At 47.3% G+C, this 137,563-nt stretch overlaps 24 protein-coding genes across 24 annotated transcripts; 9 read left to right on the top strand and 15 right to left on the bottom strand.

Moving 5' to 3' along the window:
• Positions 1-271: 271 nt before the first annotated feature.
• LOC134525772 (putative small proline-rich protein 5) lies at positions 272-589 on the bottom strand. Its single transcript, XM_063356973.1, has one exon. It carries the CDS (start codon positions 587-589, stop codon positions 272-274), a length of 318 nt encoding a protein of 105 aa, XP_063213043.1.
• A 3,200-nt stretch (positions 590-3,789) lies between these two features.
• LOC134525773 (putative small proline-rich protein 5) lies at positions 3,790-4,107 on the bottom strand. The gene has a single exon (XM_063356975.1). The coding sequence runs from the start codon at positions 4,105-4,107 to the stop codon at positions 3,790-3,792; it is 318 nt and encodes a 105-aa protein (XP_063213045.1).
• A 2,870-nt stretch (positions 4,108-6,977) lies between these two features.
• LOC134526097 (putative small proline-rich protein 5) lies at positions 6,978-7,295 on the bottom strand. The gene has a single exon (XM_063357585.1). The coding sequence runs from the start codon at positions 7,293-7,295 to the stop codon at positions 6,978-6,980; it is 318 nt and encodes a 105-aa protein (XP_063213655.1).
• Positions 7,296-17,504: 10,209 nt separating this feature from the next.
• On the bottom strand, positions 17,505-18,856 carry LOC134526132 (uncharacterized). The gene is made up of 2 exons (XM_063357638.1): positions 18,830-18,856; positions 17,505-18,170 (listed from the first exon to the last, which is right to left on the bottom strand). The coding sequence occupies exons 1-2, from the start codon at positions 18,854-18,856 to the stop codon at positions 17,505-17,507; spliced, it is 693 nt and encodes a 230-aa protein (XP_063213708.1).
• A 2,774-nt stretch (positions 18,857-21,630) lies between these two features.
• Positions 21,631-23,352, bottom strand: LOC134526131 (uncharacterized). Its single transcript, XM_063357637.1, has 2 exons — positions 22,245-23,352; positions 21,631-22,139 (listed from the first exon to the last, which is right to left on the bottom strand). Exons 1-2 carry the CDS (start codon positions 23,350-23,352, stop codon positions 21,631-21,633), a joined length of 1,617 nt encoding a protein of 538 aa, XP_063213707.1.
• A 3,409-nt stretch (positions 23,353-26,761) lies between these two features.
• On the bottom strand, positions 26,762-28,555 carry LOC134525778 (uncharacterized). Its single transcript, XM_063356988.1, has 4 exons — positions 27,940-28,555; positions 27,835-27,843; positions 27,196-27,681; positions 26,762-27,114 (listed from the first exon to the last, which is right to left on the bottom strand). The coding sequence occupies exons 1-4, from the start codon at positions 28,553-28,555 to the stop codon at positions 26,762-26,764; spliced, it is 1,464 nt and encodes a 487-aa protein (XP_063213058.1).
• A 20,298-nt stretch (positions 28,556-48,853) lies between these two features.
• On the bottom strand, positions 48,854-49,309 carry LOC134526130 (proline-rich protein 9-like). The gene has a single exon (XM_063357636.1). It carries the CDS (start codon positions 49,307-49,309, stop codon positions 48,854-48,856), a length of 456 nt encoding a protein of 151 aa, XP_063213706.1.
• Positions 49,310-55,943: 6,634 nt separating this feature from the next.
• Positions 55,944-56,270, top strand: LOC134525945 (claw keratin-like). Its single transcript, XM_063357275.1, has one exon. It carries the CDS (start codon positions 55,944-55,946, stop codon positions 56,268-56,270), a length of 327 nt encoding a protein of 108 aa, XP_063213345.1.
• A 5,270-nt stretch (positions 56,271-61,540) lies between these two features.
• On the bottom strand, positions 61,541-61,825 carry LOC134525946 (scale keratin-like). The gene has a single exon (XM_063357276.1). It carries the CDS (start codon positions 61,823-61,825, stop codon positions 61,541-61,543), a length of 285 nt encoding a protein of 94 aa, XP_063213346.1.
• Positions 61,826-65,407: 3,582 nt separating this feature from the next.
• Positions 65,408-65,773, top strand: LOC134526129 (keratin-associated protein 21-1-like). The gene has a single exon (XM_063357633.1). The coding sequence runs from the start codon at positions 65,408-65,410 to the stop codon at positions 65,771-65,773; it is 366 nt and encodes a 121-aa protein (XP_063213703.1).
• Positions 65,774-83,020: 17,247 nt separating this feature from the next.
• LOC134525840 (claw keratin-like) lies at positions 83,021-83,428 on the bottom strand. Its single transcript, XM_063357105.1, has one exon. It carries the CDS (start codon positions 83,426-83,428, stop codon positions 83,021-83,023), a length of 408 nt encoding a protein of 135 aa, XP_063213175.1.
• Positions 83,429-85,043: 1,615 nt separating this feature from the next.
• LOC134525862 (claw keratin-like) lies at positions 85,044-85,451 on the top strand. The gene has a single exon (XM_063357153.1). It carries the CDS (start codon positions 85,044-85,046, stop codon positions 85,449-85,451), a length of 408 nt encoding a protein of 135 aa, XP_063213223.1.
• Positions 85,452-87,689: 2,238 nt separating this feature from the next.
• On the bottom strand, positions 87,690-88,097 carry LOC134525860 (claw keratin-like). Its single transcript, XM_063357151.1, has one exon. It carries the CDS (start codon positions 88,095-88,097, stop codon positions 87,690-87,692), a length of 408 nt encoding a protein of 135 aa, XP_063213221.1.
• A 1,925-nt stretch (positions 88,098-90,022) lies between these two features.
• Positions 90,023-90,430, top strand: LOC134525864 (claw keratin-like). The gene has a single exon (XM_063357155.1). It carries the CDS (start codon positions 90,023-90,025, stop codon positions 90,428-90,430), a length of 408 nt encoding a protein of 135 aa, XP_063213225.1.
• Positions 90,431-92,668: 2,238 nt separating this feature from the next.
• On the bottom strand, positions 92,669-93,076 carry LOC134525859 (claw keratin-like). Its single transcript, XM_063357150.1, has one exon. It carries the CDS (start codon positions 93,074-93,076, stop codon positions 92,669-92,671), a length of 408 nt encoding a protein of 135 aa, XP_063213220.1.
• A 1,925-nt stretch (positions 93,077-95,001) lies between these two features.
• Positions 95,002-95,409, top strand: LOC134525863 (claw keratin-like). Its single transcript, XM_063357154.1, has one exon. The coding sequence runs from the start codon at positions 95,002-95,004 to the stop codon at positions 95,407-95,409; it is 408 nt and encodes a 135-aa protein (XP_063213224.1).
• A 2,238-nt stretch (positions 95,410-97,647) lies between these two features.
• Positions 97,648-98,055, bottom strand: LOC134525857 (claw keratin-like). The gene has a single exon (XM_063357147.1). It carries the CDS (start codon positions 98,053-98,055, stop codon positions 97,648-97,650), a length of 408 nt encoding a protein of 135 aa, XP_063213217.1.
• A 1,924-nt stretch (positions 98,056-99,979) lies between these two features.
• Positions 99,980-100,387, top strand: LOC134525865 (claw keratin-like). The gene has a single exon (XM_063357157.1). The coding sequence runs from the start codon at positions 99,980-99,982 to the stop codon at positions 100,385-100,387; it is 408 nt and encodes a 135-aa protein (XP_063213227.1).
• A 2,238-nt stretch (positions 100,388-102,625) lies between these two features.
• Positions 102,626-103,033, bottom strand: LOC134525858 (claw keratin-like). The gene has a single exon (XM_063357148.1). The coding sequence runs from the start codon at positions 103,031-103,033 to the stop codon at positions 102,626-102,628; it is 408 nt and encodes a 135-aa protein (XP_063213218.1).
• Positions 103,034-104,958: 1,925 nt separating this feature from the next.
• Positions 104,959-105,366, top strand: LOC134525866 (claw keratin-like). Its single transcript, XM_063357158.1, has one exon. It carries the CDS (start codon positions 104,959-104,961, stop codon positions 105,364-105,366), a length of 408 nt encoding a protein of 135 aa, XP_063213228.1.
• A 2,238-nt stretch (positions 105,367-107,604) lies between these two features.
• LOC134525861 (claw keratin-like) lies at positions 107,605-108,039 on the bottom strand. The gene has a single exon (XM_063357152.1). The coding sequence runs from the start codon at positions 108,037-108,039 to the stop codon at positions 107,605-107,607; it is 435 nt and encodes a 144-aa protein (XP_063213222.1).
• A 2,002-nt stretch (positions 108,040-110,041) lies between these two features.
• Positions 110,042-110,449, top strand: LOC134525856 (claw keratin-like). Its single transcript, XM_063357146.1, has one exon. It carries the CDS (start codon positions 110,042-110,044, stop codon positions 110,447-110,449), a length of 408 nt encoding a protein of 135 aa, XP_063213216.1.
• A 2,279-nt stretch (positions 110,450-112,728) lies between these two features.
• LOC134525788 (beta-keratin-related protein-like) lies at positions 112,729-113,136 on the bottom strand. The gene has a single exon (XM_063357005.1). It carries the CDS (start codon positions 113,134-113,136, stop codon positions 112,729-112,731), a length of 408 nt encoding a protein of 135 aa, XP_063213075.1.
• LOC134525789 (feather beta keratin) lies at positions 112,837-136,940 on the top strand. The gene is made up of 2 exons (XM_063357006.1): positions 112,837-112,968; positions 136,623-136,940. The coding sequence occupies exon 2, from the start codon at positions 136,644-136,646 to the stop codon at positions 136,938-136,940; it is 297 nt and encodes a 98-aa protein (XP_063213076.1). The 5' UTR covers positions 112,837-112,968; positions 136,623-136,643.
• Positions 136,941-137,563: the final 623 nt, after the last annotated feature.

Raw genomic sequence — 137,563 nt, 5'->3', positions numbered from 1 at the left:
GAACTGTCAGGTAGGCTTGAAATATAATTTTTATTGTCTTGCTGGAGAATGAATTAGCAGAGCAAGAAAGAAGCTAATCCCAGCGGACAGTGTGCTTTGCGTTGGCAATAAGAAGATACACAGCTCAAAGCTCATTGAACTGAGAGACTTCATCCCAAAACCACACATTTAAAAGCATTTGCTTGCAGAGAAGCGACGGGCAAGGAGATGAGGTGGAGCTTTGGGTGAGGAGCGAGCTGATGGGTCCAGGTGCCGGCGCCGGATCCTGCTGCTAGTACTTGGGGTATGTTGGTGGCAGCTTGCAGATGTTCTTGGTGTACTGGGGGCAGTAGGGGACCTGGGGGCAGTAGCGCTGCACCGGGGGGCAGCAGGGCTGCACAGGAGGGCAGTAACGCTGCACTGGGGGGCAATAGGGCTGCAGAGGGGGGCAGCAGGGCGTCACGTAGCTGTACTTCTGCACAGGCTGCCTCTGGATGGTGTAATGGCAGGAGGGTCCCGATTCATGGCAGGAAGAGCGGGATTCATGGCAAGAAGAGCGGGATCCATGGCAGGAGGAGTTATAGTCATGGCAGGACCCGCGGGAGCACATCTTTCTGGAGTATTGGCAAAGCTGTCAAGAGCAAGAGATCAACGTAGTGAGAGGAGTCCAAGACTCACTTCTCATATTCCCTCCCCTTTTTGAAATAATATTTTTCTTGAGGTCCCCACTGAACTGCTTCTCTCTTTTTGCTGAATGCACCCCACCATGCTGACTAATCTGCAGGGCTTGCTCTGGCAATTGCTGTCGGAATTTAGGTCCCTGCAAGCCAATGCATGAGCCCCATGAGCCACTCCCAAATCCCATCTCCCTTGGGGAACAGCATGGAGCTGGTGTCACCCAAGGATCCCTTCGTGTTCCCTCACTGTACCTTCCCTGATGATCCCCATCCCTCCATCCGCCGCTCACTGTGCCTGTCTCTGAGCACCACAAGGGTGCAAGGAGAAGGCATTTAGTTAAGTACCAGCTCCCAGGAGGCCCATAAAAACCTCTAGTGAAGGTTCCTTCCCTCTCAGCTTAAACAGAAACAGTAAAATTGGTCTTACCCTCTTCAGCTACAGGGAGAAGTGTCTGGAAGCGAAGGCGAGCGACTGAGGAGGACTGGGCTGAGCGGTCTTTTATACGGCTCCAAAAGGTTATCTCGGATATGAGCCACCTCTTTGCAATGACAATTTAATTATTTCCACACTCAATCCCGCAGATGTTTACGCTATCCTATTTTTAGCGTTTCCTCTTTGACGCACTGTATTTTGTCCCATATGTAATTCCTAATACATTTCCCATAAGGATTTTGGAAGGCATTTCTCTCCCATTTCCTGAAGACTGACACTAATCTCCTATGTGTTAATTAGCTTGCCAATAAGCAACCAGGATTGCATCAGTGACAGAAAGGTCTTTAAGTCTCAGAACTGCTGACTCCTGGGGTAGGCCTAACATTTTGTGCAGGTGACAGCTCAGGATTTTAATTTGTTTGTTGTTGAATGCCAAGAGGAAATGGGATTACCATCTGCAACTCATGGGTATGGCACGATGCTGGGAAGCCTGGTGTGATTCCTTGGTTCCCTGATATGGCAAAAAATAAAATATTTCTGATTCTTCACACGTTCCTTGACTTGCCAGATGACCTGGCCGACCCTATCGGATTGTTCCACAGGTATCAATGATTATGTCGTACTTAAGATCAGAGAAAAATATCTGGCAATGAGGTCTGTACAAGGTATGACATGTCAACTTTTCCTGTTCCTTAGTTTCTCTTTTCCTTCACTGATTTCTCATACTTTTTTTTTTTTTTTCACCTGACCTCACCTGTAGAGATGTCTGGAAAGCAAAGGATTCAGAGAAAGGGAGCATTTGAGCAAATATTGGGTTCTGTCACTAGTGGTCAAATTATAGTCACTAAAATTGGATTTAGAATCCTCTTTGTCTTTGAAGCGTAAGAAAATGAAACCCATACCTCATCAACTTTGGAAAATGTTACCCATTAGAGTAATTCGCTAACTGGTAACTCTAAAGTGCGGGTGTCCTACAGCTTTTCTTCAGGCTAGAGGTGATATAATTGCTTGTGGTGAGTTTTGTGTAGCAAGGGAGGATTGCATGAATTCCTTCAGGGACGTTTTGTGACTCAGTTGTGGGTCCAAAACAAAGAGAGGCTACAGCTGCCTAGTCGGTGAAGCGGGTGCTTGTGTGACAGTTGTCCTTTCGTCTGTGCTTTGGCCTGGAACCTCACACCAATGTTCCTCCCAAATCCTTCTACCTCCTGAACAGCCTTCCAAAACTGGTGTGTCCTAGGTTATACCCACTCAAAAATTTGTTCTGAATCTTTCAAATTCAGATCCTGCTAAGGAAAACATAGAATCACAGAATGGTGAGAGTTGGAAGGGACATTGAAGATCATTTAGTTCCACCCCCCTGCCCTGGGCAGGGACACCTCTCACCAGCACAGGTTGCTCCAAGCCCCGTCCAACCTGGCCTTGAACCCCTCCAGGGATGGGGCAGCCACAGCTTCTCTGGGCAACCTGGGCCAGGGGCTCACCGCCCTCAGAGTGAAAAATTTCTTCCTGCTATCTAATCTAAATCTCCCCTCTTCTAGTTTGAAGCCATTCCCCCTCGTCCTATCACTACATACCCGTGTAAAAAGTCCCCCTCCGGCTTTCCTGTAGGTCCTGTTCAGATACTGGAAACATGATCTCTAAAGAGTTGTCATCCATTGCTTGCGGATCTTTTTGGGGAGTATGTAAGGGAAGCCCAATCTACAGTGATGAAATGTCATTTTAAGAGCAATGTGGGGGTTGATACTTGCTGAGTCACGTTCAGCAGTGTTGGGTTTAGGAGCTTTCCATAATAACATAATGTGGTGTTCAGATCCGTGCTGTGCAAGTGCACAAGAGCCTTACATGAGATGGAACTTCCCTGGACCAACCCATTACTTCACTCCAAAGAATATACTAGTGACAAGCAACACTGGAATATGAAAAATAAGTTTGTGACTTCTGTTTTCAGAGGGTCAGAGGTATTAAGATATTTGAAAATATTTATACGCCCAAGTTCTGAAGTTGAGGTTGGAGTTAGTATTGCATGTATTGAGAAAGAATATTAGCAACTGTGAACTACTTATTCCTCTTTCATTTAATGAGTTATGCTCATCTCCAAAGCAAAAGAATTTCCATTCAATTGTCTTTGATCTTGTTATTTTCAAAACGATGGGACAAAAATCTGTGTAGACCAGGTCATTGTCTGGTGTAAGCAGGGGAAGCTTTCATCTGCGCAGCCCTTTAGGTCCATGTAGATTTTGGGTAGTTGAGAACTTTGTCTTCTAATAATATGTCTGTTTTCTTTCCAAATTAACATGGGAATTGTTGTGATTGGCCACCAACTATTGGGTCACTTTGAGAATATGGGGGAATTTGACTGAAGAATCCAGAAAAAACTGAATAAAGAAATTGAAAGACAATGCAGGTTTCATGAATTTTAAGATTTATTGTTTCCCACACCCAGATGAGTCTGAAACAGAAGTGCATGGCACAGAAAGATTTCCAACAGTGATTATGCACTGAATAATTAGAAAGGACATTTCCCGAATAATTAGAAAGAATGACACCTTGAATGATAATTAGGGGCACGCTTCACCCTGACCAGCGGTGAGGCACATGGCAGAGACCCAGGGATTTCAGTAAGGATGAGATGATCTGTGGCTACAGCGTTGAAGGGAGGAGCGAGCTGGTGGGTCCAGGTGCCGGGGCCGGATCCTGCTGCTAGTACTTGGGGTATGTTGGTGGCAGCTTGCAGATGTTCTTGGTGTACTGGGGGCAGTAGGGGACCTGGGGGCAGTAGCGCTGCACCGGGGGGCAGCAGGGCTGCACAGGAGGGCAGTAACGCTGCACCGGGGGGCAATAGGGCTGCAGAGGGGGGCAGCAGGGCGTCACGTAGCTGTACTTCTGCACGGGCTGCCTCTGGATGGTGTAATGGCAGGAGGGTCCCGATTCATGGCAGGAAGAGCGGGATTCATGGCAAGAAGAGCGGGATCCATGGCAGGAGGAGTTATAGTCGTGGCAGGACCCGCGGGAGCACATCTTTCTGGAGTATTGGCAAACCTGCAGAGGGGAGAGAGAGACACCATCAAGCTGGCACAGCTGCCCCACTGTAACCTTCTGCATTTTCCTTGGATCTTTTTCTGTGGTGGTCTGGGAAATTTTGTTTTCCTCTGTTTTGTAATATATATTATATCTTGACTCTGAAAATGATACTGCCTTGTCTTTTTGGGGATACTCTACCATGGTCCAGCTCTGACAGAAATTTCCCTACCAAGATGCTACTGTTGGCTTTTTAAGGTAAATTTACATCCAAAACTGCACTAACTTTTCTGAGATATCTCTCCCTCCTTTCACCAGCTAGTTTGGGAATTAAATCCTTGCTGGGTCCCAAAGACTCTGTGTCTTTGCAGACCTAGTCCTTCAATTACTCCTATTTTTCTGTTGTCTCGTCTACTGTGAGGAAACCATGAACACCCTTTGCGTGGTTTACATGTTCAGGCACACAGCCACCAAAATTAAGAAAATTCTAAGACAAAGGCAAGGTCTAAATGCAGAACTTGCCACCTAGAATTCCTATGCGAGTAGATAAATCAATATAATCCAACTTACCCTTTGTTGGAGCAAGCGAGAGGAAGAGCACGGAGAGCTGATGCTGAATGAAGGAAGAACAGGGGATGGCGAACTTTTATATTGTTCAGAGGGTTGTCCAAGAAATTATGCATCTCTTGGTAATGCTGACAATTAATTAAGTAGTCACATTCATATTTATCTTCTGTGTCTAGTTTTTAGCATTTCCTATTTCACAGAGTCAGGAAAACCAATTATGACTTTTTCCTTAACGTGTTAATAGGCAATGAATTTCCCAATCTGCTTTATAAGGGAATTTTGAAGGCAGTTGCATATTTACATACTAAAAGCGAACCTAACCCTAGAGTTATTAAGTGATTTGTCGTTGGGCAACCAGTATTGCATCAACGTACAATTCAAAAGTGTTGACTCCTACCTTGCATGCTGCCCCTTGGTCTGCATGGCAGACTCACATTTTGATTGATATGTTTTTTTCGTGACACAAGGGACTGTAATTAACAGCCACAACTCACATGGACTCTACTCAGAGGGAAGTCCTGTTGACTGGCTCAAACGCACCTAATGCCTTCACACCGGACGTGACGCTAGAAGGATGTCACCAATTCTGATCTTTTTCATTCCGTTTGTGAGTCTACCAGCCATCAGCTGTTTTTCCCTTGTGCCACGATATTATCCTGTTTACCTTCCTCCTATAAGAAGGGGATTTCAAATCCTAAGCAGGAAGGATTTGGGTTGGGAAGCTATCACTTATTGGCATCCTGTTTTCAGATCCCAAATTGTTTTGGGCTCCCGTCTTACTTAAGCGGTTTTGTAATTTTTACCCATTGCAGTGTTTCACTATTTACTACCAAGTTTCTCTCACAGCGGCCCAAGACTTTACTTTAGGGCAATGAAATGGGTAATTGTTCCTTTCCTGTGACTTTTAACCAGGTGGATGCTGCAGGAACTTCTCAAGATCATCCCATGGGTTAGTTCTGATGCAACTAGAACAAGGGGGTCCTAAAAGTTGCTTATTGAGTTCAGAAGGAAGAAGCTATCCCTATTGACATGGCCTTCATAACTTTCAGGGTTTATGTTCATGTCAAATTTGTGAAAAATGAGAATAATTTCCTACACTGCCAACAGTTTTGAGAGACGCTAATTCATTCTGAATTGGAAAATACACCCCGGGAAGACATGGTTTCATGTTCTAGGTGGGGTTCTTTTTATTTATCTTTATGGCCAAGATTCATCAAAAGAAAAGTTTTTTAAAAAGTCTTTTAAAGCTAGCCCTTGTTTAGGAAAATCTCACCTGCAGTTTTCTGAACAGCGCTGTGAATTATAAGTAATGTAGAAATAGTTCATCTAGGGTGATAAAGCGGTATTTTTGGGGAAGACCCTTGTGTCAGTTTTCCATTATAGAAGGTTTGTTCATCTCACCCTTTTCTAGATACCCAAAGTTAATAATTTCAGATGAAACTCTTTGTGAAACTGATGTAGAGAAACAGGCACTGGCAGACGGAAGCGAGTGATCCTGTTCTAGAACAGATGTCTCAGCTAGATGGGCTGGCGACTGGGGAGATAAGAATAGTCTTAGGTTGTAAAATGCAGAGAGAGATTTAGCGTTTATTTTTAAGTGTGCAGTTTTCATTGAAAACAGACATATGAAGTTCAGTGAAAGAAGGAGGGTTAGAGAAGAGCTCTAGGGGCCTATTTGCATTTATTAGACACCTCAAAATGTTTGAAATTCTGAGTCAGAGTGACAAATGAAGTACGAGGTGCTGCTGGAGTAGGGAACTGGGATAGACAGTCCTAGGCTAAATAGGGTACAGATGAGCTCCCTGTCTGCTGTCCGTAAATGCATTCATCTGCCTCAGAAATGACTGCCTTTAATTCATTTTGAAACTTTAGGATGTGGGCATTTTCTGATAAGATTGAGAAGAAAAGAATGAGAAGAAGTGAGTAAGAAGTCAGAGGTAAAGGTTATTCTCAAGCAAAGAGGTCAAAGAATAAACAAATCATAAACTTTTTCTATTTTTGGAAATGAAATTTTATTGTCTCATGTGCATGGTTTGGAGGTTGACACATCATGTGTAAGGCACTGCCAGCAGAAATCATTCCCAGCCTTTTGGGAAAGAACATAAGCTGGGTCTTGCATGCTAAATAAATTAAAACAGGTCTGATTTATATTTTGAAGAAAATTCTAATTGCAGATGAGGTATTAGAGGATTCACGTAAACAAAAACTGGGAAAAGACAATCAGAAGAGACAAGCTTTAGGCGTTGAGAGCATCCAAGGGAGCAGTGAGCCGTTGGGTCCAGGTGCCGGCACGGATCCTGTTGCTAGTACTTGGGGCATTTTGGTGGCAGCTTGCAGATGTTCTTGGTGTACTGGGGGCAGTAGGGGACCTGGGGGCAGTAGCGCTGCACCGGGGGGCAGCAGGGCTGCACAGGAGGGCAGTAACGCTGCACCGGGGGGCAATAGGGCTGCAGAGGGGGGCAGCAGGGCGTCACGTAGCTGTACTTCTGCACAGGCTGCCTCTGGATGGTGTAATGGCAGGAGGGTCCCGATTCATGGCAGGAAGAGTGGGATTCATGGCAAGAAGAGCGGGATCCATGGCAGGAGGAGTTATAGTCATGGCAGGACCCGCGGGAGCACATCTTTCTGGAGTATTGGCAAAGCTGTAGGGAAGAGAGAAATGTTCACGCCGGTACAGTGAGCACACCTGCATTCTCTATTTTGCCCTGGAATCCCCCATTTTCTTCCTCATTTCTAGTTCTTCAGGCATAAGAAAGCGATTTCAATGCTGATTAGATATTGGGAGATAATTTATATCCCCCATTGAAAACACAACCTTTTATGGAAGCAATTTGCTTTTCAGAGAAAAAGCACTCGAAGCATCCATTGCCCAGATGCAGCCCCAGACCCTCCAGTGCTTTCTATTTGAAAACTTCGAAGCCTCTTTTCCATAAACTCCTCTGACTGTCCTCTCTCTGTATTTTCCAGTCTTCCTTTTCTTTTGGTTTGGCTCAAGCACCTCTGCCTGCTAAGCCTATGCCCCACTTGCCATTTACGTTAATAAAACAGCTCTTGTGCGTTGCAAGAACTTGGTCTCTGGCACGACCGAGGTCCAGAGATGAGGAGTATCACACTCCAACTCTACCAGAGCTTGTATGAAAGCAGGTGGTTTCATAAAGAAACTCAAGAGAGATAGAAAAATTGGACTTACCTCTTCAGCAACAGGAATGAAGGTGTACAGGACCAGAGAAGCGAATGAAGGGAACTGGGATGAGAGACCTTTTATACTCTTCCAAAGGGTTATCTGGGACATGAGACATCTCTTGGCAAGTGTAACCTAATTACATATCCCAGCCCATTTCTATCCGCTGTATTCAGCTTCCGACATTTTCCCTTTGATGCACTGTGCTTTTAGCATTGTAATTGTCCCATAGGTTATTAATAGCACTCTAATTCCTTCACCTCCCTATGAAAGAGATTGGAAGGTATTTCACGCAAAGTGACGCCAATACTGAAGAAACTAATGGATCTGGTCATGAACGACATGTATCAAGTGGAAGAGATGTTTGGCATTCAGAGGTACCAATTCCTCCAGCTGTGCTGGGATGTCACATGGACCAAGAGCTAAACGTGATCACACCTCCATGCGAAAGAAAAATTATTATTAATGTTAACTCATGCGGATTACGTTTAGGGCTGGAATACTCTAGCTGACTTGCCCAGTGGTACCGGATATATTAATGAGGGATTCAGGATTAGCCCAAAGATGTCCTTCCTTGATAATTTCAACCTGTCTGCATGATGTGTCCTGTCAAGGATTTCTTTTATTCTTGCTATAGATGCTGTTTTAATCTAATTCTGCGATACAGAGTTGACGGCAGTGATATCAAATCCTGGAGAAGAATGCTTTGAGGTGCACCCACCAGCCTAAGTCCCGCTCACGCTCCCAGAGGTGTAGTTATTTTCTGTTCCTAATTTCCTCTGTCCTTCTTTAATGTACTTCTAATTTTTTCCCCCCAACATCTTAAGTAAGTTTCAAGTCTTCAGTTTACTTTCTGGAAATTTTTAGCAGTTGAGGCTGTCAGAAGGTGGGCCACGTGCCCGCCTCCAGAGTAAGGTTTAAGATCTTCAATTTCACAATAATGTTGAAGGTGATGTTTGGAGTATTAGCTGGGACACTGCGCTAGTATTACTGTCCTGCTTTCAGTACTCAGCCATGGAATCTCTGCAGCTCTTATGGAAATACACATTAGACAGGGCTGTAGTTGAAGAAAAAATAAACAAAACAGTGTAGTGTGGCAGAGGTAGATGCTTCTGAGCCTGGATTTTCCCGTGAATCATGGATGAACTTCGGTCTTCCTTTCCGTGTCTACATACAGGTCATGCCCATCTAACCTGGCAATTACGTTTTCTTGTCCCATAAAAGGCAAGAATGTGTCAACACTGGGATGGCATTGTGGATTAGACGTCAGGTGCAATTGATTTTGGGTGATGCTCTACTGACTCACCAGGGTCCTTCAAACAGGTCCATTCACATCTTTGCTTCAGTATCACAAGGTACAGAATTAACCTATAAATACAAAGTTTTATTTAGGCTGTAGTAGGGCAGTGCCTTTAGAAACCTTTCAGTGCGTACGGGTGTAAATCTGCTCTTGTATAAAAGAGAGAGGATGGTAAAAATAAATAAAAAAAAGGGTGCATCAGATGTAAATGTCAGGAACCAAGGGCATCAAACGGAAATGGCAGTGGTCAGGGGAGAACAAAGCCCCATTCCCCAAGAGTGTCTCACTGAAGCCTCCAGCTCTATAAAGTTCCCCTGTTTCAGGCCATTCCCTTTAGTTTGACTTTACTTCTCCCTGTTGTTGACTAAGGTACGTGATTTGACTGGTGATCTGGAATATTTATGAAAACTTATTTGTAGACTGTAGCTCTGTGTTTACACGCTTGGCTCTGCCTAAAACCAAACTGCTGGTTTATTGTAAATAGCGTGTGAGTGAGATACATTCTATGGAATATTTCTTGCAGTTCATTGATAAATAATACATAATTATTGAAAATAACAATAAAAAATAAGTTTTTGGAATAAATATCTCAATCACAGAAAAAATACTACAGTGTCTAATGTCATTCAGAAGATATCTTATAGACAATGATAAAACGGGAGGGGGGAAAAGTCCAAATTCGCTCTTGGTAATTCCTCTATTTCTGGTTGCCCTGATTATCTTGAAGTGCAGTATATAAAAAAAAGTTGCATAAAAAGCTATTGTCTTGCTTCCATCATGAGCTACCTTTCCTTTAGGTGTACACCACCACCCAAAATGGCGTGCTCTTCCGGGAGGGAATCCTTCTTCAACCTGAGCTCAACCTGGTATGACCCAGCAGGCTCCTGGCTGGACACCTGGCGGACACCCCTCCTCTATGCGTACGCCCCTGGCTGTGCCCATGGCAGAAACTAATGCCGAGGTGGCCACGACTATCGGCACTATGGCTACCGCCGCTCAGTCTGCTCCGAGCCAGCACGGTGCCAGGGAAACAGGTCTTCTCTCTGTGCTAGGGAGCTGAGGAGGCATGTGGGGCATGTCATAGCCATGGGGTATGCTCGGAAGGGTGTTACGGGGGATGTTACAATTAGTGGAGTACCAGGTTGTGTGGAACCCTCACCTTGGTGTGGTCTGGGACCCTCACGTTGCCGAATCGCTGTGTGCAGCCACAACGGCACAGCCAGAAACTCCATGTAGAAGCCCAACACTTGCCCAATGCTTGTTTAGTGCTGAGAAACGTGCTCTGCATGCAGGGCTCCCTTTGCCTCTTGCTTTTCTAATGTTTGCCTTGGGGTTATCATGCTTTTTGTGGTCTGTTTCTTGCCTATTCTTCTCCTGCTGACTTGACTGAGGCACTGTCCAGAAAAATGTCCTCTGCAGAGGTTGCCCTCAGCACAGGCATCGTTGCTGCTGTGGCCTTCATGGCAGGGGGAAGGTGGGGACAATTTCCTGCTGAATTTATGCAATCATCTGCTTTCCTGCTTCCCTTCCTAGGCGTGTGCGCTGAGATAACAAAACTCCAGCTCAGGAGAGATTTGCTTCTCTGTTCCTCAGGCTCTCCCTAAGTCTTTCCTCAAAAGAATGACACAACCTGCAGTGCTTCAGCTTGGCTGAGAGCGAGAGCGTAGGTGAAAACTTGGACTGCCTAGAAAGAATTAAGATAGGAGATTTTTATCTCCCCTTGCCACAAATGCTTTCAGCCAGACTCAAACCCAGCCCGGAGCCTCCAGTCTGACTTGGTTTCAACCTCCCGTTTGGCCCAGGATGGGTTTGGGCCTGGCAGAGGGATATTCAGGTGACTGGGGGGACAGGGACAGTCAGTGGGACCACACAATGCCTTCATGCGCAGTCAGAGCTGCCCGTCTCTGACCCTGACGTTCATTCTTTGCACCTGCAATCATGTACCTTGCACATGGGAATGATACTCCTCATTATTTTAATTAACAATAATAATAAAACTGGTGCTAATAATAAGTTTCTCGTTCCTTTCAAAGACTGAGTGCAAACCCTTTCCTAATTAAATATCTAGCGCATTACACACAATACTGCTCTCATGCCACAGAGGCATGAATTCCTGTAGCAATCTGCCACCATGCTGGTGGACACTGGAGAAGACCCTGGGAATGAATCGGGGGCCATGGGAAATGCAACTGCCAATTTTTATGTCCCTCTGTCCTTTCGATATTCCTTTTTTCTACATCTACGAGGGAAACTCCGAAATTTTATGGTTTCTGCTGAGAAAAGTTAGCTTAAACCTTGGTAGGAACTGGGAACAATTTTTCTTTTCACTGTCTTTCTCTTGTTTTCCGGACACAGGTGGTGTTTACAGGACCAGAGTTCACAGTGGAAGTCGATGCTGCAGTGCATGGCCTGACTTCCACCCAGGTATCATAGTATCATAGAACAGTTAGAGTTGGAAGTGACCTTGAAGATCATCTGGTTCCAACCCCCCTGCCCTGGGCAGGGACACCTCCCACCAGCCCAGGTTTCTCCAAGCCCCGTCCAACCTGGCTTTGAACCCCCCCAAGGAACGAGGCAGCTACAGCTTCTCTGGGCAACCTGGGCCAGGGACTCAATGTATATATTTTGCATGAGACAGTATTTCATCTAGGCAATACGGACTCCTGCTGGGATTTTCAAAGATGGTAGAGCTACCTTGCACAAAATATCGATCTAACCCCCTATCCCCTGTTTAGAATGGGTCAGAAGGAAGATTGAATATGATGTAGACTTTCGTCTGCTTATACCCTCTTTCTTGTGGTGATCGGGGATTTTCAGACTTCCTAGATAGAGTCTGCTTTTGTGCTCACCAGCCATGTGTGCATTACAAAGATGAAGCTTTGCTTTTAGCTCCTTCAAAATGTGCCTGTGAGGGTCTGAGGCTCAGGGCCAGCTGTCGCAGAGCCGAGGGCTGGGATTAATGAGAGATGCTGATCTGCACCCCAACCCCAGGCAGCTTTTCCAAACCCGGCGTCTGGGTTTGTCTGACAGACGCACAAAGTGTGGGGACTGGAGTGTTGACACATCGCTGCCATCGAAGTGCAATGGGAAGGGGTAAGGCTGTGAAAAACAGCTCTCATTAATAAAGGTGGGCTTGGGAATGATGACGAAGATAGAGAAGAGTAATGGTGGAAAAACACCAGGACACCAGCACATTTTGTGAGCTTTAGGTTTTAATATCACATCTTTGCTACCGGAGACAGAAGCGGGAAATTAAGATTCAAATTCTCGTGCGTGCGAGGGCAAATCACGATTCTGCCATGCTAATGCCACTTTGCATTATCGGGAGCAGGGAGAGGTCATACGTGCTGGAGGGAAGGGGCAGGACCTGCCCAAGCTCAGGGTTGCGTCTTGCAGAGGAGAAGGGAGAGATGCAGCCCCGGGGTGTGCGCTGACCATCGCCTTTTCCTCGCTCCTTCACTTCTGCTGCTGTGGGGGCCACTGCACTGGCTGCTTGATCTGCTGCTGCTGCTGGCAGGGAACGGGGGCCACTGGCACCTGCCCGGGCACTGTGACCACGGGGCACTGGGGAGGGAGGACCACCACTGGCGTCACATCCTGCACGGCGCTCACTTCATGGCAGATGACTTCCTCGGAGCCATGGCAGGACCTCTCTTTGTCGTGGCAGGAGGAGCCTCCGCTGTGGCAGGAGGAGCTCTCAGAGCTGTGGCAGCCTCTGTCTGCACGGGAGCACATTTTTCGGTTGGTGCGATGAACCCTGGGGAAGGAGAGACCTTTGTGGTTAGATGCATGAAGGGCAGTGTCTTTTCCCTGCTCTGCTTTGGGTTCAGATTTCCTTGATGTGTTTATAAGCCTGCTGGGGATTGGCAGGATTTGCCTGTCTGTCTGTCCTGTTTTCCCTGCTTGGGACTTCTTTCCCGCAGTGCCAGATCAGCCCCCACCATCTGAACACCCTCACAAGCCCCCCTCAGCAGCCCCAGTCTCCATTTATGATGGGCTCCATGAACTGTTTCCCTGCTCTGCCTTGCTGGATCCCACGGGCACTCGTGGAAGACACCCTGGGATTACCTCAGGGCTGTGTAACGGAGGATGAGATGTGCCATGGGCTGCCAGTTTATGCTGCACCAGCAAGACGCATCTTGGCAAAGGTCTGAAGAACTTGCACCCTCGAGGGGCGCTGGCACAGCCGGTGAATTTACAGCCAAGACAGGTGGTATTAGAGCCTCGGCAAAATGTATCTTCAAAACCAGGTGCTCAAAATGAAGAGAGTCCTGTGCCTTCCTCCCTCCTTGCGTCCTCTGTTCCCCCCGTGCCCTGCGGACCCTTGACTGGCCAGTGCCCCATTTCCTGAGGCATGAGGAAAATCCTCTCTGTGCATCTAAACCCCCTCCTGAGGAGAGCGGAGATTTCAAGGAGGCAGAAGCACTCAGGATGCGGACAGCTGAGCTGAAGGCTGCTCATTCTACTCCTTCCTCTCATAGTTTAAATCTGCCTTCTCAGTTCTTTCCTAAATTTCTTCAAGGCAGCTTAATACTTTCAGCTCCTGAAGATTTATATTTTCCAAAGGAGCTTAGTAAAGGAGTCATGCTCTTAAATGCAATTAAAATTCCCAGCTTAAACCCAAGGTTTTTTAAGAAAGATCAGCCTGCTGTCTCCCATTCATTCCCAAATCCCATTCTTTACTTTTTTATTTCCAGTTTGTCCTTTGGAAACTAGGAATCCTGAGCACTGAAGTAGTCCAAATTAATCTACATGTGATGAGAACAATTTTTTCTTCTTAGCACAGACAGCCTTGAAACTAATTTTGATAGCGCAAAATTGCCCTAGCTACCAAGGCAAGAACTTGGCTCTCAATAATCCCAGCACCTGCAGACAGACCCGTCTTTGTAAGAGCATATCTCAGCTCAGTTCAGCAAATATTCGTAGGAATGAAACATTAGAGGTGTAGCAGCAACTTACCTTGGCTGTGAAGGCTCTGAAGAAGGAGTGGAGCTGAGTGAATGAGCTGCTCTCCCATCCGAGAACTTTTATACGGTTCCTAACTCTCTTCCTGAAAATGCAATAAACCCCTGGGGAAAAATGACCAATGTATTTACAAAACAGCCACACCTCTAATTACCCACCACCTTCAAAAGCTTATTCAACCCGGTTTCTTTGATTGACTTGTCATACAGTAGATTGTCTTCCTTGTGTTACACAGCTTTAATTGCCACCCTGCCCCACACAGGTTGTAAGGCACGAAGAGTGAAAACCGTGTGGGTGGCTCGACTGTCTCACCGTCATGCCAGGATGAGTTTTATATTGCAAAATGGGTGGCAAAGGTGGCGCTTTTGGAGGTTTCTATCCTCCTGAAACCTCTCGCCCAAAGTCTGGCAGGGAGGAGAGGTCACGATGTCCGGTCACCTCTACCTGCTCTTCACAGGACCGGGGGTCTGGTGCAGTGGACAAAAGCCACAACTTTCAGGTCCTTGCCATAAAAAAATGGCAAGTTTTTAGAAAGTCCTCATCACATGTCCTCTAAAAGCATCTTTAAAGTTGTCTTCACCCTGTAAGACAGGTACCAGAAGCTTAGAAGCTGAGGGTCCCCTCTAGACCTCCTCTCTCTGACTCTGTCATTTCCCAGAGCAATAAAACCAGGATAATGAAGCCTGTGGCCACTGCGTCAGGCTCCAGGAGCTACGACTGGAAAGCGGTCCATCAAAGCCACATACCTGTACAGGCCACTTTTGGAAATCTTGGCTTATACCTGTGAATACCCCAAAAACATAGCGTGGTTTTGGTTTCTCTACCTGTGTCCATCTACTTCATGTCTGATTTTAGAGCTATTTCACTGATATTGACATAGCTACCACTAATTTTTATTGCTGACATTTTCCCTGGCCAATACAGAACAGAATTGCTCTTTTAACATTTCTGTTTTTCTAATATCTTAATATTTTTTTTTAATTGCCTGCCTCTGAAGCAGCTGTTGTCCGTGGTGGGAAATGCGCGCCTACAGAAGCCTCTTGGGCAAACTTTGCACTCATGAGTAAGCTGTGAGTAAAGCACTCGCTCAGAGACTGTGTACCTGAGCTCACCCACCACCTCGAGCTCACCCAGCTCTTCCCTGGGGCAGGACGGGTGCACACTGGGTGCAGAGCAGCGGAGTCCTGCGAGCCTGGGGCACTCGCCTGGCCCTGCTGCAATCAACTGTGCAACCATGGCCTTGCAACAGCCCCGGCTTCTCCTTTTCCTTCCCATTAGAGGACTTTCAGCAGGGCTCACTCTGTGTTTTTACTCATTTTGCATCTTAACTCCCTGTGCCAACATGGGAGTCACAAGGTTTTGTTGGGCAGAGATTGACTGAACATCTGAAGCGGAGGGCTGGTTCCCGCTTGCTATCTCTAAAACAATTTCTTTAGTTTCTATCCAGAGGCGCCAGTTAGTGACTTTCATCAAGAAACCAGGTTTGTGTTTACCATTCAGCCTGTTTACAAACAGCCGGAGCGGAGGGGCTGCAGCTTCTGCAAGCACTGACACGCAGGTGGACATGACTCCTGTGTTATCACAGTTCCTCGGCCACGAGGGATGACTCGTTCCTCCCCTTCTTGCACAACGAGCAGGGAGGAAATCTGCATGTGCAAATGCGTCTGGGTATGTAAAATCCAGCCTCACGCTCCAGTGTGCTGAGAAAGGCAGTGGGTTGCAGCCTCAGCTCCTCGTGTTCAAGCTCTGGGTGCAAGACCATCCTCCTCCTCCTCTGGGTCTGTTATACTATTATTCAAGCTAGCTCAGTTAACATCTAAGCTTGTGGAGTGCTTTTTGTGAATAAAAAACCAAAGAACCAGCCAGGTGGGATAGTGAATAAGAATTGTACTTTTAAAGAGTTTTCTACTTTCCCCTTTTTTTTTTTTTTGAGGGGGACTGAAATTTTGGGATGGCTTTTGGTCAGTTAGTTGAATAGACGAGAAGTTTTTGAATACTTCAGACTCTAATCAGTTTTCTGAAAGCTCTTGGAAGTTGTTTGAGCTTTGAGGGTTTTTTTTCTGTCTTTGATGTTATCAGATAAAGTAGGTAAAATAGCAGAAATTGATAATGAAGTGTTAGATTTTAGAAATACAAGTGGATGCAAATCAATGATAATGCTGTCTAATTTTAGAATGGAATTTAATATGGCTGGTGACAAAACCTTGTGTAACGTTCCCCCCACTGCAGCCCTTCAGTTTTACAACATTTTACAGCATGAAAGATACCTGTTATGGCACCAAACACAGGGTTAGAGCTCAGAGGAATTTTTTTTTGGTAAGTTGTGGTGTTTTACGAATATCAGGGCAAAGTCTTCCGGGTTTTTATTGAGCTGAAAGGGTCAAAATCCCCACAGGTGTCTGAAAGCAGCAACGGCAAAAAGTATTTTACAATGTAATTTTATGCTCTTTTGTCTCCCTCTTAAATGGGCACAGATCTCTGGGTGTTTTTTTCCTTTATTACCAGTATTTGGAGGAGTCAAAAAAACCCAGAGAACAGTCCCAAAACACTAAATATTTGGCAAGTACCACGTCACAAACGTCAATGTTCAAGCCTCCCCCACACTGTCCCATCAGCACAGAGGAACCGTCTTCTCCCCGTGCCTAATTTAGGGCCTGATCCTATCAAAAAATGTCATGAAACAGGTTACTGAGAAGAAGCAAACGAGCGTGTTCGAGTTGCCTCATGCCACTGGTGCAAGCAGAAGGGTTACGTGCTCTGGCTTACGACACCTCCTGCAATCTCTCTGGGGCAGGAGCCTGGCGTGTAATTGTTTCCCAGTAAACAACTGTGCACTCCCAAGGTCACGCTGTAAATAATAATCAGTCGTAAATCGCCTGGGAGTTTTGCATATCTCCTTAACGTAGCCATGCAGAGGGTCTCAGCAGGTCAATTTGATGGGAATATTTGGGGGAAGCTCTGACTGCAGCAAGAACAAAATTAAGAACCTGCTCTTGCTCTTGAAAACAATGTCTTTTCATTCTGTTAAAATAAATATTACATTTGTGTGTCGTTGTAAAATGTATAGCAAAAATGTTGGAAGATAAATCTTGTGTTGTGAAGTAGACTCCTTGAGTATCTGTGTTTTGAGTGAAGGAGACAGAAATTAAAGAAATCATTCAGATACCGGAATTTCCCACAGACTATGAAGTTTTATTTTCCAACCCATGAGCAAAAGGAGATGGAGAGAAGAATCTCTTCACGCCACCAAAGCACAAATCCTCTTTCCCAGTGGTGCTCAGAGCAGCACTACTAACACAACCCAATGCAAGGAATGCAAAGGTCCCTGACCACAATGGCACATCCAGGACACTTTTGCTCGAGTAGGGCTGGCTGCTGGGTCAGTCACTTCTTCTGGCTGGGGGGCCAGTGGTTGGTCTTCTTGCTCTGGTGAGCCTCTATGTTGGGGACCACCACGGGGCACTTCTGCTGCATGGCCTGGGAGGACCCACCGCCTCCAGAGCTGAGCTCTTGGCTTGCGCATCCCCCAATGTCATAGCCTGATCCTCCACTATAGTAGCCTGACCCACCACTGCCCCCGTATGTTGTTAAGGCCTTTTCTCTAGGTGACACATCATATCCGTATCCAGAGCCTCCTCCCTCAGTGATGCTCAATTTCCCACTGTGGCCGCTGGGTCCACCATCCCCGCAGCTATCAATGATGTTCCAGCCTGAGCCCTCAGAGCCGCACCCTATTCTGCCCCCAGTGCCATAGACTGGGACTGTCCCCCCTGCAATGCCCCGGCCAGATGTCTCCCCACTGTCACCACAGCTTATCGCAACAGATCCCTCACCGCCACATCTGTATCCCCCTCCAATGCTGTAGGTGGAAGATGTTGGCATGAACGGGCAGGATGAAGGTCCCCTGCTGTAGATGACTGAGCCTTCCCCACCACAGAAGATGGAGCCATGTCCCTGGAGGCTGCTACTGCAGTGTCCTGGGTGGTGTGAGATCTCATCACTGTAGCCCCTGTTCCGCCGGGCACATCTCCTTCGGAGACAGTGATAAATCTGAAAGAGGAAAAAAAAAAAGAACCCCAAACCTGCATCATTTTTCTTCATTTTTGTACCATGGAAGGTGTGGAGGTTTCATACAGTGTGGTCAGAAAAGCTTTGCCAGGGCTTGCGGCAATGCCAGGCTTTGAAACTGGGTACTGCCTAGCTGTTCCTCAAATGCAGGAGTACTTTGACTCTCATTGGGGTAACTTTTCTCTTATCTCCAGGGTGTACTTCCAGAGAACCAAAATCTGAAATATATTCTTTCAACATCTAATAACTGCCATAGTTTTCCCTGCTCATCTTCATGAGCGTAACCGCAGACACGTAAAAATAGCAAGGATTATCCTTGCTTCTGTTTTTAACCTGTTGCAAGAGCAGTGGATCAAAATTTCCATGCACGATGATGTTGCTGGCTGTATTATCGCCATCGTTGCGTAGCATCCCCAAAGGTCTTTTACACAAGGCAATTGCCACAGCCACAGAGGTGTGTAACCATTCTGAAGTACAGTAATGGGCTTTTCTTAAATAATATAAAAATGTGTCCCACACATTGCAAACATGTTCAAAACTGCAAAGCCTATGCAATCATCATGTGCTGGTCCCACTATGGACAAATCTGAGTTTTTAGTGTCCTCAGTCCTATGGCTCCCAGTCTGGTGTCCTGACTTCACCTTGCTGCCTAGCGATCTGTTCTGCATCGTAGCAAGAAACCGTACAGATGCTGAGAACTTCGCTATGGATGCGCAGGCAGCATCGGTACTGCTGCAAGCGCGTGTCAAGATCTCAAATGAAACTATCACCCATTGATATGAAATAATAAAGTCTCATAAAAGAGCAGACTTACCATCCTCATCCATTGGAAACACATTTAGAAGGTAAAAGTCGACTGAATGAGGAGCTTTAACAGACAGGAACTTTTATATGGTGTTTAGCATATGGGAAGTGAGACACTCTAAGGAATGGCAAGGATTTATTTACCAAACTCTGATTTCAGTGTTTGCTTTGACTCATGACATCTGATCGATATCTTTCCTTCATGCCACTTGTTGCATTGCATGTGGCAGTAATTGCTACTTCTGCTTAATGATCCTATTCCTGTGCTCCTGCCCTGAGCTACGGAGAACCGCTTCAGCCCCCAGTGAGGTGGGGGAGACCGGGAAAGGTGGGTGGCAGTGTGGGTGTAGGGCAATGCTGAGCAAGAGCAAGTGTGGGGCAGAGGGTGGTGGGGACCGGGTCCTGCCTGGGGAAGGGGCAGGGAGGCTGCAGTTCAGCGGTGTGGCAGTGCTCGTGGCATCGCTGTAAGGTGGACCTGCGAGAGGGGAAGGCAAATGCTCAGAAAGCATCTGGTGGACACACAGCACCTCGATCCCTCCAGCATCTCACTGGTGGCTCCAATGGGAGATTTTCTGAGGAAGACATTTGCATCTGAATCAGAAGCTCATCAAAAGTGAAGCCATGCAGCTCAGGGATTTTGCAAGGTGCTAGAGATGCTCTGAGAAAGTTTAGGGGCCCTGTAGAGAATTGCAGAGGTGTGAATCACAGAACGGTTTGGGTTGGAAGGGACCTTGAAGATCATCTGGTTCCAATCCCCCTGCCCTGGGCAGGGACACCTCCCACCAGCCCAGGTCGCTCCAAACCCCGTCCAACCTGGCCTTGAACCCCTCCAGGGATGGGGCAGCCACAGCTTCTCTGGGCAACCTGGGCCAGGGGATCACTACCTTCACAGTGAAAAATTTCTTCCAATCTAAATCCACCCTCTTCCAGTATAAAACAGTTCGCCCTCATCCTAACGCTATATACGCTTGTAAAAAATCCTCTTCTGCTTTCCTGTAGGTCCCTTTAAGATACTGAATAGCTGCTATAAGGTCTGCCCGGAGCCTTCTCTTCTCCAGGCTGAACCCCCCCAGCTCCCTCAGCCTGTCCCCACAGCAGAGGGGCTCCAGCCCTCCCAGCATCTCCGGGGCCTCCTCCAGCCCCTCTCCAACAGCTCCGTGTCTCTCCTGTGCCGAGGCCCCAGCGCTGGAGGCAGCACTGCAGGGGGGTCTCCCCTGAGTGGAGCAGAGGGGCAGAATCCCCTCCCTCGCCCCCCTGCCCACGCTGCTGGGGATGCAGCCCAGACTGTGGGGGGCTTCCTGGGCTGTGAGTGCACATCATCAGCTCATCTTGAGCTTCTTTTTCACCAACACCCCCAAATCCTTCTCCTCAGGGTGGCTCTCAAGCCATTCTCTGCCAAGCCTCTGCTTGTACCTTCACCAGGAACTCCAGGGAGACTGATTTGGAGGGGTGCAGGGGATATGTGCTGTGGCCATGCTGGTAGTGCTGCTCAACACGTTGTCCACGCTGCAGCCTGTGGTGCTCCAGCTTGGCCCTGCAGTGTGGCTCTTGCAGGCTGGACCAGGTCCGTTCAGCTCTGAGCAATTCTGCCATAGGGATGATGAGTCCCAGCTTTGGCAAAAGGCCGTGTCTACTGGGCAGAAAGCAGAACACAGGGGCGGTGGCGCTGCCCTCGGCATTTCAAAGGAAATTTCAGAAGGTTGGGCAAGGCAAGATTAAGTCCTGGAGGCATGATTTGGAGTGTGTTGAGCTGCCTGAGGGTCTTGCTGCTGGCTTTATTTCCTTCTGCCTTGCCTCAGCTGGTTCGGCTGCCTCGGCGTGTGAGACTTACCCTCTGGGTAGAAATGCTCTGAGGTTTCCAAAGCTGGGAGGGAAGGGGGAGGATGGCAGAGACGTGGACATTGGCATAGAGTCATAGAACCATATGATTCACCAGGCATGGTGCTATTTGGTTTGTTCCAATCCCAGCTCTTCAGGACTGAGCCAGATGAGCTTGGCCATGTCTCCCAGCAGCGCTGCACGACTCCACAGACATGGTCATTGGGTGCTGGTACCTCAGAGGACTTAGAAGCCACAACTGGGATGGCTGCACTGGACACAGGTGCCAAAGGGATGTTGGGTGCTGTGGGTACTTGGATGTTTTAAGCTGTGCTGTTACTCTCTCATGGAGCCCAGGGGGAAAATGAGGGTGCAAACTCTCCATGGTTAGAAACTGGATGGTTTTAGATCTGCATCTACAGCAATGCGCTATTGAACACATCATCTTTGCAGAGAGGAGGAATGAAATGTCTTATCAGATAGATTTCCAAGACCATAAGATGCTGGTTGAGAATACAAGAAAAAACAAACTACAAAAAAAGGCAGCTTTGAGATACTATTACATTTATTAGATATAAAAAATGCTCTTTGGAAAAGAATCAGAGCTTTATCAAAGGCATCCCACCACCAGCAGCAAGGCACAAGGCTGTTCATCCTGGAGTTCAAAGCATGGGGATGCAGCATCAAGGGAAGAGAAGAGAAGAGAAGAGAAGAAGACGTGCTGAGAAGAAACAGGCTAACAGAGCCAGGTCTGGAGGGAAACAGGTGACATAGCAGAGGCAGGGCTGTTCTTGATGAGCACGAGGGCCGCTTGTGGCTGTTACTTCTGCTGGCCGGAGGGCCAGTGGCAGGCCTGCTTGGTTTGATGGGACGGGATGTGGGGAATGACAATGGGGCATTTCTGCTGCGTGGACTGGCAGGAGCCTCCGCTGCCCCCTCCAGAGCTGATGATGATTGTGTGGCCTGAGGAACCACCACTGCCACCACTGGATCCTCCACTGCAGCATCCAGAGGAACCCCCACTGCTTCCACCTCCAATGATGATCTTCCCTCCTGAAGACCCACCACTGGATCCCCCACCACAGCATCCAGATGAGCCACCTCCTCCACCACCTGAGCTCACGATGATCTTCTGGCCACTGCCACCACTGTAGCCTCCTCCTATGCCATAGCCTGAGGAGCCCCCACCACAGCATCCGGATGATCCTCCACTACCTCCACCTCCAATGATGCTCTTTGATCCTGAAGACCCACCACCATATCCTCCTCCCATGCCGTAGCCTGAGGAGCCCCCACCACAGCATCCGGATGATCCTCCACTACCTCCACCTCCACCGATGCTCTTTGATCCTGAAGACCCACCACCATATCCTCCTCCCATGCCATAGCTGGATCCCCCACCGCAGGATCCAGAAGAACCCCCACTACCTCCACCTCCAATTATAATCTTTGTTCCTGAAGATCCACTACTGGATCCCCCACCACAGCATCCTGATGATCCTCCACTACCTCCACCTCCAATGATGCTCTTTGATCCTGAAGACCCACCACCATATCCTCCTCCCATTCCATAACTGGATTCCCCACTACAGCATCCAGAGGAACCTCCACTACCTCCACCTCCAATTATAATCTTTGTTCCTGAAGATCCACTACTGGATCCCCCACCACAGCATCCTGATGATCCTCCACTACCTCCACCTCCAATGATGCTCTTTGATCCTGAAGACCCACCACCATATCCTCCTCCCATGCCATAACTGGATCCCCCACCGCAGGATCCAGAAGAACCCCCACTACCTCCACCTCCAATGATAATCTTTGTTCCTGAAGATCCACCACTGGATCCCCCACCACAGCATCCGGATGATCCTCCACTACCTCCACCTCCAATGATGCTCTTTGATCCTGAAGACCCACCACCATATCCTCCTCCCATTCCATAACTGGATCCCCCACCACAGCATCCAGAGGAACCTCCACTACCTCCACCTCCAATGATGATCTTCCCTCCTGAAGGTCCACCGCTGGATCCCCCACCACAGCATCCGGATGATCCTCCGCTACCTCCACCGCCAATGATGCTCTTTGATCCTGAAGATCCACTACTGGACCCCCCACCGCAGCATCCAGAGGAACCCCCACTGCTTCCACCTCCAATGATGATCTTCCCTCCTGAAGATCCACCACTGGATCCCCCACCACAGCATCCAGATGAGCCACCTCCTCCACCACCTGAGCTAATAATGATCTTCTGGCCAGATCCCCCACTGCCACCACTGTAGCCTCCTCCCATGCCATAGCCTGAGTAGCCACCGCTGCAGCAGGAGCCACCTCCTCCACCGCCAGAGCTCACAATGATCTTGCCAGAGCCCTCGCTGCCCCCACTGTAGCTGCCCGAGCCTGAGCCCCCACAGCAGGAGGAGCCCTGCGCCTGGTAGCCGGAGGAGCTGCCCCCGTGGCAGCAGCAGCCCCCACTGTGACATCCGCTGGACTGGGAGGACGTTTCATGGCAGCCTCCTGAGGTCTGTCTGGAGCACATCTTTGAGCTGTGACCCTGTAAGAAACAGTGCTGTTATAAAGGAGCTGCTTGGAGGTGCTGCTGAACTTTCACAGCAAACCAAAAATGGAGCAGTACCCAGGAAATACCCCGTCTACCCCATCTTCCACAGTCCTACAAGAATGGCGGCTTCCTAAACTCCCTCTTCCTTGTTAGACAGCAGGAAAGACCTGCACCCAGAGACTGCTTTGCAGATCACAACAGTTACAGAAAAACCGCGTGCAGGAAGATTGAGAGTACTTCCAGAGATTTGCACACATGCTCTGACATGTTCAGAGCTGTCAGTCTAAGAGCTTTAGTCCCACTGTAGATCCTTTTGGATGTGCAGACTGCTAAAACTCACAGCAGCTGAGAATTCAGCCCTCTTTGTGTGCCCTTAGGATATCGGCTACAACTCCTTTCTCTAAGGAACGCAGTGCTGTTGGCACACCAAAATGGTTATTGGAGAACGCCATCTGATCTCAAGCCGGCATGGTTCCCTTGTTCAAAGCATGCTCAAAGACTAACTGGTGGGGCAACCTCTCTACATAGGGGTTCAAAAATTTTCCGTATCAACGGGCTTACCTTTGCTGCAACTGGAAATGCGTGCAAGGCTTGGTGGCAGGTGAATGAGGAGCCTTGGGATAGGTGAGCTTTTATATTGTACTCATTGTGCTCCTAAGGGAAGTGAGCCACCCTAAGGAATGCTGATAGATTTATTTACTGAGCCTGGCTTTAGCTGCCTCCTTCTTTGACTCACTTGCAGAAGCAGATAGGTGATACAAAAGAGATGTATCAATTACTTTCTGCATGGCAGTTGCTAATTGTAGCTAATGATTCATTTCCGTGAGTCTTCCTCTGAAATGTTGGAGGCAAACAGCTTCTGGGAGTCTGTTTTGGGTGGTCCCCAATGCATTTCTGTGAGGCTGCAGCTTTTTGGGTACTCTGCAGAGTGGAGACAGAGCAGATGCTAGGGGATGGAGACCGGAGTGGGTTGGTGCTAGAGCTTGATGGAAGGGCAAGGGTAAAGGGTGCCCTGGAGCAAAGTCCCAGGGAGCTTTTGGGGGAAAGAGGGTTTCTTCAAGGACTGGTGAGATGGGGAGCTGGATGGGGAGCAGGAGTCCATCCACCCCATAGGAAAGGCAACCATGTGCTCCACAGGCCAGAGGTATCACCTCTGATGGGGCACTGCGCCGCTCTGGAGAACCTCAGCCCAGATCCATTTCAGAGACCCCTGTGAGGATGGCAGAGACAAGAGGGACATTTCCCCTCACCCTTTTGGGAGCCCAAGGTAGATGCTGCTGTTGGATTGAGCAGAGAGGTCTGTGCTCAGCTCCAGCTTCCCAGGGGTCCTGGTCACCAGAGAGCAGCGGGGAAAGTCTTGAAATCTTTCTATTTACAAAGGTGCATTTGAAGGCCATCAAGACCCTACCCTTGAACTCTAGGACATTAAACATTTTCCCTCTCTCAGCAGGATCTATTTTCTGAGAGTTCTTCGCTGGCCAGCCCACCCACATCTAAGGCAGGGGAGGCATCTGGGTATTTTTCTTGCTGGAGAATGACAGTTTGTCAGCACAGTTATCACAGCGCTGGCTGCCGTGTTTTGCAGCAGCTTCATCCTGTCACTTCGTCATGCATGCTTGGAGGCTGACAACAGCACCCACCCTCATGGGAGATTGAGTAGAGGAAAGCATAATTGGGGGGTTTTAGCTGAGAGGATGCATGACAGCAGCAGGAGGCTGCCCAGCCCTGTCACGATGAGCATAACTTTGAGCATGCACACAACTCCATTGCTATGGGGACAGGATCATCGGCACCATGAACACGGGTGCAGGGGGCTTTGGACTCCCTCCAGTGGCCTAAGCTCCACTGTCAACACCAAAGGGAAATCTAAGGTCTCACTTCAATTCTGGCTCTCACATGTGAAGTGTGGGCGTTGTCCTACTGAGCATCACAACACCTTGATCCCTTCTGTGCATTTAACCTGTCAGGACTTGCACAAAGGGACACCCAGGATTTGCAGCTCATCAGGACCCAGGGTGCGAGGGAAGGCTGTGGAGACTTTCGGCAGGGGTGGTGGGAGGTGCTCCCGCAAGCACTGGTGTGCAGAGACCCCAAGGCTGAACCCTGCAGGGACTGGAAACACTGAACACATAACACATGCACATGTTGGCACTTGCCGTACGTGGAGGAAAAGTGTGGCTGGAACCACAGCTGCTGGAGAGGTTGGCATTGCCACAGCGCCTCCAGATTAAAGAGCAGCTTTAATACCTGTGTTGGGTAAAAGCAAGGGTGGATGCAAAAGTCCTCAGAGTTGAGGCTGCTCCAAATCTGGGCCACTTCTGCCTGTTTTCTGGTGCTTTGTATCCTTTTCTGCCCTGGAGTCCAGTCACCCTCAGGATGGGCTGGCAGGTCATGTTCTCTTTCAGTCCCATCGCCACAAACACCTCATTGGCTGGTGCCTTGGCGTGCCTTGTTATGGGAGAGAAAACCCTTGGCCAGACCCTACAATCCTTTTTCCCAGCAGCTTCCTTCATGCACAGCGATGCTAACTAACATGGGTAACATGGGACATGATGAAGATGCTGCTGGTGTAACAAGAGCTCTCCAATTTTTCTGCAAAAGGCATAAGCCAGCCAGTCATGGTCCCTCAAGCGTTTGCATGGCCAACGATCCCTTTTATTCCTAATTTTGTTTCCTACCTACCAGTTGTGTGTGGGAGATGGACAAAAACCCCTCTTAGCTTAAAATTTACCAAACACAAGACTGTAACCACACCTGCCCTGAAGAGGACTTGCTGCTGACTTCAGCACAAATGCTACCGAATATTTTCTACCATAATTAATGGTCGTCTTGTGATAAATCTAGAGAAATGGAGCACATAAAATCGCAACTGTATTTCCAAAGGGTGCTGCTGTCTGCACTGGAAAACCCTGCAGTGGAACCTGGAGCTCATGGTCTGCTTCCTTCTCTGGGAAGGGGAAACTGAGGTGGAGCTATTTCCCAGGTTAAAGTTACAGCCTTGGTGGACATTATTTGCAAGAGGGACAATGACCATCTGCTTAAGCAACAAGGGTTCTCTCAAGCAAGGTCTGTTAATAACCGTCTGCTCCATCACTGAAGCCTGAAGAAGATTTCACAGCTGCATGTATTTGATGCATTATTGACTTTTTGAAAGTAAACAGGGGACTGACAAATGATAAAAGCAACCTTGCAAAAACAGTTCTTTCTGTACACAGTATTCTTTATTTCCCTTCATATTGATGGGTGAGAAGAGCCATCTGGGAATTCAAAGCACAGGGATGCAGCATTAAGGGAAGAGAAGGAAAGAGGACATGATGGGAGGCAAGAGGCAAACTTCTAAGACAGAGGCAGGGCTGTTCTTGATGAGCACAAGGGCCACTTGTGGCTGTTACTTCTGCTGGCCGGAGGGCCAGTGGCAGGCCTGCTTGGTTTGATGGGACGGGATGTGGGGAATGACAATGGGGCATTTCTGCTGCGTGGACTGGCAGGAGCCTCCGCTGCCCCCTCCAGAGCTGATGATGATTGTGTGGCCTGAGGAACCACCACTGCCACCACTGGATCCTCCACTGCAGCATCCAGAGGATCCCCCACTGCTTCCACCTCCAATGATGATCTTCCCTCCTGAAGACCCACCACTGGATCCCCCACCACAGCATCCAGATGAGCCACCTCCTCCACCACCTGAGCTCACGATGATCTTCTGGCCACTGCCACCACTGTAGCCTCCTCCCATGCCGTAGCCTGAGGAGCCCCCACTGCAGCATCCAGATGATCCTCCACTGCTTCCACCTCCAATAATGATCTTTGATCCCGAAGATCCACCACTGGATCCCCCACCACAGCATCCAGATGATCCTCCACTACTTCCACCTCCACCGATGCTCTTTGATCCTGAAGACCCACCACCATATCCTCCTCCCATGCCATAACTGGATCCCCCACCACAGCATCCAGAAGAACCCCCACTACCTCCACCTCCAATGATGATCTTTGTTCCTGAAGATCCACCACTGGATCCCCCACCACAGCATCCGGATGATCCTCCACTACCTCCACCTCCACCGATGCTCTTTGATCCTGAAGACCCACCACCATATCCTCCTCCCATGCCATAGCTGGATCCTCCACCGCAGGATCCAGAAGAACCCCCACTACCTCCACCTCCAATGATGATCTTTGTTCCTGAAGATCCACCACTGGATCCCCCACCACAGCATCCGGATGATCCTCCACTACCTCCACCTCCACCGATGCTCTTTGATCCTGAAGACCCACCACCATATCCTCCTCCCATGCCATAGCTGGATCCTCCACCGCAGGATCCAGAAGAACCCCCACTACCTCCACCTCCAATGATGATCTTTGTTCCTGAAGATCCACCACTGGATCCCCCACCACAGCATCCGGATGATCCTCCACTACCTCCACCTCCACCGATGCTCTTTGATCCTGAAGACCCACCACCATATCCTCCTCCCATGCCATAGCTGGATCCTCCACCGCAGGATCCAGAAGAACCCCCACTACCTCCACCTCCAATTATAATCTTTGTTCCTGAAGATCCACCACTGGATCCCCCACCACAGCATCCGGATGATCCTCCGCTACCTCCACCTCCACCGATGCTCTTTGATCCTGAAGACCCACCACCATATCCTCCTCCCATTCCATAACTGGATCCCCCACCACAGCATCCAGAGGAACCTCCACTACCTCCACCTCCAATGATGATCTTCCCTCCTGAAGATCCACCACTGGATCCCCCACCACAGCATCCGGATGATCCTCCACTACCTCCACCTCCACCGATGCTCTTTGATCCTGAAGACCCACCACCATATCCTCCTCCCATTCCATAACTGGATCCCCCACCACAGCATCCAGAGGAACCTCCACTACCTCCACCTCCAATGATGATCTTCCCTCCTGAAGATCCACCACTGGATCCCCCACCACAGCATCCAGATGAGCCACCTCCTCCACCACCTGAGCTCACGATGATCTTGCCAGAGCCCCCGCTGCCCCCGCTGTAGCTGCCCGAGCCTGAGCCCCCACAGCAGGAGGAGCCCTGCGCCTGGTAGCTGGAGGAGCTGCCCCCGTGGCAGCAGCAGCCCCCGCTGTGACATCCGCTGGACTGGGAGGACGTTTCATGGCAGCCTCCTGAGGTCTGTCTGGAGCACATCTTTGAGCAGTGACCCTGCAAGAAGGAGCATGGTTGTTATTCAATTTCAGCCACTGTCATCATGAGATTTTCTCACAGCTAGAAGGACCCGTGTACAGCTCAACGACATTGACAGACAGTCTCCAGAACTTTCTCTCTTCTAAGTACTTTGTGCCCCATCCATCCCAGCTGCATGGAGAGCCTTTTGCTAACAGGAGATTTCCAGATTAATCAACCCGTCATTTAAAGTCTTTTGTCCCACAGCTGTCCCATCTCAACTTCTAAAATGATGAAACACATGAATTTCAGTAGCATGGGATGATCCTGCTTCTGCTGACATCCACAGGAGATTTAAATTCTTAAAAGCAACCTCCCTACCATTCAAGCCACCACCCTCAGGCGTACTTTACCAATGCGTTTATGTCTTGCAAGTGCAAAAATAAGAGAAGAATCGCTGCCTTTGGCAGAAATGGACTTACCCTTCTCGGCTTCAACAACGCGTACCACAGAGCAAAGCTGAGCGAATGAAGCACTGCGAGATCCAGCAACTTTTATACCGTTTCTAGTTTTCCCGAGTGGGAAGTGAGGCATCCAAAGGAATGGTGATAGCTTTATTTACTAAACACACTGTCCTCCTTCAGCCCACTTGTCCTGACTCATCCAATCAGATCAATGCCTCCCTAGTGCATCACTTCCTAGGCTACCTGCAGTTTGGCTGCAGGTATCACATGTGAGCTCAGGTCCCGCGGTTGACTTTCAAGGTAGGATTGCGGGACTGCAGCTAGCACCCTCCGCTCGAGCTGGGCGATGCTGCTGGGGTGGTGACTGACAGCAGAAGGGGCCGTGGAGACTCGTGTTTATGGAGTGTTATGGACTATGGAGATGTCCAGGGGAACGGAGGGGGCTGCACTGGGTTGGACTCCTGTTGCTGGGGCAGCAAACAAATCTCACGTACCTGGACTTCACTACATCATGATTTTTGTTTCAGTGCACCACTATGGACAGCACAGAGGTCAGACAGACTTTACATTGCCTCTGGGAGCGGGGGGATGCCTATTTTAGAAATGAGTTGGAAGTGCTGCAGGTAGAGGGTACCAGATCCAGCATCCACCCCGTGTATTAACACCTTGATAGATATTAACCAAAAGGATGAATTCATCCCAGTTTGGGAGATGGCTCTGGCGTTTCTGAGGAAGCAACAAGAGCTGAGGGTGCCCTGTGCTCCTGCTGTCACCCTGAGAGCCTCTGAAACGTGGGTACTTGCTTTCTTGGTCCTGGGCCATTTCTAGGTGCACAGATGTTCACTAGCAATGCTCCCACCTCCCTGAAGTGGGACCCCAAGACTTCTGTTAGCACTGTGCAGGCAACGGCAGTGTTTGTGCAGCTCCCGGTCCCTGGTATTTTAGGACCCTATGACTTTCCATAATAAATTCCCAGACAACTCAGCTGCTCCAGGGGCAGCACTGGCTGGAGGAGCCCGTCTGGACACGTTTTGAGAATGCGTGCATCCCTGGGGTCCCTGAGGGGGAGAGGACAGAGGGTAGAGGGACAAGTAAATGTGAAGCTCTGTTACTTCCTATACGTGTGGGTCACTGCTGTTTCTTCTGGGAGACTTCCAGGCACCTGTCATCTGCCTCATGTAGAATAATTCAGGCAGAGAAGGTTTGTTTTCCTTTCCTTGTTAATTGCCACAATATACCACATCAAAGAAATCACTTCCCATAGGGAAACTCCCTCTGAAGACTCATACCTGGAGCTGTGTTTTATTCCTGTGGGAATGAGGAGATCCCTAGTTACTCCAGGCTTAGCTTAGAAGGGGTTTTCTGAAGTCCAGGCCCTGCCGCTGTGTCCATGAGTGGTTCAGAGCTGAAGGAAGGGTTGGAGAGACCCCTCATTTCTCTTCCACAGCTGCTTGGTGCAGCTGTGAGCACCGAGAGCTACTGCACCATGCATGTGCAAGGGCCTCAGCCTCACACCTGTAATAGCACCTTGTAATCCTTTGTACTAGAGTTTTTTCATCTTTTCTCTCCTAACCCATTTAAAACTTCCTTAGGCATTGCATGGCGTTTTGATGGGGTAGAGAAACTGCAGTGTTTAACTTTGTGGTACCTTATCCAGTGGGCAAAAGTCGGGGTCATGAGTAGCAACAGACATTAAAAGATGACCTGAGAATATTCAGTGAATCCAACATCTCCTTTTCAGGTGGGTTTTCAATGCACTTGTGCTCTGGAGCTTTATTACAACAGCATCAGCTCAGAATAAAGCCACAATAATGGAAATAATGCAAATGTTGTGGTATAAAGCAAAATCCAACCACTCAGACACTGAAGCTCTCTAGAACTGCAAGTTTTATTGTCTTGTGCAAGCACTAGAAAATCGAGGCAGATAACAGACATATGAAACAACTCTGGCTGGAAGTTATTGATACACAACACCAGAGGTTCTCCTTGGCTGGAGAGCTGAACAGAAAAATCACAAGGAAGAGAAGAAAGGAATGATGCAAATATTCTTAAATTTAATAGAGAAAGAAATGTGAGGCATGTTTGTATCTTGGGCTTTCTTGATCTGAGAGTCCCTTCTGCAGACACTACTTGTGTTTAGTCTGTGGTGGCCAGGAAATTGGCTGGGTCTCCTGTTGAATGGACAGACCTCCAGAACTGGATGAACCACCTCCACTGCCACCTCCCCCAATGATGCAGATGGATCCTTGACCCTGGTGGCCTGAACCACCACCACCTCCCCCTCCTCCTCCACCAATGCAGATGGGACCTTGGCCCTGGTGGCCTGAACCACCACCGCCTCCCCCTCCTCCTCCACCAATGCAGATGGGACCTTGGCTCTGGTGGCCTGAACCACCACCACCTCCCCCTCCTCCTCCACCAATGCAGATGGGACCTTGGCTCTGGTGGCCTGAACCACCACCGCCTCCCCCTCCTCCCCCACCAATGCAGATGGGACCTTGGCTCTGGTGGCCTGAACCACCACCACCTCCCCCTCCTCCTCCACCAATAATGCAGATGGGTCCTTGTCCCTGGTGGCCTGAACCACCTCCTCCTCCGCCACCACCACCACCAATGCAGATGGGACCTTGGCCTTGGTGGCCTGAACCACCTCCTCCTCCTCCTCCTATGCTGCCACCACCAATGCAGATGGGGCCTTGGCTCTGGTGTCCTGAACCACCTCCTCCTCCACCACCACCACCACCACCACCAATGCAGATGGGGCCTTGGCTCTGGTGTCCTGAACCACCTCCTCCTCCACCACCACCACCACCACCACTACCAATGCAAATGGGGCCTTGTCCCTGGTGGCCTGAACCACCACCTCCCCCTCCACCACCACCAATGCAGATGGGGCCTTGGCCCTGGTGGCCTGAACCACCTCCACCACCACTACCACCACCACCACCACTTCCTCCACCAATAATGCAGATGGAGCCTTGGCTTTGATGACCTGAACCACCACCTCCCCCACCACCCCCTCCTATACCGCCACCTCCGATGCAGATGGGCACTTGGCTCTGGTGGCTAGAACCACCTCCTCCTCCTCCCCCACCACCAATGCAGATGGGCCCTTGTCCCTGGTGGCCTGAACCACCACTGCCTCCACCACCACCACCTCCTCCTCCAATAATGCAGATGGGTCCTTGTCCCTGGTGGCCTGACCCACCACCACCTCCTCCACCTCCGCTGCCGCCACTGATGCATCCTTGACTCTGGTGGCCTCCTCCTCCTCCAAAGGAGGATGATGATATGTGGGTCTGGTAAATAGCACCACCGCCGCCACCACCGCCGCTGCAGCCACCGCCGCCTCCTCCTCCATGGCAGGACGATCCTTGGGTCTGGTATCCTATAGATCCTCCTTGACTGCTACTGTGGCAGGATCCTCCACCACCGCCCCCATGGCATGAACCTCCTCCGCCACCATGGCATCCACCAGACTGCTCAGACATGCCTTGGCCATCGCCCTTCTGCTGATGGGAACCCATCGTCCTGGCGTCAGAGGGTCCTCCAAGAGAAAAGAAAAAACAGGCCTTAACAAAAACAGGGGGAGGAAAGCTTTTGTTACTGTGCCTCCCTGACCCCTTCCAAAGGCAGGCTGATGTAAGAAAATATCTTCTGTTCCCTTTTTGCAACAACCAGCCCCCCATCCACCTCTGATAGCTAATGCGAAAGGATACTGTCAACCTCAGTAAATAAAAATGATTACCAGGAAGGACCTGGGAAGCTTTCAGCTCATTCCATATCCCTTGATCAGGTCTTCTACAAGACCTCCTCTATCCATATATAGCTGGTCTTTTATTTCTAGGACAGGTGCAACCGTAATCGTTCCTTAATAATTCCTTCTTGCAGCAAGTTGTCAGTGTCATGCCACTGCAAGAGGTACGCAAGGCCGCGGTACACCAGAATTACCCTTATCCAAATGTGGTTTGGGAATTTTGAGAGGGCTGTAGTGCTCGAGGATAGGTATTAATATTCCATGTCATACAAGAAACAAAGAACGTGGGTCATCATTTGCATAACAATAATTTCATTGCACTTGGAAATTCTTCAGTCTCAATTTCAAAAGAGCACAGACACTGTTTTATTTCTTCTTAAAAATTAGAAGAAAGAGGAATAGCCAGTGGAAAAGATAACAGCAATGCAGGAAAAAAAAAGCAGCTGCACAAAGCATCTCTAGGTCCCCATTTGCAAGGGTGTGATGGGTGCTTGTATGCAAGGCTGAAACCTACACGGACCCGGTGAAGTTTGAGCACTTTTTTAGCACTTAACCCCCAGCACAGCCCACATCCTTGTCTGCTGGCAGTAGGAATTTATTATTCCTCTGACAGGCAAGTGACAGCTCTACTAATGAAAAGGATCTACAGGTCAGCTGAGGTGTCCAAATACGCCAGAGGAGAAAACGGCTCCTCCAAGAAAACAAGTGGTCAAAGGAGAACCCTTTTCAATTTAGGTAAAAGGCTGGAAAATGAGAATAGGTATGCCTTTTATATTTCAGGTCCTTTGTTTCCCTTTGCTAAGTACCTGCAAAACCTCTTTTTCGTGTCTTTTTTCTAAAGATTTATATTCCAAGAGTATTTAGTATACAGTGGTGCCACATGGTGTTGGGCCCAGAGAAATCAAAGGGGTCCCAAAGACCATGTTTTCCGTGTCCCAGGTCTCCCTCTTTTCTGTGTGATTAAGTAATCACACAGACTGAATCATTAGGAAAAAAAAAAATTGACTGTAAACAAGGAGAAATTTTTGGACTATGAGACCCAAAAGCCATATTTACTCCCACCTTTTCCAGTTTAGCATTCCAAGGCTAATCAGCCAAGTTAGCTTTCATCAGTAGCATGAAATATCTTACCGTGTCCCACGGCACGAACCAGTGGAAAGAAGTCAAATGGAGTGAGGAAACCTGGTGTGCGGGAACTTTTATATAGTATCTAGTCCTCCTCTTGGAAAGAAACAATGACTGATTTATTTATCAGCCAAGCCCAACCACAACTACCCACCTACTTGGCATAATCTTGGGCTCGTCATTTCTGATTGATATCTCCCTTCCACCACCTCTTTTGTTTTCAGCTGTATTAAAGTCATTGGATGGCTCCGCCTACTACATGTAGAGTGAAGAAATGGGGAAAGGCAGACGTGCTCTTGGATTTTCAGAAAAAACAAGTGATTTACTTTCACATCCCCCCCTACAGAGGGGTCCAACAGTCCAGAAAGGAAATGTGAGGGAGGAAAGAGAAACTTTTGTCTTTATAGACACAGATAATTTATCTCTCATTCTAGAAAATGGTTCTGAACACCCAGACGTGGCTCTGGCATGTCATTATACTGTGTTGTAACTGGCAGTTTGGTAGGAGTGTATTATATGTTTCTAACGACACCCACGTTATTGCCAGGGGCTGTAGGGACACACATTGGACTCTGGTCCAATGAGTTTGAGATCACTAAAAGACAACATGTGCCTACAGAGGCAGAGGCTGAAGTGATGGAAATCTGGGAGGCTCCACGTGATTTACAGCCCTGGAGGATTTGACCTACAGAGAAACTGAGGATAGAAACCCAAACAGCCAAAGCAGCGGTGAAGGGGTCTTCATGTAGACTTGCCCTCGTGTAAGAGCACCTGGGTTAGGACTGCTTTTATTTTTAACCCCGCTGGCCTGCAGAGACCTCAGCACAAGAGCAGAGGGGCTGGTTGTCCTCCCTGACAGTCATGGCAGTGAGCTGGTGGCACTGCGAGAGCACGGCCACCACATCCCGTCACATCATGGGAGTCACCCACAGCCATGCAGGCACTGGAAGAGCCATCTTTGCCTGCGGAGTGGTCGACTCAGTGTCATAATTTCATTGGCACCTCCCAGTGTTTTTGCTTAGACTGTGCCTGACATAGTCAGGGGACATGGCCAACTTGTATAATTTTAGCTTTAAAGAAAGTCCAAAAGCTACTTCATTGCTATGTTCGCTGGTAGTTATATACACAATAGCAGTGAGAGATGCTGGGATGCTCTGGCCATTGACTGCATTGTCATAGGCAGAGTGAACATGACCAAAAAGGACCAGTTTTGAAAAAAACATCAGGACAATACTGGGAGTTTTATATCCAGTGGGCAGACAAATATGCAACAGGCTCTGTTTAAACCTCTCAGGAGCACAGAAGAATAGGGAAAGTCCCTCTTGCTGAGTGAGTGTCATTTATTACAGGCTGCACATGGCATTTTGCTACGTTTACTCATGGGTTAAGAGGTAAAAGGGGGCATCTTTGCCATTCCCTTATTGTAGCACCTCGTCCCTTAACTGTAAGGGCCACAGGGGAATTCACTTTCGATATACAGTTTGCTCACACTTTGCATGTCTGTCTTCTGCCAAACTGGAATTATTACAAACAGCAGCGGCAATTTCCTCCAATAAAACCCTCCAGCTCCAGGCAAGCTTTTACGTGGCAGTGTTGGAAGCATCTTTCACTCAGATATAGCTGATTGAGGCAACCGTAGCTGGCTTTATTATTTCAGAGCCACGCTTCGTGACAGAGAGCCGTAGGCTGTGCCACCCATAGTCTCTGCTAAGTGCTTCCTTCCTTGCGTCGCCCATGTGCCTTTCCTGCCCTGGAGCATGAGACCTGCTCAGCCTTATCTCATCTTTGCACTCGTGTGTCTCAGACGATTCTCCATCAGCAGTGCCCATCAGCCTCACCAAGTCCCCCGCCACATGGCCACCCTCCTGGAAGGAGGGAGACATCTCCATTGGTGGTGCGGACAAGGGACCCTCTCCCCAGCATGTGGTACTCTGTCAAAGGGTCTCATCTCAAAAGGATTTCCAGTACCTACAGGAAAGCTGGGGAAGGACTCTTGAGGAGAGAGCAGAGCAATAAGAAAAGGGGGAATGGTTTTAAACTGAAACAGGGGAGATTGACATGAGATATGAGGAAGAAATTCTTTGGTGTGAGGGTGGTGAGCCCCTGGCCCAGGTTGCCCAGAGAAGCTGTGGCTGCCCCATCCCTGGAGGGGTTCGAGGCCAGGTTGAACGGGGCTTGGAGCAACCTGGGCTGGTGGGAGGTGTCCCTGCCCAGGGCAGGGGGGTGGAACAGGATGATCTTTAAGGTCCTCTCCAACCCACACCATTCCATGATTCTACGATTTCATGGGACAGCTGCAGGGTTTCATCTGTAAGAGGCCCAAAAAGATATTTCCACTGTGTATTAGAAAAACCTTTTTATCAGCCTGAGCTTTCAATCAGCTGTAAAAACATGCAATTTGGAAAGCCATATTCTGGATAAAAGACAAGAACTCTTAACTACTCATGTTATACATGTTTACTCTTTCTTTTGTCCCGATAAGGAGAAAAGATGACAACTGACTGTCGTATAAAATAAGGAAATGGGACAACAGGCTGCACTCTTGTCCAGGAACCAAGCAGAGTGACTGGGGCAAAATATCCTCCTATAATTATTGATTTTTATAAAAGGCTTGCCCCAAAACACAGTTCTTTGCTGTCAATCAAGAGGAGCCCAGCAGATACCTCAGTACCTTGTGTCACTCCCAAGTGATCCTGCACAGAGTAGTCATGCACACCTGGCTGTTTGAGAGTATGTGGATGAGTATCCAAGTGGGTAGAGCCAAATAAAGTTAAATAAAAGAAAAACCAATTCCCCTTCCCGCCTGGTCTTTCACTGAGTTTTGGTGCAGTATTTCCTATAATACAACTGCTATGTTTACATCTAGAAACACCCATCTGAGACCATACGGCTCCTGATGTGATGGAGACCCAATTACAGGTAATGTCAAAGCCCCTCTGTGGTGTGCCTGGACCAGGGAGGTAAGTAGGGCAGGGAAGACACATGTCAAGGGATTCACTGTTTGTCTGAAAACCAAATTAAGGGCTGTGGTTGTAGCATATACTTAGCATATCTAGAACAGCTTGTTTATCTCTGCTATTAAGATCAAGGGCAGTCAGGATGCAGTAGTAAGAGGTTTAGCATGTTCTGGCACATAAAAGATGAGTCCTGGGATTTTAGGTGCGTGTGCTGGGGTGCGGGGCATAACAAAGCTTGATTTGGTTGCTCTCAATTAGACTTATTAGCTCAAATGGGGAGGTCAGAGGAACATGGAGGTGCTTGCACATGCTGCCACTTTGTTAAAGGACTCGTTGCAAGCAGCAAAAAAAGTAGCATTTGCAAACTGTTAAGAGAGAGAAGAAAACCTGAATGTGACACCATATTCCTACATTTCAATAACAAAGTTAAATGCCCACATTAACTGAAATTAGCTTTGCAGCTCGTCTCAGTGACAGCTGAACTACCGGGGGTCTTTCATCTCTTAATTATAGAATCGTTTTGCTTCCAACCAACTGTTCCTTCCCACTACTGAAGGTCCACTTTCCCAGGCTCATAAATGGCAATTTCGGTACCAAAGATTGGAAATCAGAGAAAGCAGAATTATGTCCCCATTTTATGCACAGGGGGGAGTGATTTGGGAAAGTCTCAAACCTGGGACTTAAACCAGCGCTTTAAAATCTCAGCCGAATGCCTCATTCCCAGATAAAACTCTCCTTAATGAAGGAAAATCACATTGCAGAAGCAGGGGACCGCAGCATTTGGGGGTCTGAGCTCTCTTTTCTTTAAGCAATTTAATGCAGAGACCTCCCCAAACCACTGTGTGCACTGAATACTTTTGTTCACTGTGAAGCACAGTTCGTAGCTACCAAAGTTGTATCAGTAGGGTGGAGTATAATTGCCACAGAGGGATACGTGTTCTCATGATGTGTTTGCTCGGTATCTCCCGATTACATCCTCCGTGTGGGTTGTGAAAGAGGTGTGATCCTCGCATCCATCCTGAGTGTAGGAGAGGGCCACGCTCCTGCTGGATGACAGATAGCAGACGGGCTGGGTGTCGGTGTGACCAAGGCACACTGGAGATCTAGCCAGTTTTGTAAACCCTTAAATTTATTTCTGTTTAATTCTCTATTCCAGCTGTGCTTTTTGCACACCACAGGCTGGTGGGTAAGGACAGGGAGGTAAAGGCAATGTGGCTGGTGGGATGGAGGATCATCTTCAGTTCCTTGACAGAAGCCATCTCTCCCTAAGACTTCAGTTTCTCTCTCACTAGGTTAATAAGACAAAACACTTCATAAAATGACGTAATGCACAAAATGCCTGTGTTGTCTGGCATCCCCATATGACATACATCAAGGCAACGAGGTGGGCACAGAGCTGGGCAGCTCTCAGGGCTATGGGAGCATGACATCCCCCTTGTGCCCCCATCTACTCTGAACCTTTAGGGACTGGTCTCAGTGGTCCTCGAAAAGGGCAGTGGTTCACGAAGAATATTCAGCTTCATCTCTGCAAGACCTACCCATTCTCCCCCAGCAGGCAGCCTGCCCTTGATGCCAGATGACTCGGTGATGCCAGACTTGCTGCTGGGTATGACAGACAGATGCAGCTGCAACAAATGTCATTGATGGCTGACAGTCCCTGGTGGTGGCCAGGACTGATGCCATACTCTGTTCGTGGTGGTGGCCCCTGCTCTGGTCCTGAGGACACGGATCCACCTCTTCTGAGCAGAAATTGCTTTTCTCCTTCCGGCAGTATCGTTTCCTTTTCATGCCTGTTTCCTCCCTCCCCATCTCTTTAGGCAAGGCACAGCCTGCCTCCCTTCCCACTTAATCCTTGGTGTCAGATGGGTGCAGGAACTGGAAAGGAAGGATTATTTTTAATCTGGAAATGTTTCGGCCTCCACCCTTCATGTTCTGCTTCTATTTCAGGGATCAAAGCTTTCAATCCTTTCCTCTCCTCAGCGCCAGCTCTTTCCCCAGGTCTGTCCACTGAGAAATTGCCCTTTTACCCTTATGACAGTACTTAACCGATCTTGGCTAGGGCTCTTTCTGAGAGTATTTCTCCTAATTCCTCCTAATGGTTTATATCTCACTGCCAAGGAATGCGGGCACAGCGATGAGGTTTTTGTATCCCAAGAAGAAAAACTTTCCCCAATAATTAACATACAATGGCTCTGGCAGTGGAACAGTCTTCCATCTGTGGCTTCCTTTCCTGGTTTCACTTTTATCTGGTCCCTGCTGTTTACCACATGCATTAAAGCCATGGGCACACCTTGTTTTCAATTTTCTTCTTTCCCCCATCTCAGTTCCTCATTCTTCCAAAGCTTATTGGGAAATTATTGATGCTACAATGGGAATCCAGGAGATATGAAATAGGATGACTTGGGCCTGCCCTACCAGTAGCGGCAACACCTGCCCAGCACCTCAGCTTTGAGATGGCATGAAGCAAAGCTCACGCTAACACAACTGTGTCTGGCTTTAAATCACAGCATATCACAGAGGCTACATCAAAGAAACATCCCTGAGATCAAAATGTTTCCAGCTGGTCTGCTTAATACCTGACAAAATTTGGTGGTGGGCGTGTTTGGATGCTATGCTGCACCTGGAGTCTGCTGGGTACCAAAAAGCTGATCGCCTCAAATGGTTTTTAGCTCTCGAGGTTATGTATGGAAAGGATATACTTTGCCTCATACCTATATCAAACTTAGATCACAGAATAAAAGTTCTACCTAACAAAAGAGGGAAAATATTTTTTCAGTTCTTTCACTTTTTTCAACCAATATTTGGTGAGTGTGATAAGAAATGGCAGCATGGGCAAACAGAAATGATTACTTTTAAATAACTGAAATGTCTAACATTTCTGAAAAAGTGGAAGAACATTTTGAAAAAAAAAAAATATATACATGGGTCCTTACTGTTTTCTCTGGCATATCTCAACCTAGAGACAAGTCTTACCAAGTAAGATAACAACAGGCGGATAAAGCAAAAAGGAGTATAACTCAAAATTGAGCAACAGCCCTGCTACATTAGATGTGCAGATCTCTTATCACACCCACAGTCTCATCACTGGGAAATTTTGTAATGACAGTAAAGATCGGCGCACGAAGGGGAATGCAATGAAAGGCACCGCGGTGCTGCGGTCACGGTGCCCACTGAAACCAGGGTTGTCCTTCCCCTCCATGGCTCTGGTCCCGGCAGCCATGGGGTGAGATCGACCCAGGCACGAGCTTCCGATGGAGAGCGACCAGGAAAGCAAGGACACGTCCTGCGTGAGAGCCTGCGTCACGGGATGCACCTGGTTTCTGAAAGCTCATTCTTGGTTTGCTCGCAGGTGTATGGCACCCAGCAGAGCCTGGGGAAAAAGCAACCCAAACTGCACTGTAAAAAGCCACTACCTTCCTTGAAACGTCAGTCTTTGGCCATCTTCGGCCCATATCATTTGTATAATTCCAGTTCCAGTCAAATCAGCCCATTATCTCTGGTACTGGACTTCCCGCATGTTAGATGGTGACCAGAAAGAGAGCCCCCAAACCTTGACCACCTTGTTAGGTGGGAGAAGACCATTTCCTTCTGTTTACAGATGGGGAATGAGATACAGAAGGGACCACCAGCCAGCACCCCAGAGTCCTGCAGGGTGGCTGAACCCATAGACACCACCTCCTGAACCAGACTTCCTGCCCTGATAGGGGAAAATGTGGTTTGCCAGGCAATTACGGGACATTCAGGCTGGAGATGATGAATTCCTTCAGTTCAGGGCTGTGGCTCAGAGACATCCATGTTTTTGGAAACGGGACATGTGACAGGACATTCATGGGAAGCATCTGGCCACTGTCCAGCCCACTGGCATCGGGTGCAAGCAGTATTTTATTATTATTATTGGCTTTAATGAAGCTATTCCTGGGTTGTGGCAGTGAGAGAAAAGCCAGGCCTTTCATTTGTTCACAGCTTATTTACACAGCAAGATGTCCTCATAGAACAACAATTCACTGTCCCCCAGTAAGTCCAAGCAGGCAGATCATCCCCTCATTAATTCAACATTTCAAGAACTTCCAAAAGGGAACAACATCCATTGTTTCATTATCTGCAGCACTAAATATCGGAGCAAGTCATTATTTTACCCTACTTTGCACTAAGCCTTTTATCTTCACATGCAGGAGTTCTGCAGCACCCACGCACAGCACCTCATGGGACTGGGTTGCAGAAGAGATGGGGGTGGTGGTGAGGTGATGGCCACTGCCTCAGCACCTTGTTCCCCAGCAGAACCTCTTCAGCAGTGGGCATTCTTCTCCTTCTCCCCTCTCCAACAGGGAACAGGAGCATTTCTGAGATGCCGGGAGAGCTTACTTGAAGAACATGTCATTTGTCACCTAGGCATCATCAGCACTCAAAATGCGTCATGGCCAACCTCATTCTAGTGTCCAGTGGATCCATGGTGACAAGGGCTATGCACAGGACACACTCCTTGGGAATACAGTTGGAGCTGCTCATCACCTGGCAAGTTTAACTGCATAGCTTCCTATTTGTATGATCCACCCAGCTCTTTAGTGGGTCATCTGCCCCGTTTCTACCTATGACACTGATGCAGCTTCCTTCCCGTGGTATTCAGCTGGCTTGCACCAGCCCATTAAAATTACAGTCATCAAATGGAAAGTCTTAATTGCTCCATTCATTATCATCCGTGGTCATATCCGACAGTTAATTTATTTGCCTGGGAACTCCCCACAGGATTTACAAGACAGCTTTTAGACTAAATCAAGATTAGCTGGTCTGGAGTACGGTGGGGATGGTTGGAGTAAGGAATGTCACCAACACAGGGGACCACTTCCAATGACCCAAGCTCATGGCACCATTTGGGCGTTTACTGACCTGCAGATACCCTGAATCAGGCCACAGGGTCCATCAGAACCAACACTAATTTTAAGTCGACAACTTCAGAGCAGGGAAAGGCTCATGGCTCCGGGACATCACATCATGATTTTTAAGGATTATGGAGAATTTCCCCTTCCCTGAGTTGACTATTAGTTATTCACATGAGGATTTCAGTAGAGGACAGCCAAACCATAACCTGCGTCATGTTTCTGATGTGTCCTACTCTGTCCTATTATGTTCTGCATGGGGTAGGGACACCTGAAGGTGTCCTTAGGGTTCACATTTCAGGCAGAGAGCCCCCCCTCAGACTTTCCTCCTAGAATTACACATATAGCACAGCTGTATGGCAATGCAGGCCAGCCCTCCTCACTCTTCTCAGCCTCATCCTATCAGCACCACCCAGAGAAAGCTGAAGGGAGTTGGGGTGCAGAGGGAGACATGCAGTCTCTTCAGACCTCAGTAAACCTTATTTCTTTCTGCAGTGAAAAGACTTGCTATACACAACTAAGTGCAGCAATGGAACAGGATTGTCTCCTTTCAGAGCCTCTGGCTGCTGGTAATATCCCCATAGGATATAAGCAGTGCAACAACAAGACAGGCACACACAAACTGGTGGTACGGACAGCCATAAATTCACAGAAACTCGAGTCAAATAGCAAGTCCCTCAGGAGTGGAAAGGAGTTGGCACACTTGGATCTTGCAAGGTCTGTGTCCTCCACAGCTGAGGAAGATTTAAAATTTGGCCTATGCAGCTGAAACCTTTTGTTTCTCACAGTAATCTGATATTAACATTTGCCAGGTTTACCACTTCTTTCCTTTTAAAGCTAGCCCATTTCTCCACCACATCACTTAGTCATGGGCAAGCCAGTCCCACCACATAGGAGTCCCTAACGTCATATACCTGCTTTTCTACATCTTCACCACTGGCTGGTGTTGCATCACTCTATCACTGACTTCACAGCCAGCAGTTTGTCATCAGTGCAGCAACTTGCAATTTCAACAGCAATTTCAACCATTCCTGCACTGCTTTACCTTCCCACACCCACATCCATCCTTCAGCTGCCAAAATCCCCTTATGCAATACCTCAGATTCTCCCTTCAGAGGGAAGAACAAAGAACGCACATGAAATATCGTCTCTTTTCCTGATGCAAGTCAGGGGCTGAACTCTTCAGAGTCCCCTGGACAACACCAGACCTTCCACAAGTGGTGTGCAAACAGCTCATCTGCCTGGCTCACCCCTCACTGGTTTGCAGCCACAGCTGTATCTGGGCTGGGGATCAGCTGAGCTCTGGTTATGCATCATATGCTGATTACGATAGCAGCTAATTACCTGCGGCTCTACCAAGAATGGGGGGGCGGTGAGTCAGGAGGGAGCACATCCCTCCTGCTCAGCACCTGCACTGCCACAGGATGGTGCTCTAGGACCGTGTAGCTCATTCTTTTTGCTTTGAAGAAGACTTTATGTCACACTTCTCAAAAGGCAGGACCTCTCCTATCCCATGGAGTTAAGAAGCCCCCACACCTGCTAGAGTGAGTAGGAATTAAAAACAGTTACACAAACACATGAAGAGACTTTCCCTAAAAGCTACGCTTAGCCATCTTTTACCATTTCTCCCAAACCTGTCAAAACTATAGAATCTCAGAATGGCTTGGAAAGAACCTTCAAAGGCCATGTAGTCCAACCCCCTGCCATGAGCAGGGACACCTTCAACTACATCAGGTTGCTCAAAGCCCCATCCAACCTGACCTGGAATGTTTCCAGGGATGGGGCACTTCCCACCTCTCTGAGCAAACTGGGCCAGCATCTCGCTACCCTCAGCATAGCAAATTTTTTCTTTATATCTACTCTAGATGTTCCCTCTTTCAGTTTAAAACCATTACTGCTCATCCAATCACTACAGGCCCTGCTGAAAAGTTCATCCCATCTTCCTTATAAGCCCCCTTTAAGTACTGAAAAGCCATAATAAGGTCTCCCCTTAAAGGCACAATAGCCCTATTCAAAAACATCTGCCTTTTTTAGCCTGTGCAGTATAACAGGGAAAAAACTAAACCGTACAGCTAACCCAGCTTCTACAATGCTCTGACTTTCTAAGAGTTTTGAGCAGAAGAACCCTGTATTAAGATGGAGCAATAGATTCATAAACAGCTTCTGAAGCAGTAGGAGTTGTGAAGAAGTTTCCGTGGCAGAGAGAAACCAGCAACAGAGCTCTCCCCAATACCAGGGCATCAGAGGTTGGACAGGGCCCATTTCAATACTATCCCACGTACTCAACAAGCTACTAAAGCCAAACCGCAACTCTCACTTCAACAGCCAAAAGGAAGACCCACATGAAGTACCTATCCATGAAAGAAAACCCACATGAAGTACCTATCCATGAAAGAAAAGCCCCTCAAGAAGCAAACCCAACAATAACAACAAACATCACTCCACCACCCACAAACTACCACAAAACCTACTGCTGCCCCACCCCATGCCCCCTTTGTGTCTGCTTGGAGAGAGATTGCCCTCAGCTGCCCCGTGTTTGTTAGCCAATGACCCAAGAACCCACTAAATATAAGTGTCCCCCCCAAGCCTTTGCTTTTTTCCTGATGCTGGAGGTCTTTTGAGGGAGTTATTGGTGTGAGGGTTAGTTACCAGTAAGGTACTGAATTTGAGCCAGTGTTGTGAAGGTGGCTTAAGAACCTGAGCTGTCTGAAGCTTAGGAACAGGAAAAGCTGCTCTGAATGCAGCAGAAAGCTCTTTTCTGTTTCTCTGTGATGGATTGAGCAAGTGCTGGCACTTAGACTGGATGAATGATGGAGAAAACTCTGCCTTGACTCCTTTTCCAGAAAGGACTTCATATTTGCATCACTTCATTTAACTGCAAGCTGTTTCTCTACCAAAACCCTTGGGCTGCCTCTCTTAGCAAGGGGGAGACATCTCCAAGAAAAACACTTAGGAGTGAGGAAGAGCCTGCACATCCATGGCCAGCTCTGCAGCCCTGCTCTGAGACCACCACAGGTACTGAATTCCTGTATTAAGAGATGAGGTGAAAAAAGTTTTCAGATGGTTTTAACCTGTATTATGGAGGACTGTTCTTTACTGCTGCTAGTGAAGGGTCTTTTCCAACCTAAATGACTCTATCTCTAGCTTGAATAGTCCTGGGGCTCCTCTAGCTCTTGTTTTTCTCTACTGGCTGTTTGTGTAGTTTCTCAAGGAGTTAAAGCCTTGGCTTGCAAGATCTTCTCTGATACCTGGGCTATAGGCTGCAGAGAGAAAGTCTGAGAGGCTTCTACCTGCTTTTGAACCCCTCTCTGGTGCCAAAGCACCTCCTTAACGTTTTGGAGAACAGCATCTTCACCTTTTGCTTGCTCTCCTCTCTTACCAGCACGTGCTTCAGAAGCCTGGCTAATTGCTGATGGCTTCATTAATTGCTGCTGGAGATCCTGCAAAACCTAGGAGCTGCGTAAACTGGTAGTGTCCAGAGGAGGGCATAGCTAAGCTGTGTTATCCAGGCTGGGATTGCAGGGGTGTGTGGGATAACTGGGATGCTCTCTGGGCTGTTGGAAATCCTGAGCCTTATTTCTAGTGCAGGTGGCTGAAGTACAGATGCCCATCCGCCAGGTGACAGCCGTGAGATGCTCCAGTGTAATGTCTGCAGCAAGATGGGCTTTTAAAATAACAAACAGCCTGATAAAGTGCTGGGATAAATGCAGCGACTGTGCTTTGTAAGGTCAGCTAACACAGTCGTCTCCAAGTCCAGTATAAAAAAGGAGTTTGAGAAACAGTTGTACTGTCTGAATGCCACATGTGACATGGCAGCAAGGGTAAGGCAGTGAGCAGCAGGTGCTGGTTGATTTTGGGCAGGTGCTGGCAGTGATGAGAGCAGATGGGCTGCAGCTGCGGAGCTGGGGGCAGGGAACGCAGCTCTGGGGGACATACAGGGAACTGCTTTCCTGGGCATGTCTCCTCTGATCCCTTCTGATGCAATGGGGGGCTTGGGTCATGCATGGAAAGCACTGTCTGTCCCATCAGGGCTGGAAGAGGAGCCTGTGGGTCTGCTCTCCTGGGGACTGTTGGCTGCTGTGTGCTAGAAGTGCCTTTGGATGCTTTAGTGGTGATGTTGGAGGCAGGATGTCTTTATGGTGTGTGGGTAAACCCCCCAACTGCTATGAATTGCACCAGAAATAGGGACTAAAGAGCAAATCCCTGGCTATGAAATGCCCCTGGTGGCTTCAGCTCTTACCTGGTAGAGATGATGCCACCAGATGACTCTTCTGCCCTTCCCTTGCTCTTCCTGCCAGGTTTTGAACCTGGTCTGGTGGAAGAAGGTGTTTTTTTTTGTGGTAAGCCAAAGCTGATCAGGAGAGAACAAATTCACCTTGTGAAGGCAGTGGCAGCCTGCAAGTGCTTGAGGTGCTGCTGACTCTTGTTGAGAACTTGGTATGTCCTCTGAGAAACACCAGAGTTGCCAGGTGGCTCCCTCCTCCTGTGGGACAGTGGCTGGGGACAGCTATACTCAGTGAGACTTCAGTCTGGGATGGGACAAAGTTTTTTTATGTGTCTGTAAGCTCTCCCACCTGAAACTGGAAAATTCTTGCTCTTAATTAGTTTCATGGTATTTTTATTGGAGTTTTCATTTGAATTGTTCATTGTGGTGCTGCTGAGTTTAAACTACTGGTTAGCAGCTACTGGGGAAAGTGCTCTCATTTTGAAATGTTATTTTAACTCTGAAGTCTTTGGCTATAGAGGACCTAGTGTATCATTGTCAAGGGCAAATTTTGACTGAGTTGCTGTTTGCTTTCAGCTTACAAGCATCCAGGGGCAGACCAGTACCACCACTGGTGCTCTGGCGCTTGCAGTGTAGCTCCGACCTAATGTTTCCTGTCTCCCTGGGCTGAGCTGACTCAAATGCGTGGCATTTTGAATTTAACCACATTGATGCATCTGTCTGCCTCTGTAGACAGTGCTGAAACTGTGATAGAGGCTTCTGAATGGCAGAGACGCTTTAAATGCCTTCTTAATTTCTTGCCCTTTTTTTTTTAATTAGGGAAAATAAAAATGTGACAGTTGCTGCCCAGCTTGTTGAAAGAGCAGACAGCTGTATTGCACAGACGCATTAAAATACAAATCACATGCTTTTGGGTTGCAATGCTATTGTCCAGAAGTGGTGGAGCTCAGAAGAGCTGGGCAAATGGGAAGTGTTTGCAGGCGAGTGATGTAGGGAACATGATCAACTGAGGCAACAAGCTCTTAAATAGGCAAGTTCCTCAGAGGAATACAGAGTACTGAAACCTCTGACTATGTAGGACCTCTCAAAGCGTGGGTGTAGCATGAATGGATGGGTGAAAAACCTTGAAGGGAGCTGCAGAAAGGCTCCTTTGTTCATGCTGCTGCCGTAACCTCAGTCTGCTGCTGTGCCGTGGTCACAGGCTGTAGTGGAGCAGCCCAGAGAGGGAATGGGAGGACGCGCTCCCCTTACTGGGTATCGCCAAACAGCTTTGCCCTCCTTTGAATGTGACCACATGAGAGGCGAGCCCTTTGGCTACTTGGTGGGGAGCACAGCTTTATTACTTCTCTCTGAGTAGGCAGATCTGGAGCAGGTGTAAGTCACCCTCACCTCTGCTGACTCTGGGGAATTTCTGCCACTTCAGAGCTGCTGTCTCTTTAATATTTTTTTCTTTTGGCTCCAAGACAGTCTACTTGCTTTATTTTTGGCTTCAAACTTCTTGCTTTTTTAAATGATGTGTCCTTGCTCTGCAAATCAAACTGAATTTGGAGTCCTGTAACCTGCCTAACCTTGCCACAAGTGACATATATGGGAGTATCAATTTCAATGCATGTCATGGCTGATACAAAAAAAAATTAAATCACTGCAAATCTAACAATTTCTGCTCTTCCTTAGTCTGATAATGCTGGTTCTTGCTAGCCTGGGAGTTTTGTGCTGAGCCCTTGGCTGCTGTACCTGCCTGGGGCTCATCTTGCTGGGGGTCCCTGATGCTCCCTGAATCCATTGGCCACACGAGGGAGCACAAGGCTTTGCTGGGGTCCAGTCTACAAATGGAATGATTTGGGGTAAATTAAATTGGGTTTTAATGGTGGATGGGGTCATAAAACCTCAAATTGTGAATACCTTAATGTCCTACGGCACGCAGCAGTGTGGTCTAGGGGTTAGGGCGCTGCCCGGAGAATTCCGGCGTTTGCTGGTAGCTCCTTGATTTACTGTGTTAGTCACCTTATGGCTGGCTCAGCTTTTCTGCAAGCTGTTTTGAGATCCACTGTGGGGAGCTGAGTATTTGTTATCAGCCCAGGTGGAAGCATTGCTTGCATTTCCATGGCTGCTGCACAGCTGGGGGTTTTCAGCTCTGAGTCAAGTGTGAATAGGGATGGAGGGGGGAAAAAAAACCCAAAACAAAATAGAAAGCAGGTAGTTTGATGCAGCAGAGGCTTTATTATATGAGATGTTGGTTATATACGATAGAGAATAAAGTAATGCATACCATTAGAGCAAGTATTCTCTGGCTTCCAGCTGGTACATCAGAGGTGGATATTTAAGTAGTCAGTTCTTCCAGAGTGAGTAGATCCACACAGTAGACCCCCTTGACTTGAAAGTCAAGTCCTGTTTTCCACCATTTTACATGTACTTGTCTTATTTCTGTTGGTTGCATATAGAACAAAGCGCAGGTTTTAAAACTGGTTTCTTCACAAAATCTCCCCTGGAACAAAGTTGAAAGCAGAAAGAAACGTGTATTCTTAGCAGTATTAGCATGGAAGGATCTAGTTTTTGTGGGCACTGGTCTAGCTGAGGCCACTTTGATGCAGTGTCATCCATGTGAGTGATTCTGCCCATGGTAGAACTCACGTAGCCTTGACACTGGCAGTCACGAAAAAACTCTTCATGCAGTCAAGACCTGAGCCCACTGTAGATAATAGGGGACTACAGGTATGAAGCCGAGACCTCTAAATCTAATGCAGAGTATAACACGGAGAGGATTAAACACAGGCAGGTTAGTAAAGGTATTACGTTATCCACAAGCCCCCATGACTGCAGCAGAAGAGCTGTGCTTCTGAAAGCTGTGCCTGTGAACTCGGTTATGAGCGTGCATCTTGCTCTTCATCACCTTGCTGTTCTGTGGGCACCTCCATGGAGCTTATTCTTGCCCACAGTTGTAGTGGTAGCTGTTGGACCACTGGTATGAATAAGGGTATGAGCTGTGTTGGGACATGTGAGCTGGAACACATATCTGAGGGCATTTCATAACGCCTGGCTGTCCACAGTGTGGCACGCAGAGATGTTCCCTGCCCTGCAGGTGGGGCTGAGGGAAAGCCATGGTGCATGGACCAGGAGACCTGGGGCAACATGAGGAAGACTGGTCTTCCACAAGGTGTGTCTCAACACACCGTGATGAACATGGTGCGGAGCACTTGGGGCTGCTCTGCGTGGTCTTCCTCACGGTGCACAGCTCGGTGCCTGCGGAAGCACATGGTGTGCATGACACGCACTTCACAACACCGGGGTTGTGGCACTGTGCGAAGCCCGGCGTGACATGCTTCACTCCGCCTGGAATATAGCACTGCTGCTTGTACTGGTAGCCATAGTAAGACATTGCTCTGGGATGGAGATGAACCTAAAAAAAAAATAGGGAAGAAAGATAAGTGAATTCCCTGCAGATCACTGCTTGGATGGAGCCGGTTGCCTTTCTGCTGCTTAAGCTTGCTGCTCTGACTCGCAGCCCTCCTCTGCCTTGCAGAAACTGCACAACATTGCATTTAACTAATAATCTCTTTGAGAGCTTCAGATGTCATGTGAGCCAGGTAACTATTAACCCTGGAAGAAGGGGAGTTCCAGGCGTAGCTGCGCAGTGACCTGCTTGCTTCAGCGAGTGAGGCAATGCCATATCTGGGGGATTAGTGCTGAGGTTCTCATCTTTTTGTGACAAGGGCTATCATTTATTTGTTTTTCAGATGCTTCACTTGAAACTGGAATTACTTTGTGCTAGTGCTAGGCAAAGCAAAAGACAGTATTGCCCTTCTTTATGCTAATTTGAATTGCAGAACAGAGGATTGCTATCTTTGTAATTGGCAGGGTGATGTGGCAGAGCTCTATTTTTAAAAGCCTGATGTTCATTAGCGACAGGGGGACTTTTGAAAGTCTGGCTCAAGCTGCCAATGTCCCATATGAGTAGAAAAAGTCAAGAGTAACTCTCTGTGTCTTGGGATGCAGCTGTGTAGTTGCTTTACCGGCTAGTCACTACTCTGCTGTCTCTTGCTCTTTCTCTTGAGTTTGCTCCAGTAGAAGCCAGGGACTGAAGGGCTGTGAGAATCCAAGGTGTCTACTCACATCTGGACCTCAGAATTAGCCCGTGGAGCACCCTGTAGAGCCAGGGCTGGCCTGCTCCTAGCAGGGAGATGGCCCATCTTAATGGCAGGAGGGTGCAGGGTTCGTCACAGCTGCTGGGAAGAGGCATTGCTGAGCTGTGGGATGTCGCAGCTGCCTCTGCCATACTTGGAAGACATGAGGTGTCCATTCCAAAGATGTGATTGAGCATGGAGAAGTGCTGAGACCTTGGATTTCCTAATTAAAGTTTAAAATCTGACTGCAAATCAGCTTTGATCAGCATTAGCAAATGGCACTTGGGTGTCTGTTCTTTGCAATTTGGTGGCAGTTGCTCTTGGAGATACATGGGGCTTCTCTAAGAACAAGCTCTGAAGGGTCAGGTCCCAGCTGCTGTAGATCAACATAATTTGTTTACAAAGATTTCAGCTGACAGTTAACTGCAGACACAGGAGAAATGCCAGGCAGGACTGGATCGGGGCTTTCTTGCTATGTTTTGAAAGTGGGAAGGTAGTATTAGCTCTTGTAAAGAAGAATCCCCCCCAAAATGTGTATGCAAAGGTTTTGAATACACAGAAACCAAATTTTCCTTCAGTTATTCCAGATAGCAATTAGCCTCTCTGGTATAATAAAAGTAATCTACATTAGTCTGATTAGGATGGTGAAGGTCAGCTGCCAATAGAAATAGTTATTTGAACTACTAAAATGAGTGGCCTGTAATATAGGAGAAATCTAGAATTCAAATTTTTCAAAGTAAATTTAAGATAAGGGTACCTAAATGGCCAGATCAAAGTGCAAACATCGCGTCCGAAATTGGGCAAGGTTATGTGAATCTCAGGCACCCCATTAAAAGCCTGTCTCCGACTGCAAGGAAAAGTAATACCCAAAAAAGGTCCTTTAAAGAAACATTGCCCTTAATTCACAGTGTCAGAGCATTCCCGCAGGATCTAGAGTCAAGTTCAAAGTACTAAAAACAACTATTTTGCTAGTTAGAAATAGAAATAGGCAAATAACTTACCAAGCTCCCAGGAGAGAATAAGAACTGGATTGGAAGCTTGGAAACGCGTGTTTTTATATCATCTTTTAGACTGCATGGAAAACCTGAGCCACTGTGTATCAAATCCTAATTAGATACAGGAGAGAATTTGTTCATATGCAGCTTTTTCATTGTCTGTAATTATTTTACTCACTAGTGATTATTAGTATATTGCTATCCCCAAATACCACAAAATGCACCTCACCCTGTGGATTCTTTCCATTTTAAATCTTTATGGGAGAAGGAAAAGCCGCCTTTTATTATGTTGACCTCATTAGTTATGTAAAGAAATCTATTCCTGTCCTCTTAAAGCTGCTTTTAGCAGATGGCCAATGAGGAAGCAGCAGGGGGGAGTGGGCAATGATCATCGTTACTCCTTTTTCCCTTTTGTTCATTTAAATTAGGTAGGCATCTTGGGGCATTGAGGAATCTGACTCTGCAAGGCTGGGAGAGGTGGACCCAAAGCTTGGCACTCACCTACTTATTGTCCAGCTGATCTAGTGCTCTTCAAACTTAATAAGAGTCATTCCTTGATTTTTATAAGGCTTTGTGTTTGGTTGCTTTTTATGACTGGGAATAAGGCCAGTGGAAGGTGTGGGCAAGGCCATACCACCTTTTGGTGGGGTGTAAAACTCAAGGCTGTGTCCAGGGCTTGTCCTGTGGTGACTGAAATCTGCTTGGTAACTGGCATAGCTAAACTTGCAAGGAATCATGGCTTTGCCAAGGATTTAGAAGCTGGCTGAGGGGACAGTGCTTTATAAGGACAGCTGTGGTCCTACGGGCACTCTGATTTGATCAGACTTGATTAGCAACTGTGCTTGTGATATTTGGTTGGGTTCCTTGGGTGAGAAACAAGGAATTACCAGGTTAGACTAGATTATGGCATCCCAGTGACAGCAAAGGGGGGAGTGCTTTTCTAATGACCCCCATTGTCTTACTCTGACCATCCCAACAGCTGGTGGTTTGCACCTAGACATCAGCTGTGCTTGTGCAGATGCTGCCTGTCCATGTGCCTTGTGCTTGTCCATCAGAAGGTAAACTGCTCCCTACACGTGATGTAATTAGTAGCCTCTGATGTCTTGAAATGCATCCTTTAAATTGGGTATGTGCTGGCGTTCATTATAATGGAGTCCAGCTTGAAGAGCATTGTTCAAGTAAAATATTAATGAGCATTAGTAAGGGGCTTTAAGAGGTCCTGTTATGAGGATGCCATTTATTAGTCTCTGTCAGTGCTATTCTTGTTTTATGTATGGATAAACATACGTCTGCATGAGCATGGTACCTGGAAGGACCATCTTAATTTATCAGTAGAGCAAAGCTGAGGCGTGGGGTGAGCACAGGCTCTGAGATGGGCCATGCCAGGAGTCACGACTGTGGTTCAATGAAGTTCAATGTTCTTGTCATTTTTTTCACTTTTTCCAGCTCAGAGTATCTCTTTAGAAAGAGGCCAGCTGATTCCAGTGGCTGAGCTCCCTAATTTTACATAACTAGTAAACATAATACAAGTTTCTATATTATAAAGGGCAGTATATTTATAACCCTCAATACTGACTCCTGTTGCAACCCCTCGTTTTGGGACGAAATGATGGATACGGGCAGTAAGGCCAGTGTTGTGTGTTGATATCATGTGTTGAGCAATAGTCAATGCCTTCTGCTTCAGGGGAAAATATTTTTTCCAGTGGGCAGGCAGATAAAGCGGTGTTCAATTAGCTAAGTTTAACTTGGAAGTAATTCTCACTGGCAGCAGCAATTCCATCTCTGGTGTGGTATGGATGTGGAGCAGACCATTGCAGAGCTCATAACACATGGACACCCTCAGCTGCTGGCTAATAACCCCTGGCAATGGAAAAAGGAGTATTTCTTCCCTGAGCCTCAAATTACTTTTATACACTTTCATAGTCAGGTTGGCGGAGAGGACACCTTTCTGGGCACAAAGTCCTTATTAGCCAAAGCCACCATGTAATTGATGTATTTATTTTGAAGGTTCCTGCCTCACCTGCTGTGGTGTGCACACTAAACCACACACATTTTTTGTTTTAACCTTCATAAATCTATTTGTGGTGTTTCGCTTGTCTCGGGAATTGATTTGATTCTTGATATGTGTCTGCTGCTTTTGAACCGTGTAATCAAAAGGATGTCTTAAGAGAGTTCCCTGCTCTTGTGGTGAGCTCTAGCTTGGTCCTTTAAGGTTTTATACATCTTTCCTGAATAGCCTTACAGATAAAGGACCATTAAAGTCTTTTGAAGAACCTTAATATTTCAGTTAAATACAGAATAAATATTTGTCCTGTCAGCACTTTGAGTGCTTGAAGGTTGTAGATGGCTTTTCTGTGGCTCAAGTGTTCTTTCTGTCTCCTGATGGATGCAAAGATGATTTTTTTTTTTGTTAAAAGCTTTGGTTTTTAAGGTGCTGGAATTTGATTCTTAAGCTTGTTTTAACTGGCAAATTGAGCTGACACATACAATGTTTTGTTGCATTACTTCCTTATGGACACACTCTTTAGGTACTGAGTTTTGGCTGTGGTTCCCTGGTTGACTCATCACTTTTATTTCGTTGTCTTCTCCAGCAGTGCTTGAGCTGACAGTTGTAATAATCTTGTTTAAAAAAAAAAAAAAGAATACATATGACAACATCAGTTGTGTAGAACACTAATTAGTTTTTACGATGTGCTTTGGAAATGCTTTCAGAAAGCATTGGCGTGCTTGCTGTCGGTGTTGTTAACCTTTATGTTCAGATAAATCAACCCTGCATTGCTATTAACCCTGAGCGGGCTGCAGCAAAGAAAACAAGTCCCAGCACTGTGGGTTCCTCTTGCATTGGATTGAAGATCTCAACTTTTCAAGACAGAATTAGTACATTTATAAAATAAGACTTAACATTGAGTTTTATCCTCAGCTAACTTGAAAATAGTAATTAGATATGTAATTCCAATGTTTTTGAGGAATTACTGTAGGGATAAATTACTACCCAACCGAAGCAGAGATAAAGACATATGTTGCAATTTGCATGGTTATCTTCAATTACAGAAAAGGCAGAGCCAATTTTCCAAAGGAATTACAAATATCTTATGTAATCCTCAAACATTATGACATGACGAAGATAAAACTTCGTATGCAATTAAAGTAGGAAAGCATTCCAGCCATTTCCCATTGTTGTGGAAATCTTGATGGAGGTTTCTACTCCACAGTAGTATATAATACAATGAGGTCTAGTCCTGCCCTTCAAAGTAATTTTGCTGCCAATCTGATGATATATACAGTGTTTTCCTGAGATTCTTTGGAAAGGGGGAAATTTATTCTGCAGTGTTACCGCACCCACCTCTAACTCCACCAAAGGAAGGCTTTTCCTTGCAAGAACATGCTGCTGCTGGGAGAAAGGGAGAAGACTTTGAGGTGAGGTTTACTACAACAGAACAGCCCAAACGAGCCCTCTCTGTTACTACAGAAGTAGCAAATTATCTTTATTTTTAAGTAAAATAAAGTGTAAATCAGCATGGACAAGTTGCTACCTGCAGTGGCCCGGTGGGAGTGTCTGTGTGGCAAACGCCGCTGCCATCCTTGGCATCTGTTGCTGACTCGGCTGCTGAGTGTCAGAAAGCCACCACCTCACACTGCTGTTTACCATGGATGATAACCCCACACTGGCGGTTGCAATTCATCAGCAATTGGGGTCCCAAAATGCATCTTCCACTTGTTGTTCTACATGTGTAACACCTATTGTTATTATTATAATAGCTTGAGGTGTCCCTTTATTGAAGAAGCGACTCACTGGAAAAAATGCCTGACGAAGTCTTGCATAAGCCACACACTATTGCTTTTTTGACATCACCCAAGTCAGGTCATGACTTATAGTGTCACAGTATGGGACATTTAATGTCATAAAATATGGTGTTACCCTTTTTTCTTTTTTTATTGTCCAAGCTTTCCTGTTTGAAGAAATGCATGCTTGGTGTCTAATTGGAACAGCCAGAGCTTTGACCAGACTTCGACTGAGGCTAATTTCACCACAAAACCATGAACCTCGCTACCCCTAGGCTAAGAACACAAGTTATCCCTCACTTTTGCAACTTTTCCTGGGCTGAGTCAAGTACGTTTTCTTCCAAGCAAATGGCTGTTTACCACCTGCCCAGGAACAAGTCCATTCATGGAGGATCTCAAGCATGAACCATATAAACATTTTGTCTTTCTTCAGCATACTGAGGCAGAGTAACCCCTCTATATAAAGTTTTGAAATAGCAGAGACTGGAAGGCAGTAAAGTACAGGTCATATGGGGTAGAAGGACAAACTGATAATTACAGAGAGCAATTTATTTAAAACAATTGGCATTCATTAACCAAGTTAAGTCTTGAAAGAAATGTGTTTAGTAATCGATTAGGATGTTATACACATAGGTGATTCATGCTTTGAGCAGTCTAAGGGCGAGTATAAAAGGGCTCGACATCAGATCTTATGCGACCATTTCTCTTGTCTTATTTCCCTTGTGAAGTAGGTAAGTTTCATCTGAATTCCACTTTCTAACAAAGCCTTTGTTTGTAGTTTTAAGTCAGGGTGAATCATGTGCAAATATTCTGATATCAATCTGAAGTTTTCTGGGTGCAAATTGATACATTTGTGACTGTTCAGCTATTGGCTTTGGTAAATGCAGATCTGGACCATGAGCTCCAATTTTTATGAAAACTTATTTCCAGGTGATATTGTGTTCAATATGAGCTGTATAGGTATCTTCTAGGAACTGAGCTAGAAAAATTCTGCCTTTCCCTCTAGCCTGTTGGTACTCTTTTATTATAATGTTTGATTGTGAAAATTCTAAGGATTTGTGCCTTATTTTTATGCTATTCCTTTGTGCTTCAGATCAACCACAGCTGAAAGATGGTGCACTCCTTAAGCCCGTGCACTGACGGCAGTGCCTCCCCGTGTGGGGTGGCTGTGCCACAGCCCATCGCTGACAGCTGCAACGAGCCCTGTGTTCGTCAGTGTCCTGACTCCAGGGTGGTGATCTACCCTCCGCCAGTGGTTGTGACCTTCCCTGGCCCCATCCTCAGCACCTTCCCCCAGCAGAGCGTCGTGGGATCTGTGGGAGCTCCTGAAGTTGGAACTGGCCTCAGTGCTGCTACCCATGCACCTGGGGGCTTACACGTTTATGGTGGGGCAAGATGGGGACGGGGATACCCGATTGGAAGCTGTAGACCATGCTAAACCTAGTGAGAGCTGCTGCTGAAAGAAGAATGTCCAGAAGATGACAAGCAGGATGTAGATACGTGGTTGAGCTGCAGGGTACAGCGTTTAGGAAGGGCTGAGCATTTGGGGCTGCCATTAAATGCATCTGTAGATGCTCAGGTCTTCTGAAACATCCATTTACATCCTTTTCAGATTACCCTTCCTGATTTTCTTTTTCCACTGTCTTCCTGTCTTTAAGTGCTCTGATCTCAACGCTATGGACTATATCGCTAGTTCCTTGGGGGCTTGTGGGTATCACTGTGGCAACGCGAAGGGATCTGGTATGACACTCATTTTAGATCCCTTTGTAGGATTTTTCTGTGGCTACTGATGTATTAAAAAAGGATAGCGGCGTCAACCAGCCTATGCTCTGTTCCTGTGCTCTATGCATCTTGCTGTGATCAGGGCTGAGTTACCAACACAGAGCTGCAACAGGGAAGCAACGTCAGTTATTACATGAATCATCTTGCATCAAACCACAGGTTGTGGGCAATTTGTAATCTGTACTATATAATCCTGCCTCTGTATGATCTGCTTCTTTCTCATTAAACATGACATTGCAACATGTTATTGGCCTCTATGCGTGTGTGCATGTCTGTGTTCCCCTCTGCTCCTCCTAATTCAGGTGCCTGCTGCACCAAGCTGATCCTATCTCTCTGCTTCAGGACAATGATCTTCTTGAGAGATTTGGTGGTGGGTTGTGCGTACATCTTTCTTCCACAGCAACCTTTATGCTGTAGCTGTCCCTTCATGAAAATGCTGCCTGCATCTTTGCTTTCATTGCTCCTGGTCTTGCTCAGTTCTGTGGAGCGTTTTCCTCAAGATTGGCTTTTCTGGCACAGTGGTACCTGTTGTCCTCAGGCTCAACCTCCCCATCCAGGCAGTGACACAATGCACCAGAGCAGAGGCACATTTGCTGTCAAAAGAAAAGAGATAACAGTCACAAAAACTCAAGGTTCCACAACCTGGTGGGTTTATGTAGATGGCGAATGGGGGTAGGAGACGAGACTGTCCCAGGGCATCAGACCTTCATGATGCCAAAATGATCTCAAAGACAGTAGGAGTCTTGCGATAAGAGAAAGGTAAATTTCTGCTTCTGTATGCAAAGTTAGGAGTGAAGGATGATTGACCAATGCTTTACTTTACTGGAGTTTCTTCTTTATTGTTATTTGGTATATAAGACCCTGCTTATTTCTTGAAAGGTGTGCTAGCTTTGCAAACTATTGCCTAGCACCCTTTTCTGTGCAGAACTGGAATAAAACAATTATCTCCGCTCTGTCTTGATTGGCTTTTGCACACCGGGTAAAGAACCTGTATTTGGGACAGCACATGGAGAGTTAGTATTACTAAGAGGAAGCTGAAGCCAAGTGTTAATCAAGAGCAGCTATTTTTGAGTATAAAAATTAATTTTCTGGCTTTACTGCTCTGCTCAATGTTTTGCAACAATGTAACCTATGCATGTGAAAAATGATGGTGATGTTCATTGATGGAATTTTAAATTTCTTCAGGGATATATTGATAATAAACATTTTACAAGCTTTCCATGCTGCTGTATGTGTTTGAAATGTTATGTAGTGTATTAATACTCTGTTACAGAAACAGTATAATTCAGTATCGCAAGCTGACATGAGAATGCTGGGTTATTTCATAGCAGCCACTCTTTGGAGAATTATCCTTATGTGTAAGGAAAACATAGTTCACCAGGCATTGTAATAGTGTGTAATTTACTGTTGGCAAGCCTTAGACAAGGTGATTAAACCAGATTCTCACCAACCACAGAAATCCTTCCCTACAAAAAAGAAATCCCCCAAACCTCAAAAGCCAGCTGAAGGAATCTTTATTGTTATGCTAATCATGTATTTGGAAAGGAAATTAAGTTTATTATTGAGGCCTCTCAAGTTGCACTTTTCATATAATAAGTTGAGGCTTGTAGTTCCTGACACTCGGTGTTTTGTGGTAAAATGAGGAAATTTTGCCAGTGGATTTCAGTGGAACAATTTATAACATGCCTTTTATTCCTTTTGGTATAAAAGCTACTCATGTGAAATGCTCTGAGGCTTTCAGAGGACTAAAGATACCAAGTATCTTACTAAAGCTACCAATACCTTTTTAAGATAGCAGAAGCGTTTGTTGATGTCTACTAGGTTCATTATTGCATTAAGGGATAGGAATGTTCTGAGTATTCCCATCTGAATATGGTGAGTTTTGAAATGCTTTGTGTTTCTCTTGTTGCTTCCAGTAAGGCCATTTTTCCTATTTGCCCACTTTCCCTTCTCTTAAAAGGTTTTGTTGTAATATTGTACTCTTCAAGAAATATTTTGAAAAATGTTCTAGTCCAGTTTGTGCAATAATCAGGTGCCCGATTTCTCATTTTTGGGTAAGTTTACTCTCCAAAAGTGATTTTTTGCTATTGCAGTGAATCTTTGTGCTGGAGGCATGTCCTGCAGCGTGCCTTGTGTGTGGGTTGTTCACAAGGTGCATTTAAATTGGTAATTTCCCACATGCATGCAGTAAATACATCCTGCTTCAGACTGGCATTCAGGAGTTTAAATGAAATTACAAGAGTTAGTTCTCTGTTAGCTAAATTAACCATCTGTCATCTATTATGATAATATCTCATAGACAGGCACAAAGTTCCTCTAATCATTCAACTTTTCTTAAGCCTTAGGGTGTAGAAGCCTATGAAACAGGAAAAATGCTCTTCACGCACCACTGAACAGGTGTATGAGAAAATCAGAGCTTCCTGAGATGTTAGGATGGATCAATGGGAAATGAGCATTGGTGCTATTGGCTGATGCTTGGGAGGCCAGGGAGTGGTCTGGAACCCAGTTCTGCGGTCCAGACCAGATCTGGGACTTCAAGAGCACCAGGGTGATTCAAGAATGAATAGGAAATAAACAGATTCAGTCCCAGTTTGGTAATTAAAGCCTGAGAGCCTTGTGGCAGGTGGGAAATTGGTTTCCCTCCGCATGTGGTGGTTGGGCTCCAGTGTTCCTGTAAGTTGGACCTGCAGCAGGGCAGGAGAGACTGTGCCCTGGATCCCTGGAGCTGGGGAGAGCAAGAGAGGGCTGAGGCTGCTTTGCTGGGAGGCAACAGCGAGGGGCATCAGGACACCCCCAGTGCTCTGCATGGAATTGGAACTAGAGCAGTGGTGTCTTCAAAGCAAACAGGGGAGGGAGGTGGTGCCCAGGTGGCTCTGAGGCAGCGTGGTGGAGGGAGGTGACAGGGCTGGGAAGGTTGGGGCTGGCAGGCAATTACAGCCTGTGGGGGATGTTCCCCAGGCATGGCTGGTGATTGCACCCACTGTCGGAAGTGATAGTGCCTCTGGTAATGAACCGAGTGGGATGTGGTGATGGGAAGAAACGTCATAAATACTGCTGCATTAGCAAACATGGACCCAGAGTTAAGCTGGCGCCAAAGAACCCTGGGCAGGCTGCAAATTTCACTCAAATCTTTGTCTTTCCATGTTTTATTCTGTCTCTCTTCCTGTGCATCTCTGTGTAAGCCCTTCTGCACTGTACGTGCAAGTGGGAAAAGCCTTGCGTGCCAGAGGGCATCCGAGGGAGATAAGCTGAATTTATTGCAGTAGGAGAATCTACTGTTTCTTAATGTTTTCCCTGGGGAACCCAGCCCTTCTTGCTGCTGACAGCAGCTAGCAGAAGGATTACAAAAGATATCTTAATAGCTTTGCCAGTTTCAAAGAGTTGTACTAATTTATTGCCGACTGTGCCCTGCGAGGAGGCTTGGGTGGAGGTTGCTGCCCTTACCCTCTGCCTGGGATGTCCTGATTCGGCTCTGTCTTGCTCAAAGTAGGACACAAAGAGGTGAGGTCTGAGCAGCGAGGCAGCAGACCAAGCCCATCTCGTGGCTGTGGCTGCTCCTTCCTAGACAAGGAAATTGGTCTGTGGGGCTCATCATTTCCCACAGTCCAGTTGAATGTCAAATGGTTTCAGTGAAAGCAATGACATGGATGTAAAGAAACTGGGCTTGCATGGGATCCATGCGGTTTTGTCTAGGCTATGCTTGTTGAACGACCTTGTTCTGTGCCAGATTATAATCTTTAATATTTTAAATCTACATCAAGACTACTCAATCTCCTTAAGTGACACGGTAGAGGCTGACAGGAACTCCCTGAATAACCTGGCTGTTCAGTTTGCAAAGGAGATGTTCTCTCCAGCAGGTGGTCATGACTTGGTTGCCTTTGGTCTTTTCTCTTAGGTGTCTTTAACCTTGAGCATCATTGCTATCTTTCCTCATCAGACCACGAGACTTCCACTCAATCTCTTGCTTTGGAAAGTTAGTTTTCAAGCACTAAACCCAGCTTGCTCCAGCAGTGTGTGTTTGGTAATACAGACAATCAGGTGGTGCCTTTCCAGAAGTATTTGTGTAAACCCAGGGTCACAGGTTAGTTAAAATAAGGTAGAACTTCTTCCTACTCTGGGAAATTAGTTGCAGCTAGAGCATTTCAAATGGAGATGTGGTGATACTCTAACAACTGTAGTCTAGACCTCCCTCTTATTGCATGGTTGGTTAGAGTGGCAGTGCTGCTGGTCCCTTTACAGTGGTGTATGAGCACAGACAAAAGGAGAAGACTGGATATTTGATACTATTAAGCAGACTAATTTTAATGAAAATAAGAAACAGTAAGTAACAGAAAAAGTAAGTCTGAAGTTTTACAAAAGGATCTTCAGCAAGCAGAGTGTCCCCAATGCTGGATGATGCTCTCTTCTTATGAAAACCATAGAGTCTGACAGTCCAAAAATATTTCTTGCTTGCAGAGTTGGTTGTAAATCATGTTCATTGCTGGATGAGGCACAGCATGGATATATAGCAGGAGCTTCTCTACTAGGTGTCATCTTTGGTGAAGTTTATAGCTGAGCAAAGTGGACTTGTTCATGGTGGTTGCAGAAAACTCCTATTACTATGGCAATACACTTTGTGAACTAACTTAAAAGGCACTTTACTCACACCAGAAAGTCTTGGTTTACTCCCTCAACATGCTGTAAAGATGCCTCAGTGCTTGCTGTAATTGAAGTTGCCCTTTAGAGTAACAGTTGAAGAGACAGGAGATATTTGAGAGGGTTACCTATAGGATAGTCTTACACAGCCTGGCACCCACATGTCCCACTGAACTCAGCCAGAGCCATGGGTGCTCGGCGTTTCTCAGCACCATAACCTTAGCCATGAATCTGTGTCCTGCATTTCATTTCCCGGCTGCTATTTCTGCTGGTCCAGCATGTATAGCAGTTTCAATAGTTGTATCTGTTTCCGAAACGAGAAAAGAAGGGGTAGCCGTACCCAAATCCATACAAATCCCCATTCCCATAAAAGCCCCCATAACCAATCAAGCCTCTGTTCCCATACAGGCTCCCAAAGCTTCTGTAGCCGTATGGGCTCCCATATCGGTACTGGTCCCGGTAGTAGCCATATGGGCTCCCAAATCGGTAGCCATTCAGGCCCCCAAAACCATAGAGGTCGTCGTAGCCAAACTGTGAGTAGAACCCATCATCATAGAGGTCCCTGTAGAAAGTCATTGTTTGTTGATGCAGGTAAACCTGAAACAAACACCCAGAAGCGAGGTGAGTTTATGGGCTGCTGACAGCAGGAGGAAAGGCTCAAAGCTTCGACAGAGCTGAGAAAATGCAACTCCCTCCCTCCTGCAGGTCTTTTTCCTCCTCTTAACTACCTCATTTATTTTTCTAATCTCTTGAATCCCAAACAACAGTTCTATTTTTTTTCCCCTCAACTTTTGAAAATGGCTGACGATACATAGAAAATATGGTTTTAACCAACAGAGAACTGAACTTTCCTACCCCAAAAGTTAGAGAAATTGGAATAAAGTAACAAAAAATATGCCAGTTCAGACACCCATGCTTATTCAAATGAGTCCAACAGCCTATCACATGCATCCCCTTATGTCCCATAGTGCTGTGTACCACTCAATGTGGGATAAACTCAAAGAATGCAAAGAAATGGAGGAATTTCCTTCCAGAACGTCTACTTAAAGTACTAAATGTTTCATAAAGTTTTTATCTAGGGATTTGAATTCCCAAAACCCAATGGAAATAATCTGGAACTGAAAAAGACTTATGACTTCAAAATTGTGGTAGTAAACTTCAAATTTTCAGTGCTTTAAGGCTAACATGTAAATAAGCACAGGAAGAGCAAAAAGTTTCGGTGAAGGAATTCCTTGATGTTGCAGAGAATTTTATGCTTGTGATTAGCTCCAAAATGTCACAAAATTTCTTACAGAACATCTTGTACACATATGCAGACAGATGTTACATAAGTCATATATATGTACACACCAGTGCCTTTTTTATGTATATGTCCATGCACACGCACACAAATATTTATATGGAAGAACACGTAGACACATACACATGCAAATATACATATATCAGAGAGTAGAGTCAAGTCAGTATTGACTTACCTGGTTCACCGAGGGGAGTAGATCGAGAGAAGTGAATAGAACTTCAGAGTTGTGGGTCCGTATATATACCTTCTTAAACTTAGGTGTTATACAACTTATCTTGTTGCATGCGTTATTCTTTCAATTGATGTAATTGGAGTCAGTGATTTTCATATTTTCAAAGTTTGACGTTATGACGCACATGTAACACCTTTAGAATTTCTTTCATCTTAAAACAAGAAGAAATGGGCTCAGCACATTTCTAGTAAAATTGCATGGAATTATTTGCAGTTGGATGGATAGGAATAATTTTGGAAGATGTGCAGACCATTACTGGTTGCACAATCTGCTTGTAGGTACTCCATTTGCTTGGCTTTTGCATCTATAGTGCAATGCATAGGGGAATAAAGGAGTTGGCTTGTCTTTGGTGTGCCGAAACATAGTAGAGCTTCTATTCAGCATCGTCATGACCTGCCCATAATGCCCAGTGACATTGGTGGAGATCTCTTCCCAGCAGCTTTACTTGATTTTCTTTTGTCTCAGGTTCTACAACAGTGATTTGGAAGAAATTTTTCAGCTGTCTTATGAAGGTTCCCAAATATTTCTTCCTAATTTAGAAGAGTTATTTTTAATAGTGTTTGACTTTCATAGAACACAATGCATTACCTTATTAGGACTTAGAAACAAGAGACCTTGATGTGTCTTGTAAGTGACCATATTATTAAATCTGGGGGTGTCTTTCGGTGACAAACTATTAATATTTAAATACTGCAACACTTTGCAAATTGAAAACATTAATGAGCGTTTGTGAAGTGCTTTGGTATTCAAAATTCTGAGGAAGCCTCAACATCCTGCTTGCTCATTATTACCCTTATTTTATATTCAAATTAATGCCAGAAATTAGGTGAAGGTCATACAAGGAGTTTTGCAGTAAACTCCAGCATTCCTCACTATTGTACCATATTTGATACATGTGGTTGATTCTTTGCAAAGAAAGTATTAACATGATTCCTTGGAAAATAGCTTTTTGTAAATCTCACAAAATTCTTATCATTTATTATTTTCCTGACCAAGTTCATACTTGCTTTCTCCACTTTGTTCTGCTGAACTGGCGGTCAAGCCCTCTAGTGAACTAAACTGCAAACAATGCCATAGTCCTATTTCTGCTGAAAACATTCTCTCTGCTCATGCAGTAGCATGACTTTCATACACCTTGAACACTTTGGAGGAATGCAATTAAGATTTATTTGTAGTTTGTGCAGGTCGTGTTTCCTGAAGTTGCTACATAGTTTAATATAAAATACCTAAATATGTGTTTGTTTCCTTTAAATGGGAAGCCCGTACCATAGTACATCGGAGTTTCTGGTGAAGAACAGATATTTTCACACAAGTGTGAAGGTTTTCCTCTTTTACTGAATATTTCTTTCCCTCCAATGACTTTGGAAATTTATAAACACTTTATATAATATAAAAATAAACTGCAGTTTTGACAGTGAAGACAATAAAATGGTATCAGGAATGCAGTTGGCCCAGAAAATTTTAAGATGAAAGAAACCTGTAATACATGTGACATATGGGAGGCTGGGAACACACTAATAATCCCAAACAATGAAGAAAATTATATTAATTGAAGATATGACGTGTACAGGCAAATTTGTTTTTCAGCCAATAAGGCTACAAACCTTTTGAATACACAGGGCGTCTTAGATAAGCCAGGCGGGCCAAGAACCAGTATAAAAAGGGCTCAGAGCTCCAGGCTCCTCATCAGCTCTCTTGCCTTCCTCCTCCTGGTGAACTCGGTAAGCCTTTTCTCCATTTAGTCTCCTCATAAGGATTAGAAATTGGGGTTTAACAGTTTATGTTGGGATTGTGGCTTCTCTGAAATTTAAGATTTCTTTCTCTGTCGCCTTGTATCTGCGCCTGCTGCGCTGCAGGAGCTGGTGGGTTCAAGTTTTAAAGCTGGGGCTGAAACTTTCCTGGTGCCGTTGGTACGTGGGGTATCCGGCTCCTTGATACGAATCGCTGGCTAGTAGATCTGCAGAGCTGCCTCCAGCAGAGCTAGAGGTGGTTTTCCCCACCATGGCCCTCAGTGGGTTCTTCCATAAATCTGTTTTATTTTAAGGGATGTCTTCAGGACTGTTTGGCAAGACAGCAGATGTTCTCATGTGTGCTAACACTCTGTAGCTTCTTGTGTGTGCTGTCAGCATTTCCAGATGCCAAAATTGGTGTAAATTACTGAAATGGGACTTGCAGCAAGGGACCCAAAAGCTGAAGTGTGTTACCATGGCAAACATCAGACACTTTAAGCTCTCTTGAAGGGTTTGTGAATGTAGAGCTCAAACAACAAAGCTGATGTTCTAAACAAAATTTGGGATTGTTAACTCCAAATAATATTCTCTAAGAAAAATCCTGAAACACCACCGAGGAGGTTTTGATCTGTAGCAGGTATGTTCCATAGTGCTTTCACTGATCTCAGTAAGTGAGGAAAAAAAAGAAAATAGTTTAAAAACAGTAGGTAAATGAAAAACTGGTAGAATGGGATGTAATAAGAAGCTGAGGAATTTGGTCATAATTTTGTTTCTGTCCTTCACGGGGCCAGTGAAGAAGTCTTTGGGCTCTGAGACTGTTACTGCCACTGGAAGTATTTACTACTTTTGCTTTTCTCCCTGCTGCTGCGTTTCAGGTTTGCCTCCATCGCAGAAAGATGACTTTCCTCCAAGGACAGTGCGATGATGACTGCTATTCTCCCTGCAATTATGGGAGCCTGTATGGCTACCGGGGCTATGACTGTGGGAGCCCTTGTGGCTACCGGGGCTATGGGGGCCTCTACGGCTACCGTGGCCTCTACGGCTTTGGTGACCGGTACGGCTATGGTGGTCTGTACGGTTACCGGGGCATTTATGGCTCTGGGGACTGCTACGGCTACGGGGGCCTGTATGGCGGCTATAGGGGCTTCTATGGCTCTGGGGACTGCTATGGCTACCCAGGCTTTTTCTCTGGCCGCTATGGCTACCCCTTCGGTTCACGATATGGCCAAAGGTTCGGCTACGGGAGCTGCTACTCCTGCTAAACCCAACGGGAACATCCCTGAAAGGAAGATCAACCCAGGCCTGACAAGCACGGATTGACGGGAGATCTCGGCAGCAGCGGTCCCTGATGTGCAGAGCCCCAGTGACAGCAGCCACCTCCCATGGAGGCTTTGAGTGCTCTGCGCTGCTCTTGAAGTGCTTGCGATGATTTGTCTTTATTCTGCTGTGTGTCTGCTTGCTCTCTTGCCACCCAAACTCTCCTTTTGATCAAAAGCTTGCTTCTCCTCAGTACTGCAGATCTTTGTAAACAGGCTTTTATGTTTGTCGCAACAATGTACAAAACATTAGCACTGAACGGTGTAGGTAGGGTGTAATGTGTCTTTGAGAACGTCGTCTTTCAGTTCTGTATGCCTTTAAAAGCATATCTGCCTTTCACTCATTAAAAATTATGCTGCATCAATACTGTATTTCTGGTTTTATTTTCACTTGCATTTCTTAAATATCTTGAAATCAACCGCATCACGCGGATTGGGTGACAAAGTTATTTGCTTGTAGAGACTTGCCCTCCTCAAGCTGAGAAACATGGACTTTTGCAGCTGCGAGGAACTTCAGCTGTAGCTCTGGTTATGCATGTTTCTACAACTCTGGGCTTTTGCTTGGTGTATTCCGAAATAATGGTTCATTTAGAATAATTTAGTGCTGCTGTTGGCTAAAGTGATGTGATTAGGACAAGATCCACCACTGGCTGCGATCTGCTGTTGAAGAGGTCATAGGCAACTGCAAATGCGTGGACTCATAAGGTTTTTAACTTTGAAAGAATTTTGTGTGTTATATATTATCATAGAAGTCCAGGTTGGAAGGGACCTGGGAAGATCAGTGTTGAAAGATCAGGGGTTCCCTGATGGAGAAGTGGGAGGAATTTGCCCTTTGGAGTGTAAATAATTTGGTAGGAGAAATGGGTATCCAGTGGCCAGAGCCCCTGAGGCATGGCAGCGGGGTGGTTTTGGCAGTTCAGGGAAGTGTACTCACAGCCCTCATTTTGGAAGGAAGCACAGTCAGAAAGCAGAGTCAGAGGAAACTAGAGCTGATTTTTACTGGCTTTTTTTTTTTTTTTCCTCCTGTTGAGTGCTATGGGCAGAGGCTATAGGACCTCTTGGTTACAAACCAAGAGGCTGTGGCTGTATGAGGAGGAAGATGATGGTACTTTCTCACTGCTTCCCTGTCCAGGGGCACCTGGCAGACAAGAGCTACCAAAATGCCCTGGGGAGATTGAGTACTGTTTCACTTTATTTTTATTTGTAATTTTATTTTTATTTTAAAGAACTATCTGTGTCTCTTTTTTTCAACTTTTCATTCTGTCTTCTAGCCTTTCCTCCCCATATTTAGTGAATTATTCAAACCACACCTGTAGAAATGGATTTTTTTTTTTTTTTTCTACCCAGTGTCTGTGTGGAAGATCAAGGCAGTATTTTGAGTTTTCAAGGCCAACATCAAGACAGGAAAAGCCACCACTTCCACTTTGACACTTTCCCCATTGCTTTTAATATAGGCTTTTATTTTTTCTTATGTTTCACTGGCTGGTAATGAAATTTGTCTGTTAAATTGGAATGTGATAGGAAATTGTGACTCTGGAACAAGAATATTTGCATTTGGTTTCCAGGAATAGAACAATATTCTTCTCACTTGAACTTTTTTCTATACTCTCTATAGAGGCCTGGGACTAATTCTTTTCCATTTTAAGACATGATAACAAAGGCTGTTACAGCCCTATTATGCTGAAGTATATTAACCTTAAATCTGGTAATAGTTTCAATTAAGTAAAGGGAGAAATTGTGGCATTTCCCAAATTTCTGGGGGTTAGAAGGGAAGAAAAGAGTATATTCACTGGGACCAGCTGCTCTGAATGTGGAGGGGTATGAAGTGCTCTGCCAGCACTGGGGACAAAATGTCCCTTCAGGATGCCACCACTCTCAGGATATTCATGTAAAGTAGGGACAGAGGAAAGAAGACAACTGGAATTCCAGTATTTTTTTTATGCAGAAAAATTTTAATGCAGTAAGAAAAGGAGATGGCACAGATACAGAAAGATTATAGTTTTGGGATACTGGAAAGAGCTACAGAAGGTGAGTCATTGCACCGTGCTGCACAGAACATTCCTTTTTGTTGAAGCCTTGTTGTTCATCCTTTAGGTCCTTGTAAATCCAGATCAAAGGAGAGACAGCTGTAATACGTCTCCATTACACAGCACTGCAGCACCTTACTGGAAGTAGTTATTGAAAATGCAGATGACACAAAAGCTAATTCTGCAGAAGTCCTTTAACACCACTGCAGCAGCTGTAAGAAGCTTCAAATGAAGTGTAGATCATTGTTCCTGTTGCTGAAGGGGTGTAAAGGGGTTTAAATGCAGGAGAATATCAAGCGAGAGCTCATAGTTGGGAAAGACAGGAAGAAACAGACAGAAAGAACAGCAAAAATACAAATGCCAAGAAATTTGAGAGAAGTCAAGAAATTTGAGAGAAGCCAAGCTCCCCATTCTCAGGAACTTCAGTTGCTGTCACAGGGGCTCGGTGTTTCTGTAGTCATCGCCACTGAGATTAACCGTTCGTCTTTGCTTGCCGGGTCGGGGTGGATTCTTGTTGCAGGGTTATCATCCCCGGGTTTAACAACAAGGGTAGCAGCACCTGTAGCTGTAGCTGCAGCAGGAAGGGTAGTAGTATCTGGTCCTGCAGCAGTCTCCACAGCTGTACCTGCGCCGGTAGCTGCGATAGCTGCAGGGGCTGCAGCAGCTGTAGCTGCAGGGGCTGCAGCAGCTATAGTTGCAGGGGCTGCAGTAGCTGTAGCTCCGGGAGCGGCAGACGGTCCTGTAGCAGGGTGTGTAGCACATGGAGTAGCATGGGTAACTGCAGCAGCAATACATCTTGGTGTGGTGGAGGGAGGTAGGCAAACCTGAAAGAAAGCAGCAGGTAAAGGGTAGGCTCTGCTTGCAGGGAGCAGCAGCAGAGGTGGCTTGGTGGCATGAGTGTGGTGGGTTTGGAAAGAAACACTGAGAAACCACTCAGACTTTGGATGTGATTTTAGCTTCCGTTTTATCCAGCCCCTTTCCTCCAAGTGCTTCCTCCTTGTTAGATTCAACCCTCAGCCTCAGTTTCTACTAGCTTCTCCCCTTAAAAGTCAACATAGAATCAGAGAATGGTTTGGGGTGGAAGGGACCTTAAAGATCACCCAGTTCCAACCCCCCTGCCCTGGGCAGAGACACCTCCCACCAGCCCAGGTTGCTCCAAGCCCCGTCCAACCTGGCCTTGAACCCCTCCAGGGATGGGGCAGCCACAGCTTCTCTGGGCAACCTGGGACAGGGGCTCACCGCCCTCACAATACCCTGTATTTTTGGACTTTGGTTCCAGGAGGTTCAGCCTGCAGATACACATCCAAATGGGTGTGTGTGTGTTGGGAGTCCGAGCTCCCAGCACAGGCAGCTGAGGTCAGTCCTTGACAGTTGCTCTGTGGCTCAGGATATGCACATGTAGGTCTCCTAATGTCAGACCTAAGTCACACAGCACGTTTTCAAACGTTCTCAGAAGCATTCATACACAACGTGACAAGTTCAGTAGAGTCAGCCTCCTTGTCTGGTTTTAAGAAACTGTTCCTTTTCCTGTGTAACGTTGTTTCACACACTATGTTAGTGCCGGTTCTAGCAAGGATACTGAAAATACCCTGCTGCGCAGTGAAGAGCTGAGGTTTAAATCCTCTATTGCTGCTCCAGTGACTTCAAAGCCACTAAAGCAATTCATGTGACCGTCCATACTCAGTATTGCAACATCTTTCCATCAAAAAGCCATTTCCACTTTGCATGACATGCAATTCTGCCTACGGACCCAAATTGCAGTGTTAAGTATCACCAAGTAAAAAAAGAAAATTTCGGTTCTGTTTAAAATCCAAAGAAGTAGATCTGTTGCTATCTTGCTATGTGAAGACAAAACTTCTTACTAAGCTTCACATCTTACCGAAGATATCTGACTGTTCATTCACCAATGTACCCATTTTTTTTACTATACAGATTAAAAGCATACAGGATAAAATGCTTCTACCATTGTTACAAATCAGAGAATGCTAGCAAAGGAGCTATTCCCAAGTTAAAGGAATCTCTAAGAGAACAGGATCTGAACTTACCAAGTTCACTGAGGAGAGTAAACCAAGAGGAGCGTTGTGAGGAGTGTGGGGTTGTGAGCACTTTTATACGGTTTCTCAGACCCGTGGAAGTCAACGCAATTCTCCATGTGTTTCCATTGCCTGTTAGTCACAAGACAAATTTGGGAAGTACATCACCAGTCCAATTGCTATAATTGTTTTCCTCCACGTTTAGGACAATTTTCAAATTCCTCTGGTAGCCCATTGTGATTATAGCCTGCGAGATTCTTCCATCTTAAAACTTTCCAGGACAAATGGGTTTCTGGGAATTCACACAAAGGACAACTGAGAATGAAACTGGAGGATGCACAGAACAGTTCTAGTTACACTGCCTGCCTAGCTGGGGAGTCCATAGACTATTTCTTTAGGTTATGTCCCTAAAAGGGAGGTGGATACTGCACGTTGTGGGGTGACGTAAAATACCTGAGGAGGAAAGAGGCATTATACTATGTGCTTCAGGCTTTTACCAGCCGTTTTGATTCATTTCCGTCACAATTAATGACAGGCATTCCATTGATTCCTCTATGTTCTTCTACTGCCTATAATTTGGCATACGCACTATGAGATGTTCAGGCCAAGGCATAGGATCAATTAAATGAGCACCTGAGCAACGTGTGTTGAGCCTTAAGGTCTGTTTTTTTTTTTTTTTCCTTTTGTCTCTCTTTTCTGGGTGAAATTCTTAGAAAATCTTACTTGAATGAGTGTCTCATGATATGACACACACACACATGATATATTTATATGAGATATATCTGTATGAGAGTCATATATGCATTTATAATACTGGGGCAAGTGTTTCTGCAGGGCCTGGTAGTGCAGAACAAACCTGGCTTTCCTGTTGGTCTGCCACAAGGACTGCAGTAGAGAAAAGGGGGAGAACAGTCTTTTAGGAAGGCAGTGGAAGCCAGGAGGACGGAGACCATTCCTGACTGGTGGGAAGCATTTACTGGGGAGGGCAGCTGGAGACTCTACTAGCATTGAGGTGTCCTACGGACTCCTCTGCTTTGCGATGGGCTTTAGCAGAATAAAAAGACAGGGGAAGTGCTGTAAGTTGCCCACTGCAGAAGGGATTTTTCTAAGCCAGGAAGGAAGAAATCACTGCTCTGATTTTTCGTGGTGGTGTTATCTGGTGAGATACGGCTCTATCTCTGCCAGTGTGCGCCATGTGGGGATAATGACTGTGATGCCTTAGTTTTAATAAAGAGAAGCATTGCTTGGCCCAGGGGCTCCCTTCCCTGTTCTGTTGTTTATTGTACAACATTGAGGCACCTTTCAGTAACAAACCATTAATATTTAAATAATGCAAACATTGCTAAAGTAAGACTTTAATGACTGTTTTGGAAGAGCATTGATACCATAAATTCTGATGAAGCTCAGCACTCCTAGAATGTCTGTTATTATCCTCATTTAATATGCAAATGAGCCGTGGCTCACTGAGTGAAGGTCATACAAGGAGGTGTTTGTTGAGGAAAAAAAACCAAAAGGCGGTTCTTGACTTTCTGTGTTGTGCTCAGCTTCCTTTGGGAAGCCAGCGTTTGGTGAGGTTGGAAACCGGCATCAATAAGATTTGCTGCAAAATAAAATTTACAATTTTAACTTGTAAACATTCTGCTAACATCAGTGTTATTACAGAACTTAATTTACATTTGCTTTGGTGACACTCCGAAAGAATTTTTTTATGGAGTGAGCAGGTGCAATGGCGAGATATAGACTATGTGATTAATTTTTCCTCCCTCCTTTTTTATATGTATATAAATGAATGCTGGACTTTTATAAATTTTCTGGTTTTCATTAGTGACCCAGACTTAAAGGAAATATTAAAGGCATAAAATGAAAGTATTTCAGAAGAAGAGGAGAAAATATCTATTTTTTTCTCAAAAACAAAACTCGGTTTTACAGGCACAAGTAGGAGGCAAAGAAAAATGGCACAAAATATTTTTGCCTCCCCTGCTACTGTGAGAGTAGGAATTTTTATTCTGTGAGGAAGGGAGGGTGCACTAGGTTTTATTTTTAAATGTATATTAGGTATATGTAAGTGTACAGAACTTTTCTTTTTCCTACAGGAGATGCTGACATAATTTAGGCTACATACAAGTTTAATAAGGTAAAAAATATCCCAAATATATTAATTTTGATTCTCAGTCATCTCTACTCTAAGTATCTGTCATTCTCTTGTCCATTCTGGTATCTTGCTTTGATAATTAAAACTGAGGGTGATACAAAAAGTTTTAAAATGGAAGAAGCTGGTAACCTTTGCATCGTCATGTGGAGATGAGAATAGACTAATGATCCTTGACATTGAAGAAACGAATTATATTAATTGAAGTTGTGACGTGTGCAAAAAAATTTAGTTTTGTTGCTGTTTGTGCAGATCAGAAGGTCTTTATTTCAGAGTGACCAAGCAACCTGCTGCATGGCGGCTGAGGCCAAGTGCCTCACAAACGGCACTAAAATGGCCATTAATTATTCTGGAAAATTAAATACATGAGATTTTTCAGCTGCTCAAAATTAATAAAATATTTTGATGTCTCAAATATTGAAAATCAGAACTTGAGCTTGGGAAGCGTGAATTCACTAATGCCTGCACTTCTGTACCTACAAACAAAAGTAATGCAGGGAAGTGCCCTAAATAGACTTTAAGACACACCACAGCGTTCAGTCACTAACTGGAAATGCAATTTATAAAAAATCTTGTTAATTATAGAAAGATGGAGTCAAATTCACAGAGAGGAAAATAGATTAAGAGATTTAGTTAAGAGTCCTGACTCATGAGACTGTGGCAGGTTTAAGGGTGTTAATCCCTACAAGATTTCAATTGTATTTTGTCATTTTCATTTGTCAAATGATTTTTCCTACATTGTTCCTTCATTTGATGTTTTTTGTGGCTCTTCTGTGGTAGAGTTTATGTCAGAACTAACATAAATACTTAAAAAGTGTGTATTAAAAAGAACTTCTGAAAAAGTTAAAGGAAAATGTTGATATTTTCTCTCAAGATTGGTGTTTCTACTTTCTCTTTAACTTTTACCAAGTGCATAGTTATTTTGTCTCCTATCACATCAATAATAAGATTACATAGAAATAACATGTGTAATTCTAAATATATACAAATAGGGTATATTTGTGTGTGTTTGTGTGTGTACAGAAAAAACCCATAATTTCTTGAGATGTGATCCACTTTTCCCTTTTTATTCTGACAATATCCTATGACCAACAATATTTATTTCAACAATAGGAATTTCATTTTTTAAAAATAATTAAAGGTATTTCATATATGTTTAAATATGTTTATTGGTTTTTTTTTTTTTTTGCATTATATACAAAATTTAAATCTGAACATTTTAAACAAGTGAAAAAATAGGCTGTACTAATTGAAAGACAAACCATTTCCAATTTCTTTGTGTTACTCTGAAAATAGGAAATTCTATACTATACGGTATCAACTGATAACTTCTCTTAAATTTTTAAAACACATTTATGCATAAACCTGAGCTACTTTTAAATAAAAAATGAATACCTTCAGATGTGGAATTTGCACTTCATGACCAGTTGAAGGAAACATTGATTTGCATTTCTAGACTGTTATATCAGATGAGAACATTTTCAGTTCAAGGAAATTAATATAACAATTCAGCATGGTGAACATGAAAAGCCTTTGCTAGTAGGTAATTTGTCCAAAATAATTCTCCAGAATCGCCCAGTGTGTTACTGCAGACCAGAATGGTGAATTTTCAACGCAGGTTTGATGGATGTTTTTGGCGGCTCACCTCGGGACTCACGGGCTTGTTTTCTTCAGATTTCTCTTTTGCAGTCTCCTCTGCCAGCCTCTTGAATAACCTGTTGAATAAGTGTCTAGGTTCTGCTTCATTTCTATGCTTCGCTTTTACCGGGATGCAAATTCACATGAACCTTACTTCTGCCGGAAATTGGTCGCACCTGGCATTTATGGGATGAGGCAAGAAACCCTACAGCGATCCCTTCCCTTGTGGTCTACCCACCAGGGAAATGTCAGCACCAAAGTCCATAATTCTGCCTCCTACACGCAGATCAGGGTTTGCTGGAGAGCTGAAGCTCCTGCGGACTGGGAGGAGAAACGTTTCCTCTTGGAAATCACTTCCAAAACTCAGTCTTCCTGTGGCTCCAGATGGCTCCTGCCTGGGAACCGTCCCAGTAGGTTCATGCCTTTGTCATCAAGCTGACAGTCACTTTTACTTTAAGCAACTCTTCTCCCGCCCTGTCAGGTGCCTTCCTGTTAATTACGGGGAAGAAGAGGCTTCCTCTTGAAGCCTCGCCTTATCTGGTATGTGCATACTTCTCGTCTTCCTTTGTAAAACAGTTTTTCCTGATGACGAGGGCTGGCAGACGCTTGCAGGATGCGTGCCCAAAAGCCAGCCCCACCAGGGCAGCAATGGGAAGGACTAAGCTCAGGGCTCACACATAGAAATCAACTGCACAAAGTAATCTCCGGTGGAGAAACAGCAATATTTATACTTTGAGACACATGTGGTGTCTCTCACCTCTCACAAGAGGTGAACGTGAGCTCCTGTGTGTTCTTGTATCAGGTAACTATTTCAGAGCTGTGGAAAATTTAGGGAGTTTGGCATTTGGTGTCGCAGTGCATTTTGAATCCTCAAATGTGGCATAACTCAGGCTGGAATGCAGTCAGCAAACACTGATTTAATTTTCTTAAATCTTCACATTTCTAAGCTAATATTTGGGAAATAAGCAGTGTTTTGGTGTGTTTGGTGACAGAGGGGCAGAGTTAAGACATGGCAGATGTGAGTTTTCAGGACTGGCTTGGAGGAGACAGAAAATGTAGTGTTCAATACATTCTCAGTCACCTCAGACTCCACAGGTTGCTTAGAATTGCAGATCTGAAAAGCTAGTGCCTCCTTTTTTTTTTGCTATGTGTCAGGTAAATAATTCATAAAATCAAATATAAAAGAAAAATCCCATAAAAATATAACAGAAAGCAGTACTGCGATGCAAGATCTTTTAATGAGAGTAAGAGCACTGTACACAGCAGTTACAGCTTGTAGTAATACAGAATAGGAATATCCAGAGGTTCATACAGTCTTTAAGCAAGGAGTTACTACATTTCACAGCAGATGCTTTTGGGACTGTGGTGGTGTTTGGTGAAGAGCAGAGCTGTCAGCGCAGCATACGGTGAGATGAGGCATCTGCTCCGTCTGCATCTCCTGTTGCAAAACTACACATCGAAATACACAGTAGATCCACCAACAAAGGCTATGAAGGAAGAGATGACCCTAAAAGCAGGTTATTTGAAATAGCTGTAGACATTGAAGAGAGATGCTAAGCACTCAGGATCATTCCTGAACCACTGCTCTTGTGGTAGCTTAGCAAAACTAAAATTCATACAGGAGCCATAAATCACTATTTTGCCTTTCGTTTCCTATCTGGTCGTTACATGGATGGATTTAGCAGGGGTAGCAGGGGTAGCAGCTCCCATAGCTGTATCTACGGCTGTAACAAGAAGAGTAGGGGTAGCAGTAGCGGGAGCTGTAGGAGGGGTAGCAGTCACGGTAACCGCACTGACTCCCGTAGCTGCGGTAGCTGCAGGGGCTTCCACAGTCGTAGGTCCGGTAGCTGTACACGGTCCCATAGTTGCAGGGAGAATAGCAGGAATCCTCACACTGGTTCTGGTAGTAGAAAGTCATCTTGGGGTGATGGAGGGAGGCAAGTCTGAAACACAACAGAAGAGAAGATAAGGTCTGCCCCAGAGACCAAGTGACAGCTCGCTGCTTCTAGCAAACCCTGAGTGAGCATGGGAGAGAGGGAGAGGGGAGAAGGGTGAATATGGGAACCTCTCATGAGGAAAGGCTGAGAGCCCTGGGGCTGTTCAGCCCGGAGAAGAGAAGACTGAAAGGGGATCTCATCAATGCTCATTAATATCCAAAGGGCAGGTGGCAAGAGGATGGGGCCAGGCTCTTGTCAGCAGTGCCTGGGGATGGGACAAAGGGCAATGGGCACAAACTGGAACACGGGAAATTCCGTCTGAACATGAGGAAAAACTTCTTTCCTTTGAGGGTGCCAGAGCACTGGAACAGGCTGCCCAGAGAGGCTGTGGAGTCTCCTTCTCTGGAGGTATTCCAAACCTGCCTGGATGTGATGCTGCTCTGGGTGACCCTGCTTTGGCAAGGGGTTGGAGGAGATGATCTCCAGAGGTCTCTTCCAACCCCTGCCAGTCTGTGATTCTGTGAACCAACCCAACATCTCATAGAATCTCCATTCAGGGCTATACCCTGGCTCCTTCTTGCCCAGCTCACTCCTTTCTTTTCCCCTCCCTTTTTTTTTTCTACATAAAAATATTTTATGTTGCTTTTCTTGTTCCCATTGCTTAGAATTGGCAGTCTGGGTTCAGATGGTGTTTTAGAGAGGATATTGTTAGGATTAGGTTGTCTGTATCAGTGTCCAATGTTTCTCTAGAAACTGTAAGTGAACAGACACTAGTTCAGGAATGAATTCTGCCAGTTTTTGCTGTCGAGAGAAGACACCACAGAAGATATCCTCCCCTTGTGCAAGTCAGCAGGGCTCTGCTGAAAAAAGCAGCTTGTTTGCTTGGACCTGTGTCCGTGCCTTAATTGCCAGTTGAATATATACTTGCTTTTTGTTCAAAATAATTGAAAAAAAATTAATGCATTGTCGGCTTCAAAATAAAGAATCCTGAAATGCTTCAGTATATCATAAAATAAGGTAATTTCTCATAGTGCATGGCTAGATGAGACAGTTTCCTAAGTGTATGTAGGCATCTTAATATCCCATTTTTAACAAAAAAGAAATGTACTTGCATGGCCGTGAAAACACAGCCTTTGCTTTTAAAGTATAACTGCCATCTGGATAGCAATATCTCAAAAACACAGCACCTACACAGCAATAAAGACATTGTAATAAGTCTGACTTACCAAGTTCGGTGAGAACGTAAGTCTGGAGATGCGAGTAGAGAGCCTTGAATTTCTCTCCCTTTTATATATTTATCTGACCAAGCCTACTGTGCTTTAAACTTGTATTCATCACAAAACAAATTCACTTATGCACGTCATTCCTTCAGTTGATGTAATTGTTTTTCATGGTTTGTGATTATTAGTCAGTTCTTGGCTTCCAAAAGCATGACACTGCATTGCAATTTTCTTTCATGTTTGGACTTCCTGGGTCAATTATATTTGTAGAATTAGTGTGGTGAAATCTGTGTTATAACAGGAAAGGGAAGGAAGGATATTGAGAGCAGAATTGATTGACATTCACAATCCCATTTCTGGAGCAATGGACAAATTCGGTATATGAAGCCTGCAATGACTCATGATTGGTTTGAGGAAGAAAGAATTTCAGATTTTTTACAGAAATATTAATCTTTAGAAAGCACTTCTTGTTTCTTTTTATTTCAAAATTGCATTTTTAGGTCAAAATATTTGCTTTATTTCTATTTATCATTTTGTTTGTATTGTTTCCAGCTCAAAAGCAGAAGTAAAAGAAAGGTGTTCGGGTTAGAGGATGAGACTGGTCTGTACCTTGCTGCACTCAAATATGCACGGACATGTCAATTGTATACTGTGGCCTGCCACAGGAAAGTCATTCTGTAGAAAATCCAATTTACTTGCTTGCTAAGCTCTATCAATTACTTTTACCAAACTTCAACAGCAACCTCCTAAGTCTACATAAAAGGAAACTGGGGTCCTTTTTTTGGTGTAAGAAGAGTGGAATTATTTTTGAAGAGGTCAGTGACAAGACTTTAGGAGAACCATAAAGCAGGTAGAAATCGATAATAAATCTAAAAGCTTTCAAGCAGAAATAACGATATTTGCAATTTCCAGGCTTTGAACCATAGGTGAAATAAACTTACAAACTCAGTCTTCTGGAGAACCAGCCCAAGCGCCGCCAATTTAATTGGATCCAAAACCATCTGCTCAGTGATTGTTTACACGTAGATCAGAAAATGACTCACTTAGGGGTTCATTACAAGGAGCAAGATAAAACAACCAGGAACATATCTCTGTAATAACTGCAGTTTTCCTGAGAAGTCCCTCAAATGCTAAATATGGTTCAACGTGACATCTTCTCAATGTTGTTGAGGTGTTTAACTTAATAATGACGGTGAATAATGCGGAGCCCTGTGAATGTGACCTGGTAAGCAGCAACATCCCGGTCTTCCCTGGTGACCTTCAGCTCAAAACGCTGTTTACTCGCAGCTAAAGGAAGGATAATAATAGGCACGTCAGATGTTCCATGCCTTTCTCTAAATTTTTGAATATCAAAGCCTTCATTAATACTTATTAAAGATTTAAATGTACAAAGAGATTTATTATTTAAATATTAATACTACGTTACTGGAAACCGCCCTAGTGTTATGTAACACAGTTTCTAAAAACGTATATCGGGTTATCCTGTTTCTATGCTTTATTAAGGTTGTAATTTATAGCTTCAGAATTGTGTGTCTGGAAGTTTTTTTCTCTGAAAATATGTCATATACATACCATTTTAATGCTTATAGGCCAATTTTCTAGCTGAATCAATCAGCACAGCAATATCCTATTGCATGACGGCATCAAATCAAAGAAATGGTCTTTCCCCCTTTGCTGGTCACAGGAAATGTTGGAAGGGATTGGTAAGAACGTGGTGTTTCACGTGTCATTGAAGTTATGAAATACATGAAAAGGAGAGGCTACCCCTTCCACAAATATTTCAGAAGAAAGAGGTACAACAAAGTACACGGATAGCGAGGCTGGACTTCCAAAAGTGGCGTATTTGGTAATCTGTACGTCTTTGCATATTCTGTCGATTTGTTGCTCTACTGAAGTGGTGAATTCAGCACAATGATACCAAGGCTTAATTGCCCTATATAGTTTTGAGATGAAAGAAACCTGGAGGGTGTAGCCTGCATGTCACAGTGCCGGACCAATAATCAGAAACCCCGGGAAGAACCGGTATCTCAATGAGAAGGAGTCATGAAGGAAGCAGAATGTGTTCGGTAATTGGAGCTGACCCGGGGTGCAGACGTGTCTTTCACGCGCTGGGCGGGACCAGGCGCTCTATAAAAACCCGTGCCGCCGAGAATAATGCATTCACTTCTCCTGCCTTATCCTCCTTGCAGAAGTGGGTAAGTCGGAATAGATTTAGAAAACCTAGTGAATAATGAAGAGGTTTATTTGACATTGATTCCCCTCTCTTTCCCCCTGCTCCCAGTTTCTAATCTGGATTAATGCATTGGGAACTAAGGTTGTGATTTGATGAGAATTATTTATGTGTAAGGTATTCTCTCCTCCTTGGATTTTCATTGATATTTGTGTGTTTGAAACTGTGTCAGTCCTGTGCGTATCCCTCTTTTCCCTTTAAGTCTTTGTCTTGGTATGGCTACGAAGGATTTTCCAGTTTATTTCCTGACAGCTCCCTTTTGACACAGGCATCACGGTTCACAATCCCATCTCCCATCATGATCCACAGCGGGTCTGTGCAAGAGAGATGAGAAAGGCTGGTCAGGACAGAGGATTAGGGGGAAGACCTGCCATTTAAAATCAGGATAGAACAATAGATGAGCACAGAGGGGGTCCAGCAGCATGCCTGGGTTTGCTGGCTCTCCTTCCCTCCCTGCATGTTTGCAGCATTTATTTGAGATTTACTTGCTGTCGGGAGCATTGTCTTACAGGCTTTTTCTTCCCTGCGATGTTTTAGGCTTGCCTCCCTCCATCACCCCAAGATGACTTTCTACTACCAGAACCAGTGTGAGGATTCCTGCTATTCTCCCTGCAACTATGGGACCGTGTACAGCTACCGGACCTACGACTGTGGAAGCCCCTGCGGCTACCGCAGCTACGGGAGTCAGTGCGGTTACCGTGACTGCTACCCCTCCTACAGCTCCCGCTACTGCTACCCCTACTCTTCTTGTTACAGCCGTAGATACAGCTATGGGAGCTGCTACCCCTGCTACCCCTGCTAAATCCAGAAGGATTTAATGGGAAACAAGGACTGAGAATTAATTACCAAATTCACGGCTGCTCTTAAGGGGAGGGTTTGCAGGAGCACTGAGTCCAGGACTGCGACTGAAAGCTGTAGTATTTTGGAGAGCTCAGTGTTTCTGTGAACTTCTTCAATGGTTTTCCAAAATTTTTTGTCTTCCTTTTTGCCCACTGACTTCTTAACCCTACATGGATTTAGTGATGTAAAGCAAGCTGGGCTTAACATGGATAAACAACTTCATAATTCATTTATAGCTCTTCCCAGCTAACATTAACAAAATTTAAAGTGTGCCTGTACTAGCCTTCCTGTGGATATATTTCTGACTTAACCACTTTTGAAGCTATACCAAAGAAACAGTAAATCATCTGATTCTAATTGTTTCATTGAATTTAAAGCAAGTGGAAAAGTTTGAAATTGGAAATTGATAGTCAAATGCTGCAGCTGTAGCTGCAAAAATGTTACCAACGAAATTGGGAGTTTTTCTGCACATATAAATTAATCTCTGTACGCATTCTTTCTGCTTCTGCTTTCTGTATTATTTTAGATTGTGATTGTGAGCTTTATTCTTATTAAAACACTATAGCATCATTACATGTCCCTGTTTTTCTTTTTCTGACTTGGGTGTACACAGGTTTTTGTCCCCTGCTTGATATGTTTTATGGAGACATATTGCACCCTGTAGCTATTATGAATGTCAGCTGAACCTGAGCACAGCTTTTGCAAAGAAGTAACCCAGTAGTATCTCAGAAAATTAAGTCACCCATTTTGGAATTTCCTAGGAAGGATTTGGAAATATTCTTTTGAATTTTCCTCAGCATCACAGTGCGTGCGCAGACATTGGACGTAACAGCACCACATCTGAGTGCTTTGCAAATGCACAGACTGCCTGCAGGCAAACTCAGTTTCACTGGGGAGTAAGCCAAGAAGTTGAGAGAAAAGTCCCCTTTTCTCAAGTGCCTTTTTGCTGGCAGTGCCTGGGATACTTTCTGGATTTAGAGACCCGATCTGATATAGAGCAGAAAATTGCACACTTTCCATTCACTTTATTAAGTGCTGGTAAGGAGAAGCGGTTGCAAATACTACTGCAAGGCTCCATTTGAATGACAATGAAATGGCATGAATTTCCCCATCTGCACAATCATACCACAGTTATTAGGGTGAGATCCCTTGACGCAAGTCTGAAGTGACTCTATTATTCATGACTGAAGTACCTAACTGGCAGCAGCAATAACCTCTTAATAGTACGCTGCTGTAACACGGTCTGGGCATAAACCAGCCATTGAAGTGCTTTGAAAGCCCTATTAAATCCTTGAACCCTTATTGTGAATGTAATTGCTGCCCTTTGAAGAACACACGCAGCGGCGCCTTGAGAGCAGTCTCACAAGAGGAACAGAGCTTGATTGTGCTACAATACAAAATATGAATGCAAAACTCATCGAAAAACTTTGCAAGCGAAGTTGTGGTTTACACTTCCATCAACTTTGTAGACGGAGCTTTCTCATCGCTTCTGAGGAGCTTTATTCACTGGCCCAGGTTGCCCAGAGATGTGGTGGAGGCCCCATCCCTGGAGACATCCAAGGCCAGGCTGGATGAGGCTCTGAGCAACCTGATCCAGTTAAAGATGTCTCTGCTCACTGCAGAGGGGTTGGACTGGATGGCCTTTAGAGGTTCCTTCCAACCCAACTCATTCTGTGATTCTATGAAAGCACTCACCGACTCTGGTGCCTGACATGTTCCCTGTGGAAGCACAGCGTGAATTGCTGGTCAACATGTATCTTGACATTAAGGTCTATAAATTCAGCTGGAACTGGGCATATTTTCATTTTTTTCAGTAGCCAAATCTATTAAAGAAAATCTTGAAAGTTATGAATAAGTTGGTAAAAATTGGAAAGGCTTAAGTGTCTCGGAGTGCACAAGTAAAAGACAATGTTAACTTAAAATAATTGCTAATATCTCAGTAGTTCTACAGACTGTTTATGGCTTTAGCTGCTTTAACAGGGGACGTACTTAAAAGAAAGAGTTAGAAATTCATGGAATGCCACACACATATATGTTTCTTCCACTCCAGGAAATCTTAAGATAAAACTAGAAAGAATTCCGCATTTCTGGGACGAGAAGGCAAAGTAACTAATGGTAGGGTCTGTCACGGGTGGTTGTACAGAGCCGCATTTGAATGGAAAATATGAAGGCTATAAAATCACATTCTGACTAACACATATATTGAAATGTCTGAACATGTACTTTTGAAGTGACTATTATTCAATAATGAAGCACCTAACAAGAGCAGTAAGCTTTTAATGGAGTAATAACACACTGTAAATGTATAAAATAGGAGAGTCTGAGAAGTCCTTTGAACTACGTAGCGCTGAAAAATGTGAAGACGTTGGATACTTCTGCTTGAGAAAAGGACCACAAAGTAACAAATAAATTCACTGATACTTTTTCTTTCACAATCTGTTCCTTACACACGGGTTAATAGTTTATTTGTATCCGCTTTGTGCTACAACCCAAGGGTGTCTATCAAAAGCTGGTGAACCTCTCACAAACCATGTCTACCAACCCATGTGCCACCTGATGTTTAACCATCTGGCTTAAGCTTCATTATCAACATAGCCCTGGCCAACATGGAAAATCAGAAGATCAAAATCACACAAACCAAGCAAAAGTTGAGTTATTGATGCAATGTGGATTCTTTAATTGGGATGGAGAATGCAACAGACAGTAATGTCGGGAAACAAAACAACACAGAAACAATTAATTGGAAACAGCAAAATCATAAGGCTGCAGCGAGGCACAACCCAGGGCCCCACGCCAGAGATTCCCCCTCCTATCGCAGGTTGGGGGTCTCAGAGTCGGGCAGAGCAGAGGAGACTCATCCGAGGATAAGTACAGCTTCGTTGTACGGCAGATGGAGGGGAGCTTTTGGAGACAGTGCTGGAAACGCTAAAGTCGCCAGCTGGAGAACTGCAAGGTTACTCTGTGCAAACAAGCAAGGACCATCAAGTTCAAGTCGCTGCTTTGCCACAGCCTAAAGAAGGGCTGACAGCTTTGTTCTGCATCTGGTGGTGGAAGACAAGAGGTGCTGCCAGCGGGGACTGAGGGCAGATGCAGCGCTGAACTCCATGGATATTTGGGGCTTAGCAGGGCCCGCAGTTGCCACTGAGGTACCTGTGGCCACTGCGCCAGCCACCATATCCGCAGCTCCCAAAGCCTCCGTAGCCCCCAGAAAGCCCATAGCCTCCGTAGCCCCCAGAAAGCCCGTAGCCTCCATAGCCCCCATAGCCCCCAAGGCCTCCATAACCACCACGGCCTCCAAAAGTGCCGCCGTAGCCCCCTGCAACGCCAGGGGCTCCCGCTGAGCCAACAACGCTGTACTGCGGGAAGGAGCTGAGGATGGGCCCGGGGAAGGTGACCACCGAGGCCGGGGGCTGGATCACCACCGTGGAGTCGGGGCACTGGCGCACGCAGGGCTCGTTGGCGGTGTCAGCCAGCGGGGCCGGGGCGGCCACCCCACAGGAAGGGATGCACAGGCTGGCGCAGGACATCTTTCAGGCAGGCAAGGAGTCCTGGAAAAGACGCCAGGGATTAGGCAAGGGTGCGGGGAAGGGGCTGCATCAAGGGAGGCAGGGAGAGATCCCCAAGAGGCTTCCAGGAGCTGGACTTACCCTGTTGATCAGGAGAGTCAAGTGGAGGAAGGTGGATAGAGGGCCGTGAAGCCCTCAGCTCTTTTATACATGTCCCAGGCTGCCCGGGGCATCGGCCAAGGGGCGGTGGCAGAAGCCCCAGCTAGTCACGAAATCCAGAGGACAAGCTTCATGACACAGATTGTGATGCGGGACAATTAAACCCCTCTTCATTGAGGACAATGCCCTGCTATTGTGCCCTGGAGAAGAAAGAGGTGATGGGAGGGACAGACTATGACACAACATTACATGAAAGTCAGGGCGCTGATGTGGCTGAACTCATGGCACCAATTAACCCTGATCTGTCCATAATCCTTCACTTTGCTGACGTAGAAGGATTTTTGGGCATCTTGCAGAAGATTGCTGTGCCCAACCACGCCAGACTCAGCAGAAGCCCAGCCATGTGCTCATAGCCAGCAGTGCCCAGTGTGCTTGTGGGGAGCACGGCCACGTGCAGTCTGGTGCTCTGTGGGTGCTCGGCCAGAATGTCCCAGCACAGCCCTGAGTGCCCAGCTGAGCAATCAAGCATCTCCACAGAGGGCTCAGGGAGGACCATGCCCAGAGACATGAGGTCGTAGGATCCAGCAGTGACCTGGTCCCATTGCTGTTCGTCTGCTCCTCCTTATATGTCCCCACTCTCAGAGATCCCCTATGTGCTATCCCACTGCTGTGCCCATCACGTCTCTACCAGTGCTCTGTGCATTTGGGGTTTTGTCATGCATGGGACCCATCTCCTCTTGTCTTTGCATGTCATCAAGTGAAAGCAGGACCTAAACATACCAATGTCATGCAGAATGTTAGATTTTGCGAATTAAGAAGCGTCTTTGGACCCCAAGACCATGATATGTGTAGCCGTTTCTGGCAATTGGACATGGTGGAAAACATCCTGAGCCTGCCCAGCCTCCTGGTGCCTCAGTTTACCGGCTTGTAAAAGGGAGCTAATGAAAGGTGTGATGGCTGTGCGCAGAATTGAAAGCACTTCTGCAAGATGCTCAGGACTCTTCAACATAAGTAAAGTGTGGGGGGATTAGGGATAGATTAGGGTTTGCTAATGATGCCAGGTCAGCTACCGCAGAAATTTTTCTTTCATATAGTGTTGTATCACTGTCTGTCCCTCCCATCACCTCTTTCTTCTCCAGGGCACGTTTGCACACCAGTGTTCCCAATGAAGAAGGATATAATTTTCTCGCATCACAATCTGTACGATGACGCTTGTCTGCTGGATTTCATGACTAGCTGGGGTTCCAGCCACCGCCCCTTGGCCGATGCCCCGGGCAGCCTGGGACATGTATAAAAGAGCTGAGGGCTTCACGGCCCTCTATCCACCTTCCTCCACTTGACTCTCCTGATCAACAGGGTAAGTCCAGCTCCTGGAAGCCTCTTGGGGATCTCTCCCTGCCTCCCTTGATGCAGCCCCTTCCCCGCACCCTTACCTAACCCCTGGCGTCTTTTCCAGGACTCCTTGCCTGCCTGAAAGATGTCCTGCGCCAGCCTGTGCATCCCTTCCTGTGGGGTGGCCGCCCCGGCCCCGCTGGCTGACACCGCCAACGAGCCCTGCGTGCGCCAGTGCCCCGACTCCACGGTGGTGATCCAGCCCCCGGCCTCGGTGGTCACCTTCCCCGGGCCCATCCTCAGCTCCTTCCCGCAGTACAGCGTTGTTGGCTCAGCGGGAGCCCCTGGCGTTGCAGGGGGCTACGGCGGCACTTTTGGAGGCCGTGGTGGTTATGGAGGCCTTGGGGGCTATGGGGGCTATGGAGGCTACGGGCTTTCTGGGGGCTACGGAGGCTATGGGCTTTCTGGGGGCTACGGAGGCTTTGGGAGCTGCGGATATGGTGGCTGGCGCCGTGGCCACAGGTACCTCAGTGGCAACTGCGGGCCCTGCTGAGCCCCACACCGTGTCTGGCCAAAGTCAAGGGAGAGCTTTGGAAAATACCCTGGCACATCGTGACGTGACACCTGAAGGAAGGACATCCCTTTGGCATTGCTGATCTGCAGAACGTGGACATCTGGTGCCTGCTTGGGGCTCAACTCTCCCTCCCTCCTGCCCCACCTCAGCATCTCTCCGGGACTCGTTGCCCCGTGAAGACACAGCCCCTTGCTGGCTACCTGCTCCTGCAGCATGGCTGCTACTCGCTGTCGTTCTGCCCACTGGCAGGAGATGTGTCTGCCCTTGGCACGGGCCCTGCTCTTCTCCCAACTCCCTCCTCCCCTGGAACTGCAATAAAAGCTGTCTTGCATCGCAATGTTGAGCTTTGATTTTATTTGGTCCTTCCCCCATACCCAACACCCCAAGTGACACCACGGGCTCCCAGGAGTGTCCCAGCCAGCTCCCACCCGTGGCCTTGTTAGGAGCATGTGCGAGAGCTGCCTGGCTTCCTCCTGCCTGCCCTTGGGCATAACGTCCCTCTGCCGGAGGTTCACCCAGAGCAGGACAGTTCTCATCTCCCTCTACAAAAGCTTCTTTCTCTTTCCCTGCTCTGTCTTTCCTCCCGGCTGCACCAGGGCTGTGGGGATTGGGACACCAATGGAACCACCCCAAGGGCAAAAGTCCAGGTCAGCGTCATTTGGGAGGCCACAGGTCGTTAAGGGAAATGGAGAGCAACCCCCAGCACCTCCCCAGCTGCCTTGTCTCCATCCTCTCCACATTCATGCATCCTTCACGCCCTTTTCCTGTTATTCCTCCATCTCCCACTGCTCCCTGGAGCACTTTTGGTCCTCTCTTCCCACACTGCTTGAGCAGAAGCTCTTCCCAGAATTCCCACCAGCAGCCTGAGGACACGCCTCTGCCCAGCAATGACAGCAGAGCTTCCCACAGACCAGGGCTCTGGACCAGATTTTACTGGCGCTTTGCTTCTTCACACACCAGACAAAAAAGTAGCCCACACTGCCACATCCCCCAAAGCAAAAATCCACAGGACCGTGACAGGGTCACCAGAATGCCATTCCAGCACCGTGCCGTCAGAGGATACATAGGGGACAACACATGAGCCAGGAGACAGCAGATGGCCGAGAGTCATTGCAGGGGAAGCTGGGTAGATATGGGGATGGATGACCCATCTTTTCCTGAGCTCACCAGCAGTGACCAACATGCTGCCACACTGCCCTTCCTGATGCCTCTGGCTGGAACTGTCTCTGCCCAAGACCACCTTGCAGTGCCAGGATCAAAAGATCAGCAGATACTTGGGGAAGGGAGGGACCTCAGGAGGGTGGGCAGTCCAACCTCCTGCTCAAAGAGCTTAGTCCTTCATGTCACTGGATACCCATGGCCATTTCTTGTCTCTAAGAGGAAACTTGGTTGTGTCTCTCCCGCCCCTTCCCAGTGGCCTCCAAATCAAGCTAGACACAAGGGCATGGCCAGCACGTGACAGCAGTCCTCTACATGCAGTGGTTGTCTCTACATTTCCCTGGACTTACAGATGTGACCACTAACAAGCCAATAAAAGGAGGTGATGCCAGGCATGCTGGTTCTGCAGAGGATTTGGAAGAGCTGCTGCAAGACACCTGTGGCACTTCCACATGTTTGAAGTGGGCTTTGGGAGCGTATTGTGTTCATTGCTGGTGGGAGACCAGAGGAAGCTCAGTGGGATGTGCTCTACAAGACCCCCCTGGGACCATCATCTTCACCTGTAACACACTGAGCAAAGTGCCCAAAGGCTCCAAGGGCACCACCCTGGGAGACTCAAACAGCCCAGACTGAGATGCCCCGATGTTTGGGGGAAGTGAGGAAAAAGAAGGAAGGATCAAGAAATACCATGAGTCAACATTGCGATGCAAGACAGCTTTTATTGGAGTTGCAGGGGAGGAGGGAGTTGGGAGAAGAGCCGAGTCGTGGCCAGGGTCTTGCCCTGTCTTGTGGCACTGGGCAGAGCTCAACCGAGCATCAGCCATGCTGCAGGAGCAGGCACCAAGAGTGAGTCTCTGCCATAAAGGGGGCAACCACTCTTGAAAGGATCCTCGAGCAGGGCAAGAGGAAGGTAGAGCTGGGCAGCAAGCAGGTGCGAGACATCAGAGCTCTGGAGCCCAGCAATGCCAAAGGGATGTTTTTCCCTTGAGTGCCATGTTGAGATATGCCAGGGGCTTTTACGGAGCTCTCCTTCGTCTGTGGCCGGACCCAGTGTGGAGCTTAGCAGGGCCCGCAGTTGCCACTGAGGTACCTGTGGCCACGGCGCCAGCCACCATATCCGCAGCTCCCAAAGCCTCCGTAGCCCCCAGAAAGCCCATAGCCTCCGTAGCCCCCAGAAAGCCCGTAGCCTCCATAGCCCCCAAAGCCCCCAAGGCCTCCATAACCACCACGGCCTCCAAAAGTGCCGCCGTAGCCCCCTGCAACGCCAGGGGCTCCCGCTGAGCCAACAACGCTGTACTGCGGGAAGGAGCTGAGGATGGGCCCGGGGAAGGTGACCACCGAGGCCGGGGGCTGGATCACCACCGTGGAGTCGGGGCACTGGCGCACGCAGGGCTCGTTGGCGGTGTCAGCCAGCGGGGCCGGGGCGGCCACCCCACAGGAAGGGACGCACAGGCTGGAGCAGGACATCCTTCGGTTCAGGAGGTGAAGCTGCAAGACAAGGCAGAGCTATGGCTCAGTGCAAGGCCTCATCCCAAACCCCTCCTGGCTCTCTCACACTTGGAACCTGTGTCCCAGGACACGCTCTGCATCATCTCAGGTGGGCAGAGCAAAAATACGTTCCAGAGTTAAAATGCTGCTGTAAAACCTTTGCTCCCTTCACGTTCCCTGGACTTGACTTGCCCACAGGAGAGAGGAAAAACTCCCTCCTCCAAAGCAGATGGAAAATCACCAAGCTCCCAAAGGACTCGAGTGCATTGGTGTACTCAGGGCGTCATACCTGCAAGTCTTATATTTCCATCCTTTCCATAGCTCTGAAACAGTCCCATCACGTCCTAACTCTGCACTATGAAAGCGTGGCAGAACACACAGGAAAGATGCCTTGAGAAAGCCACTGCTGAGGAAGGAAAGATGCAGGTAAGACTTGGACTTACCACGATGATCAGGAGAGTCAAGTGGAGGAAGGTGGATAGAGGGCTATGAAGCCCTCAGCTCTTTTATACATGTCCCAGACTGCCCGGGGCGTCGGACAAGAGGTGGTGGCTGGAACCCCAGCTGGTCATGATATCCAGCGGACAAGCTTCCTGACACTGATTTCATGTGATGCGAGAAAATTATATGCCTCCTCACTGACACATCATTACATGAAAGACAAATTGCTGTTGTAGCTGACCTGGCATCACCAATAAACCCCGATCTGCCCCTAATCCCCCCACACTTTACTTATGTCGAAGAGTCCTGAGCATCTTGCAGAAGCGCGTTGCAATCCTGTGCACAGCCATCACGCCTGTCATTACCTCCCTTTTACAAGCTGGTAAACTGAGGCACTGGGAGGCTGGGCAAAGGAAGAAGCCATTCCACGTGCTCCGAGTGACTCCTAAATGCCCACCATCTCCCAGTGCTCATGAGGGCTGGGGGCCTTTTAGGGCAACAGGTGACAAGCATCCCTAAGCCTTGGCCATCTCCATGCCCTTGCTTGACAGGGTGTGTTTGGGGTTCCCTGATTAACAGCCATGCAAAGAAACGGGGGCACACTTTGCTGCGTGGGGTGAAGACCCAAACATGCAGGGGCTCAACACAGACGTGGGTAGGGAGCAGTGAGATCAGACAGCAAGGCGGCGTGTGAAGGGGGGCATGCACAGGGGTGCGGGAGGGCAGGAAGGGTGGGACTAGGACACTCTCAGCTTCCTTGGCCACATATCTGTGAGTGTGGTCCTCCTCAACCCATCTCCGGAGGGACTGGATTACTCAGCTGGGCACCGAGGACTGTGCCAGGAGATGCTGGCCGAGCACCCACAGAGCACCCGGCTGCACGTGGCCGCGCTCCCCGCAGCCACAGGCACGCTGGGCACCGCTGACTCTGGGCGCGTGGCTGGGCTGCTGCTGGGTGTGACGTGGTTGAACACAGTAAACTTCTGCAAGATGCCCAGGACTCTTCAATGTAGGCAAAATGGGGATTAGAGAAACGTTTACATTTATGGGTGCTAGAGCAGCATCTTGTCTTACAGGTAATGGCCTATCATGGTCACTCCCATCGCCTGTTCTTTCGTCAGGGAACACTAGCATGCCATTTTCCCAATTAGAGAGCTATATAATTTTCTCGCATCACATGAAATCAGTGTCAGGAAGCTTGTCCTCTGGATTTCACGATTAGCTGGGGCTTCTGCCACCGCCCCTTGGCCGATGCCCCGGGCAGCCTGGGACATGTATAAAAGAGCTGAGGGCTTCACGGCCCTCTATCCACCTTCCTCCACTTGACTCTCCTGATCAACAGGGTAAGTCCAGCTCCTGGAAGCCTCTTGGGGATCTCTCCCTGCCTCCCTTGATGCAGCCCCTTCCCCGCACCCTTACCTAACCCCTGGCGTCTTTTCCAGGACTCCTTGCCTGCCTGAAAGATGTCCTGCGCCAGCCTGTGCATCCCTTCCTGTGGGGTGGCCGCCCCGGCCCCGCTGGCTGACACCGCCAACGAGCCCTGCGTGCGCCAGTGCCCCGACTCCACGGTGGTGATCCAGCCCCCGGCCTCGGTGGTCACCTTCCCCGGGCCCATCCTCAGCTCCTTCCCGCAGTACAGCGTTGTTGGCTCAGCGGGAGCCCCTGGCGTTGCAGGGGGCTACGGCGGCACTTTTGGAGGCCGTGGTGGTTATGGAGGCCTTGGGGGCTTTGGGGGCTATGGAGGCTACGGGCTTTCTGGGGGCTACGGAGGCTATGGGCTTTCTGGGGGCTACGGAGGCTTTGGGAGCTGCGGATATGGTGGCTGGCGCCGTGGCCACAGGTACCTCAGTGGCAACTGCGGGCCCTGCTGAGCCCCACACCGTGTCTGGCCAAAGTCAAGGGAGAGCTTTGGAAAATACCCTGGCACATCGTGACGTGACACCTGAAGGAAGGACATCCCTTTGGCATTGCTGATCTGCAGAACGTGGACATCTGGTGCCTGCTTGGGGCTCAACTCTCCCTCCCTCCTGCCCCACCTCAGCATCTCTCCGGGACTCGTTGCCCCGTGAAGACACAGCCCCTTGCTGGCTACCTGCTCCTGCAGCATGGCTGCTACTCGCTGTCGTTCTGCCCACTGGCAGGAGATGTGTCTGCCCTTGGCACGGGCCCTGCTCTTCTCCCAACTCCCTCCTCCCCTGGAACTGCAATAAAAGCTGTCTTGCATCGCAATGTTGAGCTTTGATTTTATTTGGTCCTTCCCCCATACCCAACACCCCAAGTGACACCACGGGCTCCCAGGAGTGTCCCAGCCAGCTCCCACCCGTGGCCTTGTTAGGAGCATGTGCGAGAGCTGCCTGGCTTCCTCCTGCCTGCCCTTGGGCATAACGTCCCTCTGCCGGAGGTTCACCCAGAGCAGGACAGTTCTCATCTCCCTCTACAAAAGCTTCTTTCTCTTTCCCTGCTCTGTCTTTCCTCCCGGCTGCACCAGGGCTGTGGGGATTGGGACACCAATGGAACCACCCCAAGGGCAAAAGTCCAGGTCAGCGTCATTTGGGAGGCCACAGGTCGTTAAGGGAAATGGAGAGCAACCCCCAGCACCTCCCCAGCTGCCTTGTCTCCATCCTCTCCACATTCATGCATCCTTCACGCCCTTTTCCTGTTATTCCTCCATCTCCCACTGCTCCCTGGAGCACTTTTGGTCCTCTCTTCCCACACTGCTTGAGCAGAAGCTCTTCCCAGAATTCCCACCAGCAGCCTGAGGACACGTCTCTGCCCAGCAATGACAGCAGAGCTTCCCACAGACCAGGGCTCTGGACCAGATTTTACTGGCGCTTTGCTTCTTCACACACCAGACAAAAAAGTAGCCCACACTGCCACATCCCCCAAAGCAAAAATCCACAGGACCGTGACAGGGTCACCAGAATGCCATTCCAGCACCGTGCCGTCAGAGGATACATAGGGGACAACACATGAGCCAGGAGACAGCAGATGGCCGAGAGTCATTGCAGGGGAAGCTGGGTAGATATGGGGATGGATGACCCATCTTTTCCTGAGCTCACCAGCAGTGACCAACATGCTGCCACACTGCCCTTCCTGATGCCTCTGGCTGGAACTGTCTCTGCCCAAGACCACCTTGCAGTGCCAGGATCAAAAGATCAGCAGATACTTGGGGAAGGGAGGGACCTCAGGAGGGTGGGCAGTCCAACCTCCTGCTCAAAGAGCTTAGTCCTTCATGTCACTGGATACCCATGGCCATTTCTTGTCTCTAAGAGGAAACTTGGTTGTGTCTCTCCCGCCCCTTCCCAGTGGCCTCCAAATCAAGCTAGACACAAGGGCATGGCCAGCACGTGACAGCAGTCCTCTACATGCAGTGGTTGTCTCTACATTTCCCTGGACTTACAGATGTGACCACTAACAAGCCAATAAAAGGAGGTGATGCCAGGCATGCTGGTTCTGCAGAGGATTTGGAAGAGCTGCTGCAAGACACCTGTGGCACTTCCACATGTTTGAAGTGGGCTTTGGGAGCGTATTGTGTTCATTGCTGGTGGGAGACCAGAGGAAGCTCAGTGGGATGTGCTCTACAAGACCCCCCTGGGACCATCATCTTCACCTGTAACACACTGAGCAAAGTGCCCAAAGGCTCCAAGGGCACCACCCTGGGAGATTCAAACAGCCCAGACTGAGATGCCCCGATGTTTGGGGGAAGTGAGGAAAAAGAAGGAAGGATCAAGAAATACCATGAGTCAACATTGCGATGCAAGACAGCTTTTATTGGAGTTGCAGGGGAGGAGGGAGTTGGGAGAAGAGCCGAGTCGTGGCCAGGGTCTTGCCCTGTCTTGTGGCACTGGGCAGAGCTCAACCGAGCATCAGCCATGCTGCAGGAGCAGGCACCAAGAGTGAGTCTCTGCCATAAAGGGGGCAACCACTCTTGAAAGGATCCTCGAGCAGGGCAAGAGGAAGGTAGAGCTGGGCAGCAAGCAGGTGCGAGACATCAGAGCTCTGGAGCCCAGCAATGCCAAAGGGATGTTTTTCCCTTGAGTGCCATGTTGAGATATGCCAGGGGCTTTTACGGAGCTCTCCTTCGTCTGTGGCCGGACCCAGTGTGGAGCTTAGCAGGGCCCGCAGTTGCCACTGAGGTACCTGTGGCCACGGCGCCAGCCACCATATCCGCAGCTCCCAAAGCCTCCGTAGCCCCCAGAAAGCCCATAGCCTCCGTAGCCCCCAGAAAGCCCGTAGCCTCCATAGCCCCCAAAGCCCCCAAGGCCTCCATAACCACCACGGCCTCCAAAAGTGCCGCCGTAGCCCCCTGCAACGCCAGGGGCTCCCGCTGAGCCAACAACGCTGTACTGCGGGAAGGAGCTGAGGATGGGCCCGGGGAAGGTGACCACCGAGGCCGGGGGCTGGATCACCACCGTGGAGTCGGGGCACTGGCGCACGCAGGGCTCGTTGGCGGTGTCAGCCAGCGGGGCCGGGGCGGCCACCCCACAGGAAGGGACGCACAGGCTGGAGCAGGACATCCTTCGGTTCAGGAGGTGAAGCTGCAAGACAAGGCAGAGCTATGGCTCAGTGCAAGGCCTCATCCCAAACCCCTCCTGGCTCTCTCACACTTGGAACCTGTGTCCCAGGACACGCTCTGCATCATCTCAGGTGGGCAGAGCAAAAATACGTTCCAGAGTTAAAATGCTGCTGTAAAACCTTTGCTCCCTTCACGTTCCCTGGACTTGACTTGCCCACAGGAGAGAGGAAAAACTCCCTCCTCCAAAGCAGATGGAAAATCACCAAGCTCCCAAAGGACTCGAGTGCATTGGTGTACTCAGGGCGTCATACCTGCAAGTCTTATATTTCCATCCTTTCCATAGCTCTGAAACAGTCCCATCACGTCCTAACTCTGCACTATGAAAGCGTGGCAGAACACACAGGAAAGATGCCTTGAGAAAGCCACTGCTGAGGAAGGAAAGATGCAGGTAAGACTTGGACTTACCACGATGATCAGGAGAGTCAAGTGGAGGAAGGTGGATAGAGGGCTATGAAGCCCTCAGCTCTTTTATACATGTCCCAGACTGCCCGGGGCGTCGGACAAGAGGTGGTGGCTGGAACCCCAGCTGGTCATGATATCCAGCGGACAAGCTTCCTGACACTGATTTCATGTGATGCGAGAAAATTATATGCCTCCTCACTGACACATCATTACATGAAAGACAAATTGCTGTTGTAGCTGACCTGGCATCACCAATAAACCCCGATCTGCCCCTAATCCCCCCACACTTTACTTATGTCGAAGAGTCCTGAGCATCTTGCAGAAGCGCGTTGCAATCCTGTGCACAGCCATCACGCCTGTCATTACCTCCCTTTTACAAGCTGGTAAACTGAGGCACTGGGAGGCTGGGCAAAGGAAGAAGCCATTCCACGTGCTCCGAGTGACTCCTAAATGCCCACCATCTCCCAGTGCTCATGAGGGCTGGGGGCCTTTTAGGGCAACAGGTGACAAGCATCCCTAAGCCTTGGCCATCTCCATGCCCTTGCTTGACAGGGTGTGTTTGGGGTTCCCTGATTAACAGCCATGCAAAGAAACGGGGGCACACTTTGCTGCGTGGGGTGAAGACCCAAACATGCAGGGGCTCAACACAGACGTGGGTAGGGAGCAGTGAGATCAGACAGCAAGGCGGCGTGTGAAGGGGGGCATGCACAGGGGTGCGGGAGGGCAGGAAGGGTGGGACTAGGACACTCTCAGCTTCCTTGGCCACATATCTGTGAGTGTGGTCCTCCTCAACCCATCTCCGGAGGGACTGGATTACTCAGCTGGGCACCGAGGACTGTGCCAGGAGATGCTGGCCGAGCACCCACAGAGCACCCGGCTGCACGTGGCCGCGCTCCCCGCAGCCACAGGCACGCTGGGCACCGCTGACTCTGGGCGCGTGGCTGGGCTGCTGCTGGGTGTGACGTGGTTGAACACAGTAAACTTCTGCAAGATGCCCAGGACTCTTCAATGTAGGCAAAATGGGGATTAGAGAAACGTTTACATTTATGGGTGCTAGAGCAGCATCTTGTCTTACAGGTAATGGCCTATCATGGTCACTCCCATCGCCTGTTCTTTCGTCAGGGAACACTAGCATGCCATTTTCCCAATTAGAGAGCTATATAATTTTCTCGCATCACATGAAATCAGTGTCAGGAAGCTTGTCCTCTGGATTTCACGATTAGCTGGGGCTTCTGCCACCGCCCCTTGGCCGATGCCCCGGGCAGCCTGGGACATGTATAAAAGAGCTGAGGGCTTCACGGCCCTCTATCCACCTTCCTCCACTTGACTCTCCTGATCAACAGGGTAAGTCCAGCTCCTGGAAGCCTCTTGGGGATCTCTCCCTGCCTCCCTTGATGCAGCCCCTTCCCCGCACCCTTACCTAACCCCTGGCGTCTTTTCCAGGACTCCTTGCCTGCCTGAAAGATGTCCTGCGCCAGCCTGTGCATCCCTTCCTGTGGGGTGGCCGCCCCGGCCCCGCTGGCTGACACCGCCAACGAGCCCTGCGTGCGCCAGTGCCCCGACTCCACGGTGGTGATCCAGCCCCCGGCCTCGGTGGTCACCTTCCCCGGGCCCATCCTCAGCTCCTTCCCGCAGTACAGCGTTGTTGGCTCAGCGGGAGCCCCTGGCGTTGCAGGGGGCTACGGCGGCACTTTTGGAGGCCGTGGTGGTTATGGAGGCCTTGGGGGCTTTGGGGGCTATGGAGGCTACGGGCTTTCTGGGGGCTACGGAGGCTATGGGCTTTCTGGGGGCTACGGAGGCTTTGGGAGCTGCGGATATGGTGGCTGGCGCCGTGGCCACAGGTACCTCAGTGGCAACTGCGGGCCCTGCTGAGCCCCACACCGTGTCTGGCCAAAGTCAAGGGAGAGCTTTGGAAAATACCCTGGCACATCGTGACGTGACACCTGAAGGAAGGACATCCCTTTGGCATTGCTGATCTGCAGAACGTGGACATCTGGTGCCTGCTTGGGGCTCAACTCTCCCTCCCTCCTGCCCCACCTCAGCATCTCTCCGGGACTCGTTGCCCCGTGAAGACACAGCCCCTTGCTGGCTACCTGCTCCTGCAGCATGGCTGCTACTCGCTGTCGTTCTGCCCACTGGCAGGAGATGTGTCTGCCCTTGGCACGGGCCCTGCTCTTCTCCCAACTCCCTCCTCCCCTGGAACTGCAATAAAAGCTGTCTTGCATCGCAATGTTGAGCTTTGATTTTATTTGGTCCTTCCCCCATACCCAACACCCCAAGTGACACCACGGGCTCCCAGGAGTGTCCCAGCCAGCTCCCACCCGTGGCCTTGTTAGGAGCATGTGCGAGAGCTGCCTGGCTTCCTCCTGCCTGCCCTTGGGCATAACGTCCCTCTGCCGGAGGTTCACCCAGAGCAGGACAGTTCTCATCTCCCTCTACAAAAGCTTCTTTCTCTTTCCCTGCTCTGTCTTTCCTCCCGGCTGCACCAGGGCTGTGGGGATTGGGACACCAATGGAACCACCCCAAGGGCAAAAGTCCAGGTCAGCGTCATTTGGGAGGCCACAGGTCGTTAAGGGAAATGGAGAGCAACCCCCAGCACCTCCCCAGCTGCCTTGTCTCCATCCTCTCCACATTCATGCATCCTTCACGCCCTTTTCCTGTTATTCCTCCATCTCCCACTGCTCCCTGGAGCACTTTTGGTCCTCTCTTCCCACACTGCTTGAGCAGAAGCTCTTCCCAGAATTCCCACCAGCAGCCTGAGGACACGCCTCTGCCCAGCAATGACAGCAGAGCTTCCCACAGACCAGGGCTCTGGACCAGATTTTACTGGCGCTTTGCTTCTTCACACACCAGACAAAAAAGTAGCCCACACTGCCACATCCCCCAAAGCAAAAATCCACAGGACCGTGACAGGGTCACCAGAATGCCATTCCAGCACCGTGCCGTCAGAGGATACATAGGGGACAACACATGAGCCAGGAGACAGCAGATGGCCGAGAGTCATTGCAGGGGAAGCTGGGTAGATATGGGGATGGATGACCCATCTTTTCCTGAGCTCACCAGCAGTGACCAACATGCTGCCACACTGCCCTTCCTGATGCCTCTGGCTGGAACTGTCTCTGCCCAAGACCACCTTGCAGTGCCAGGATCAAAAGATCAGCAGATACTTGGGGAAGGGAGGGATCTCAGGAGGGTGGGCAGTCCAACCTCCTGCTCAAAGAGCTTAGTCCTTCATGTCACTGGATACCCATGGCCATTTCTTGTCTCTAAGAGGAAACTTGGTTGTGTCTCTCCCGCCCCTTCCCAGTGGCCTCCAAATCAAGCTAGACACAAGGGCATGGCCAGCACGTGACAGCAGTCCTCTACATGCAGTGGTTGTCTCTACATTTCCCTGGACTTACAGATGTGACCACTAACAAGCCAATAAAAGGAGGTGATGCCAGGCATGCTGGTTCTGCAGAGGATTTGGAAGAGCTGCTGCAAGACACCTGTGGCACTTCCACATGTTTGAAGTGGGCTTTGGGAGCGTATTGTGTTCATTGCTGGTGGGAGACCAGAGGAAGCTCAGTGGGATGTGCTCTACAAGACCCCCCTGGGACCATCATCTTCACCTGTAACACACTGAGCAAAGTGCCCAAAGGCTCCAAGGGCACCACCCTGGGAGATTCAAACAGCCCAGACTGAGATGCCCCGATGTTTGGGGGAAGTGAGGAAAAAGAAGGAAGGATCAAGAAATACCATGAGTCAACATTGCGATGCAAGACAGCTTTTATTGGAGTTGCAGGGGAGGAGGGAGTTGGGAGAAGAGCCGAGTCGTGGCCAGGGTCTTGCCCTGTCTTGTGGCACTGGGCAGAGCTCAACCGAGCATCAGCCATGCTGCAGGAGCAGGCACCAAGAGTGAGTCTCTGCCATAAAGGGGGCAACCACTCTTGAAAGGATCCTCGAGCAGGGCAAGAGGAAGGTAGAGCTGGGCAGCAAGCAGGTGCGAGACATCAGAGCTCTGGAGCCCAGCAATGCCAAAGGGATGTTTTTCCCTTGAGTGCCATGTTGAGATATGCCAGGGGCTTTTACGGAGCTCTCCTTCGTCTGTGGCCGGACCCAGTGTGGAGCTTAGCAGGGCCCGCAGTTGCCACTGAGGTACCTGTGGCCACGGCGCCAGCCGCCATATCCGCAGCTCCCAAAGCCTCCGTAGCCCCCAGAAAGCCCATAGCCTCCGTAGCCCCCAGAAAGCCCGTAGCCTCCATAGCCCCCATAGCCCCCAAGGCCTCCATAACCACCACGGCCTCCAAAAGTGCCGCCGTAGCCCCCTGCAACGCCAGGGGCTCCCGCTGAGCCAACAACGCTGTACTGCGGGAAGGAGCTGAGGATGGGCCCGGGGAAGGTGACCACCGAGGCCGGGGGCTGGATCACCACCGTGGAGTCGGGGCACTGGCGCACGCAGGGCTCGTTGGCGGTGTCAGCCAGCGGGGCCGGGGCGGCCACCCCACAGGAAGGGACGCACAGGCTGGAGCAGGACATCCTTCGGTTCAGGAGGTGAAGCTGCAAGACAAGGCAGAGCTATGGCTCAGTGCAAGGCCTCATCCCAAACCCCTCCTGGCTCTCTCACACTTGGAACCTGTGTCCCAGGACACGCTCTGCATCATCTCAGGTGGGCAGAGCAAAAATACGTTCCAGAGTTAAAATGCTGCTGTAAAACCTTTGCTCCCTTCACGTTCCCTGGACTTGACTTGCCCACAGGAGAGAGGAAAAACTCCCTCCTCCAAAGCAGATGGAAAATCACCAAGCTCCCAAAGGACTCGAGTGCATTGGTGTACTCAGGGCGTCATACCTGCAAGTCTTATATTTCCATCCTTTCCATAGCTCTGAAACAGTCCCATCACGTCCTAACTCTGCACTATGAAAGCGTGGCAGAACACACAGGAAAGATGCCTTGAGAAAGCCACTGCTGAGGAAGGAAAGATGCAGGTAAGACTTGGACTTACCACGATGATCAGGAGAGTCAAGTGGAGGAAGGTGGATAGAGGGCTATGAAGCCCTCAGCTCTTTTATACATGTCCCAGACTGCCCGGGGCGTCGGACAAGAGGTGGTGGCTGGAACCCCAGCTGGTCATGATATCCAGCGGACAAGCTTCCTGACACTGATTTCATGTGATGCGAGAAAATTATATGCCTCCTCACTGACACATCATTACATGAAAGACAAATTGCTGTTGTAGCTGACCTGGCATCACCAATAAACCCCGATCTGCCCCTAATCCCCCCACACTTTACTTATGTCGAAGAGTCCTGAGCATCTTGCAGAAGCGCGTTGCAATCCTGTGCACAGCCATCACGCCTGTCATTACCTCCCTTTTACAAGCTGGTAAACTGAGGCACTGGGAGGCTGGGCAAAGGAAGAAGCCATTCCACGTGCTCCGAGTGACTCCTAAATGCCCACCATCTCCCAGTGCTCATGAGGGCTGGGGGCCTTTTAGGGCAACAGGTGACAAGCATCCCTAAGCCTTGGCCATCTCCATGCCCTTGCTTGACAGGGTGTGTTTGGGGTTCCCTGATTAACAGCCATGCAAAGAAACGGGGGCACACTTTGCTGCGTGGGGTGAAGACCCAAACATGCAGGGGCTCAACACAGACGTGGGTAGGGAGCAGTGAGATCAGACAGCAAGGCGGCGTGTGAAGGGGGACATGCACAGGGGTGCGGGAGGGCAGGAAGGGTGGGACTAGGACACTCTCAGCTTCCTTGGCCACATATCTGTGAGTGTGGTCCTCCTCAACCCATCTCCGGAGGGACTGGATTACTCAGCTGGGCACCGAGGACTGTGCCAGGAGATGCTGGCCGAGCACCCACAGAGCACCTGGCTGCACGTGGCCGCGCTCCCGCAGCCACAGGCACGCTGGGCACCGCTGACTCTGGGCGCGTGGCTGGGCTGCTGCTGGGTGTGACGTGGTTGAACACAGTAAACTTCTGCAAGATGCCCAGGACTCTTCAATGTAGGCAAAATGGGGATTAGAGAAACGTTTACATTTATGGGTGCTAGAGCAGCATCTTGTCTTACAGGTAATGGCCTATCATGGTCACTCCCATCGCCTGTTCTTTCGTCAGGGAACACTAGCATGCCATTTTCCCAATTAGAGAGCTATATAATTTTCTCGCATCACATGAAATCAGTGTCAGGAAGCTTGTCCTCTGGATTTCACGATTAGCTGGGGCTTCTGCCACCGCCCCTTGGCCGATGCCCCGGGCAGCCTGGGACATGTATAAAAGAGCTGAGGGCTTCATGGCCCTCTATCCACCTTCCTCCACTTGACTCTCCTGATCAACAGGGTAAGTCCAGCTCCTGGAAGCCTCTTGGGGATCTCTCCCTGCCTCCCTTGATGCAGCCCCTTCCCCGCACCCTTGCCTAATCCCTGGCGTCTTTTCCAGGACTCCTTGCCTGCCTGAAAGATGTCCTGCGCCAGCCTGTGCATCCCTTCCTGTGGGGTGGCCGCCCCGGCCCCGCTGGCTGACACCGCCAACGAGCCCTGCGTGCGCCAGTGCCCCGACTCCACGGTGGTGATCCAGCCCCCGGCCTCGGTGGTCACCTTCCCCGGGCCCATCCTCAGCTCCTTCCCGCAGTACAGCGTTGTTGGCTCAGCGGGAGCCCCTGGCGTTGCAGGGGGCTACGGCGGCACTTTTGGAGGCCGTGGTGGTTATGGAGGCCTTGGGGGCTTTGGGGGCTATGGAGGCTACGGGCTTTCTGGGGGCTACGGAGGCTATGGGCTTTCTGGGGGCTACGGAGGCTTTGGGAGCTGCGGATATGGTGGCTGGCGCCGTGGCCACAGGTACCTCAGTGGCAACTGCGGGCCCTGCTGAGCCCCACACCGTGTCTGGCCAAAGTCAAGGGAGAGCTTTGGAAAATACCCTGGCACATCGTGACATGACACCTGAAGGAAGGACATCCCTTTGGCATTGCTGATCTGCAGAACGTGGACATCTGGTGCCTGCTTGGGGCTCAACTCTCCCTCCCTCCTGCCCCACCTCAGCATCTCTCCGGGACTCGTTGCCCTGTGAAGACACAGCCCCTTGCTGGCTACCTGCTCCTGCAGCATGGCTGCTACTCGCTGTCGTTCTGCCCACTGGCAGGAGATGTGTCTGCCCTTGGCACGGGCCCTGCTCTTCTCCCAACTCCCTCCTCCCCTGGAACTGCAATAAAAGCTGTCTTGCATCGCAATGTTGAGCTTTGATTTTATTTGGTCCTTCCCCCATACCCAATACCCCAAGTGACACCACGGGCTCCCAGGAGTGTCCCAGCCAGCTCCCACCCGTGGCCTTGTTAGGAGCATGTGCGAGAGCTGCCTGGCTTCCTCCTGCCTGCCCTTGGGCATAACGTCCCTCTGCCGGAGGTTCACCCAGAGCAGGACAGTTCTCATCTCCCTCTACAAAAGCTTCTTTCTCTTTCCCTGCTCTGTCTTTCCTCCCGGCTGCACCAGGGCTGTGGGGGTTGGGACACCAATGGAACCACCCCAAGGGCAAAAGTCCAGGTCAGCGTCATTTGGGAGGCCACAGGTCGTTAAGGGAAATGGAGAGCAACCCCCAGCACCTCCCCAGCTGCCTTGTCTCCATCCTCTCCACATTCATGCATCCTTCACGCCCTTTTCCTGTTATTCCTCCATCTCCCACTGCTCCCTGGAGCACTTTTGGTCCTCTCTTCCCACACTGCTTGAGCAGAAGCTCTTCCCAGAATTCCCACCAGCAGCCTGAGGACACGCCTCTGCCCAGCAATGACAGCAGAGCTTCCCACAGACCAGGGCTCTGGACCAGATTTTACTGGCGCTTTGCTTCTTCACACACCAGACAAAAAAGTAGCCCACACTGCCACATCCCCCAAAGCAAAAATCCACAGGACCGTGACAGGGTCACCAGAATGCCATTCCAGCACCGTGCCGTCAGAGGATACATAGGGGACATCACATGAGCCAGGAGACAGCAGATGGCCGAGAGTCATTGCAGGGGAAGCTGGGTAGATATGGGGATGGATGACCCATCTTTTCCTGAGCTCACCAGCAGTGACCAACATGCTGCCACACTGCCCTTCCTGATGCCTCTGGCTGGAACTGTCTCTGCCCAAGACCACCTTGCAGTGCCAGGATCAAAAGATCAGCAGATACTTGGGGAAGGGAGGGACCTCAGGAGGGTGGGCAGTCCAACCTCCTGCTCAAAGAGCTTAGTCCTTCATGTCACTGGATACCCATGGCCATTTCTTGTCTCTAAGAGGAAACTTGGTTGTGTCTCTCCCGCCCCTTCCCAGTGGCCTCCAAATCAAGCTAGACACAAGGGCATGGCCAGCACGTGACAGCAGTCCTCTACATGCAGTGGTTGTCTCTACATTTCCCTGGACTTACAGATGTGACCACTAACAAGCCAATAAAAGGAGGTGATGCCAGGCATGCTGGTTCTGCAGAGGATTTGGAAGAGCTGCTGCAAGACACCTGTGGCACTTCCACATGTTTGAAGTGGGCTTTGGGAGCGTATTGTGTTCATTGCTGGTGGGAGACCAGAGGAAGCTCAGTGGGATGTGCTCTACAAGACCCCCCTGGGACCATCATCTTCACCTGTAACACACTGAGCAAAGTGCCCAAAGGCTCCAAGGGCACCACCCTGGGAGATTCAAACAGCCCAGACTGAGATGCCCCGATGTTTGGGGGAAGTGAGGAAAAAGAAGGAAGGATCAAGAAATACCATGAGTCAACATTGCGATGCAAGACAGCTTTTATTGGAGTTGCAGGGGAGGAGGGAGTTGGGAGAAGAGCCGAGTCGTGGCCAGGGTCTTGCCCTGTCTTGTGGCACTGGGCAGAGCTCAACCGAGCATCAGCCATGCTGCAGGAGCAGGCACCAAGAGTGAGTCTCTGCCATAAAGGGGGCAACCACTCTTGAAAGGATCCTCGAGCAGGGCAAGAGGAAGGTAGAGCTGGGCAGCAAGCAGGTGCGAGACATCAGAGCTCTGGAGCCCAGCAATGCCAAAGGGATGTTTTTCCCTTGAGTGCCATGTTGAGATATGCCAGGGGCTTTTACGGAGCTCTCCTTCGTCTGTGGCCGGACCCAGTGTGGAGCTTAGCAGGGCCCGCAGTTGCCACTGAGGTACCTGTGGCCACGGCGCCAGCCGCCATATCCGCAGCTCCCAAAGCCTCCGTAGCCCCCAGAAAGCCCATAGCCTCCGTAGCCCCCAGAAAGCCCGTAGCCTCCATAGCCCCCATAGCCCCCAAGGCCTCCATAACCACCACGGCCTCCAAAAGTGCCGCCGTAGCCCCCTGCAACGCCAGGGGCTCCCGCTGAGCCAACAACGCTGTACTGCGGGAAGGAGCTGAGGATGGGCCCGGGGAAGGTGACCACCGAGGCCGGGGGCTGGATCACCACCGTGGAGTCGGGGCACTGGCGCACGCAGGGCTCGTTGGCGGTGTCAGCCAGCGGGGCCGGGGCGGCCACCCCACAGGAAGGGACGCACAGGCTGGAGCAGGACATCCTTCGGTTCAGGAGGTGAAGCTGCAAGACAAGGCAGAGCTATGGCTCAGTGCAAGGCCTCATCCCAAACCCCTCCTGGCTCTCTCACACTTGGAACCTGTGTCCCAGGACACGCTCTGCATCATCTCAGGTGGGCAGAGCAAAAATACGTTCCAGAGTTAAAATGCTGCTGTAAAACCTTTGCTCCCTTCACGTTCCCTGGACTTGACTTGCCCACAGGAGAGAGGAAAAACTCCCTCCTCCAAAGCAGATGGAAAATCACCAAGCTCCCAAAGGACTCGAGTGCATTGGTGTACTCAGGGCGTCATACCTGCAAGTCTTATATTTCCATCCTTTCCATAGCTCTGAAACAGTCCCATCACGTCCTAACTCTGCACTATGAAAGCGTGGCAGAACACACAGGAAAGATGCCTTGAGAAAGCCACTGCTGAGGAAGGAAAGATGCAGGTAAGACTTGGACTTACCACGATGATCAGGAGAGTCAAGTGGAGGAAGGTGGATAGAGGGCTATGATGCCCTCAGCTCTTTTATACATGTCCCAGACTGCCCGGGGCGTCGGACAAGAGGTGGTGGCTGGAACCCCAGCTGGTCATGATATCCAGCGGACAAGCTTCCTGACACTGATTTCATGTGATGCGAGAAAATTATATGCCTCCTCACTGACACATCATTACATGAAAGACAAATTGCTGTTGTAGCTGACCTGGCATCACCAATAAACCCCGATCTGCCCCTAATCCCCCCACACTTTACTTATGTCGAAGAGTCCTGAGCATCTTGCAGAAGCGCGTTGCAATCCTGTGCACAGCCATCACGCCTGTCATTACCTCCCTTTTACAAGCTGGTAAACTGAGGCACTGGGAGGCTGGGCAAAGGAAGAAGCCATTCCACGTGCTCCGAGTGACTCCTAAATGCCCACCATCTCCCAGTGCTCATGAGGGCTGGGGGCCTTTTAGGGCAACAGGTGACAAGCATCCCTAAGCCTTGGCCATCTCCATGCCCTTGCTTGACAGGGTGTGTTTGGGGTTCCCTGATTAACAGCCATGCAAAGAAACGGGGGCACACTTTGCTGCGTGGGGTGAAGACCCAAACATGCAGGGGCTCAACACAGACGTGGGTAGGGAGCAGTGAGATCAGACAGCAAGGCGGCGTGTGAAGGGGGACATGCACAGGGGTGCGGGAGGGCAGGAAGGGTGGGACTAGGACACTCTCAGCTTCCTTGGCCACATATCTGTGAGTGTGGTCCTCCTCAACCCATCTCCGGAGGGACTGGATTACTCAGCTGGGCACCGAGGACTGTGCCAGGAGATGCTGGCCGAGCACCCACAGAGCACCTGGCTGCACGTGGCCGCGCTCCCCGCAGCCACAGGCACGCTGGGCACCGCTGACTCTGGGCGCGTGGCTGGGCTGCTGCTGGGTGTGACGTGGTTGAACACAGTAAACTTCTGCAAGATGCCCAGGACTCTTCAATGTAGGCAAAATGGGGATTAGAGAAACGTTTACATTTATGGGTGCTAGAGCAGCATCTTGTCTTACAGGTAATGGCCTATCATGGTCACTCCCATCGCCTGTTCTTTCGTCAGGGAACACTAGCATGCCATTTTCCCAATTAGAGAGCTATATAATTTTCTCGCATCACATGAAATCAGTGTCAGGAAGCTTGTCCTCTGGATTTCACGATTAGCTGGGGCTTCTGCCACCGCCCCTTGGCCGATGCCCCGGGCAGCCTGGGACATGTATAAAAGAGCTGAGGGCTTCACGGCCCTCTATCCACCTTCCTCCACTTGACTCTCCTGATCAACAGGGTAAGTCCAGCTCCTGGAAGCCTCTTGGGGATCTCTCCCTGCCTCCCTTGATGCAGCCCCTTCCCCGCACCCTTACCTAACCCCTGGCGTCTTTTCCAGGACTCCTTGCCTGCCTGAAAGATGTCCTGCGCCAGCCTGTGCATCCCTTCCTGTGGGGTGGCCGCCCCGGCCCCGCTGGCTGACACCGCCAACGAGCCCTGCGTGCGCCAGTGCCCCGACTCCACGGTGGTGATCCAGCCCCCGGCCTCGGTGGTCACCTTCCCCGGGCCCATCCTCAGCTCCTTCCCGCAGTACAGCGTTGTTGGCTCAGCGGGAGCCCCTGGCGTTGCAGGGGGCTACGGCGGCACTTTTGGAGGCCGTGGTGGTTATGGAGGCCTTGGGGGCTTTGGGGGCTATGGAGGCTACGGGCTTTCTGGGGGCTACGGAGGCTATGGGCTTTCTGGGGGCTACGGAGGCTTTGGGAGCTGCGGATATGGTGGCTGGCGCCGTGGCCACAGGTACCTCAGTGGCAACTGCGGGCCCTGCTGAGCCCCACACCGTGTCTGGCCAAAGTCAAGGGAGAGCTTTGGAAAATACCCTGGCACATCGTGACATGACACCTGAAGGAAGGACATCCCTTTGGCATTGCTGATCTGCAGAACGTGGACATCTGGTGCCTGCTTGGGGCTCAACTCTCCCTCCCTCCTGCCCCACCTCAGCATCTCTCCGGGACTCGTTGCCCCGTGAAGACACAGCCCCTTGCTGGCTACCTGCTCCTGCAGCATGGCTGCTACTCGCTGTCGTTCTGCCCACTGGCAGGAGATGTGTCTGCCCTTGGCACGGGCCCTGCTCTTCTCCCAACTCCCTCCTCCCCTGGAACTGCAATAAAAGCTGTCTTGCATCGCAATGTTGAGCTTTGATTTTATTTGGTCCTTCCCCCATACCCAATACCCCAAGTGACACCACGGGCTCCCAGGAGTGTCCCAGCCAGCTCCCACCCATGGCCTTGTTAGGAGCATGTGCGAGAGCTGCCTGGCTTCCTCCTGCCTGCCCTTGGGCATAACGTCCCTCTGCCGGAGGTTCACCCAGAGCAGGACAGTTCTCATCTCCCTCTACAAAAGCTTCTTTCTCTTTCCCTGCTCTGTCTTTCCTCCCGGCTGCACCAGGGCTGTGGGGGTTGGGACACCAATGGAACCACCCCAAGGGCAAAAGTCCAGGTCAGCGTCATTTGGGAGGCCACAGGTCATTAAGGGAAATGGAGAGCAACCCCCAGCACCTCCCCAGCTGCCTTGTCTCCATCCTCTCCACATTCATGCATCCTTCACGCCCTTTTCCTGTTATTCCTCCATCTCCCACTGCTCCCTGGAGCACTTTTGGTCCTCTCTTCCCACACTGCTTGAGCAGAAGCTCTTCCCAGAATTCCCACCAGCAGCCTGAGGACACGCCTCTGCCCAGCAATGACAGCAGAGCTTCCCACAGACCAGGGCTCTGGACCAGATTTTACTGGCGCTTTGCTTCTTCACACACCAGACAAAAAAGTAGCCCACACTGCCACATCCCCCAAAGCAAAAATCCACAGGACCGTGACAGGGTCACCAGAATGCCATTCCAGCACCGTGCCGTCAGAGGATACATAGGGGACATCACATGAGCCAGGAGACAGCAGATGGCCGAGAGTCATTGCAGGGGAAGCTGGGTAGATATGGGGATGGATGACCCATCTTTTCCTGAGCTCACCAGCAGTGACCAACATGCTGCCACACTGCCCTTCCTGATGCCTCTGGCTGGAACTGTCTCTGCCCAAGACCACCTTGCAGTGCCAGGATCAAAAGATCAGCAGATACTTGGGGAAGGGAGGGACCTCAGGAGGGTGGGCAGTCCAACCTCCTGCTCAAAGAGCTTAGTCCTTCATGTCACTGGATACCCATGGCCATTTCTTGTCTCTAAGAGGAAACTTGGTTGTGTCTCTCCCGCCCCTTCCCAGTGGCCTCCAAATCAAGCTAGACACAAGGGCATGGCCAGCACGTGACAGCAGTCCTCTACATGCAGTGGTTGTCTCTACATTTCCCTGGACTTACAGATGTGACCACTAACAAGCCAATAAAAGGAGGTGATGCCAGGCATGCTGGTTCTGCAGAGGATTTGGAAGAGCTGCTGCAAGACACCTGTGGCACTTCCACATGTTTGAAGTGGGCTTTGGGAGCGTATTGTGTTCATTGCTGGTGGGAGACCAGAGGAAGCTCAGTGGGATGTGCTCTACAAGACCCCCCTGGGACCATCATCTTCACCTGTAACACACTGAGCAAAGTGCCCAAAGGCTCCAAGGGCACCACCCTGGGAGATTCAAACAGCCCAGACTGAGATGCCCCGATGTTTGGGGGAAGTGAGGAAAAAGAAGGAAGGATCAAGAAATACCATGAGTCAACATTGCGATGCAAGACAGCTTTTATTGGAGTTGCAGGGGAGGAGGGAGTTGGGAGAAGAGCCGAGTCGTGGCCAGGGTCTTGCCCTGTCTTGTGGCACTGGGCAGAGCTCAACCGAGCATCAGCCATGCTGCAGGAGCAGGCACCAAGAGTGAGTCTCTGCCATAAAGGGGGCAACCACTCTTGAAAGGATCCTCGAGCAGGGCAAGAGGAAGGTAGAGCTGGGCAGCAAGCAGGTGCGAGACATCAGAGCTCTGGAGCCCAGCAATGCCAAAGGGATGTTTTTCCCTTGAGTGCCATGTTGAGATATGCCAGGGGCTTTTACGGAGCTCTCCTTCGTCTGTGGCCGGACCCAGTGTGGAGCTTAGCAGGGCCCGCAGTTGCCACTGAGGTACCTGTGGCCACGGCGCCAGCCACCATATCCGCAGCTCCCAAAGCCTCCGTAGCCCCCAGAAAGCCCATAGCCTCCGTAGCCCCCAGAAAGCCCGTAGCCTCCATAGCCCCCAGAAAGCCCGTAGCCTCCATAGCCCCCATAGCCCCCAAGGCCTCCATAACCACCACGGCCTCCAAAAGTGCCGCCGTAGCCCCCTGCAACGCCAGGGGCTCCCGCTGAGCCAACAACGCTGTACTGCGGGAAGGAGCTGAGGATGGGCCCGGGGAAGGTGACCACTGAGGCTGGGGGCTGGATCACCACCGTGGAGTCGGGGCACTGGCGCACGCAGGGCTCGTTGGCGGTGTCAGCCAGCGGGGCCGGGGCGGCCACCCCACAGGAAGGGACGCACAGGCTGGCGCAGGACATCTTTCAGGCAGGCAAGGAGTCCTGGAAAAGACGCCAGGGGTTAGGTAAGGGTGCGGGGAAGGGGCTGCATCAAGGGAGGCAGGGAGAGATCCCCAAGAGGCTTCCAGGAGCTGGACTTACCCTGTTGATCAGGAGAGTCAAGTGGAGGAAGGTGGATAGAGGGCTGTGAAGTCCTCAGCTCTTTTATACATGTCCCAGGCTGCCCGGGGCATCGGCCAAGGGGCGGTGGCAGAAGCCCCAGCTAGTCACGAAATCCAGAGGACAAGCTTCATGACACAGATTGTGATGCGGGACAATTAAACCCCTCTTCATTGAGGACAATGCCCTGCTATTGTGCCCTGGAGAAGAAAGAGGTGATGGGAGGGACAGACTATGACACAACATTACATGAAAGTCAGGGCGCTGATGTGGCTGAACTCATGGCACCAATTAACCCTGATCTGTCCATAATCCTTCACTTTGCTGACGTAGAAGGATTTTTGGGCATCTTGCAGAAGATTGCTGTGCCCAACCACGCCAGACTCAGCAGAAGCCCAGCCATGTGCTCATAGCCAGCAGTGCCCAGTGTGCTTGTGGGGAGCACGGCCACGTGCAGTCTGGTGCTCTGTGGGTGCTCGGCCAGAATGTCCCAGCACAGCCCTGAGTGCCCAGCTGAGTAATCAAGCATCTCCACAGAGGGCTCAGGGAGGACCATGCCCAGAGACACGTGGCTGAACAGCTGAGACTGTCTTGGCCCTGTTCTTGCCCTCCTGCTCCTCCGTGCATGGCTCCACACATTTAGCTCTCCAGTGCCTAATCCCATTGCCCTCCCACCCATGTTGGTGCCAGCGCTGTTTATAGATGAAGCTTCATCCCACATGGGATCCATCTCCCCTGCTCTTTGCAGGACTGTCAAGTAAATTGGGGAGCTAGAAATCACCCAGTCATGCAGTGGCAGTAAAATGTGCAAGGCTTAGGGATGCCCCTTGCACCCGGTACTACAATCTCCCCAGCCCTTGTGTCCTGGTTTGAGGCCCCAGCATGTGGCCATAGTTTATCTATGGGAGCTGCCCTGAGCGGGTGGGATGGCTTCTTCCTTTGCCCAACCTCCCAGTGCCTCAGTTTACCAGCTTGTAAAAGGGATGTAATGACAGGCGTGATGGCTGTGCATCAGACAGCAAAGCACTTCTGCAAGACGCCCATGACTTTTGCACATAAGCAAAGTAAGGGGATTAGGGACAGATCAGGGTTTATTGGTGATGCCAGGTCAGCCACAGCAGCCCCTTGTCTTTCATGTAATATGCCATGATCTGTCCCTCCCATTACCTGTTTGCTCTCCAGGGCATGTTTGCTCACTGGTAGACCAAATTAGGATGGATATAATTGTTGCAAATCACAATTTGTTTCATGAGGCTTGTCCTCTGGATTTCATGATTAGCTAGGGCTTCTGCCACCGCCCCCTGGCAGATGCCCCGGGCAGTCTGGGACATGTATAAAAGAGCTGAGGGCTTCATAGCCCTCTATCCACCTTCCTCTGCTTGACTCTCCTGATCATCGTGGTAAGTCCAAGTCTTACCTGCATCTTTCCTTCCTCAGCAGTGGCTTTCTCAAGGCATCTTTCCTGTGTGTTCTGCCACGCTTTCATAGTGCAGAGTTAGGACGTGATGGGACTGTTTCAGAGCTATGGAAAGGATGGAAATATAAGACTTGCAGGTATGATGCCCTGAGTACACCAATGCACTCGAGTCCTTTGGGAGCTTGGTGATTTTCCATCTGCTTTGGAGGAGGGAGTTTTTCCTCTCTCCTGTGGGCAAGTCAAGTCCAGGGAACGTGAAGGGAGCAAAGGTTTTACAGCAGCATTTTAACTCTGGAATGTATTTTTGCTCTGCCCACCTGAGATGATGCAGAGCGTGTCCTGGGACACAGGTTCCAAGTGTGAGAGAGCCAGGAGGGGTTTGGGATGAGGCCTTGCACTGAGCCATAGCTCTGCCTTGTCTTGCAGCTTCACCTCCTGAACCGAAGGATGTCCTGCTCCAGCCTGTGCGTCCCTTCCTGTGGGGTGGCCGCCCCGGCCCCGCTGGCTGACACCGCCAACGAGCCCTGCGTGCGCCAGTGCCCCGACTCCACGGTGGTGATCCAGCCCCCGGCCTCGGTGGTCACCTTCCCCGGGCCCATCCTCAGCTCCTTCCCGCAGTACAGCGTTGTTGGCTCAGCGGGAGCCCCTGGCGTTGCAGGGGGCTACGGCGGCACTTTTGGAGGCCGTGGTGGTTATGGAGGCCTTGGGGGCTATGGGGGCTATGGAGGCTACGGGCTTTCTGGGGGCTACGGAGGCTATGGGCTTTCTGGGGGCTACGGAGGCTTTGGGAGCTGTGGATATGGTGGCTGGCGCAGTGGCCACAGGTACCTCAGTGGCAACTGCGGGCCCTGCTAAGCCCCAAATATCCATGTAGTTCAGCGCTGCATCTGCCCTCAGTCCCCGCTGGCAGCACCTCTTGTCTTCCACCACCAGATGCAGAACAAAGCTGTCAGCCCTTCTTTAGGCTTTGGCAAAGCAGCGACTTGAACTTGATGGTCCTTGCTTGTTTGCACAGAGTAACCTTGCAGTTCTCCAGCTGGCGACTTTAGCGTTTCCAGCACTGTCTCCAAAAGCTCCCCTCCATCTGCCGTACAACGAAGCTGTACTTGTCCTCGGATGAGTCTCCTCTGCTCTGCCCGACTCTGAGACCCCCAACCTGCGATAGGAGGGGGAATCTCTGGCGTGGGGCCCTGGGTTGTGCCTCGCTGCAGCCTTATGATTTTGCTGTTTCCAATTAATTGTTTCTGTGTTGTTTTGTTTCCCGCCATTACAGTCTGTTGCATTTTCCATCCCAATTAAAGAATCTGCATTGCAGCAACAATTTTTTTTGGTCTGAATTTGTTCTTCACTGTGGCTGGAATTATGTCAAGAGCGGAGCAATGATGTGAAATCTCAGATGGAATCATAGAATCCTGTAGGTTGGAAGAGACCTTTAAGATCATTGAATCCAACCGTTAACCCAGCACTGTCAATTTACCACTGACCCGTGTCCCTCAGCACCACGTCTAACCGGCTTTTAAATACCTCCAGGGATGGTGATTCCACCACTGCCCTGGGCAGCCTGTTCCAATGTTTGACAACCCTTGTGGTGAAGAAATTTTTCCTAACTGCCAATCTAAACTTCACCTGGCACAACTTGAGGCTGTTTCCTCCTATCGCCTGTTCCTTGGGAGAAGAGACTGACCCCCCCTGGCTACACGCTCCTTTCAGGGAGTTGTAGAGAGGGATAAGGTGTCCCCTCATCCTCCTTTTCTCTAGGCTAAAACCCCCAGTTCCCTCAGCTGCTCCTCACAGGACTTGATCTCTAGACCCCTAGATGGCAGTTCATTTGCTAAAAACATTTGTGGAAGCTCTGAATTTCTCTCATAAAAGGCTTTTGAACTGCAAGGTAGGGGAGCTACTAGAAAATGCTTAGCTTTGTTACCGAAGACAGATTTCAAAGCTGAAATACCACTTTCTGTTGTGTGAGGTTTATAGAGGAATGAAAACTAAACTAGTGGCGTATTTCTTTCCCATTCATACTCTGCGCCCTGTGCCCATGGGTCAGTGATGATGCTCGGGGTGATGCACAGAGCATGCACCCTGCAACATGGCCAGGGCATTGACCAGTGCTGTCACCTTTAGGTAGCCTGGGGGCATCCTTCCCCCTGTCACCTCAGGGAAGCTCTGCAGCATGTAGTGGTGGTTGTGGCAGTGTTAGGTTGACGGTTGGACTTGATAATCTTAAAGGTCCCTTCCAACAACCCAGACAAATCTATGATTCTGTGTATCAGAGGGCTGTGCGTTTCTCCACTCTGCCAGCTGCACCCAGATATTCATGTCTTTGGGCTTCGCTCAAAGTGCTGGAAAGGTGCTCTGTCCTGAGATAGATGTGGTAAACTTGGAGCTGAGCTACCTGAGCATTCACAGGGACTGCTCTTACAAGGGGCAATTGCCAGGGACTCAGCTTGGTCCTGGGGAGTGTCAAATGTTCAGCACGTGTTTAATGACATGGAGTAGAAAAGTGTTCCCAGGATTTTGTAACATTTGCACTCAAAGAAGAAACACGGAGTACCTATGAGCAAAGATAAATATACTATAAATTCAATTGATAAACAAAAGAAGGAAATGATTATGTGGTAATGAAAACCAGAAGACATACTTTGGTACATAAAATTTATTTGGAATGAGACAGCTTTTCTACAATTCTGGAACAAAATCATACAGACTATAAAGACCATCTTTCCAGGGGTTCAGTAAGGCTCTGGCTAATCACCAGGGTCAAAGTGTTACAGTCTATAAAAAAATGTTTTTTTCTCCTTTAGCACAGTTGCTGTGCGCAATTTCTAGCATCCTAAGTCACCTCTCTAAACTCAGTGCCAAGAATATAACTGAAATAAGACAAAGCACAATGTAAGCAGATGACTAAACCGGAAAACTAGAGGATAACAGATCTAAACTAAAGGCAAAATGAGAATATGCACACATGAGCCTGCCTTTCCCAGGTGCTGAGCATTTGCAGCTCTCATTCTTTTCAGCTGGAGCCAGGCAGCACCCAGCACTGGGGCTGGAACCTGTGAGCTCCACCCCCAATTTACATCTCGAGTTTCCTTTGTTGCTTCTTTAAATTACTCTGTGCACACCAGGCATGAGCTTTAGTATGTCCGCCGTTTCCCAGAGCGGTATGAATTGCATGGATGTGTCCATTGGGAAGAATAGGTGTAGGAGTACTTTGGGGCACACCGCGGCTCAGGTCGGGCAACGATCTTGGGGGCAAGTTTCTCCACTGCTGCGTCCAGCCTCCCCGTCACCTCCGCTGGCAGAGGTGCTGCAGCCGGGGGCTCTGCCAGGGCCACCTCGGAGGGCTCGGATGCTCCCACGACGGTTTGCTGCGGGTAGGTGGTGAGGATGGGCCCCGGGAATGTGACAACGACGGGTGGCGGGTAGATAATCACCCGGGAGTCACCGCAGGCCACCACGCAGGGCTCGTTGCTGCTGGTGGCCAGGGGCTGGGGACACTTTGCCTCGCAGGGGTTGGTGCATGCCAGCTGGTTGGAAGCCATCGCCTGGCTGTGGCAGGGGAGTGCCTGCAATTTGTGTGCAGAATTAAGAAAAAACAAAAAAAAGGAAAAAAGAAAAAGAAAAAAGCCACTATGCACTTAGTTATTGCCACTTGTAAGCTTGGCTGTAAGAGATCTTTAGACAGAGATAAATCCAATAAAGACAGCAGTTGAACTCCTCTCCTTGTATCTGCCCCCTTTTACTTAGCCAGCACCCATTTGTCCTTTTGAATTTGCTGCTTTAAGCTTGCTCTCTTTCCTTTTCTTCCTCTGGGAGCAAAAATCCTCCCTGTTGTGTGCTTGCTCTAAAACAGCCATCTGCCCCAAAACCTTCCAGTCCTGTGTAATATTCCTGGAGACAAGTCTCAACCTGTTCCCCCAGCATCTCCCTTCCTCCCACACACAGCTTCTCAGAGCAGTGCCTGTGGTTTGCAGCTGGGGTGTAAGGCAGCGAGGGGGGTGAAAAATAAAAATCTGTATTTTTCAATAGATTTAAGTGCTGAGTAATCTGTTTAGCAGCCTGCTTAATTTCTTATATTATTTTCCTCGTGGATACCTGTTATTATCAGGCACTAAAATGTTCCACTAAAACACAGAAAAATGAATGGCTAAGAATAAATGGGGGGTTAAAAATACTGGTTTAATTGGTAAGACATATCACTTAAAATATTTATGTTGTGGTGATATTATCAACCCAAATCAGAAAATTGTAGCTTCAGCTAGGGTATACGCATTGAATAGTGTTTATTTCTGTCTTCAGATTAAATCTTCACATAAAAGCTAGCTCTCCGTGGTATAGCATTGCACCTTTTTAAAAAAACCCACACTTGTAAATCAAAGATAGCTTATAGTGATGAAAAAGGCAAAGGTATTATTTTATTCTCAATTAAGTCCTGTGTGCTGCAGTATACTAGAACTGCAGTCCTTGAGACCATTTGGAAGATGAGGACCAGGGGAGGTGGCAGCTTTGCAGTATCCTTACAATAAGTACACAGAAAATGCAGGATGTTTCTAAAGCAGATGGTGGGTGATTTGGACCTAATCTCTGAAATCAGTAAGTCTTATCTACAGAGAAGCAGTCTACAGGATGCTAAAATACGTAGCCAGCAACACTTTCTGTATATAAACTATTACATTGCCAAGCAGAAAATAAAAAAATCCTGAAATCAACTTTCCTCCACTTTAGGAGCTCAGTGCTGTTTTGCCCAGGGCCAGCAGCATGTCGGGACCAGGGAATGGGCAGGGCACCGGCTTTTGGGGCTATTTACTTGTCTCAACTATATTCAGGGGAAAGCAAAAGTATCCTCAAATGTACCATTGGGGGGGGTGTGGGGGGGTGGGGGTGGTGGGAAGAAGGCAAAACCCATGCATATCATTTCCCCCCAAATACCCTTAGGTTAGAATGTAGCTTTGACCTGAGAAAATGCTTCATTTAATTTCTGTAAAAACACATTGCAATACTAGCAAAGTTTAAATAGAGAAAAACGAAAGCTTATTTCCAGTTACATTAAGTAATAATATCTAATAATCACTTAGTGTAGCTTGTTGCAACTTCAATTAAATTAGCTAAGGATGGGTAGGTTACAAACAGCAGCCATGCTGCATGTCTATAGCTACACAGAACTAGCTTCCAACAAGGATTTTACTTCAATAGTTATAGAATCACAGAATCATAGGATGATTATCTATGAAATCCCCCCAACCTAACAACTGCTGGATCCCATAATTATGCTACATATGCAAAAAAAATAAAAATAAAAAATGCTGAAATCTATTCTCAGAGCTCTTCTGAAATTTTTTCAGAACTAAGAGACTGAAATTCCTAATTCTCCCATAAAATTAACAGCCCAAAGCAGTCTTGAAAGTCCCTTGCTTTTATTTTTACATTCTTTATCCAGCATAGAAAGCATCTGTAGAAAGATGCTTACTAATGCCTCTGAGAATCAGAATATTTATGCAGGATTTAGTCCTGATTTTAACAAAATTCATGCTAAAGCAAAATTAAACTCAAGGTTTTTATAGTGGTCAAATCGGACTTACTCAGTGTACCGGAGAGAACAAGTCAAGAGAAGTAGCTAGAAAAGCCTTGCGTGGAGAGAGTATTTATACCCTTTCTCAGATCGCCTGGAGGAGCTGAGACACCCTTTGTGTAAAGGGCCTTAATTACTTATGAAGCAAACTTTGTTGCATGTATTAGTCCTGTAGTTGCAGTAATTGTTTTGCTCACTGTTTATGATTATCTAAAGCTGAGTTAGGTAATAATGCAAAATGCAGATGGTAACTTGCAAGTTCTTTTCATCTTGAAATTTCCTGGTTTCACTCCACTGATTTCATTAAGAATTCAAAATACACGAAGAATTAATGGACTTCTGGTGACTTATCTTTGCTAAAAGCATGACTGCACAGGGAGTCTCCAAGATGTCAGTGGCACAGCGTGCCAGCACACACAAGATTTACTTTCCTTATTGGAAATGCCAGCTATTATCTAGTATTTATCTCCATGCCTAGATAAATTTCCAGAAACATAGGGCTTGTTTTTCATCTGATATGATGTTAATGGAGTTTACAGAGGTCTTCTTGCCTAAGCCAGAGGAAGTATCTGGTGCAAAAACTTGAAAGAGCAAAACTGTCACAGAGTTATCTTTTAAATAAAAATGAAGCCGTCTCCAATTATGAAGCTTAAAATGAGGAGTTGATTAAATAAATGTTTTACATATTTCATTCTGCATGAGGTCAGAGCAGTCTCCAAATCCACGAGGATGTTATTACTATTAACATAAAATAATTTCCACGTATGACATACTAACTAACAGATGTTTGTGAACTTCTTTGAAATCTCATTTCTTGATGTCTCCAGAATATTCCTGATAAGCTCCACAGCCCAGGGGATCTTTAGGGGTGCCTCATAAAATAAGAATAATTAATGCCATCGGGGCATCGTGTCATAAACACATGTATTTAAATGTGCTTAGCCTTTTTCTGCAAGAAGCTTCCCTCTGGAGGGAAGAGTGAACTGATTTCTGGGAAAATGGGTGTACTACATGTGCACTTGGACAAGGTCCTCTTGGTGGCCTTTGCCACTGGAGGGAGCCTCTGTGTCCATGGAGCCTCCCATCGCGCACAGCACCTCCTGGCGCAAAGGGCTAGAACTGAATCCCTCACTCCTGGCTGGGGCAGTGCTCAGTCTGTGGGCATGTGCCATGGCAGAGGTAGCCTCAGCTTTTCATGAGTTGGTCCTAAGAAGGTAGGATGAACGTTGTGTATGTCAGAGGAGCTCACAATTCAGCTGAAAATACAGTCTGGATTATTATTTTTTTTTTCTTCTCCTCCCTAGATTTTCAATATCTGTTGGTTCTTTTTGGTAATTCCTAACTGGAAGACCACTCCCCGCCAAGGATGCGCCCCAAAATTGCTGTTTCAAAACATGGGTATTAAAGCACATATAGTAAGCATGAAATTCAGCCCTACAGAAGGATTCTAGTTCCGCACTCTGGATTCTCTTCCCAATCGATCTCTGTGGCATTTCGATGATTCCTGAGAGAAATCGGAACTGAATGCTGCTATCATATTAAGATGCAGTCGCTAAACTACAACATAATTAACTCTTCAAAATTCTCTTATAATATAGTAATACTATACAGAATTTTCTTTTTTTCCCCACAGTTTTTGTGTTGCGCTCTGGAGTGACTAACAAAGGGAATAAAGGGCAAAGAGTAATGCAGACTGCACACACCACAATATAGAATGTTAATATTGTCAGTGCCTATTAATTTAAAATTGTTTTAGAAAATTACATCCTTGTGTAAGGCAGGGATGGGATAATAATGACTTTTGCCTAGCTAAGATATGGTTTGTGTGGCCAAACCAGTTCTGTTCAACTTCAGAGCACAGAAATTTTGTTTGTAAAGCTGAGTCAGGAACACTTGCTAATGAAGAAATAATCAAAGGAAAATGCTTGGGGATGGATTCTCTGCTGATGTTGGTCTGCAACATTCATTCTCTTCACTTCAAAGAGGCTCTACTTTCTTACATCATCTGAACACATATTCTATCAGCAAGAATTCTGCCCATTAGGCAAGTATAAACTGAAATATAGGTGCAGATCTGTAGTAAGAGTCAATTATGTATTAGTGTATAGATCCACTGGTTTTTACACTATCGGAAACTGTGGCTTTCTGATTTTATACAAACTACGAGTGAAAGTTGAATAATCCAAAATTTGAGGCAATGAATCACAAGATAATTAGGACAAGGCCAGAAATGACCTTGATATATCTCCTTTAAGGTGATGCTATTGCCCAACACTAGGCGTCACCTACAGCTATTATCATAATACAACTATTTGCATAGGCAACATATTAATAAGTGTTTGTGAAACATTTTCAGCCCTCAGAACATTCCCATGGTGTTTAATTATGCAGGGTGTTTCCAGAAACACCTCATAAATCCTGATTTATGGCAGAAAGAGCGTGATTTAACAAAACTCTATAGCTACCGGAAAAAAAATAATGCGTGGACTGGGTACATGACAGGGTGAAGGATGGTCTTCTCCAAGCATATTTGTCAGATCAAGAGAACAGACCCTTTTCTGAAGGTCTTTCGATAACATTTGGCAGGTAAAAAGGGGAAATTTTCAGGTATGATGGCCTCATGATATGCGCTGGGTGGCTTCTTGCTTTCCAGCCTTGTCAGGACTCCCACAGTTTTGGGGGGCTGGGGTTCACTGGCTTTTCTTTGTCTTTACCACACCATTTCTAGGGCTTAGCAGAGTGACAAAGAACCCCTAAATGCAGTGGGAGAACCCAGGACTTTTTCTTTTTCTTCACTTCTAGCTGGGATTAAAATAGATTTTGAATACAGAATATAACAAAGAACTGCCCACAAAATATCAGTTGGCATGAGAAGCTTAGAGGAAATGAATGTTGAAGGAGCACAGAAGGAAAGGGAATGAAGGGAGTAGGGCAGAAGAAAGACATCTCCCTCACCATGTGCTGATCAGAACTGTACCGAAATGTATCGCAATACAACAAAATTGAAATGCTGGCTTGTTCAAAGCAGGAAAGCAAATTATTTAAATTATCTACAATCTGTTTGGAGTAACCTACGTTGCATGCTCTCCCTGATCCCAGCAAGTATTTTTTTCTTTTTGGTTAAACCTGTTTCTTGCTGTGTAGGTGAAAACCAGAGTCATGTGGTCACAAGATGCTGACTTAACTCCGTAATATTTGGTCCCCACAGCTCCCTCTGGTTGCCCCACATGGCATTACACGACCTGCCTCATTTTCCCTCTAAGTCTTAAGTTTCCCGTTTCTCACCCAATTCCCAAGCACCCACCCCTGCTCTGCACCGTACAGCATTAGGCAACAGCATGTAGGTAACAAACTGGTTTCCTTCTGTCATGTGTAAGGTGCTCAGTTCTTGTCTTAAGTGAATTGTTATCTTTCTTCAATATGCATATAAATATTGATGCTGAAGATGCTGGTTGGTTTCCTGGAGTTAGATAAGACCAGACTGGGTTATATGTACATCAGCTTTATATTACCTGTAATGTCATAATCAAAACGAAGGCTACATTGCGTTGGCTATGAAATAGCAACATAAGGGACAGTCCCTGAATGGGATCACATCTTGGATCATCAGTCTGACCTGTTGAAGGATGGGGAAGGAGCTATTGTCACCATTTATAGATCAGGAACAAATGCATGAAAGTAAAAGGCTGAACTGACATTCCAGGTGAGCACAAGTTAAGGAGAAGATGGAGCTGGGCCATTTGTGGAGGTGTGTGGCAGGGGAATGAAAGGTGATGGGTACAAACTGAAATGAGAGGTTCACATTGGCATAAGGAGGACGGAAAAAAAAATAAAGAAAAAAAATGCCCATGAAGGGGATCTTCAGCATCATAGTCTGAATTCAGAATTGGTCCTGTTTTGAAGAAAAAGGTGGATGAAAGACCTAAGAAAATGTTAGAAATAAAGAATTAGACCCTCAGCTGGTGTAGGTTTGCTTTATCAAGCTTTAACATCTCTCTATCACTTTCAGTTATTTTATCTGAAATGTCGTGTGCAGATCTGAAACACGGCTTTAAAGAATAGTTGTTTCCTGATGAATAGGGAACATACAGCATCAGACTTGGCGTATAAAAAGGAAGGACAGTTTTCAGTTGTGTGGCATCAGAGCTTGCTGAAACACTGATTTATAATACTGTAGTGTGGTGTCTGTAGAAGATGATGTACAACCTTCCCAAAGTTCTTTGAAAGTATTTGTGCCCAGCCTTCAACAGGATGTATTTAACAAGTGAAATTTTCCCCCGGGGGAGTCCCACATATTCATCTCAAATTTTAAAGACGATTTATGGCATGGAAACCTGAAGTTATTTAATCAGGAACAAACCACAGGAATGTAAACAAATTATGCAGGAGAATGAAAGAAGTATTTTTAGCAATCTGTGGGCGTAGCAGCTAAATCTGATGTGAGTCATCCTGTGTCCTCCCTGGCAGACCTCAGACTTGGGATGGCTACAGGGTGAGAAATGCTGCCCAGTACCTGGACCTCAGCTCCCACATACCTGCCCTGGGGGGGTGACTTCTAATGGACATTGAAGGACTCAAGGCTCGAGAGCTAGAACTAATGATATATGGACAAAGTATCATGAATGAAACTTTTATGCATCATTTAAAATGATGTTATTACTTGACATTTGAATGTAAGGAGTCAGATAAGATACGGTTTGATTCATCCCATTTGTTTGTTCCGATGTTTTGTGCAGGAAAAGCAAAAACATGTTTGAGATGAGGATTTTCATCTTGTTTCTTCTCAGTAACTGTAGGCAGGTGTTATTGCACGAAAGTTCCTTGAGAGGGCAGACTAAAAACTTGGTATGAACAATGTAAAAGAAGTTGCAAATTTAGGAAATAAGGAAAGAACAAGAATGTAAATACTAACAGCGGTGTCTCCTGGTCCTGCACCTAGGAGAAGCTCTCTGAAACTGGAGAGGGAAATTGAAGGATGTTCGGGAGAACCGGGAACGGAGAGTCTGTTGCGTGGGAAAATTTTGGAAGTGATGAACAATCCCTTTGCACATTCAAAGCTTATTATCAGATGCACCCGAGCTAGATGAATAGCTCCTTGATAGTAAAGATCTGATTCCAGGACATGTAAATTGAGTCACATGATATTAACTTTATAATAGGCACTTTGCCTATGTAAATCAATACAAAACACTTAAGAAGTATTTCAAAACTCTTTCCTTGAGGACAGTTAGAGATTTCCCACTGAATAACTTTGCCCCGGCCGACCCTCAGAGAGGCACTTCCCATTGCTAGAAGCAGTTGGGTGTGTAAATCTGATTAAATCAAAACCCAGCCAGTATGGAAACCGTGCAAAGCAATAAGAACAGACTTTTAGTACACAGTCTTGGCCTGAGTGATCCTTCCTTCCCCTTCCTGCAGACCACGGCCACATGGAGCTTCCCAGCACTGACACCAGTGCTGCGCGCCCCTGCCCTCCTTTAGAGCATGGCTATTGCCCAAAGGGCTGGCCCACATTGCAGCTGAGTGTGTTCACAGCAAAATTACCTGTGGCTCATATGTAATGTCACTTATGGTAACGTTGACTAATGTGGGTTTTGCACAGAACCTTGCGGAAGGAGAAAGAAAGGACAGACCACATCGCCTGGTTGCAGGCTTTGGTCCAAATGAGGAAGGATCTTCCAGTGTAGGCAATAGGACAAGCATCGTGGCTAAATCTGTAGGGCAGAAGTGGTGGTGGTAAACAGCGGTGTGACCTTAGCGGTGGATGGCAGCTACGAATGATCCATTTGTTGATCTGTTGTTAAATAGACCTTTACTGGAGACACGTTCATGGGGCTAGAGTGTTCAAGGGTACCGATACTCAAAATACATGAATATATTTGAGCAACCTCGTCTAGTGGGAGGTGTCTGTGCCCAAGGCAGGACCATTGGAACTAAGTGGTCTTCAAGGTTCCTTCCAACCCAACCATTCTATGGTTCTATGATTATGTATTCATGCACAAAGCAAACTGAGCATGACGCGTAACAGATTGCTGAATGGAAGAGAGATATCTGGATTCCACTGTTCTGGGATTTGTCCCGCACACTTTAAAAGGCATTGGGGTATGCCTGGGGCAATTTGTTTAAAATAAAAACAGCTTTTTATGGAAAAAATGCAAAATAATGATCTCACCTGAATAATGATGCTTGCAATCCTCATACAAGTATTTCTAAAGTGTAGGTATTGCTCAACATTTGGATGCCTAAATCTGAAGGCAGAAGCTCAGTTTTGCAATGCTCTGCATGTGTACAAATATAATTAATGTTTATGAAACATTCTGAAAACTGTATTTGTTATTACTGAAAGGATCATACAGGAGCCATGTGAAGCTGGGTTTGATTTATGGAAAAAGAAGTTGCGGATTTAATTTGCAGACTTCAGGAACTTGAGTAGATTAGTATGGAGAAAATATCCTGGGGGATGGGGAAGGCTGTTGGAAACACAGTGCCCTGGAAATTATAGTGGGGAAAAGGTCCGTGTGTTAAAATCTTGTGAGGTAGCAGCTTCTGTCTCTGACTTAAGGCTGTGGACTTTGATGTAATTTTTCATGGATTTACTGCTCCAGGCCCAGCCAAAAATTGTCCACTTTTTAAAAGGTCCTTTTTAAAAAAATAAATACATTTGAAAGCACAGAATTACGGGGGAGGGGGAGGAGTGATTGATCCTTCTGAGTCACAGAACATAGATAATTAAAAGCAGAATCGCTCCTCTGCTGGGCCCGCAGTGTCTCTTGGGGGAGAACGTGAGCCCATTAATAACTCATTAGTCCTAGCTATTACCGTGTGTTGCCCAATATACATATATTCTCTTAGCACTATTAAGTTGCATTGCAGATTCTTCTTGCGCAAGTGGTCCCAACGATGTAACTCAGAGAGGGTTATAGTGCCCTGCTGCTGCCTCTACATGCTTGGTCAACGATTTTTGTCCTATTTTTGGGGTATAGTCTTATGAGTAGGCTGTGAAATTCATTCCAGTACTTCAATTAATCAAAAAAATCAGCATCTGCTGAGGAGGCACCTGCCTGGGAAGGAGTGTGGAGGAGGTTTCATGGTGCTCCATGCAGCTTTCCATGAACCTCTTTGGAGGTGGACTGGCACTGCCCTGCACAGGGTACAGCAGTGCCTGTCTTCCATGCAGAAATACAGTTTGGATGAGTTCTTGAAAAATGCCAAAGTCATAAATATTGGGTGGTGCTGTACATGTACATGCTGTGCATGTTGGCATGGGTGTTGAGCCTCAGGAAGGGGACGATGCCACCTATGGTGGGACTCACAAGGGTTAAAAAATGAAGTGTATAGAAAAAAGGAAACCCAAAAACCTCATGCTGCATGACAATATTTAATGGGAAAGAGAAGCTGAATATACATGCGCAAAATTAGATGGATAAGATATAATCAGAAGAGTTCCAGGACTTCATGAGGGTCTACAATGAATCTCCAGTTGCATGATTTTGCATAGATTGTTTTTTGATCAGAAGTATTTTACAGAGAAATCTGCGATTACAATTGCTTGAAGTTATTTTTTTGCCCTGGCTTGAATCAAACGAGATATAGGCAGAAAAATAAGCTGGGAAACCATTACATCACGGGTCTAAGCAGAAATAAAGCACAAGAAAGACTTACGAATGCTAATTTTAAGAAATGCCAAGTAGAGCTGATTTATTTTTTTTAATGGTAAATGCGGTTTTAGCAAAATATACAAGTGAATATGAAATTTGATAAAATTTCATTTTGGAACCCAAGATTTTCAGTCATGTAATTTTGAAATATTTTATGCTTTTTATTTTGAGAGAAATTGATAATAAAAAGTCAATGTTGGCATAAAAACTTGAATTTATTGAGACATACATTTTTATCAAACCAAAAATATATTTTTGAAAATCTTGTTTCTTGGAAAAATTCTATTTTTTTAAATTTCATCCTAATTTTGAATAAGATCAATAGTGGAATTTCAATTTCTTGCAGATTGGAAATTCTAGTCCTCATGCAGGTCTAGTGTCAGGAAGCCATGCTTTTATGGACTCCACTGGGAACTGTGGGAGCTCAGCACTTCTATGATCCATTATCCATAAACTTAGCCGTGATCTGTCTTACTGTTCAGTTCTGCTTTTCAGTTTATCCACAGATATCCATGTTGGATTTAGGTTGGCCTGCAAGTTCTATAACAAAATGGATTGGAAAAGTGAGGAGAAAAAGGATTAAAGTTTCCTGTCTCATAAAATGATAATCCTGAGTTACATGCCGTCCCAGAACCACACATACCCCTAAACCCGGGAGATCCCTTGAAACCGAGTAAGCTTCTGATATCGAACAACGCAGTAGATCCCACTATGGTTTGCTGGGGGAAAGTGGTGAGAGTTGGGCCAGGATATATCACAGAATATGGTGGTGAGTCAGGGTCCACTATGTCCACTATTGTGTCGGGGTATTTAATGACACAGGTCTCATTGGAGGTGAGGGCAAACGGCTCAGGGCATATCACCCCCGGCGGCAGGCAGCACTCGTAGGGAGACATGTGGGAGATCCAGACCTGAAACACAGGAGGAGGGGAGAAAAGGCAGTCATTAGTCCAGCAAGACACTTACGCATTAGATATCAAGATTTTGGGAAGAGACGGTTGCGTGCCTGATATTGTGATTGCTGGCAAAAGGGGGAATTACAAGGTGCAAATAGCTCAGGTGATAGATAAATATTTGTCCAGTTTCCTTTTCCCATCCAGTAACTCTTCTGCTTCTTAAGTAACCCTTTTGAACTTCATTGTTTCAATATCTGATGATATTTTCTAGATCCCCACTATTTTTATCCTAAAATGCTCTTGTGCTATTTCTTCTCTTCTCTTCCCAGGATTTTCAACGTAGTGCACTGCTCTGTCTCACTCCTATTGCCTAGTCAAACCCTGCTGAAAGCCATAACCCCTACTCAACTCTATGTTTTAAACTTCAATTTTAATCCTCACAGCACTGGCAAAACCAAAACATGGGGGTGAAGCTAGTTACCTCATCTCACCTGGTTAGAAGTGGAACAGTATGATCTGGGATGGAGATCCACCCATCTTTTATTAGTCTCATTAAATATTATCTGGATTACATTACCTTATATTTGAAATCACACAGCTCTTTAAAACTGTACCTGATATCAAAGCCAGATTTTCCTGGGCATTGTATAATTATAGATTACCAGGCAGTTCTTGCCCTGAATTGTGCCCACACTAATTAGGCAAGGCAAACAGAGTGAGGGAGAAGTGATAATTTTCTTCACTTCATCAGTATGAAACTGATGTGGAAGAGATTAAGGGCTGGCATAAAGGATGGGCCTGAACTGATTTCCCAAATGAGTACCACCATTTACCCCAGGGGTCTGTGCGGGAGAGAAAATTCAGGGCAGATTTCTTGTGTTTCCATCTAAACATCTAATTTTAGCCGCACACCATCGTTGCCTTCTCCAGTCCTCAGGGCTGCACCTTCAGCTTTTCCCAATTGACCCCATGCCTTTGACTTCAAGGTAAGAAAAAGGCAACAACAACAGGATATTTTTACCAGCTAAAGAGCTGGGTTGGAAATGGCTCATTTTGCCTTGGGAAAAAATCGCTACCACAGATCAGTCTTAAGGGTAGGGATACTCAAGTGGTCCAATGCAGGCGGACAATTTGTCAAAACTTATCCTAGTACTCATGAAAAGAGGGGATGAAGGAGCATTCCTTCTTGTACATTACTTCTAGATTTGGAATTCAGCACTATAAATAGTTTTTAAACAAACCCAGTAGTATAGTGGCTTTTTAGTAAGAAAAAAATTTGAGTTCCAGTCTCTAGGATTTTGAAAATATTTAGGACAAGTTCTCCAACAGTTAAAAGACACCGTAGCTTCCTTGAAGACAGCTGAGGGTGAGAACATCATAGAAAATTATTTTTTAAAAAATGATAATTTCTTTATTGAAGCCTAGTCTTTACAATATGAAAAGAATGCTTGCCAGTATGAAATTATTGGGACTCTTTAGAGTTCTGAGGGCTTTTATATGCCATGCCTGGTGTAAATGAACTTCTGTCCTGAACACTAATGTAGTTTGCCAATGCCAGCTTTCACCTCTGAAGTGTAAAACTTAAATTGACTTAAAACTAAAGGACAATAGAAAGTATATTTCTGGAAGAATACCCCCTTGCCACTTCCTAAGTTTAACCTATCATTTGATAATATTTAGATAGCAATAAGTAATTGATTCAAAATTGACTTACCCGGATCACCAAGGAGAAGAGTTTAAGAAAAGTGATTAGAAGAGTTCTACGTAGCAAATGCTTTTATACACTTAGTCAAATTGCCTGGAGGATGTGACACCCTTTTTGCATGAAGTCCTAATTAGTTGCAAAACAAACTTTGCTGCATGCATAACTTCTGCAGGTAATGAAACTGTTTTGCTCTCTGTGTTTGTTAGCTATTGGATCTTCACATAGCGTGCTAAATACGTACTACAGCCTGCAGGCAGGATTCACTTTAACATTTCACAGGTCAAAAAGAACTTGATATACTTCATTAACCACATTTCAGTTATATCATGAGTTGATCAAGCTTTCTTTTGTTGTTCCCCCCCTCCCCCCACCCTTCCCGCCTCAAATTCGGTCTGTGAAAGGAATTCAAGGGAGCACCAGTAGCACTATTTGCTGTCAGGGAACAGGGTTTTATTTTCATTTCCCAAATCTGGCGTGTAGTCCAGTGTGGAAGAGAAGAGAGTTTTCCTCTGAAATGTCTTACAGAGCATTAAACTTAACTGTATTCAGCTGTTATTCCTCGCAGTGAATATTCACGGATGAGGAGAACAACTCAATAAATTTGTAGCCCTTTTCCCAATGCGACCGATCATCTCTCATTGGATGGATTCCTCTGGAAAGAGCTCGGTGTTATCTAACATACACTTCAGGCTTTACAAATAGCGCTTGCACAGGGTTTAAGTGGAGCATGTGGATTTGTTTCAGGTGTCTTTGCAGGGTTTGACCGTGTTGCAATTAAAGTCAGGTAGATGCCACCCATGTTTCTCTGCCACTGACTCAAAGTGAAGTCACAGAGAATCACACAGCTGGGTTGGTGGTTGGATTTTTTTTTTTCTTTTTTTCTTCCAGCTTTTTGACTGGGTTGAAAAGGACAACCTCATAGGAAAGGGAAGGTTGCGACAGACTGTGCTCTGAAACTGGTGTTTCCGTCCAGGCTGTGTTTTTCTGTGACAGTATTAAGGTGAAGGCAGGGCGGGGGGAAGTAAGCAAGAAATAGCTCTATCCTGATGAGAATTTAATTTAACACAAACAAGAGACATAAGTTTAATGCAAGACTATCAAAAAATTGGAGATAACGGGGGCTGTCAGTTTGTCAAGACTTTTATGAATGAGGCAGACATGTAGATTTAAAAATGTTTTTATAAACACTTTAAAGAGGAAATCAATATCACAGAAATATTATGTTGAAGATGGAGAGGGAAATCAGGATTCACGTGGAAACAGCTTTCTGAAAAAGCCACTACTTAGTGCAGTTAGGAGATTTTTGGCTGACGTGCCAGCTCATAAAGCAGAAACAGGTTTTTTTAATGCATAAAAGCTATTCTTAATTAAAATCTTATTGTAATACCAGGGATAGGGATCACTTAAATATTTGGGGATGCACTTAACTAGTACAATGCATCTCGCTGTGTTGCATTAGCGTACCTGACACGCAATTCTTTATCTGCATAAATGACTGGGAATCAGTCTGAAAGCTTTTGTTCTGTTCACAAGTTACCGTAAATGCTTTTGCCTCAGGACCCCTACTAACATCCTCCCAAGCTACAGATAATTTATGATATGAAGACAAAATTTAAGTAAATAATAATTATGAACAAAGGAATCCTTCCTCCCAGTTTGCAAGGCAAGGAAGGGACGATGCCATCTTCCTAGCACCGCACAACCGCTGCCCTTTGCTTTGGATATGAAAAAGAAATAACAATTTTGATAGTCTTTGCCATGAGGTTCCAGGTCCCGATGGTTGCTTGAAGACAGTGTGGAATTAAAAAGGTTTCTGGGACTGGAGTAACTGAGAAAAGTGATCTAAGGAGAGAGGACTCCAGCAGGGACTGTCCTGTTCAGAGATGCACCAGCTGCTCTCGAGAAGGTAAATAAGGCTGAAAGGCTGAAATCCAGAATTTCGTGAGAACTTTACAACCCTGCAGAATGACTGGAGCCAAGGCTGCTGCAAGTTTGCATAATTTATTTGTAGCTGATTTTTCCTGTGGTTTGGTCCCTTTTCCCCCTCTCTCTGCTCCGTCCTGGTTAGGAACCTTCGCGCTCAGACTCCCTGCTAGATAAATCGTGCTCCTGCCCACACATCCGTGTGCCTCCAGCCCTTGGGGTGGTTACCGGGGCATTTACACTGATTTGTCTAAAATATTTCAACATCAAATCTGGCTGCTTGGAGCTATGGGGTGGTGGTGGGGAAATTGCCTATTCCTTCTGCATAACATACAGCAGATAAAGCCTTTCCTATTTGTTAAGGCCGCTGTTCTTCAGGGAGGCAAAATATTTTATTTTATTTATGAAGTCCTTCACTTTTTGCTGGAAGGTGGCCAAAAAAACCCCAACTCTGGAGTAAAAAGGTGTACGTGTGTTTCACACTTACCAATGTTTGGACTTTTATTTTTTGAGTAAAATGTTATTACATATTAACCAGGTTGTTTTTTAGGGCCATATTAAGAAATGGGGAAAAAATGAGTACAGTTTTCTGATAGTAGACTTTTTGAGGGCCCCAGGCAAAAGGGGAATAAAGGCAGGTGGGAATGGCCTAAGATTTACCTCTAATTAATCTGCCTAAGCACTTCTCTGACACCGAGGAGCTGTGGAACATTAAAGCTGTGCTGCAGGATTAATTTGGCTGAAGAGTCTCATATATATATATATATGGGGATTTGTATATGTTTATTTTAATCCAGAAATCATATAGTAAGATTCTGGTTCTTGCAATTTAATCATGGAGAGAGAAGACAATTGGTTGTATCAATATAAAATCCACACAACTTGCGGCTCGCAAGCCAAGTGAAGATAAACCTGAAAAACTTGTAGATAAAAAGAAGTATCAAATTTCTAACTGACTGTAAACCACCACAGGCACTGTTCTTGGACAGGAGAGCTGTCAGTGCAGTAGATCCCTTAATTACTGGGATTGTGCCAGTAGCTGAGCTTTATAGACAAAGCAGCGAGACACCCAGTGATGGTCCAGGCGTGGAGCCCCCACAGCAGGAGGGTTGCTGCCAAGGAGCCCAGGAGCAGTGGTGGCTTTGGGGTGGCAGCTCCTTCCCTGTGCCCAGGCAAGCCAAGTGGCCCTGGACATCACCTAAACCAGGGCAATGCCCCATGGAGGCTTTTCCACAACCGCAAATTGGATATGACCTCTAACAAACATCACAGGAAGGTAGCTGGAAATGCCTGGCAAGAAAAGCCTTATCTGCCAACTATGCTCGTCTTCTGTAGTTGAAACCTCTTGTGTCATTAATCCAGGCTTAGCGTAACCCGTGTTCCTTCTCTTTTCTAAATACTGTCCCAAAGACAGTGCTTTGTGTTCATTCCATCCCCTTTTTACAGCCCCTTGTGCCATTGTACGTTGTGAGACTCCTTGAGACTTTTACTCTTTGCAGTTTTGGGGCACTATATAAAATGGTAGCTCGCACTTCCCTTGCAACTGAATTTTTCATTGCCTTTGGCAGATTTTAATTCTAGTTATTATCTAGGTTTAATAGTGAAGCACAGTAGCTAAATGAATTGTCAGAGGTCACTTGGTGAGCAAATGGAACAGCCTGGAGTAAAACAGGCTTTCCTCATTGGCATTTATCATATTATTTATAATTTGAATTCCAGCAGCTCTTTGAAGTCTTAACTGAGATTGCACTGCATTGGGCAAACAAAGGGCAAGTCCCTGCACTGAACAACAGGCGTTTGGACTGATTAGACCTGAGAAACAAAAGAGAAGGGATTGCTATCTCTTTTACAAATGCAATATTAATGCACGGGGATTAAGGGAGGGGTTGTCAGTACGGAAAAGCAGAGTGAGCAATTTTTGATATGTCCTGGAATGACTTTTCCAGTTTTACATAGGAAATCTCTGGCAGTCAGGAAGTAAACACAGACCCGAGTTTTAATAAATTATTTAATATTAAGAGTACCCATTATATTCACACTCTCCCAGTGCTGTTTTCACGGTAAATGGAGGGTTTTGGTGTCACAGCTCAGTCTCTAGGAAGGCTGAAGTGCGCACAACCGCAACTGAGACAGTGGTTTGGACATCGGGACATCCTTCTCCCTGGGACAGCTGCGTTTACAGGAAAGATAAGAGACCTGCAATGGAATCTGAAGAGATAAGTATCCAAAGAAATTAGAGATCCTAGCGTAGTGGAGATCCACTTGGTCTGAACAAAAGTAGCAATTCAACCGGGCTGGAAATTCTCAAACTGTGGGTTATTTTTTTTTTCCCCCTACTTAGAATAAATAGTAAAAATTAACTTTTTTAAAAAATTTTCTTTTTCTCTCTCCACAAACTAAAGGAAAAAAGTACCAAGGTTTTCAAAGCTGCTTAAAGTATCTAAGAGGATAGGGAGGCTCTGCAGAGAGACTTGGATAGATTGGACCGATGGGCCAATGCTAACGGCCCAACAAGGCCAAGTGCCGGGTCCTGCACTTGGGCCACAACAACCCCATGCATCGCTACAGGCTTGGGGCAGTGTGGCTGGAGAGCTGCCTGGCAGAAAAGGACGTGGGGGTTCTAATTGACAAGCGGCTGAACTTGAGCCAGCAGTGTGCCCAGGTGGCCAAGAGAGCCAATGGCATCCTGGCTTGTATTAGAACTAGTGTGACCAGCAGAAGGAGGGAGGGGATTGTCCCCCTGTACTCAGCACTGGTGAGGCCACACCTGGAGTATTGTGTCCAGTTCTGGGCACCTCAATACGAGAGAGATATCGAGGTGCTGGAGCGAGTGCAGAGGAGGGCAACGAAGCTGGTGGTGAAGGGCCTGGAGAATAAATCTTATGAGGAGCGATTGAAGGAGCTGGGACTGTTTAGTTTGAGGAAGAGGAGGCTGAGGGGAGACCTCATCGCTCTCTACAACTACTTGAAAGGCCATTGTAGAGAGGTTGGTGCTGGTCTCTTCTCACAGGTAATTAGTGATAGAACAAGAGGGAATGGGTTCAAGCTGAAGCAGGGTAGGTTTAGGCTAGACATTAGGAAAAAATTCTTCCCAGAAAGAGTGGTCAGACACTGGAATAGGCTGCCCAGGGAAGTGGTGGAGTCACCATCCCTGGACGTGTTTAAGACTCGTTTAGATGTGGTGTTAAGGGATATGGTGTAAGGGAGAACTTTGTAGAGTGGAGTTGATGGTTGAACTCCATGATTCCAAGGGTCTTTTCCAACCTAAATGATTCTATGACATCATCCCTGTTAAAATCCATGGCTTCATTTATGTATTATGAAACCTAAGATGTCCCTTAAGAAATTTTCAATTACCAACGCCTGCAAATTACTAACTATGGAGTAATGACCTCTGTTAAAAAAAATACCTTTTAAATTAAAATTCTACATCAAAAATCATCCCTCAGGTAATGGTTGGTTACCAAGGAACAATGGTATCAACATGGACTTTTCTGCTTTTCTAAAGAGAATTGTTAAAGAAGGAAAAATAAAACCAGTAAAGGAAAGAATAAGAAGAGAAATAGGAGACCTATGTTGTATGAACTTTCTTAAACTGATTGAAAACTTAAAGAAGCCTTTTGTATGTGAGCGCCTAATTAGCTAGTCAGTTGTTTGGAGTTTTTTCTAAGATTAGGTTCTGCCTACTGCCTGTGTGTGTCACACCAGCCTGATTTGCACATTTTCTGAGCTTCACATTCTGCTCATGTTCTTTCACTAGAGATGGAGAAGAGCCTAATCCTTTGCTCAAATTGTTCTCCAGACTCCTCTAAGAAGACCTCTGAGTCTTTTGAAAGGGCCTTTATTTTGTTATTCCCTTAGCAATATGAGTAGTCCAGCTCTTTCTGAGACCCACTCCCCTAAATGCAAACAAAATTAAGCCCAATGTGGAGGTCACACGTGCTTATACAATTATTCTCTGTCTTCACACACAGCTAGTGAGCAAGTGCGTGTTTGGGTAATTTCTGTATCAGTATTGTCTTAGAAGGTTCAGGTTTTCTCTGCAAAAAGTTTCGTCTGTTGCCTGTTCTGAGAAATCTGGTAGCAGTGCAAAGCCAGTTTTCAAATAAAAATCAAACAAAAATGTAGTATGATGCAAGCACCTTAATACGTAACTAGAGAATGTGCATTAATAACCTTGTCATGTATTTCAGGGTGACTTTGTAACTCTGTTTTAAAACACTGCAATCATGCTGGATACTTAAAATATGATAATAAGTGTTTTGCATGGATAAATCATTAATGAGAGTTTGCAAAGTGCTTTGAAATCCTTTAATCTGAAACTTCCGCGGGCTGTTCCCAATGACTGTCATTGCTTTGGGATCTTTACAGAGACATCTACTTTACAGGAATTATTTAGATGATGAGGACCAAAAATTGAATGACTTTTTAAATAAAGGAAAACACGAGCAACTAAGAAAACTAAATGCTTTTCAGAGAAACACGGTGGAGCATGAATGCTTTTTTATACTGGAATCTCCCAATCTTCCACAAGCGAAGGTGGTATCCAGCAGTGGCAGTGTCTTGCCCAAAGAGATTTCTTTGCAGAGTTACAGCAGATTGTACATTTAACCTGCAAAGGGAAGTTTTTTACACCCGGCAACAAATGTAATCCCAGCATTAGTGGAGAAAGTGAGTTCCCTTTGCTGCTTATCACCCTTAACCAAAGAGCTGACTGCTAAGACTGTCTGCTGCAAAATCATGCCACCTCTCTCATGGTAGGATCCAGCTGCTTTGGAGTATAGGAGTACTAAAATTAAGGAGAAAAGAGGAACAATTTCTTCCCTGTAATCCCTCCTCTGAGACCCCCATGAGTCTGGCTTTGGAGCTGTCTGAGCTGTGAGGGACGTCCAGGGAGACAGAATTAAAAAGAAGTGACCCAAACCACTCCTGCTTTACAGCGAGAGCCAAGGTTCGCTCCTGTGGAAAAATGATGAGATTTTCATTGCCAAAGGAAGAATACAGATTTTTAGAAATCATTTGCCTTGAAGACACGGCATCTCAGAGTTTTTCCAAATTTTAAGCCGGAAGTAACTAGTAGTTTTGAAAGTCTGTTTATGCTCCCAGTCCATCTGTCTACAAGTATCACAGCTAAATACAATTTGAGGGGAAAGATGACTGGGGAGCAAGAGCATCAGACCACTGATGGGCAGCCAACTAAAAACCCTAGCAGTTGTGCCATTGAAGAAGAGATGGTCCTTGAAATGCACTCACAGAAAAGGAAAATAATCTGTCACTGAGGATCCTGAGAAAAAAATCGATTAAAATTATAAGGCTTTATCCTTCATGGTAGAAACCATTGCAATGACATCCAAATCCATGGAATGGAGTTTATCTGCATCTACTGGGGTCCAGGGTCACCTGAGACTGCAAGGGGTGAGCAGGATCTAATATGAATGCAGCATAGGAAATAAAATAAAAAAGCAAGGAATCATGACCTGATTAGGAGTAGATTAGTGGAATGACATTCATGACTTTGATCTGTTTATCTTAAAAGTATATTATTACTCAATTCATGGCTGTCTGAAGCCAATACCACACTTCAAGTATAATAACATGTCACTCGGCATGTATAAATCATTAATGAATACTTGTGATATGACATTTGATCCAAGGAGGACGCAGAGCTTCCTGATAAGAGTTACTGCCCCAGGGATGCCTCCAACACACCTCATAATTTAGGAGGGATTTAGAGAGAAAAATTGTTACTGCTCTATTAGAGAAGCAAACAAGTAGCAGGCAAACAACTCCAGACAGGAAATCTGGCTGTAGGGAAGGGCAGATCTCAGGGTACCAGAGACACTTTCCCTGACTTGCTTGTCCCATGGGCTTACGGCTTTTGGCACAACAGCCCAAAGACAAGATACGTGGGGACAAAAACGCCTTTGTCATCTTTGGTGGCTGCAGCTTTTCACCCTGATTCTTACTGGCAGACCCTTTAATCAGGGTTGATGCCCAAACATGCATCCCAGGGAGCAACCAACGCTTGAGTGCAGAATGCCACTTTATCTACCAGAAAGGGTTAGAATGGCCAGAAATGTTATTTTCTAAAGAACAGGAAACAAAATACCAATTTCTGCCTAGACAGCACATTGAAATAGAAGTGATTACACTATACTAGTCTTTTTGGTGCAATAAAGTGTCATGGCAAGACACAGAACCTTCCTAGTCCAGCCTGAAGGAGCCCACTTACAGCGGGGTCACTGGATGTGGATTTTCACTGTGAATGTGGAGCAGACACAGCTCTAGCTCTGCAGGGAGGCAACTTAATCTTCTCCTAGCAGAGCTGAGGAAGTTATTTTTCACTGAGAAGGACGTGCTGTGAAAGATAAAGGGAGAGAAGCAATAACTTAGGATGTATATAAAATACGTTTTTGTGGTAACAGCAGGGACAAGCACAAGACTTGTGGCAGCAGGCTAATGCCTGAGAAAATGGATGGTTTGTGTTGGTGATTTCCAAAAAGTCCATATTCCAACCTTATTTTGTTGCCTAGAGCTGCTGCATTATATAGTCGTAAGAATTTAGAGTAGCTGTCGGTCTGCTCCAGAAGTTTTATAAAAGGTTATTATTATGACACACACAAAACTACTTTTTAATGAAAAAATTAATAAACCTGGTTGCTGAAGCTATTAAATATTGCCTACTTAGGGAGTAACCATGACTCTCAAATTTAAAGTGATGTTATTATACAAGTGACATAACTATTTAAATTTTGTCATATACTTGCAATATTTACATAGTATAGATACTTTGTATGTCTCAACCATTAATGAATATTTGGGACTAACTTTGAAGTTCTTTCCTTTAAAGAAGCCAAAAGAGAAGTTTCAATATTGTTATACAGCCCAAGGGATGTGCAGACAGACACACCTCAGTGGCTTCTAAATATGTAGTACAGGCAAATGAAAGATCAAGATTCTGATATTGCTAGGTAGAAAACTTTAAGTGAAATATACTTTTCTGAATGACAGAATATTTTATAAAAACATTTCCATTAATCCTCTAACAGATCACTTATTCCACCTCAATGATTATGACAGGACACATTCCAAATGAATTCATTTTTTTTCTGTATTGGGTGTGATGTTTTGTAGGAACTCTGCTGTGTAGACAATTTTATCGCATCACAGTCAGTTTAATTCTTGTGTTGCAGTAGTTGTGGTGTTTTAATGAACGAAATTAAACAATTCTCTCTTCAGAAATGTTTCATGCAATGGTGTAAAAATTTAAGCTTCAGTCTTTCTTAATTTTTCTTCACCTGGTTAGCCAAAATTACCAACTCAAATTATTTGAATGTAGTATAAATGATGGTTTTCTACACCACCTGAATGAAGCATTTGGTTTTCTGTGTTTGGGTATGGTAATGAATTGACTGAAAGTATGTGTCCAAGCAATTGTACTGATGCCATCTTCTCATGTGTTCTCAATTGCTTTAATTTCTTTCCTACAGGAGAGTTGTCTGAATACTATAAGTGGACATTCTGGTTACTAAATTGTTATGCCAGTACATAAGGCCTTAGCATATTACACCCCTAATTAGACCAGGGAAGCAACTTGTTCAACAGCCCATATCCAACGCCAGATGCTGAACAGTATGTTTCCACTGAGAAAAGCTTTGTAGAACAATTCTGGTTTGCTTTAAAAAACCACCGATTTTCTGTGCTGAATTCTGAAGTCAAGTCAGTGTCTCGCAACACCTGCAGCACTTTTTCCATTGAGTTTCATCTCAAACATTTAATGGAATGTTTCTGTATCTTGCACTATCACAATCTTCACTGCTGTCAGTACATGGATGATTCAGTGTCCTGTTGTGAGACGAATTTTGTCTGTACTTTGTAGGTGTCTGGACTGTCCAATATTGCACAATGGATTTTAATTGATATCTTGAACGTGCAATTCAGTATCTGGCCAGGTAGAAGCCGAACATCAATCGAACTGATGTCAGGAGAGGATTCTCCCTACAAGTAGTTGCTCCATTTTCTGACTTCACATGAAATCATATGATATCCTTCAGCCAGACCTCAGCTTACTAATGGAAGAAGGGAAGGAAAAAACCACTCTTCGAGTCTTTACAGAAATTGCTCTGCTATTCAAGGGGCAAATTATTTTTAAATATGGCTCGAAGTGTTAAGATGGCTTGGAAGAACACACTTTTTTAAACATTCTGTTGTTTGTTCTGATTATTTTTTTAAAATTCTGATGTTTTTGAAACGTTCTCATGCTTTGTGGTGGGAATTAAAAGTGGTTGGAAATTCCAAATAATTAGTGACACAATAAGCTATAAACCGTGATGTGGTTTCTGAAATAAAACAGTTAATGATGACTGACAAACTAAAAATTTGCTACTGTTCAGGGTATGTGACCTACTTAGGCTTTTATCTAAAAAGAATGTTTCACTCTTAATGAGAGGTTCAAACTAGATATGTGGCACAATCCTAAGAAACAGAGAAAAATACAGGGAAGAATATTTGCATGACACATGCAAATTTTACAATTATGGAACTATCTAAGACGAGTCTCGCATCATTCTAATTTGTAAATAACCCTGTGAAAGACATGCCAGTGACAGAAATGACAGACAGAGGAGGAAAAATGCATTGCTTTCCAAGCAGAACACCATAAATGTCTCAATTACCTAAATCAAGAGTACTACGCATGGCATTCATTTAATCTCTGATTATGTCATATAAAACAAGGCTCTAGGGTGGAATGGGCATGCCATAATGGGCAGACAGCATTGCAAGTACCAAATCAAAGCCTGCTTCGCTAGTAGGGAGGGTTTTCCATACAAGATGAGTTTGTTGGTAACACATTGCATGCGCAAAGGGTGTCTCCAGGCCCAGGGCGGTCTGGACCAGTATAAAAGCCAGACCAACTGCAGGCTCCCTCATCCACTTCTCTTGCCTTCTCCTCCTCAGTGAACAAGGTAAGCAGCAACTGCCTTCATCTGTCTCCTTTGGCAATTTTCTCTTTGTCTTCTGCCCTCGGCGCAGCTTTTGCTGAAATGCTTGCTACCTTGTCGTGTTCCAGGCTCTCAGTTCCTTGCCACCACCATGGGAGGTAGGAGAAGGTATTGGGCTCCCTTTGCAGGGAAACCTTGGGGATCAGGGATCTTTCATCTCCCTTCCTCCCTGTGCAGCCTGTCCCTGCTACCCAGCATGTACCTTTTCTCCTGCCGAGCAGGCTGTCAGGCTGCACCTCACATAATGCCTTTTCTTTCCCTACCCTCTCTCCTAGGTGCACTTCCGTCCCACAGCCATGTCCTGCTACGATCTGTGCCGTCCCTGTGGCCCAACCCCACTCGCCAACAGCTGCAACGAGCCCTGTGTCAGGCAGTGCCAGGACTCCCGGGTGATTATTGAACCGTCTCCCGTGGTGGTGACCCTGCCAGGGCCCATCCTCAGCTCCTTCCCCCAGAACACCGCCGTGGGATCCACCACCTCTGCTGCTGTTGGCAGCATCCTGAGTGCTGAGGGTGTCCCCATCAACTCCGGGGGCTTTAACCTCTCTGGCCTTGGTGGCCGCTACTACGGCAGAAGGTGCCTGCCCTGCTAAAGCTGGGCCGGACGTCCAGTGAGTGCATCGACCAGGAAGCCCAGAGCCAGGTGCCCAACTCAGGACGCAGCTGGTGGCCAGGGTTTCCAGAGGGGTTGAGCACCCTCGTGTCCTCCTGCAAAGGAGGGAGGGAAGCAAGGTGCCAGCCTATGTCTTCTTCTTGTGCTCCTGCTTTTTTCTCCGCCTCATGAGTCCCTGGTGTCTCCAGCTGTCCTGTGCCATGGGTTCATCCTGAAGCGAGTTGAGAGGGGCCCTGCTCATCAGCCTCTCTCCGTGTGCGTGGGAGGAAGACGTGTGTCCCGTTGCTGTGATGCGGTGCCTGACTACCAGCTGCCCTTGTAGCAGCCTGGACCGGGTCCCTTCCACCATGCGCTGCTTTCTTTCACTCTTTAGGCTCATTAAAGTTTATGCTGCATTGTAGCTTGATGTCTCCTCGTGTTCCTTCCCTTCTGAGACAGCCAGCCAAGCTGTCCAGGGGCAAATGTGATGCTGTGGAGGGGATAAGGGTGGGCTCGTAAGGGTGAATGTTGGACCTCCGTTGTGCCCAAAGGAGCTGAGTGCTCTCAAGGCCATGGATATTGCAAAAGACATGAGACCGTGGAGTGGTAGGTGGTATTGTCTGA

Source organism: Chroicocephalus ridibundus, chromosome 21 (genome assembly GCF_963924245.1).
Source record: "Chroicocephalus ridibundus chromosome 21, bChrRid1.1, whole genome shotgun sequence".
Classification (NCBI taxonomy): domain Eukaryota; kingdom Metazoa; phylum Chordata; class Aves; order Charadriiformes; family Laridae; genus Chroicocephalus; species Chroicocephalus ridibundus.
The sequence above is the reverse complement of the archived record's forward strand: the minus strand, read 5'-3'. Positions and strand labels throughout refer to the sequence as shown.

What these genes read in the sequence shown, in the direction of transcription:
- LOC134525860 (XM_063357151.1), bottom strand. Translation starts at nt 88,097, where the DNA reads ATGTCCTGCTCCAGCCTGTGCGTCCCTTCCTGTGGGGTGGCCGCCCCG.
- LOC134526132 (XM_063357638.1), bottom strand. Translation starts at nt 18,856, where the DNA reads ATGCAGAACAGATCGCTAGGCAGCAAG. An exon ending in ACAGATCGCTAGGCAGCAAG is followed by an intron (nt 18,171 to 18,829) that starts GTGAAGTCAGGA and finishes TTCCTCTTTCAG; the next exon opens with ATTTATCACTGTCTCCGAAG.
- LOC134525861 (XM_063357152.1), bottom strand. Translation starts at nt 108,039, where the DNA reads ATGTCCTGCGCCAGCCTGTGCGTCCCTTCCTGTGGGGTGGCCGCCCCG.
- LOC134525773 (XM_063356975.1), bottom strand. Translation starts at nt 4,107, where the DNA reads ATGTGCTCCCGCGGGTCCTGCCACGACTATAACTCCTCCTGCCATGGA.
- LOC134525788 (XM_063357005.1), bottom strand. Translation starts at nt 113,136, where the DNA reads ATGGCTTCCAACCAGCTGGCATGCACCAACCCCTGCGAGGCAAAGTGT.
- LOC134525866 (XM_063357158.1), top strand. Translation starts at nt 104,959, where the DNA reads ATGTCCTGCGCCAGCCTGTGCATCCCTTCCTGTGGGGTGGCCGCCCCG.
- LOC134525865 (XM_063357157.1), top strand. Translation starts at nt 99,980, where the DNA reads ATGTCCTGCGCCAGCCTGTGCATCCCTTCCTGTGGGGTGGCCGCCCCG.
- LOC134525772 (XM_063356973.1), bottom strand. Translation starts at nt 589, where the DNA reads ATGTGCTCCCGCGGGTCCTGCCATGACTATAACTCCTCCTGCCATGGA.
- LOC134525864 (XM_063357155.1), top strand. Translation starts at nt 90,023, where the DNA reads ATGTCCTGCGCCAGCCTGTGCATCCCTTCCTGTGGGGTGGCCGCCCCG.
- LOC134526129 (XM_063357633.1), top strand. Translation starts at nt 65,408, where the DNA reads ATGACTTTCCTCCAAGGACAGTGCGATGATGACTGCTATTCTCCCTGC.
- LOC134525859 (XM_063357150.1), bottom strand. Translation starts at nt 93,076, where the DNA reads ATGTCCTGCTCCAGCCTGTGCGTCCCTTCCTGTGGGGTGGCCGCCCCG.
- LOC134525857 (XM_063357147.1), bottom strand. Translation starts at nt 98,055, where the DNA reads ATGTCCTGCTCCAGCCTGTGCGTCCCTTCCTGTGGGGTGGCCGCCCCG.
- LOC134525778 (XM_063356988.1), bottom strand. Translation starts at nt 28,555, where the DNA reads ATGTGCTCCAGACAGACCTCAGGAGGCTGCCATGAAACGTCCTCCCAG. An exon ending in CTGTGGTGGGGGATCCAGTG is followed by an intron (nt 27,115 to 27,195) that starts GTGGATCTTCGG and finishes GGGGCTCCTCAG; the next exon opens with GCTACGGCATGGGAGGAGGC.
- LOC134526130 (XM_063357636.1), bottom strand. Translation starts at nt 49,309, where the DNA reads ATGTCTTACTATGGCTACCAGTACAAGCAGCAGTGCTATATTCCAGGC.
- LOC134525789 (XM_063357006.1), top strand. Translation starts at nt 136,644, where the DNA reads ATGTCCTGCTACGATCTGTGCCGTCCCTGTGGCCCAACCCCACTCGCC.
- LOC134526131 (XM_063357637.1), bottom strand. Translation starts at nt 23,352, where the DNA reads ATGTGCTCCAGACAGACCTCAGGAGGCTGCCATGAAACGTCCTCCCAG. An exon ending in AACAAAGATTATAATTGGAG is followed by an intron (nt 22,140 to 22,244) that starts GTGGAGGTAGTG and finishes GCATCGGTGGAG; the next exon opens with GTGGAGGTAGTGGAGGATCA.
- LOC134525858 (XM_063357148.1), bottom strand. Translation starts at nt 103,033, where the DNA reads ATGTCCTGCTCCAGCCTGTGCGTCCCTTCCTGTGGGGTGGCCGCCCCG.
- LOC134526097 (XM_063357585.1), bottom strand. Translation starts at nt 7,295, where the DNA reads ATGTGCTCCCGCGGGTCCTGCCATGACTATAACTCCTCCTGCCATGGA.
- LOC134525862 (XM_063357153.1), top strand. Translation starts at nt 85,044, where the DNA reads ATGTCCTGCGCCAGCCTGTGCATCCCTTCCTGTGGGGTGGCCGCCCCG.
- LOC134525856 (XM_063357146.1), top strand. Translation starts at nt 110,042, where the DNA reads ATGTCCTGCTCCAGCCTGTGCGTCCCTTCCTGTGGGGTGGCCGCCCCG.
- LOC134525945 (XM_063357275.1), top strand. Translation starts at nt 55,944, where the DNA reads ATGGTGCACTCCTTAAGCCCGTGCACTGACGGCAGTGCCTCCCCGTGT.
- LOC134525840 (XM_063357105.1), bottom strand. Translation starts at nt 83,428, where the DNA reads ATGTCCTGCGCCAGCCTGTGCATCCCTTCCTGTGGGGTGGCCGCCCCG.
- LOC134525863 (XM_063357154.1), top strand. Translation starts at nt 95,002, where the DNA reads ATGTCCTGCGCCAGCCTGTGCATCCCTTCCTGTGGGGTGGCCGCCCCG.
- LOC134525946 (XM_063357276.1), bottom strand. Translation starts at nt 61,825, where the DNA reads ATGACTTTCTACAGGGACCTCTATGATGATGGGTTCTACTCACAGTTT.